Raw genomic sequence first — 144,179 nt, forward strand, 5'->3', positions numbered from 1 at the left:
GTTCACCTTCTTCTTCCCGGTGCATGTAAGTGCTTGATCTTGCTACACAAATCGCTTTTTAAATTCCGCGGTTTTTCCGAATCTGTCGAGTTGTCCGACGGCCACGCCCCCCATTTCTGTTGCATGAAAGCCGGTGCCGATGGGCCACAATCCGATCACGCGTGCCAAAATCCCAGGGCAATCCACCACAAATTGAAAATATTCGGGAAGCCCGATGAAAGTGCGGCGTTCGGACCCCTGGTAAATGAGCCCCATTATGTCTTATAAGACAAACCTGTCTGCCCTAGTATATGACCTGTGATATCTGCAAAACATGTATGTGGACTGCGACCTATAGTAGATAACATACAGACCCCAGGTGACAGAAATCACTGCAGATGGCCTACAATGTGCTGCCATATAGTCAAGGTATAAACCAGGTTTACGGTTAAGGTACTGGGTTTATGTTCTTTTTCAATGGTCCAGGTGGAATTGTGCTAAGATGTTCATAAAATTAAGATAAACTTGTTACAATTACATATTTTTCCTGCAAGTGAACACGGGCAATTTGGTAAGAGGCTCAGTCCTACACTACATCTATTGTTTGGAAGAATGACATTGCATAATAAAATCAAAATGTCCTTTTTAAGGGGTCATGCACAATAGAAGTAGATGTTTCACTGTGCAGTTGCTTAAGAAATGATATTCAGGTTAATAATCACAACCACAGTGTCACTATACACATGTTGTCCATATTGGACCTACAGAACATGTTAATGAATAAGACATACTAGACACTACTAAACAGAAATATGTATAATCGGTCAGATAAAACTATATTGTAATGTGGACAGCATTCATTTCTGTCTTGGAATTGGCACTACAGAATGATAATCGAAATAAAATAGATAGATATTACTATGTGTAAATGTATCATATATCGATGTTGATATATTGATGGTAGATAGATTAAAGAAAATAGATAGATATTAAATTGCTTAAACGGATGATAATTATTGATGACAGATGATGATAGATTAAAGAAAAAAAAATTATATTACATTGTTTAAATAGTTGATGGATAGAAAAAGCAGACACCATGTGAAAAACAGTCATCTTGAATCCATATAAGGACTCATTCCGATTCAGAGGATGGTGAACCTTGAGAAAGCCTCATCATCTTATGAGCCAAAGCATCAACTGAACTGGATTAATGTAAAACATTTATGTGTGGTCTGGTTGCCAAGTTTATTTGGCCTTGCATCTCTCCTTTTTCTGGACTTTCCTATTTTTTGGATAAATATATCTTTTATAGATAGATAGAGATAGTATTTAGACCAAAGATGCAGGTCTAAAATGTTCTTTTGGATTTTTGTAACTAGTCCAGGAGATGTCTGTGAAATGGAAGAAACTGCAATCGTGCTGAGACCGGTAGCTATGAATCTTCTCTAATTAGAATGATGAGCCAAAGAGCGATTTAGTAAATAACACCCATTATGAAACACATCCTCAGCAAACATAAAGGCAATGTTCACATATCTGCTAAAATACAATTATCCCAAAGAACGACAAAGATAAATTTGATATCCTGTTTCTGATCCATTTGCACCCGCAGCTTAATTGCAGTTGTTCATCCGCTGAGAATCAATTGCGTGTAGCACGGCAAGGTCATGGGCTGCGTCTTATTTATGGTGCTTCTGCCGGGGATTCATAAAACTGTATGAACAGGTTCATTTAGCATCATACAGTAGCAAACAAATCGACCGCAAGATGCTTTCTTTTCCACTGGATTTCAATATCTAATTTAGCTTTCTCCTTAGACAGATCGCTGGGGTAATCACAGGCTTGTGTAGCAAGGTTATCCTCTTTGGAGAGATCAATGTAATTATGGCTGAGTGTGACTGCATTTTATGTGGCAGAGCTGCGCTCTTGTTATTACTGCATGCATTGGGGATGGAACAGTTAAATCTATCCGTCATTACTAATGTCGAACCGCCTTGAAGAAATTCCTTCTTCTATCGGAGATTACAGAAAGAACAGAATCAGCTATTAATGGGTTGGATAGATTAGACAAAATCTATGTAATCTCCACAACGTCCTGCACAGTCTCAAGGGGTTATTAGTTGTATTAAATGTGACTAAAGGAAGACTTACATTTAGGACTGAACGAGACAGCTCTGGAATACAGTATATACTGCATCCTTTTCAATACAGTCAGTAGCTACTTCTAAAATGGTAGCCAGGGCCCAAGTTATCTGAACACACAATATGGCCACACTGTGTATATATATATATATATATATATATATATATATATATTCAGACAGATTTTATACCCTGTTCCTGAGTAGTCTCAGTAGTAGCATAGCCCTCATGTTAAAATTTATACAGTATATAGTGCCATACACTGGCACCATATGGGGCACAAGAACACCAGTAACATCATGTTCAGGCTATAATATCAGATGCTGTTTTGAAAACAAATTCAATTAGGCTTTAAATTTTAGGAGAACTTGTGTTACACAACAGTGGATACACACACTAATTAGCATCATTCAATGGTGCTTACCCCTGTATAGCTACATATCCAAAGTTCTCTTATTTTGGTTCTTATTCTTCCCTCCTCCTCAACACACACATACTTACTGTAAGGGATTAGGTCCGGGATCGTCGTCTCCTGGGGTAGACGGGCACAATTCACCAGCACACAAGTAACTTCACTGTCCACACTGTGCGACTTGGGTATAACTGACCGCAGCCAGTTTTATTCGGCAGTAAAAACAAAATAAACAAAACAGCAAAAATAAAGCCTATGCCTCTCCGGCACTAACTATACATTGAGGTTCCCTACCTCACCAGGTGCTGGCCTACTGCCAGGCACCCAAAAACTCACAGTAACAGTCCACTGCCACAGCTCCACAGGCCTTTGACGTAGCCTGTCTCTTCCCCAGGGTGGAGCCATTGTGGGAAGTCTGCACCAGGTAGTTATGCAGGACTTCCAGCTGGATGCAAATGAATCCTCATTAGTGGCAAAAACACCCAGCTTTCCCACATCCATCCAGCAACATACTCATTCTATACCCAAAATCTACTGTAGTGGCAGCTACCCTGCCACATATCCTCCCCCTGATAAAGGCCGTAGGACTTTTTCACATAGATCAACCCCCCTCCAGGGTCAAAGTTCCTCCATTGTGGTACAGTTACATTTGGAGTCACTCCTGCCACAAATGTCACATTAGGGGATTTTGGCCATGCATGACTATGCCTAAGACTTTTCTTTTTCTTCATGGGCGGTGCACCTACTGGATTCTTTCTCCTTGGTGTCATTTTAGAGGACAAGACAGCCCATGTTTCCATCTCACCACTTCTGTCTTGAAGTGTCTGATACACCTTGTGGATGCCGTCACACCAGTTACCATCCACTGAGGCATATGCACTGCGCTTTTTCCCCTTAGCATGGCACACGACACGCACGGGTTTGCCCGTTTTCCAGTCTTCAGCTTCGGCACCTTCTTTGTCATTGAAGGGGGCATTACCGTTCAGAACCAGGGCACGATTCACATTGGTGAGCTTCTGGTCACATGTCTGCAAAGCTGTGCGCTTGCTACCTCTGAGGTCACAACCTCCGTTCTCGGTGTAGGTGAAACTCATCTCAACATCAGCATCATCCTCATCACCTCCAGCTAACACTTCGGACTTCGGACCCAAGTCCTGGCATGGACTTTCCACAATGGCAGCCTTAAGCTCTTCATGGCTTGCACTAGGTTCCTGGCTGACCTCTTCCTCGGTCAGTCCGTCATACGCCTTGCTGGCCAACACCTCAGTCATCACCGAGTCTTTCCTGTGTAGGAATTTCGAGGGCTCTGTTGACATTATATCAGACACCGTCTCCTCACATCCACTGCAGTCATCACCCGGTATATCTTCAAGGCACTTCTCACCATCCAGACCATCTTCACTTTCGCTCTTCAGATGATCAGGCAGATCTACCGTTGGGTGCAGCTGTGCTGGAGTCTCTGTAGGGCCCATCTGGGTATTCCTCCACTTGCCCAGAGAATGCTGGCATGCACTATGACAGAGACGAGATGACAGAGCTTCCACACGTACACAGCAACTCGGCTGGTCCCTTTGTTGTAGACTTGGCGCCACTTCAACCTTCTCCACAGGTTCAGCAGGCTGAGACAGCTCTTCACCTGTCTTCGGGGGGTAACCATTAACCCATTCTTCGGATTTTCCCAAGACTGTATTCAGACTACTGGTTATAAGCGATCCCACTTGGGTGGCCATCACGGTTGAGACTACAGACTTAGTCACACCCACACCGCCTTGTACTGCACCAGCTTCCCAGCCCAATATATCGGACGTCGCACCTGTAACAGTGTCTCGGGCACCAGTCACTGTATTTGTCTTCAATACGGCTTTTCCAGTTGGCTGCTGAAGAAAAGCCAGGTTGGACTCCTGTTTCCCCAAACCTTTGCGAGCAAAGTCATTACTTGTGGCAACCGGTGGCTCCAGAATGCCTATGAGAGGCCTTGATCCAGTCACCGTAACGTCAGTCAAGGGCTTCTCCTCCTTCTCAGCAACATCACTATCACTGCGGATGCATGGGCGACCTTCCCTCACAGAGTTGTAGACTGCACTCACCACACTGCAGGCAGAACTACCAAAGGGCTGGTGCATCACATGTTCCACCACCTTCTGGGGATCTGGGGTCCCCTCATCCGTAGGTGTATGATTAAGAGTGGCGCTTCCACCCTGTTCACACACAATTTCAGTCAGCACGCCATCATGCGTATTCTGCGGTTCATCAGCAGGTGTACAGGGGTCTGGTTTACGCCTGGTCTCCTTCCTAGGACACTTCTGGTGCCACATCACGACAGAACACACCTGGAGGTCGGCATCACCATTTTGGCACTTTCTTTTGTTCCCCGAACACGTACACATGTGAACCTCCCATTCACTTTTCTTTGCAAACACTGTATCACAGAAAGGACAGTACGAGATATCAATCTTCAACTCATGTTTCTGTAATATATGTCTCTTTAGGTCATCTTTTCTTCTATAAGACACGTGACAATTGTAGCATTTATACCAGTTATTCCGCAAACCAGTATTCACATGACGCTTCAGTTTATTGATGCTTCTTCTGGCCTTGTTCACACACGAACTCAGTACATCAATCTCCTCAGAAGCCTCAGGTGTATCAGATGTCTGGTCTCCCCCTAACATTTCCTGAACACTAATGTGAGACTCCTCCACAGGTGACTGACACAGGCTATCCCCACCTCCTGCAGGTTCTGAGCGAGTAGCTGCTTCTCTAGGGCTCTGTTCACACTCACTGTTTGTGTAACTCTGGGCTGAAGGGAAACCACTAACAATCAGGATCTCATTATCTTCACCTGCCCTTGCTATGGCGGTATCCCTATCTGGACTGCCATTAGCTACATTACACATCTCAGGATCGCTACCTGTGTCATTACAACTCACAACCTCTAGGGGCACCTCTGAGCCAACTCTCTCAGTATCTAGGGCTGCACCTAGTTCACACTCTGCATAATTCTGAACAGACATTGTAACGCTATCAGATGTTATCGGCATTGCAGAATTGTCACATGTTACAGGTAGTGTCATATAATCACAGTTAACACTATAATCACAGGTTAGAGGCAGATTATGCACAACATTACACTTTTCTGGTTTAACTTCAGAAATTAAGGCATCACAAATATTATCATCATCACATAGACCATCAGACTTTATCAGTCTCAGTGGCAGAGTCTCCTTCTGTGGGATCAAGACCCCTTGGTCACAGTTCAGACTGCAACCTGTTGAGACTCCACCCACCATCACCTCAGGTCGCTGAGACTTCTCCAGATCGTCCTTTGGAGAGATTGGGACTGTACCCGATGTCAGAGGGGTCTCCCAGGAAAAGCAGCTATTCCCACTACTTGGAATACTTTCCCACAAGTCCCAGAAAAAAGGGAGGTTTTTCCCCAGGATGAACTCCACCTCCAGATCTGCACAAATCTCCAGCTTATGTGTCACAATCGCAATATCACTTTCAAAGTCAATCCAGACAGTCTTACCCTTCCCTGGCTGGTACTTCAGGAACAATAAGATGTCCGGATTAACTCTGGAGACATCCTGAGAACAGTCCAGTTCCACCATCAGCGGGATTCCACCCACTATCATCTCACAGGTCTTGACTGGCAACTTCTCTGGTCTCCTGACTAGAGGACAATGAGGTGCACTGACCTCACATGGCACAGCCGCATGCTGTCGCCGTTGGTTGCCCCTAGCAACCACATCTTTGCGCTGCTGCATACACGCTGCAACACGTGGCCACTTGGCCGCAGGACATTCCGCCACACACCGGTTCATCCGTAGACATCTGCAAGGCTGCTCCCGTCGGTTGCCCCCGGCAACGGCACATAGCAACCTCTCCTCAGGAACTGCAGACCGATCACAGACATCTCGAACCATTGGCTGGGATCCGCTCGGCTTGGCAGTTGGGGTCTCCATAACCCGAATGGCTTCTGGCATTCCAAGGTCCTCCCACATCATCTGCCGGCAGCGTCTCTGGAACTCATCCATCGGACCCATGGTGATTACTCCCACAGCAAACAAGCAGTCTCTGTATATCTCTCACACCAAGACAAATCTTCCCGTGACCACAGCGCCTCCAGCAGCAGGAACAACAGTATCTCACATGAGGGCTACTGGCCCTTTAAATCTCGCTGTGTGTGCTGATTTCCATGCCCGCATCCTCCACCATATGTAAGGGATTAGGTCCGGGATCGTCGTCTCCTGGGGTAGACGGGCACAATTCACCAGCACACAAGTAACTTCACTGTCCACACTGTGCGACTTGGGTATAACTGACCGCAGCCAGTTTTATTCGGCAGTAAAAACAAAATAAACAAAACAGCAAAAATAAAGCCTATGCCTCTCCGGCACTAACTATACATTGAGGTTCCCTACCTCACCAGGTGCTGGCCTACTGCCAGGCACCCAAAAACTCACAGTAACAGTCCACTGCCACAGCTCCACAGGCCTTTGACGTAGCCTGTCTCTTCCCCAGGGTGGAGCCATTGTGGGAAGTCTGCACCAGGTAGTTATGCAGGACTTCCAGCTGGATGCAAATGAATCCTCATTAGTGGCAAAAACACCCAGCTTTCCCACATCCATCCAGCAACATACTCATTCTATACCCAAAATCTACTGTAGTGGCAGCTACCCTGCCACATTACATACAAACACATACTTACATACACACACATATGCATGTACACACAAACACACGAACAAACATACACAGTATTCCCGTATAATCAGAGTTGTGTGCTGCTGGCATGTCAGTGCCTGCACCGATCGTGGGTGTTAACAGTGGTAGAAGGGGAGGTTGAGCCAAACCAGGACCCAAACTCCTAATGAAGTTCAGGTTACAGTGTTGGGGATCAGAACATGCAAAGTTAGGTGTGAACCCCCACCCTAATCATGCAAAGTTAGGTGTGAACCCCCACACTAATCATAAGTACTATGGAGGTCAGTGGCCTGCATAGTCCCTCCTCTCACCATGTCTCTTTTTTGAAGGAAGTGAAAGTAGCAATGTACCTCCATTTGCACAAAAGCTTTTGTACAAATGCATGGAAAAATATGCAAATCAATGGATATGCTCCCCATAGATAAACAGATAGTTCTAATACAATGTTCTGATCCATGTACAAAATACATGGAAGTAGAAATAAGATACGATCTAATATCGATAGATATAAGATAGACGATAGAAAATTATAGATAAGTAGATGAATATAGGATAGAAAGATGCAGTAGATAGATAGATAAATAGATAGAATGTGCTGCCATTTACTTTTTTGCATATCTACAAGGGCTCCTAGATTGAACCCAAGGGTTTGGCACTCCTCTTCTTAGGGGCTCTGGGAAACATTCTGCTACTGTGGACTTTCCTTTAGATAGATAGAACAAAGGCTAAGATAATGGGGCTCATTTAGTAAGGGACCGCGGAGCGCATTTTCGTCGAGTTTCCTGACGATTTCCATTTTGCCACACTTAACAGGTGATTTTGGCGCACAAGATCGGATTTTGGCACACTTACATGCACCGGGAAGAGGTAGGTGAACTCCGGCGGACCTCAGCCAGGAAGTGAAGGATGCAGGAATTCGGGCTCACGAGCTTCGTGAATCGCGCCGGACTTCATCTTCGTCGAACCGTCCGGATCGGGGATCGCAACAGGACCGGGTAAATAAATTTGCCCCAATGTGGTGTGTTTTATTGTGCAGTTTCTTTATCTCATTTACATGAACTGTGAAACAATTTTAAAGCGAGCAAATAATGAAATATCAAATATTCAAATATGTTAAAATTAATGATCTCTAGGGGTTTCTCCTGTAAAGTATAGAAATATATTATTGACAATCTACTTTATGCTTCGCTGAATTATGACACATCTGTAAGAACGCTACATTCGTTAAGTATACATTATCTCGGGATCTTTAGTTCTGTATAATATATCATGTTTATATAATATATCATGTTTGCAGGATTTGTATAATGATAGTAATATGACATAAACCTGTAGCTTAGAACCACTTTACATATTGTATTGTCAGTGATAGTTTAGGATGTGTGTAGCTCACGGTTATCTCCATTCAGACAGCCATAAATGACAATTGGAGTCAGCTGATGCCATCTGGTATAGTGATCTCGTTGTTCCTGCCATATGAAGTTCTCCATGTTCATGGTGAATTCAGAAATATCACCAGGTCTCATCCAACAGGACTCATACTCACACAGGACAGTCCCTATTTTCACACAATGGGACACATTTACTTACCCGGTCCTGCACGTTCCCCGATCCGGAGTGTCCGACGAGGATGAACTCTGCCGCGATTCACTTACATTGTGCTCATGATATCCTGCATGTGTCGCTCCCCGATCATGGCCGCCGGAGTTCACCTTCTTCTTCCTGGTGCATGTAAGTGCTTGGGCTTGCGAAACAATTTTAAAGTTAAATCCTGCGCTCTGTCCGAATCAGTCGGACCATCCGATGCCCCCCCCCCCCCCCGATTTCTGTCGCATGAAAGCCGATACGGCAAAATCCGATTGCATGAGACACAATCCTCTCCTAAATACCTGTCCCATTGGCGCAATCCCCAAAACCGTCACAAAACCCGACGGAAATGTGCCAGGGGACCCTTTGTAAATAAGCCCCAATGTTTCCTATCACTCTGCAGATGTTCTGTAATGCCACAAAATCCATAAAAATGTTCAGAATGTCCGTATAGAAGTGTATGGGTCCCATAAAACTCAGTTTTAAAAACCAAAAAAGAATTATTTAGTGTTTATTCTACTAAAAATAACAATACACAGTGGGAGGATAATCCAGAATAAGTAATAATTCTGTTGGATGCTGCATTAGAGGAAATCTACCATCAATTGAGCATGATAAAGCAAGGTCACTTATAGAACCAGGTACCGTGACTGTGGTAATCATCTTATACTTGTTATTGGTAACCTCTTTTCTTCTAAATTGCACTTTTATAATTTTGCTAACGAGTCTGAAAGGCTCCTGAAGGGTGTTACCAGAGCCCCTCTATGCTGCAGTTTCAGACTTAGGGGCCCCTGTTCTGGGGGATTCAAGGCTTGAGACCCCAGAAATCATACTCTTATCCCCTTTGCTATGGTTAGCAGGTTTGTGTTTTTAGTAAAACTCATAATGAAATCACTGGGACGTATACAACAGATATTCTCCAGCAATACCAAATATGACAAAAATCTAACCGTGTTGGCGGTTCGGAGGGGGTTTGCAGAGCAAAATCTTAACAATGAAAGACGATATGCACACTATGGGGTACATTTAATAAGGGTCCCGTCGGACGCATTTCCATCGGGTTTCCCGAATATTTCCGATTTGCCCTGAATTTCACAGGTGTTTTTGGCGCACGCGATTGGATTGTGGTGCATCGGCGCCGGCTTGCATGCAACACAAATCGGGGGGCATGGCCGTCGGACAACCTGACTGATTCAGACAAACAGCGGAATTTAAAAATCAAATTATGTCACAAGATCAGCACTTACATCTACGGGGAAGAAGATGGTGAACTCCAGCGGACCTCAGCTGGGAAGCGACACATTCAAGAAATTGGGAGCACGCTGTAAGTGAATTGCTGTAGCTCCGAATCCTCATCGGACATTCCAGATCGGCGGACGCAATGGGATCTAGGTAACACAAAATAGAGTGACTGGAACAAGCCCATTGCATCATTTACCAGCCTTCTGTATTTTGTACGAACCTTAAGGACAGACATACAGGTGAAACATGGACCATATTTCTGTCCATAAAACAGGAGACAAACAGGATCTTGCAAATCTCATATAAGGTGTTTTTTTTGTTTTTTTTTAAACACAAGTGTAATTTTTGATTAAGTTTTTTGAACTAAATCCAGAAAGGGATGCATCTGGAAAGATATATTTTAGTCCTGCTTTTATGAATCCTCTTTAGATAAAGAATTGTTACACAGTGCTCAGATATAGCAGAACATAAGTTCATTAGTCGTTTGGCACAATGTTGGATGATATCATGATGTATGTCTTTGGCGCACAAACCGTTATAGTCATCTAATCTCTTGTCCTTCACAAAGATTATTTTTAATATTGATGAATAAGAAAACCTTACTCTTAGCTTATGGCGTCTATAAGGGAAACCTCATGCTAGCAGTAGACGTATAGATTTTGCTCATATGAAGCAATGCACATACTTCTTTTTTTGTCCGGAGTCTTCTCCCGTGACTATACTCCCCCCACCTTCCCTTTCATGTAGAACAGAATAACCTCAGCATCTTTTCACTTTTTGTCATCCGTCTCATTGAATTCTGCTCTCCCCTCTCTTCAGGAGCCAAGCTGCTGTCAGTCATCTCCTTGCCCTGGCCAATAAGCCCGGCTGCTGTCACCCTGGTACCACCCTGAGGAGGTGCAGCTGCTTGGAGAGGAGTGGTGAGAAGCAACAGCAGGAGGAGGAGTGGGAGTGGAGCAGCTCAAACCAAATAGAGTTGAATGATTGAACTTTCTTTTTTAGTTTGTGCAGCTCCCCTGCCTCTATCCCCTTCCCTGTGAGTGTGCTCAGCACTGGGAAGCTCCACTATCCTCTTCCCTTGATTGATCTCTTGTACAAGATGAAGGATCACGGTTGTTCCATGACCCTTTTCCTATGGATTATCTTGCTGTGGGGCAGCTCTCCTAACACTAACTCAGCTTCTGCAACTTCTCGCAAGCAGGATGAGTCCTTCTCTACAATGAGTGTGTATAGAGCAAGATGCACATCCAGGTGCCTGAGCCTGCACATCACTCGCATCTCTGCCTTCTTCAAGCACTTCCAGGTATAGTTGGAGCCTGGCTGCTTCCACATCTTATACACCAATTAATATTTTATGGAGTTTGTACTGTCAAAAAGATTTTCATTACTGAGTAGCAGATTATCAGTTATCAATAATGTGTATTTATTGCTACTGTACTTTTTTCTGCAACCTTTGATGTAGCAGAGCTAAACTTGTCAATGGACTCATGGGGATGGATGTTCCCAGCAACAGGAGCATTATGGGCTACAATAATGTAGAAGGTTTTATAGCAGTCCTATGTAATATGTGATGGTGTGATAAATTGCACCACATGACAAACTGTGCTCTGCTACATCTTTATACTATTTGGGGAGTAAGAACGTTTTCAGTTGAGTCAATGTATATTTCAGTACTTAATAGATAACCAATTCGTAAAAGAAATATTAAGTAAGTAGATTTACCTGCAGTCCTGTGTAACACCACAACAAGTCCCAACACTTATGTACTGGCAGTCCTAAGTAAAACTACCACTAAATCCTAAAAGATCCAGATCTTACAGTACATTATGACAGACTCAGCACTGCTACATCTAAGAGACCTACCACAACCTTTTGTACAATATTCAGCTTTGACAGATTCAGAACTGCTGCACCCACAAAACCTGGAACTGTCACATCTAAATTATCTCTTCTACATCTGATAATCTGCAATTTGCTATTATACCAAATAAGGGTTAGTAGAGGGCATTGACCTTGAGTGATAAGTTAGTTATAGATATTATTCATCCTATTATTGAAATTGTAAAAAAAATGCTACTATATTTCTGATCATTAAAAAAAAATCACAGTATTACAGATTGCTTGTGATATATCATGTCTGGAGGTTATAGATGCACACTTACTATGTTTGGTTAAATATGTAATACAGTACAGCTAAGTTTGCACACATTTGCATACACTTTACTGTGGTAGTACAGAAGGCTGAGCTCATCGCACAATCCCATAAAGTCATTGTAATGCACATTTCAATAGTTATATTCTATATCAGGTTTGCTACATCCATCATTCCAGGTCTGTTTTTCCCAAAACAATTTTTGATGTCACAAGTTGAAATGCCATAGGGAGTGGAGTGGCTTGCTAAAATGTATGGGTCACTGGTCTTCCAGCTCTAGAGCAATGTCTGTCTACAGAAATCAGTGTTTTTAACTGCGACTTGAGGCACGGTCTACTGTTTTAATATCTAAAATGCATGAAAAGTGACAGTTCATCTGTAATTTCACCTGAAAACTAAACAAAACCGAAACATAAAAAAACACAAAAGTCAAACAAATCTCAGCAGCCCATAGACTTTAGTGGAATTTATGTACGTTTTTTTGTTTGGTGCAGAGTATTTGTTTGTTTTGTCTGCAGAAGAGTTTAGCCATGTCATTATGATGTGGAAGTGAGTGGCACCTGTTGGGTATTATGGTGACAAACGCCACCTCGGAGAGTGCTCCGTCACAGCATGCTGAAGTAATAAAGACTGAGAGGAGATGACTTCAGAGATGATACGTTTGCCCCATGCTTCGCTTTCACCCTCAGGCTCCTCACAGATAAGCCAGCATTGACTTACATCTAAAAGCAGCATTTTACTTAAAACCCGGAGAAAAAAAAAATCTCTGCTCACCTATTAACCTATGAAATCCACATAATTATTAGTTGACCTTTAGAGGGCAATAGCTGAGAAGCAAAGTCTAGCAGTGTACATGTGTGATACATTTATTCCGACAAGCTCGGGGTATATCTTGGCCTGCTGTGGGGTATCATGACTCCTACCACACACCGCAACATTGTCTCTTAATAAGCGGAACCGCAAATGCAGATTTTTTTTGTCGGCCAAGATGACATGCGAAAAAATTTTCTATCCTCTTAGGCATTTCTCTGAAATACTAGACAAGACGTAGGGCATTTCACTTAGTCTGAGTGCTCCCAATTATCCCCATGTGTTTCTTGGCCATGGATCCATATTATATTTACCTCACTTCTTCATGTTTGTCATTTGTGTAGGAGTTTTAGTGCTTTAAGAAAAGTTCCAAATCTGTAGCTGCTGAGGCTTGTCGGAGGAAATGTGTGAATCACTTGTTTTTCTTATGCTCTATCATCGGGTCACGCTGAGGGGGTTGTCAACAGCGACTCCAATTAAGAAGCTGAAGTAATACTAACAATAGAAGATTATTTGGTTTATTATTCTTTCTATTATTATTATGTTTTCACTATTGTTTGGGCTATTATTAGTTTTAGTCATGGGATTATTATTAGGCTGAGCTTACATGGAGGATTTTGACACTGATTTTCCACCGGAATCCATTGCTTTTAATGGGGGGGCTGAAGGATCTTCAGCTTCCCATATTTTCCACTAAGAATCCACACACTTAAAATACAGGACATGAGGGTCAAAGTCTGCTCAGGAAAATCTGTCTCAAATTCTACCATGTGAACTCAACCTAAAGTAGAAATATTTCTCATTAACACAGTTTCAGGAGAAAATGCTGACTGCTAACTTTTCAGTGTGAGAACCTTAGCAAACACATAGCCTCATATCTCAGCTTCCCAGACCCTGGTTTGAGGGAAGGTGTAGAATATTGAGATTATTGTGACTGGGGTCACTCATCAATATAAAATGATGAAGCAAAAACATATTCAGATGCCACCATAACTAGTATGTATGTAGTGAGAACAGTCTAGATATCCATGGAATGGAGCCAAAAGGTCACTAATTTATCGCAAAATGATTGAAAAGAAACTTTGCAGTATTACAGACATCAGATTGACATCAGGATAAAATGATTCAGACTATGAACAGAAGAGGGCGCTGTGGCTGAAGAACATATCTAGAAGGACTGGTCTCAATAGAGTGTCTTTTAGATATTTTCAAATGGTTTGTATTAAGCATCTACATTTTCAATATTAGTGATTAGGAGCTTGTATCACCTTCTAGCATGAGGCAAGGATTTCCCGGGCTGCTCTTGGAAAACTTGAGTTATATAAGTATAGCTTCAAGACTCTTTAGTTGACATAAGAACTGTAATATCTGATATAACCCTATAAATCAGTGGTGATGACCCATTCGAATCCTGACTCCTGATTCCATACTTTTCACCACTGGATATAGCACGAGTTATTGCCAAAAGCTATAGCTGCCAAAAATGTTATCTGCTTCAGAAATGGGTATGTGTGTGGCGTGACTGGCCGATCACTGGCTACTATGAGCAAACCCAAGGGAGTCATTTAGTTTTTAAAAGTATGCTCCCTCCCAGTGACTGCATTTTTTTGACAAAAATCGTCGGACTTGATTCAGTTTTGCCCAGTGGCCGCGCCACCCGCCAGATACATCAAGAGGCCCAAGCTGAGGGGGAAGGGGTGCCGTGGAAGGAGAGCCGGCATATGATACATCTCCACCATAGTGTCGGATCATTATACTATGGGGTCATTTATCTTAGAATTTCTCTTTTTTAATTTTTGCAACTTTATGGGCACATTTTATATATTTGTGCCTAAATTTGTGACTTTTCCACTCACCTAGAAAAGTTAGACACACAAGAATTTTTCAGTGTTGCTCCTAAAATATATTTATAATATAGATGTGGACGTATGAGATGTGGACGTGGCACATTATTGGCGGAAATCCTAGTTAAAAAGTTGCAAATAAACTCCAGACTCGATCGGGTATATTTTTTCTCATACGCCTTCTGTGATCATACCTGTGTTGGTATGTACCATAACGATAGCTTTATGTATTGATATACCCGAGAGTGTATGAATTTCTGGATAAAACACCTTGAACAGCTTCCAGCCAGGAGAAATGTAATTGGAGATGTACTTTACAATGGAGCTTGCTGACAATACAGCTGTGTTAGGGGTTTCAGCATACAAATGTTGTCTGTGGTCAGTATTGGGACTCAACTTTCAAGTGACACTATGTTAAATACGGGCTGACATTTTCCCTCAAGCCATTTGCTTGTGACCATTTGTGAAGCACCAAACTGTTCAAGTGCAGCTCAATTCTGCTCACGGAACCGCTTAACTTGAATAACCTTTCTAGTGTATTTCAGGCAGACAGCTATAATAAATCATAGGAAAATGTCATTGATGATTTCTGTAGGAGGATACATCCATATTTTGTAGGTACTGTAAATAAACATCTGCTACATTACACTAAACTTGAATAACAAGTGAATGGAATATCTCCGTCTGGGACAGAACCAGTACACACTAGGGAGTCCAAGGTGTGTATAAACACCGATCTACAGACTGAGAAGTTTACTACTACGTGAACCAACCCTTAAAATATCCATCATTCATCTTTATGTAGTCCACCACTGTAAAGTTTACTTTTGTGTACTCCAATGTCATTTAGACCACCTCTATGTAGTTCACCTCAGTGTAGCCATCACTATATACTTCACCTTTATGTCCACTGTTATGTAGGTTGCAGAAGAACAATGACTGTTTAAGGGGTTAAACTATCCACTGAGACTCAACACTGAGGCACATTACTCTAGATGCCTAGTTGATCCATATTTTTTAAACTACTGATCCATTGACATGAATGAATTGCTAAATAGGGAAATCCAGAGGATTTGGACTTGGGCCTAGAACCTAGAGTAATGCAAAATTAGACATTTTTTTCAGATCATGGTGAAGCCTGGTCCATATCAGTGGTCAAAGTCCAGCACTGATTTGAAGAGCCATGAACGGTTTGGCGGTGACAAGTAGTTTTTGCTAAGACATGCAGCCCTTCATGTGATAATTTCTCGACATAAAGGACTAGAGAATGTTCTATTTGTCTCAAGCTGCACGGAAAGTTTTCACAAAGGCCTACCTCTGGATGCTTTGAGAAGTTCAGTGGGGTCCCTACTCAGTCTCACTGAGACTCACTCAGCTAAACCAGTTCCCTACACTGTACTGAAGATACGCAACCCCATCAAAACAGTGCTGTCCACAGTTTGGAATCTGTTCCTTTTGGAATGGATATACTGGTTTTGTTTTTATCCCACATCATGTTGTAAGGCTTCCTGAAAGTCATGCTTGATGTCAAGGGGCTACTTAACAAATTTAGCTAAGAGGCAATTTTTTTTATCCCATCCTGGAAAATTTAATTGCATATTTCACAAAAAAATGAGAGTGTTTTGTGCAAGTCTAAAGAATTTCAACTAAACTTGAAATTGCATAAATAATGGTAGCGCCAGTATCCAGGTTAGCTGCTTGATTCTTAACATTGAAGGAGGCCATTTTCTCTTTGCGACACCTTAGAAAGGTCTCCTATGACTGAACCTACTCTTTTCCCTTTTCATACCAAAATAAAGATTATTTTAGAAATATAACAAACAAAAGAATACAAACGAGGTAGTCAGGGTGCCTTTAATCCCGCTGATGTGGACCTGTTTCCACATGTTGTTGAGAGTAGAACAAGCAGCCATGTTCTGGCATTGAGTAGACCCTAATGCACGCAGCAGAATACATAGAATACCACTGGGAATTTGTTTTACTGTAAACATGTTAAACTAGTAAAGGTATATTAAATGTTATTTTCTTATGCCAGTAGTTACTTATGATATTTTTTTATAGCTCGCACTGTTCATGATATCTTCCCTGCTCTGACATACAAAGAAACTCCAGATACAATATTATTCAGGAAATAACTTACCAAGTGTGAGGTGACTCTGAACTTTCACAAGGCATAATGTTGACAACAGAACCAGTTAGATAGATCTTTAGAGGGAGCAGAATGGAAACATGTAGCTTTTTTGTAATATAGTTTAACATACTAGTAATACAGTATATGAAAATTTCTGCTTGTCGGGACAAGTAACAATGTGATAATTAAAATCGACCCTTTGTAGCAGATAACTTACTTTCTAAATAATTTACTTTCATGGTCTGGATAGTGATGTGATAAGAGGATTGTAAGAAGGGGGTATTTAATTATTTGTTATGCTTATTTTTGATCCTTAGGATAGGTGAATCGTCAAGGTAGTCTAAAAATAATAAAGAAGTTATACTTACCTTGGTCTGTGTCTTACGCCATTCTACCAATTGTCTTTGTTGATACAGAGAGGCTCAGTGAAGATGTCATATGGATAGCTTAGCCTCTGTATACCAATAATCTACGTTATTGTGTGCTACCTTGAGGGGGTGGGTCATGAAAAGGATTTTTTTGTAATGTAATTTGCATTTTAGTGCCTTATTTAACAAATAAGTAGACACCTATGACTAAGGATTCACGTCCACAACCTTTAGCTGCTCAATTGCCGCAAGCACCAGGCCCTAGATCTGTGGTTTGCATTCAATGATTACAATACAGACTGCCCTAGCCCCAAACTTGGGTAGAAATAGGGCTTGCTCCAAGCTTAGAGGCTACGGCAGTCGGCTCATTTACAGGGCTAGTCCTTGAAACAATAGCTAGCACACTGTCAAAACACTGGTCCTGGACAGGTGCATTTAAAAAAGACCTAATATTTTATAGACTGGTGACAATTCATCTACCATGTCACTAATGTAATGTGCTGACTGGGCCTAGCGGTGATGATAATAATCTGGACCAAATTCTAACTCCTCACACTTCACATAGTAAATTATGAGCTACCCTCAACCAGCAAATTATACATTGGGTGAAGATGAAATCAATATTACACATTTTCTCATTGATATATTCCGTATGTCATTTTTCATGTTCTGTCCAAATGTCGGAACGCTGCTATATATACAATGTGTCGGCGCAGCACAAAATAAAAACTCATTATATGAAAGTACAGCCAAGGGGTGCTAATTCATTATCCAGATGTTTTATTGCATTGGATCTGAGTTCAGGAAACCACGTAAAACATACGCTTTCTGTATAAAGTAATGATAGATTTACTTTGTGTGTATAGTCAGTCTTATGTCAGAATATGTATGTTTTATGTCATTGATTGTGTATATTTAAAAGCATAGAACAATGTCTTATTTACTTTCTTATATCAGTTTGATGTTGGCAGCCATTTTGAAATATCAAAGCTTGGCTGTCTCATCAGTGGCCGTGTTACAGAACGAATTCACTAAACTGATTCAGCGGTGCTTGGCGTGATCCGCTCTTTTGAGGTCTATTGTTAGAATTGCTGTTCTGTATTGCAATTGATAAGTGAATTTCAAGTAGAACAAATTACATTTTAATTACCGCAATGAGCCCTGCCAGTGAGGACATGTCTCTACCTGACAGGAAGACCTAGCTGGTATATTAATCATTGGCTTATGTCTTTCCAAACCGAAATGATCGACTTTCACAGCCAACAAAAATCAGATTATGATTAAAATGCATTAAGCGGTTAGGGCACGGAAAGCGAGAAAGCTCCGGCGTGGTGTAAACATCTAGTTCACTGCAGTTTACAGAGTCCCCTGTGGTTTAAGTACATATTACTGGCAGGAAATATTTCTTTCTTTCATGTAGAAAGACATGAAAAATCTTAAATAATGCAGAACACAATCAGAATGCCTCAGAACTAATCCTCAATTGGAAACATTAACATCAAAGCTACTTGCAAGTAACTCTCTGTAGGTTCCTATTTGACTAGGCTATGATATGCGCTAAGTGTCTGACAACATCCGCTGCAATGTGATATCATATTGTGAATATTATCAGCTCCTCAGCAGTTAGAGAATTCATTCCTAATCATGCTACAGAACAGCGATGTGAGATCATGGAGCAGTAATGTCACATATGCTGCTGCTTTTAATGTGTGCTATGGACAGAGATCTCTAGGCTATACAGTAGTTGTGTGTGACTTGCTGTCAGCAAAGCTAATACATTAGCAATTCCATGGCCTGGCTGCTCATGTCCCAATAGTCTAGCATTTCTTTCTGTGATGACAATATTAACATGTTTATAGCTGCCGTGGCATATCTAGCCGTCTGTATTTACAGCCTTTTTTGATGCCCACACTTCTGCTGAACTTTATATTACAAATCTATTTTACATTAGGTCATCACTACTTTCTGCAATGCAATGTACAGCACATATGTACTGCTCTCTCTCTCTCTGTATAGTGGCCAAACTCCCTTTGGCTCCAATTTAAATTGGGTATGATCTGCAGAAACCTGGTCTCACCACTTCACAGTGAATGGTTCTGTCTGCTTTCTGTTTTATCAGTTTCTCAGCCAGAGAAAAGACCTGGGTTTTGTTCCCCAGACTAATCTGACAAATATATGTGGGACAGTCATGAAGGAGTGTCTGAAGAGGGCCCAAGGACCAAGCCCTCAACATAAGCATAAGGGGTATTAGACTGCTGACACCTGCCGGTAACTGCCGTGGTTAGTGCTGGCGCAGAAGGTGGCATAGCCATCTTTAATTGCCAATTGGCACCCTCCTTGATGTCATCAGATTTGGGAGCCGATTAATGACTCCCATAGCTGTCATAAGGATTTCTATATCTGACAGACTACATTATAGAAGCAGCTTATCTACAATATACTCCAATACAAATGCCTGAATCACCACTTTTTCGCCATTTTGCCTCCAAAGTGATCAAAAGGTCGTAGAGTTTTCAACAGTTTTTTTTTGCCAATTTCACCATATATGTAATTTATTTCCAGCTTCCCAGTACATGCCTCAGAATATAAAATGAATATAAAATGAAGCCACTAAAACATATAATTTGCCTCACAGATAACACACTAGTTTAGCATTGTAAAAAAAATGTAAATTTACGTCTTACTTAATGAGTGGAGTGAAAAACGGAAACACAAATAAATGAAAAAACTTGGTCTTGAAGGGGCTAAGGACTTATCTATGTTATTATATCAATATTTTTAGCCCAGAAACCCCTTTGTGCCTATTAGTACTCATTTTTAAATCCCTATTACTAAGAGGTGAGTGTGATGTTTTTATCTGAAACAGGAGCGCTCAATGGGAGAACATGCATAATTTCTTGTAGTCCTCCATCCACTTATAGGGGACCAATAGAGCACTGTAACAGGGACCTCTGTAAGTCCTAAATGATTAAGTGACTGGAGTGACTCAAATATGCCTGTTCTCATGATTAATTAATGTCGGAGATGATCTATCCATGTGAAAAGGTAATCAATGTCGCTTACTGGAAAATCCCTTTAAATTCATACAAAACCTCAGCAAAAGTAATAAAAATGACTGAAGTTATGCAAAATTTTAAAATAACATAATCTCCTTATTACACCACTGGAGCCACAATGGTGTTTGCTAAGAGAATGACCCCATTACCTTCTCTTGTGTAAAGTCTGTCTTTACTGGCACTGCACTAATAGCACACAAGAGATGGAGATCAGAGTTATTATATTTGTATAAAACCTAAAAGTATATTTCATTATTTGAGATACCAAAGTAACAATGTGTAGAATGACATATTCCCAATCATCTTCTGTTATCCAAACATTGTCTTCCTTCCATGACAATGACATATGTCTCTTCCATCGCACATGACAGGAAATCAGGAAGACCATATAATAATAGTAAAAGACTTCTAATAACAAGCATATATGGAATAATAACCCTTATCTTGGGATTGTAATGACACCTGAATCAACAGATGAACTTGGCTATGGAAAAGAGCAGGACAGGTTATAATATATCTATGCCACATCTGTTGAATCTATTAACATATGTTATATGACCACGGTTGAAAAGGCATGTGTTGTGATTCTGATATTGATGTGGTTCCATAAAGTGGATTCGAGTGCACTGTGCTTGGATGAGGCCAAACTATTGAAAACAATGTGGCCGATGAAGAATTCCTTGTATGTCTGATGCAACTTCACGTGCACACCATGGAAATTTCGACTTTTTGGCCCTTTTAAAGGAAGTGGCCGTGATGACTCTTGGAACAAAGTATGTCAAAGTGTTGGACACATGGACTAAAAATTTAGGCATTTCACACCATTAAGAACATATTACGTTCAGAGAGTTGGGCTGCAATTACTGGCACAGTCCAAGGACTGCAAAATCCAAATGAATTTTGCATGACTTTGAGCCCTTTAAGGGTTCCAGCCAAATTATCATTGGTATGGATTGTTTATAATACTAACAAACTATATAGAATGGCAACATTTTAATTAGTGGATGTGATGAACGAAGTAAGAAGCAAGATAATGAAGTAAAAGTCAGTAAAAAAAGAAGACAAAAGGACTGGGAACAGTCTTTAGACATAACAATCATCCTTTGGATTATTAAGGATAATCTTTGTATTTATGGATAATTTTAATTAAAAATGTCTTGTCTGTGACCTAGAAATGAAATGAATCATTTACAGCTGCAAATAGCCTGTTTAAATAATGAGAAGGACTGACCTCCCCAGAGATTGCCTGGCTAAGCTCTATGGGATGGATAGGTGGACAGCTGGGCCATCATCTCAGATTTCAGGTAGCATCTTCCTAGTGTAGTAACAAGAGGTTAGTATTGTTTTACTGTGTTATCAGTTGTTGGAAGGTTAGAATGTTCTGTGAAATATGGATAAATGTTAAATGCTGTGTTTTCACATAGTTGGTTGTGTTATTTTAGGAAACATAAAACTCATATTGATGTTCACTTGTGGCTGTTCATACTTGTGAGCTAAACTTTTGTTCAGGCCCCTAAGAATACTTAGCACCTAGTAAAACAAGACACGTCTAAACATCTGTTACTAAATGAGCCTGTGAGTCCTTGTTGTATTGGTCTGGACCCTTTTCATTAAATATTTCCTAACGTGTTAATGAAAAGAACAACTTACGGAATCTGATCCTTTACTAAGATATAATTTTTGTCCACTTTTATTACTTATCCCCCGGCTTTAAAAAAATATTAGATACACACTCACCAGCCACTTTATTAGGTACACCATGCTAGTAACGGGTTGGACCCCCTTTTGCCTTCAGAACTGCCTCAATTCTTCATGGCATAGATTCAACAAGGTACTGGAAGCATTCCTCAGAGATTTTTCGGCTGCACATCCATGATGCGAATCTCCCGTTCCACCACATCCCAAAGATGCTCTATTGGATTGAGATCTTGTGACTGTGGAGGCCATTTGAGTACAGTGAACTCATTGTCATGTTCAAGAAACCAGTCTGAGATGATTCCAGCTTTATGACATGGTGCATTATCCTGTTGAAAGTAGCCATCAGATGTTGGGTACATTGTGGTCATAAAGGGATGGACATGGTCAGCAACAATACTCAGGTAGGCTGTGACGTTGCAACGATGCTCAATTGGTACCAAGGGGCCCAAAGAGTGCCAAGAAAATATTCCCCACACCATGACACCACCACCACCAGCCTGAACCGTTGATACAAGGCAGGATGGATCCATGCTTTCATGTTGTTGACGCCAAATTCTGACCCTATCATCCGAATGTCGCAGCAGAAATCAAGACTCATCAGACCAGGCAATGTTTTTCCAATCTTCTACTGTCCAATTTCGATGAGCTTGTGCAAATTGCAGCCTCAGTTTCCTGTTCTTAGCTGAAAGGAGTGGCACCCGGTGTGATCTTCTGCTGCTGTAGCCCATCTGCCTCAAAGTTCGACGTACTGTGCGTTCAGAGATGCTCTTCTGCCTACCTTGGTTGTAACGGGTGGAGATTTGAGTCACTGTTGCCTTTCTATCAGCTCGAACCAGTCTGCCCATTCTCCTCTGACCTCTGGCATCAACAAGGCATTTCCGCCCACAGAACTGCCGCTCACTGGATGTTTTTCTTTTTCGGACCATTCTCTGTAAACCCTAGAGATGGTTGTGCGTGAAAATCCCAGTAGATCAGCAGTTTCTGAAATACTCAGACCAGCCCTTCTGGCACCAACAACCATGCCACGTTCTATGGCACTCAAATCACCTTTCTTCCCCATACTGATGCTCGGTTTGAACTGCAGGAGATTGTCTTGACCATGTCTACATGCCTAAATGCACTGAGTTGCCGCCATGTGATTGGCTGATTAGAAATTAAGTGTTAACACGCAGTTGGACAGATCTACCTAATAAAGTGGCCGGTGAGTGTAGAATGAAAACAGGTTGGCTGTTTATGTCTTCCAAACACAATACAGGCAGCCCCTGGGATACGCACAGGATAGGTTTGTTCTTAAGTTGAATTTGTATGTAAGTCGGAACTGTATATTTTATAATTGTAACTCCAGACAAATATTTTTTGGTCTCTGTAATAATTGGATTCTAAAAATGTTGGATTGTCGTAAGAACCAGGATTAATGATAAAACTTAATTGCAGACATCTTTGATAACTGTTACAGCCAATCATTGTAGCCTGGGGCTAAAGTACAGTAAATTACCAACAACCAGAGGTCCGTTTGTAACAAGGGGTCATCTGTAAATTAAGTGTTCTTAAGTAGGGGACCGTTTGCATTGAAAATGTTTAAAGCCAATCAGTTATATAATTTGACAAAAAAAAAATTCTATTAATTGTATCATTGTCGAAATGTATGACATTTTTTATGGGTAGGATGTGTTTAATATAGTCATCCATGGAAATGTGGGTGGTGGAAAGCTAAGCAATTTTATTTTACACAACAAGTTCCGTTCACATATTTCTAAGGCAATTCAAGTGCAATATGGTGGGGGAAGGTTTTGGTGCGGAGGGCAGGTGTTCTCTCGATTCGAATGCAGCTTATAAACACAGCCTAAGGTTGTTGTCCAAGAATTTACAATAATGTTGGATTGGACATGAATATTAGTTCTACTTGCAGTTAGGGCTTCTTATGACTACACATATACTCTTTTTCTGCTGGGCCAGTCAGCTGACCATTATACATTTGTCATTGATCTCATCGGACAATTATAATTTCTGAACGAACCTATACATTCTTATTACACTACTAAATATAGCACAGCTGTCATACTTGGACACTGCTGACTTCAGTAATTTAAAGCCATAAAAGGATCCCTATCAAACAGCTTTTTCCAGAGTAAGTACATCTATGTTGTCATGCCAATTCTGCCTAATAAAAGGGCATCACAATTGGGAGAGTCACCACCTTTGAGTACAAAAAGGCACTTGAATAGACTTTGATGCAGTAGTACTGTACCCTGGTATGACTTTGATTCCATATGGTGTTGTCTTAGGTTCAGATTTATTGAATGCCTGATACTGTATATTGAATAGAATCTCAAGCCTTCCCTATGATCATCATGATTTAGATGTAACAATGACCTATCCATAGGGGATGTGACACCTGGCAATCATGATGATCCGGCGATTTACCCGTCTATGTATTATAGGATTATTTACAAATTTTTCCCAACATTTTTCCTAATTTCCTCTTAAAACTCACATTGAAGAAGTAATTCTGAAAACTGTTTTTCTTCTATTTTGCATTAGAATTCTAAAATTAAATCTAAATTCTTAGCAAAATGTTTGTTTTTCCAGATTTCAGCCTGCAACCAGTGTCTTTGATTTCTATATACAGTTAAAGATCCAACCACATGAAAGGCCCATTTGGAAATTACAAGTGTGAAAGCAAGTGTGGCATTACACAATTTTTACAAGTTTTGGAATATTAAATAAACCGACCCCTTAATGTGAGCTCCTGCTCAGTGTTGCTTTCAGCAAAAACATAGTAGTTGCCAGACAACTTCACCTATGTTACATATTGCACCTTAGTATTCCAGGAAGCGCTGCTTTCCTGTAGGTGTTTCCTTTCAGCGAAACACGTTCCACATAATTGCATGAGATGCAGAGTATTTCATTTGGACACATTGCAGCGTTAAAAAAATATTAGATTATCTGGAGAAATTTTCCATGTGAAAAAAATAGTTGACACCTTTCTTTACAAGTACTTCATTCACTGCCCAGTTGTTCTTGCATGGTATGATATTTTGCTAAAACATTCATTCATCCAAATGGCAACACTAGATCAATGCAGCAAATTGTTCATTGTACGCATGTAAGCTATAACATAGCGGCATTAGTTGGTGTGCCAAAGGAGTGGAGACTTATGTAGTTGGAACATGTAACTAAGGATATGTTTCATTAGGTTAAACACCAGGTAAGTTTTACTAAAGACAGGTTGCAAAAGCCCATTACAACTGCATTGTAAATATGTCTTTCTGCTTTCTCTAACCATTTACATTACAATATAATTGTGTGTTATAACTTACCTTGCATCCTGACAGAATCCTCTGTGTAGTCCTAGGGGTTGGGCTTTGGTTTCGATGCATTTCAAAAAACAATATGTGACTTGTCTATGCTGCAGACTCCTCAGCTCTTGGCTCCCAACTTTGTGCTCCTGTACAGTGCTCCATCTCCCACTGATGTCAGTACACCAGGCTTTGAGCTCTGGAAAGGAGCAGGAGGGAGGAGCTGTGCAGGAGCAAAAAGGTGGGAGCCAAGAGCTGAGCAGTCTGCAGCACAGACAAGTAGCATGTTGTTTTTTTTTAAATGCATTGAAACCAAAGCCCAACCCCTGGGACTACACCAAGGATTCGGTCAGGGTGCAAAGTAAGTTATAACACACAATTAGATTGTAATGCAAATGCTCAGAGAAATCAGAAAGACATATTTGCACTGCAGGTGTGATGGGCTCCTGCAACCTGTCTTCAGTGAAAATGAGGTCCCTGGTGACAGGTTCCCTTTAAAATATACTTCTAAAGTACAATATATATGACCCTATATTTGGACAGTTGAGATAATTCTTCTGTAGAGTCAAACTTGAATGGAAAGTAAATATATTTTTCAAATTACCGTTTTGCACCCTGTAGTAAACATGGGCAAAATTTGCTGCTATTCTTCACTGTAAAAGCAGTACGCCTCAAAAACTTGCTGTCACAAGATGGTTGATGCATTATATATAGTTAACAGTTGCCTGATTGATTTTCTAGAAAGTAGAAATAAGATTTTGGTCTTAGATTTCTGGTAGGGGGTATTGATCCAAGGATTCATTCTGTTGAATATTTGGAGATGGGAAGAATTATTTCCCTAAAATGAGCTAATTGACATCTACCGTATTAATTATTTTATATGAAATGCTATTTTTCTATGAAAGTTAATATGTGGGACAGATGTTATAGTAGTACTAGTAGTAATAGTGGCAGTGGTAGACTCTTCTCCATGACTTGGGGGTGTCCTCAAGGAGCAGTCCTCAGTAAAAGTCTGGAAATAGCAACATGTAAGCAAATTGTTATTGTTATCGGCTTATAATAGCTAGGTGTTTTTGAAGCCCAAGATTACGGCTATGTAGCTGTCATAGAATCCACTCATTCAAATAGAACTTTGGAAACTTTTGATGTAATAAAAATGAGTAATATGATATTTAGTGACAGTATCATTCCCAAGCCCGTTTTTCTTTGTACATTGAGCAACCATTAATGAGAAATGGTCCCAGAACTTCATTAAAGAGATGTCAGCGACACAATGTTACACGTTAATCATCCTCAACTCATAACACATAAATGTTTTATTTTGCACAAATAATTGAAAGATTCCCATTGCCTTAATTTCAGAATGATATATGGAGATAGTTCTAGTGTAATGTCTCTTCTTAATCTTTTTTGATTCACCTTATCTTTTAATAGCACACTTACATTAGGCAAGTGTTAGACAATGTGTTGATGCTCAGATGAATTCTTCAACGAAGACGTCATTCGATAGGAATGTTCTCTGTGAAGAATTTACTTGTTGCTAGCAAAAAGCTGTTACTGAGATAAAGTATAATGATATTCACTACATAAGGACATAAGATTTGTAATAACCGACGGACTATACAATGACGGAATCCAATTCTCCTTTCATGTGGCCAGATGCTTGTATACATTTTCTAGTTAATAGTGCATACAGTAGATGTAAGAGTACATTGACTTGTATAAATATTAGGCATCCTTGTATGGTTTATGAAGATTTCTTCAGTCATGTGGTTCACCAAGATTCCATTAAACTAAGAAAGAGAGATTCTTTGGGCATTAGAAGTGGAAATTTCCAGAGATCTGATGTCTAGTCTGTCTTACGTCTAGAATATAGTAATATTAAGAACACCTGCTTAATTGATTGAGCCCAGGTTTTAAATCTTAATTAAAACTACTTTCTTTGCTTCATTCAATAAATATATGAGCAACAACTAGTAAAGAATAGGATTGTCATTGGGCCATGATTGTCTTTACAACTTAATTTTACTTAAATATGCAGTAAGTGTGGTGGAGACTAATGAATTTACTTTTATTAGGTTCTTCTACATTTCAACCATTTTAGTAGACGTATCTATTAGACATGTCTATTATTGTCATAGGTCTTCATAGGGCTGTCATCTGGCCTCACAAATTTCATCCAGATCACGGCTCCCACAGGGTCTATTACACCCTGTAACAGTTTGGTGAGCACAAAGTGTCTCACCACATTCTGACAGTCAGAGCTGTCGGTACGCAGAAAGTGGAACAGGTCCTATTCCTGATGGTTTTGCAATGCAGCCTATCAGCTCTCTATGGAAATGAGATGGGTTAGGAGTGCTCACCCCTCCCAGGTCCATCTGGCCCACGGATGGTCATGCGCATGGAGCTTTATTCTGGTAACATACCTTAAGCAGCTGTTAGGATGGTTATCCTTTAGGAATTTACAGTTCTACCTCTACCCATTATGATTGAGAGGGATTTTTTGGCATTTTGTATTGTCCAGTGGATGGTCTCTGCACCTCTGTGTCATCCTTGGTCTCTGGAGATCCAGCCACATGTAGTATTCTTTTATTGTTTGCTGAATGTAATAGTTGACAATAACTGATATGGAATATGAGAAGTTAGACAAAATGTACTGTTAATTCCATGCAGTGAAGACAGGACAAGTATATGAAACTGACATGTTTTATGAAAGGTGAAAAAGAGGTGACAGGATAGATCTGCCTTTAACATTTAATAATACAAAAGATTTTATCAAGCTTAACTATAATTTTGAAAATATAAGAGTTCTCCAAACTCAATAGTAGCACGTGTAAGCCGTTTGTAGGTCCCCTTTCATTGGTTTAATTTAGTCACCAATTACATATATTAAACATGTTACCCTGAGATATCCATTACTGAGGATTGTGTAAAACCAAATTATTTAGTTCACTACATCAAGAAACAAATAAGATGAAATAAATTCTTGCATTTTTACTTGATAAATGATATGACAATATAATTTATCAATATTAGTTGGGACAAACTAGAAGTCGATATGCTATTTTCTTGACCTCTGCTACATTGGGGAATTTGTTGTTTTCTTGGGTTTTAGTAATGATTAGTAATTAGAGGCAGCAATCAATCAGCTTGTCATACAAAGAACCTTCCAGAGGGATGCACAGATAAAAGATAAGAGAGGAGGGATGATTTTTTTTTTCATTATGCTTCCTATAGCACTTCTGGAGCTGTGATGTCACAAACGCTAATTTTAGCCACCAGGAAGTTAATATAGTGGTGTCTAGTCAAAACTACTTCAGAGAGTAGAGCATTTATTTCAAGTAAATACAGGATACTCCTTAATAGATTCTTCTCCTGTCACACATGTTCTTTTTCTCTTGATATGTGATGTTGCCATCTCAAATTACCTTGATTGGAAGGCTGAAATGTTTATGTATTTGTGTGTTCTATTGGATAAATAAAGTTGTATGCCGGTACGTAGAGGTCTACCGGAGTGATATAGAGCTCAGTGATCCGTTTTTCTTCATCTTCTAGTCACCGATGGTGATAGGAGCAGTGCATAAGGAAATAACTTTGTCATATATGAGGTTACAAACCAAATTCTTCTCCAAGACCATCAGAGGAGATGGCAGTCAATGAGGCTGATGTATTAAGACTGTCATGATGTGCAACAGATTTCATCATCTGTAGGCCCAGCACACAACATGCAAATTCCCTAGAAAAGTTTCATCTATAAACTGTGCTTTGTGCCCCCACCTTACACAAAATGGCCAAAAAGTTCCCAAATGTATGGCATACACCCAGAATATAGAGCACAGGTCATGATATATAGGGACCGATATCTTACTGACTATTATTCATCTCTGTTTATACATCAGTTCAGTAGTAACCTGATTATTTAATGTAAACTGTTGTATTTATGGGTGTCTTTACACTCTTTGGCTAAATTATATCATTAAACATTTCAAAGTGTAACATCTTCAGATAACTGTAATTTCAATACAAAATGGTGATGTTCTGGCAATTAAAACACCTTACCTCTCTCTTATCTAACTGCGACTACTATTCCATTGCAATATCTAAAAAAACACACTGTTAAACATATATCATTCAACCTTTTTTCATAACCATTGGTTAATAGTCATCTAAACAAAAAAGAAACATTTTGCTGAGAGCATAAGATGTTTTCTGTATTATAGCATAAATGGCCATGCTACAATGGATAACTGATTGTCACAAGTGCCAATGTTACCTGCTGTGTGTGGTTGACTTGTTATGGATAAGCCAGCAAAGGTCTCTTTAAAGAGCAGCTTGTGGTCATGATATATTTTCTTATGACATATAATCCTACAGCTTCATGTGTTCTCCCCTGTTGAGTCTAGAAGAGTGTAAAAGCATAACATCCGCAGATATGGGATATGTCTGCTTTCTTATGGACTAAAAAAGTTTTCACTTAGATGATTCTCAGTTTAAAGTTACTACTGGAGGACAGTGATTGATTTGATGTTGGCTGTGCTTACAATACTTCAGTTTACATGTAACATTATATATAACATTGTAAACCATTTTGGACCAAAATATGCTGATCATCTTTTAAAAGTTCTCCTGGTTCTTCACAATGACAGTTACCCATAGAAACTCTTTAGTGCTTCAACTGAGGGTTTGCCAGATTGCAAATGCCAAATTTCCCTTCCACTAACACCGGTCCTGTATGCCAATGCATACCACTATAACTTACGTCAAGACATGACTTTTGGGACTGAGTTTATTTTATCATAGCAAGTGGGACATTTAATATGTAGGGTATATGTACAGAACAGAAGTAGTAAGATTATAACCTTGGTGGTAACATGCTATGAGGTTTGTAGGTTATGGAAGAGAAATGCCCTTAGACTAAATATTTAAAAATCCCTGCCTACAACATAAGCAACATCATTGACTAAATGAATATAACCTCAAGGAACTGCTCCTTGTAGTTCTCTTCCATCATTTATGTATATTTTTTCTTTTTTGATACAACCTTAAGGGCCCCATATGGCTCCTGTCCCGAGGTGTGACTGCATCCCTCTGCCTCCTTTGAGTTATACTCCTTTCCAAGGTTTCTTAAATTTTGACATACTTTAAATTATTCCCAGCAAAATAGTTTTTACAATTTAATGAGGTTCTGATTTCTGCCTTGGACAACCTAAACCAGCAAGAATTTTATTTTTCTTTCCAATTAAAAATTTCATGCTGTTAAATCATTTAAACGTTATTTTTAACTTTTGAAATCAAACCTTTGATGTTAATATTGGTAGATGTTCATGGTTTATTCGCCTTGAACAATTTGTCTCCATTCCAGAAATAACATTTAGTTGAGTCCTGGTTTGGCAATTACTGACCACAAAGCAGGGCCAAATGCTTAACTACTACACTAATCTCTACTTAACTATTAGGCTGTTGGCCTGTAGCGGTCTTCCTTTGCCAAGCCTTGTGTGGCTGTTTCATACTGCTGGAGCACAATCTCCTATGATAGATTTCAGAGGACCTAACGTTGCTCCTGTAATAAAATCATTGCTTACCAGTGAAGCCAAGTAGTCTTAATAACAGTAGAAGAACAAAGTGAAGTCGCACATTCTGGATTTCAATACTTATTAGTCTATTTCTAGGGATTTCACGTGTTATCGATCAGTCAAGTTACTATTTCATAATGTTTTAGCACTCATACATACATATGCAAGTGAACTTTGCACTCACCTCTGTCCTGAGAAATAATTACAACAAATTTATGGAGGGTTGTCATGTTATACAAAGGAGACACAGAGAAACTGAGACTGCCCACTTGGCAATTCATATGGAGAATTGTGCACAATTATAAGAAGAAGAAGTAGAATATTAAACTCTTAAGAGGCTGATTATTCACTGTGCATGTACTTCTTTTCTTTTTGAAAGTTTAGGTGGGAAGAACAAAGTGATCAAGCATGTTGTATTCTATATGCCTAATCCTATAGTTCTCAAGTGAGATAAGTTTACACCAAATATGTCTGGAAGCAACATCTTCCTCATACATACATATACATACATTGGTATAGCCAAATGTGCAGAAGCATGGGGGATGGAAGGAATTGCTGTCAGCTGAATTAGCAATTAGCTTACAGTGACCAAAGGTGCATGACCAGTTGAAGTGCTGTGACAGTAGCAGTCTTTTTTGGTGAACTAGAAACCAGACATTGTTGGTTTCTCCACCAAAGAGCGTAACCCAGCGCACTTGCCCATGCCTCAGGTGCTTCAATGTATTCCACTGCATGAAGATAACAACGACTATTATAGATGTAGTAGCCTACAAGTTACGGTTTGCTGCAACAATTTTTCCATCAATTACCTTAAAGTGGTTTTCCTACGAAGTGCTAAGACCCCCACAGATCACGAAAACGAGGGGTCCAATGAGGCTCCCATGTACCTCCGTCGGACCCCTCGTCAATCCGTCAGACTAATGGAGCATGACCGTTCTGCTCAATTAATCTCTATGGAGCTGACGGAAATTGCTGAGCGAACGGTCAGCTCCATAGAGATTAATGGAGCAGAACGGTCATGCGCGGCTGTCTGCTCATTAGTCTGAGGGAGCGACGAGGGGTCCTCATTTTCGTGAGACCCCCTCTGATCAGCAAGTTAGGCCCTATCACGTGGATAGGGTCCAACTTTTGTTTGTGAAAAAACCCCTTTAGAAGGTTGCTACATCTGAATGCCATGTCCACCATGGCAGTGTTTCTACATGATGAAATTTTGTGTAGATCTCTTGGTTTATACTAACTCTTCTCTCCAATTTTTTGCAGAACAACGGTTCCTTGATTTGGTGCCAGAATCACAAGCAGTGCTCAAAGGTAAATGCCTGTTTTTTGGTCCTTGTACTGCTCGTTGATCGTTAATTCTTTAGATAAAAAAGTGAGATGTGAGGTGAACCATTAATAGATGAATTGGAAAAAATGTTCTCTCTTTGTGTGATTCATCCTTCTGTTGTTACTCGCAGGGCTTTCTAAGTACCATAATAACTCCTTCCCTGTTCAGGGCTCCATTTAAACATTGCTTTTCAGTGATAGTGCTTATTCAAGACTTGACAAGTCTAGAATAGAAGTAAGAACTCTCCTTCATTAACCCTTTGTTTCTCTGGGATAGGCAGCAAATCAGTTCAGACACTTATAATGATTTAGGGGTTGCAGGCTGCTCATTATTTATTGTAGTGCTGCCATTAAAACCCCAAAGAGCACATAACCCTATGACTAAATGATTCTATTAGACAGAATCCCATTAGGCTGTTTCAAAGGAAGATGCATTGCATCAAATAGTACGGTAATTCAGCCCTGAGTCCTCAGCAAGAAATCTTGATAAGGCAATCTATTTATCTATCTACTCATCTATCTATCTATCTATCTATCTATCTGTCTGTCTATCTATCTATCTATCTATCTATCTATCTATCTATCTATCTATTTATCTATCTACTCATCTATCTATCTATCTATCTATCTATCTATCTATCTGTCTGTCTGTCTGTCTGTCTGTCTATCTATCTATCTATCTATCTATCTATCTATCTATCTATCTATCTACTCATCTATCTATCTATCTATCTAGAAAAAAGAAAAAAAGTTCACAGCGGCACTGCTTAACAGGTATGGTTGGGTGCACGCTCAAACGGGCCGGCTAGGTCCCACAGTCCATACAAAATAGAAAAATAGGCGGCACTCCAGTATTGTGGGAAAAATCAAGTGGTTTTTATTCCCAAGTTGCTACGTTTCGGCCTCATCCGCTTGAGAAAGGCTTCGGATGAGGCCGAAACGTAGCAACTTGGGAATAAAAACCACTTGATTTTTCCCACAATACTGGAGTGCCGCCTATTTTTCTATTTTGTATCTATCTATCTATCTATCTGTCTGTCTATCTATCTATCTATCTATCTATCTATCTATCTATTTATCTATCTACTCATCTATCTATCTATCTATCTATCTATCTATCTATCTATCTATCTATCTATCTGTCTGTCTGTCTATCTATCTATCTATCTATCTATCTATCTATCTATCTATCTATCTATCTATCTATCTACTCATCTATCTATCTATCTATCTATCTATCTGTCTGTCTGTCTATCTATCTATCTATCTATCTATCTATCTATCTATCTATATCAATAAAATAAAATTTAGTAAATCTAATAATATCATAAAATAAAGTGGTTTTTTATGTCAAGCACAATGCTCTAAGCCCAAGATAAAATCATTAGTCTGGAATGGTATTAATAGTTGGCTCTTAATTAACAGGGGGTTGTTACCATATAGTGGCATGCTGTAGGATACCCCCTTAAATGAGTAGGTTCTTTAGATTTGTTACATTTTATAATTGTAGCTCCAGTGACAATTGGATACTCAAAATTATTTGCTGTCATGGGAACAAGGATTATCAATAAAATGAATTACAGACACTTTACAGCTGATCTTTGAGCCTGGGACTAAAGTAAAGTATCCAGAGGTCACAGTTGTCAGAGAGGTCCGTCTGTAACTAGAGGTCATCTGTACATGAAGTGTCCTTGCATCGGGGACCGCCTGCACTTTTTTCTATATTTTTCTATATTTATTTTTGTGATCACAGAGAGTTTTAATCTCAGAGATTATTTTTCTTTAAGAAAGTGGAGATGAATGATATCATATAATAACAGGCTCTTCTTTTCATAGCCATTTTGATCCATATAACAATCTCAGCACATCCCTGTCTTGCACTACATTATCTAAGCCTCTTAGCTACAATTTACAGCATTAGTAGTAATGTTGTAGCAGAGCGGAGCTAGCAGCGTGAATCTGGTTGATTAATGTGAATGTACATCTGCCTCCATTTAATATGACCCATCCAGTGATTAAATCAACAAGATTAATGTTGAGAACCTTTTGAGTTCTATGGTGGGGTCCCTCTTGGCTTTTTAATATGTCAGTAGATCTACAAACAGTTAAATACTTGGCCACCATTTAAACATTTAGACTAATCTGATTAGAGATGTCCAAATTGTATAAGTGGTCTGCAGTTTATGGATCATCTTCCTTTTTATGATCCTCTTGAGATTTCTGGTCTTTAGCTTTTGACCGAGAATAATAACTTAGAGCACAATAAGGTAGATGATTATTCCACCTTATTGGCGTTCTCCCTGCCATAGAGAGATTGATGTCAGTGTTGGCAGCGCTTTGCCGCTGGGTCAAATCCAGTTTAAATTATTAAAATCATAAAATTCTAGTCAAGTGTTCTGTCTGCAAGAACAATGTCGCTTACTGTTTCATTTGGAGGGTTCCTTCTATCTGTATGATATGTATGCCAGTGGAGTAGGAACACTGCCCATAGGACAATCTTTACCGTCAGCCTTTTAAGGAGAATCATTTCAATAAAATTATCTGGCTGGGGATTCACAAACACTTTGCCAAAACACTATTAAATAAAGTGGTAATTTACTATTAATTAACTACTTTGTTAAAGGTTACCTGTTACCTAATTTTACCTGACTAATCTACTAGAACCCTCCGGTAGAGTATGATATATAATTTCTAGAGTTGTCTCTTTAATGTGAAATCTCACAAATTTACCTTTAAGAAAATTCTTTGAAAGTCACGTGAAAATGTGCAGAAAACTGTCATCTTTTGCCAAGATGAGTCAGACTCAGATGCTGGAGGGGGAGCACCTCTTTAGCATCTGCTATATCTTGGGTTCTATAAGAGCCATTGTTCTGGTTCCAGTTATCTATTGTCAAATATTTTTTATCTTTTAAACCATATCAGGCTTGTGTATGTATGATCTACAGAACAGCAGGCAGAGGGAGGTGGGAAGCATCGAAGGGGGTGAGACAGTGTAACCCCCAGAGCCCTTCAGCCACATTAGCATAATTTTGAAAGTTGAATATAGAAGGATAACAACAATAAGACGATTACCACAGTCACAGTGCCTATATCTATGAGTAAGTGCCCCTGATTTTCCTTTAAATGTTCAAAAAGGTGTAAAAATATATATATATTATGTATGTATGTAAAAAGCTTTACCACCTAAGCTTAACTGAATGGAAATGGTGTTTGGGTGACATGAAAAAAAATATCCTTACAAGCAGAAGAATTTTGAGTATGGATATCAAAGCTTCGGCTGTAGAAGAATGGCAGTCCAATGGCACTCTACGTCGGCTAATCCTCTATAGGTGTATTAGGTAGTTGATAAGTGTACTGAATGAGTACATGACAGCATGGGCTGAGCTCTGAATGTACAACTCTTCTGCTGTTGCATAATCATTATTGCCTTAGGCCATATGTTGAGACAAAGCATTTATGTGACACGACTACAGGTTAGTAATAGAGAGTACAAAATGCTCTTGTTTACCTGGCTACTTTTCAGCGCCCTGAGTTGTAAATTTCCCTTGTGCTTTGACAGGAGGAAATGGTCTGCTTGTGTTTGTTCTTTGAACAGATGCTCTAAGCCGACAGGCTTCATTACATTGTTTGTCATGATGAAATATTAGCTACAATGCCTGCAGACGGAGGTGGAACATATTCCGTGCCCTAGATGCTTGAGAAAGATAAAAATCATGGTGTGGTGCTATGAGTTGGAAAAACATGAAAAAAATCCTAGTCAACAGTTGTTTGAAGACATTTTTCTTCTCCATTACTGTAATATTTTTTATAGAACTTATTTCAAAAGTTCTACCGCTGCAGAGCTTTTTTTGTGGCCTTTTAATACTTTTATTATTTTTCTTGCTTTGGCTGATTTTCAGTGATTAGAACAAAAAAAATGCATTTTCTGCCCTCACTAGGCTGGTACACACACTTAGGGAGATATATATCAGGGGCCTGCATATTGCTAGCAATTATTTCCCCCTTTCCGCCAACCTGGGTGTGAAGGGGGGCGCGTACGGTTAGGAGGTCCATGCAACTGAACACTCCCTGCAGCCAGCATAGAAATAAATGATTCGCAGGGCCCATGTCGGATACATCAGGAAGCCAGAGCCGGCGTATGATAAAGAACGCCCTTAATCTCCATGGAATAGCATATAATTACTGCAACATAGTATACCATTTATTTTTTAAACATGGAGGCCTCTGGCCAATGTCAGCCCATTATGCACAGAAAATCCTTACTATATATTGGGGCACAATTACTTACCCGTCTGAGGAGTTCTTCCAAAGTGCATTGTTCCGACGATCATGCACTCTAACGCGATTCACTAAGATCGTGCGCCCGATATCCCGCGCTCATTGCGAATCCATCTGATTGTCCGACGACCCGCCCCCCTATTTCTGACGCATGGAAGCCAGCACAGCTGTGCCACAATCCAATCATGTGCGACACAATCGCCTGCTAAATACCTGTCTAAGCCATACAGATCCCGAGTAACATGAACAGTCCGAGAGAAGTGCGATCAGCAACCCTTAGTAAATAAGCTCCATTATCAGCAAAGCAAGGACCTTTCTGTCAGAGTAAAGTGAGAAATACTTATTAAAAATTGAGTTTTGAATGTGAGTCTTAATTTTTCCCCAGCTCAGCTCAGCATCTCAGATATACTAAGCGGTCCTGCCCTCTTAATAAATCCAGACCTTATCGTTAGACCAGGTCAGATCTGGTGGAGATTTCAGTTATAGTCTACACTGGTTTTCCATTAAGAACCCAATCCCATCATGCCCAAAGTGGTACATAAGGTGGAATTCTGACAAAACATGAAAATTTTCGGAAAAGGCATAGCAATTCTCCCCCAGTGTATTTCAAAAGTGGCAATATGGATTAAAGACAAATTGGCATTGAGGGTTCCCTGCCACTGCCATTCTCATGTATACTAGGTCCAAGCTTGTCTTTACTTTTTAGCTCTATCTCACCACACAGGAAATGCCTACCAGCCAATCACTGGCTGCCTCAATCCCTGATTGGCTGCATAGGTTTTTCTTGTTGTAAATAACTTTATTTTTTAAACAAAAGTTTCCCAATATTCTCAAACATTTTATTTTGCTAGACGTGACCTTGAACAGAATTGTTAAAATTGAGGGAAGGTGAATTCTGATTGCAGCCACCACTGATCTTTTTAATAAAAAGCCTTTATCATTTTCTTTTTGCATCACTTTCTCTGGTTTTGACTAGATATATTAACAACACAGATATGTTTAACAGTGATCATCTGCTTCATTACCATTTAGCTGCAGATTTATTTGAAAACTTTATTTGATACAGTCAAATAATAATTATTAAACACAGTGGCAGTAGCCCATTTGGATATCAGAAATGATACATTATGCCATTAGTACCGGAGAGCTGGGAAATGCTTGTACTTGTAACACAAATCAATGAAGCCTGTTAGCTGCTATCCTTACCTGCAAAGAGCAGGGAACTAAACTAATTTATTATCTTAATGTAATATTTCATATTATAATGAAAAATCTGTTAAAAGAGCAATGATAGGTGTAGAAGATAATTTCAATACACTCAGGAAGTATTTAACAGATAAGAAAGATTACACTGCTGTTAATTCATCTACCAATACTATCTAGGCATAGCAATCCTTAACGGTGTCTCCACTTTACTGTGAAATATATTGTACTGAGTAATATATTAGTAGTAATATATTACTCGCAAAGAATCCATAGCACTCAATGAAAAAGATGTAAATTGGACTCCAGCACTCAAGTGGACACATTGGGGCACATGTATCAAAATTTCCATAGTGCTTGTGCTCTACAACTTTTTTTGCGCCTTAAACAGTTTCCCTTCCAAGTTCGCGTTGCTGTGTCCTCTCCACGCTGCTAGAAGCATGGCTGAACAAGGAAGTGCCTGTGTCTGTAGTGTGCCGTCTGCCTTCTACCCCTTCTCCTGCAATGCCAGATAAGCTAGAGGGAATTCTCCAACCTTAGTCAGAAGATTTACGGTCGGATCCAGGGACAACTAACATTGTAAACATCAAGACTGTATTGGCTGTTTTTTTGTTAATGACATTGAATTAGAGAATATGTTATTTTGTTATCCTAAGTATATAAGGATTACCCCTTTTAAAGATACCATCACCTCCTCACTCACCCACAAGTAAAATCAACATTGTTTAGAGCATTCTATAGCCTATTAATGCATACCTTTTCTTTTCCTAGGCACATGCAATTTCAGAGAAAATTCTGTATTAATCTTTATGTAAATGAGGGAAGTGGTCACGCCTGCTGGTGCACTCGTTCTTTTGTTTGTACATGGTCTTTCTGCAAATTTGTCACTCCTTGTACAAATGGGTGGAGCTGGGTAGCATAGAAAGAAGCAAAAATAATTCCTTAATTTACATAGCACACACAGATTATGCATTGCTGCACAGAGCTTTCCAGACTGGTCCCTGTCCCCAATGGAGCTCACAATCTTATCAACCTACCAGTATGGTTTGGAGTGTGGGAGGAAACCGGCGGACCCGGAGGAAACCCACACAAACACGGAGAGATCATAAAACTATAGGCATCCTCTTATTCCTGATACACCAAGTATTCCATTTGGATAGAAACTGGATTTTTTCCAAAATGACAAGAGTATAACTAGCAAGCTTGTGAATTGCTGGTTTTATTTTTGAGAGAGTTAGGAGGTGGTAGACTCACTTTAATGTGTGCATAAGTAGTCTCTGTTCAGGGTCCAGGGCCACAGCAAATAAATATACAAACACTGTTTCTTCTAATTTTGCGCTTACTTTTAGACAATTCTATGCTGCTCCAGATTTATCAGAGTGTCAGATGTTGAATAGTTAACATGGTATAATGCACCTAACTGGCTCTTCTAAATTTGCACCTCATCATGACCTCAGTAGCATCAACATGTGACCACTACAGCCAGTGATTGGCTGCAGTGGTCATGTGTCAGCTATATGATTGGTTGAGCCAGATAAACAGAGTCCAGTGCAGGACCAGTCAAACACCAGGGATTGAGGAGGGATAGGATTACTCCTTAAATTTCCATATCATTGTGACCTGTTGTTTTTTTTTAAGTTTATAAAGGCAGCATTAATTCAAATTAATGTAGTCTTGTCTTATTTCAATGTAAGTCTCAAAAGCTGAAAGAAAATTTAACTCTTTAAGGCTTTCCCGGCACAGAATACTACAGAATCCCTCAAACTCCTTTATTCCACAGTATCTCCAAAAATATGAAGTCTTTGAAACAAGCTAAGAAATTGCCTAGGGATTAAAAATCCTCTTTTACAATCCTGCAATAGTCTATACAAATAGGGATTTATAGAGTAGCTGCTGGGCACCATCAACTGGCATGTTGTGAAAATGGCTATATAAATGTGATAACAATATAACATCTCCAAAGACTGCTACATCCCAGCACAGCAGCATTGAATGTGAACTCCAGACAATATTTTTGATGTTATATTGGAAACGTGTGTTTCCTTTAGCTTATTTACTATGAGAGAAGCTTAGCTGGAAGTTCACGACATTGAAATATTCAGGCCTTTATAGACTAAAGAAGTGCTTGGGAGGGCTATGTTTACAAGCACACTTCCCTGAAGGATGAGAATGCCTGCATTAGTGGATAGCTTTCTGGTTGTTAAAATATTACTTTGACCAGAGACAATTTAATGGATCACTTATGCCTTTCACACCATGCTTTTGTAGTGCAAGGATGATCTGTACAAACAGTGATCTCAGTTCACATGCATAATTATATATTACAAGGTTGGAAAAAATGCAAGGCTATCAAGTCCAACCTTTCAGAATTAAACAAATGTTTTTTCCCCATAACCCGTGATATTTTTGCTCTCCAGAAAGGCATCCAGGCCTCTCTTGAACATGTACATAGAGTCCGCCATAACAACCTCCTGCGGCAGAGAGTTCCATAGTCTCACTGCTCGTACAGTAAAGAACCTTTGTCTATGTTGATGGTAGAATCGCCTCTCCTCTAGGCGTAGAGGATGTCCCCTTGTCCTGGTCACAGGCCTAGGTAAAAAAAGATCTTTGGAGAGATCCTTGTACTGTCCATTAAGGTATTTGAGGTCTCCCCTCAGCAGTCTTTTTTCTAAACAGAGAGATCCCAAATTTTGTAATCTGACCTTGTCTCACCATTCCCTAATAATCTTGGTAGCTCTCCTCTGAAGCCATTCCAGTTTACTTACAAGTGCCCAAAACTTTATTTGTACAGTGCTATGTATAATGGCAAATCTATGTCCTTGTCATGAGAATCTTTTCCTCTCTTGATACATCCCATAATTGTATTTGCTTTATTAGCAGCAGCTACCTGGCTCTGGTCACTAACATTAGGTTTGCCATCCACCAATAGCCCAAATTCTTTTTCAGCTGCAGTTTTATCAAGTTATTGACTGTTTATACATCCCCATAAATGACTATGGCGACCCGGTGGTGTTACGGTTCCACACAAATGTGGCACCATATCGTAACCGGGAGAAAGATAGAGAATGCTCTACCTTTCCCTATGTTTGCAGATGTGCGGTACTGTTTCATATGGAGAGGGGAGCAGCGTGCTAAGGTGTGCTACAGTTGGGCGAATATGTGTTCATGTTAGCATAGCGTAACTGTAACTAATTTCCTTATGATGATAGACCCTCCTTAGCTTTTTGAACCACTCTAAAAAATGAAGCTCTCAGGAGGACGTCAAGTAAAGACAATCTTGTACTATATCTGGAAGTATAACTTAAAATAAGTGTGTAAATGTTGGGTGTCAAACAGCTGGGGTTGTGCTTGTCAGAAAGAAGCCAAGTACAGATCTATGAGAATCCCATAAAGTTAAATGGAGCTGCAATAGATATTTGAGACTGTTGTTCCATTAAAACAAACAGTGATTAAGTAATGATTAGTGTCAGTCTTGTTACGATATATTTTATTTGAAAAGGAATATAATCTCAGAATTTAAAATTTTTTTTATGTATTAGTAAATCTGTAGATCAGTATTATATAGAATATACTTATTATATTGTGTAATATGCTTCACTAGATTATTTCTTTGCTGGCCCATGAAGAAATGTCATTGTTTCATTTATTACAGTAGTGAGTCTAGGGATCTTGTTGTACCTATTATTCCATTTTATGACTAGAAGTCCAAGGATACATTTCTTAGTGTCGTGTCTTGTGGTGTGGTCTGCTTCTCATTGCTACTTTTAACTAGAGTAAGTGTCATCTTTCTAGAGTATTCCAGTAATATGCACAGTCGAGACTGTATACCTCACAATACATACTAGCCCTTTCTTGGAGCCCTAAAGCTGTCAATGTCACCCATGATTGATGATGACGTGTGCTTGAAAATAGGGTAACCATTCTGGAGCCATAGGAAACTATTCTCAACACCAGTAACTGATGGATTTGAGCTCTGAGAAGAAAAATGCATAGTTTTATTATATATTAAGTTTTAGGCTATATATACATACTAAACACATATTTGGTTTCCTTGTATATAACCTTTCAAATGGCATTTTCTTTACACTGAGATAAGAATTCCACAATAATTTTATACCATGCCCCAGTGACATGAAGCCCCTGTCAATCTGTTACAGGTTTATCACACAACAATAACACTTTCAGGGTGGTATGGAACAGAGACAAAAATAGTGGGACCTTGCATGCACATTTAGCTGGTCTACAAATAGTCAAAATGTAGGACTTAAAGGGACAAACAAATTTTATTCATAGGCTGTGTTCATACCAGTACTATGACAGATCCCTTTTCAACAGATAGCAATGAATCCCACCAATGTATAATATGATCCACCAGACTTCTTTTAGGATTCCAACATTTTTACAGTAAGACCAGTTGCCCACATTGGTCAGGGAAAACCATCTGATTTCAATGTGATTTGGGTCATTGTGCGATCCTAGTAATATCTGACTATTCTTTTTTATACTCCCAATGTCATCCGAGTTGTGTCAGATTTCACATCCGATTTTCACAGCTCTGAGTTACAACCTATATTTTCAGCATCTCCTAGCAACATGTCTATGAGAAATTGACTGCATTAGGATCATAACCGAAACATTATTACACACACCTTGGGTCCGAGTGGTGCATACTGCATTTCTTTTTCTCAGATAGGATTAACAGACTGTGAAAAACGTTGGACCCGCAAAAATCACAATAGACTATCAATGAGTCCACGAGTTCAGTAAGTAAGAGTGTTAGCCGATGTAGACTCGGACATCAGTTCTGGTGGGACCTGCTCAGTCATCAATGTCGAGGGAGAGTGTCATTGGAGAGAAGGATTGGAATGTGTGATTTTGACTAGACTTGACTTCATTCTTTATGAACAGCCTCTCTGAGAATGAATATGCATTGTGGGATCAAGAGATATAAAGTGATGGCCACAGTGATTTTACAAATTTTTGGCTAATTTTAATAACTACTAAATACTTTAACCTCTAACAGTAAACAAATGCAAAGAGTCTCATATAGATTTAATATAAGAGAGGAAGTAGACTAGATGGAAACTTATTATAAACGCAGTGGAATGATAACGTTCGAATAAAGACTCATTGTCTATGAAATACTCCGTTGGTCTATACTTCCTGCCAAACCACTTTTACAGATAATTCAGGTGGAAAGATGAGTTAATGATTCCGACAGATTTCCTGCTCTTTCCTGTCACTCAAAACCCCTTAAATCAAGGCGTACAATGTAAGCGTCAGCACCATCCTCAGCCAGAGACTGTGTCGGGGATCTGCCAAGCTCCTAGTTCTGCTATTCTTATGGTAAATGTTCTGTGCTTTCATGCTGAGAGACTTTTATCAAACATATTAGTCTGCTTTAGGAGATCATTAGCCTTCAAAGGCTGAAACATTCCAAGTTCCTTATCCTAGGAACACTCATGTCAGCTAGATGGCATGCGGTGGATACGTCTGTGGAGCCTTTACAATTCAGGAGAATTCAGCTTTATGGGAATGCTATGGATTGTGTCACAATGATATTCTGGGAGAGTGATATAATTTGATTCAAATGCTGCTCTTTGCAACAGTGAATAGTAAAAAAAGCTAGAAGTAGGTATCACAGACATGTTTTAACCAGGTTGAGGAGATGACACATGGATTTGATGTTGGACTTTTAGTGGAAGCGTGAGAACTTAAATAGAGTTAAACTAACACTAAGCAGATGAGGTGTTAGCTTTGGCAGATGATAATTAACTAATAAATGTAAAAGTGGATGCGTATTACTGTATACACAACATTTATCATTAATACACTTCTGCATATTTATAATACAACTTGCCCCCAATAGAGACATTGATGAGGGAGTCTGTCAAGTGTTTTCTTTAGTGCTACCTAGACTTATTCAGAAAAACTTCCTTTTATTGCAGGAAGAAACCTCTCCAGGTCTTGTGTTATTTTATGGGATCTCCATTACAGTGCTAGGAAACATTAGCACACTTCAGTACGAGAGCCCTAAAAACAAAAAGAGGTTTTTTTTACTTCACTTCTCAAAACATGGTTCACAGCGTTCAAGGAGTTTCACATTCTGTTAAGGACAAGTTTTATTTACTTTCAAGTTAACAGTTATATGTCTAATAGACAATATAACAAAATAATAAAAAACTGCCAAGTCTACAAGGTGTTTTTTTATAGCAAGACATATTATGCTAGTCAGACAAACAACGTTCCAACGTCCTCCATTAAGCCACACAAACAGTAGGTTTGGGCAGCATGACAGGTTTGGTCCTGTGAATTGCCAAAAAGACTAGATGCTCTGCCATTGTCTTGGGTTGCCCTGGATACTATAAGAAGCAGGTCTGTCGTAAATGTTGTCGCTCTTTGGTGTAGTTTGATGTTATAAAAAAGAAAAGTGTGACCAAATAGTAGGGATCCTGCTGATTCTGCTTTGAATGTAAGTCTAATTTATCTGCAATAAAATAATTAAGTAAAGCCAATATACTGTGGTATGCATAGTATTGGTATAACAAGATTCTTAATGGGAACCTATAAGCAGAAACTGGCCTAATAAACTACCAGTATATTGTAAAGCAGATTAACACCTTCCAGGTCATTTCTTTCATGGACCATTGTAGTAGCATCATCCAGAATATGTCTTTTGAAGGTAAGTGGTAAAATCATAGTAGTCTAGCACTGAAGTCAAGCTTTCCCTGCCGATGACTTTTGGCAGTGTTTGACCACCAGACTTCCTGAGGGCCAGTCAGTGATGTCCCTGGAAACTGAAGTGTCAATTACAGCAATGGGGACATTATAAGGTGGGTGAGCTTGACTTCAGCACTGAGCTCTCCACCTCCCTAAGTGTATAAAACTATTTTATGCCCCACTTCAATAAAGTTATTATCACACCATGCTTGGCTAGAAAAGTGTTTTGATGTTTTGACAACACACCAGTAGAGGTATATTAGGTCACTGTATGCTGACAGATTCACTTAAATGAATTGTGCAACACTGAATAATACACAAGTACTCTCACTGGTAAGCACTATAGGGGTAAACACATTGGTAAGCATGATATCTTTCCTGGGCAAGAATTGCGATACCAGACAGATGCCATGATGGGAATGGAGGGGTGTTAATTTTGTTTTCCTATGGAACATCATTTAAGTCTATGTGTGTCCATACAGTACACAACACAAAGTAACTTGCTTTCCGTCAATAAGATTTATTTGAAGAAACGTGATGTTAACTTGCATCTTTCTTTGTCTATTCTAAGATGTCAGTTGTATAACATGAGGCTTAATATCATCAAATTCTAAGCAAAACTCTTTTAAAAGTATAACTTATCCTTAAATTGCATCCAAAGAATTTTGGGGAAAAAAACCTAACTGGCATTTTAAAATAAGTACAAAAATGAAACCTATTTCCGCTTCTTTGTATTGCCAACTAGTGGGTAGTGTAAGGAAGTATATGACAAATTTACTTTGACATCTGTAGTGTAATTTGGATGATGTGGTTTCTCCAGTTCCCACATTTACTTCGTTCAGAGTAGCTAGACGATATCGGAAAACCCATAAACATGGCCAAAAATAATGAAGGGGTTTCAGTGTAACCAGCTCAAAATATTTCACATTTCCAACTGTATTTCATTATTCTATGAGCTGCATTGATGTGCTAGTATGCAGTGTGTGTATTACTCTCTAAAATGAAATGTAAAATTAAATTTTGATTAAATTTAAAGCTTTAAATTCTTTCCTTTAAAATATGACTCCATTTGAGAATTCCCTACTGCTTTTCTGTTGTCTAATTGTAGTTCCAGCAATATTGGATGATATGGATTTTACCATCAGTAGTTTTAATATAAACATATTTGCACATCATATGCTTCTTTTTTGAAAAACAAAGCCAAAAGAATTGAGTGTTTGCAAAAAACCAAATGCAAGATATACACTTGGGAAGTGGAGAAGTTAATATACACATGGATGCTGCTCTGCTTGGGAACTAAATGCATCTTTAAATTTGCTTTATTTGCTCGACTGAACACAGTGTTTCGAATGAAGAGCCATTCACTATGCAGACCCAGAGCAAGCCTTCTCCTTTCTTCAGAATTACTTGGGCACAGAAATAATCTCTGTTTTAAAAAGCAAGTGAACTATGCAGGCTAATGAACTGTAAATTTTTTGCCATCCATCGAGTAGTTGATTAAGTAGTGTCTTGCAGTAGCCCAATTATCAGTGAACCATACATGATCTAGCACGTTAGCAGAAGACAGTGCTTCAAAGATGCAAGGCAAATTAGTGACACAAATGCTTTAATGCAAGTGTCAGTGGCTGCCAGTTCCTGTTAAAGCTGTACTGCCACTTTTTGCCTTATGAACTGCTTTGCAATGAGCAGAGACTTGCCCAGAAAACAGGTTAATGAAAGGCAAAATGAATATATGATTAGACAGTGTGGGAATGTGAGTGCCAAGAAAGTACAAAATACATTGAGCTCTGCAGTAGCATGTAAGGAATTCTGAAGAGAGTTTTAACTAATTATTATCTAATGTTATAGATATACTATAGAAGGCACCATCCTGACTATGTCAGTTTCTACAATATTCATGAATTTAACATGTACTATCTAAGAAACAGAGGGGGACATGTATCTTTATTGTCAGGATCAGTGGTAGTGGATCCACTGTGTATGATGAAGTAAGCCTGAGTCTAAGTGGTATCCGCCTCAAAGCGGGTAGGGACTTGTTGCGGCGTAGCACCACCAGATCGTTCCACAGGCGTGACTTTGCCCGCGGTGGCAGCCAAGGCGTAGTACAGAATTGTCAGGCAAACTTGTGGTCGGGGACAGGCAGCACAGGATCAGAGTCGGGAACGTAGTGGTAGGTCAGGACAGGCAGCATGGGATCGGAGTCAGGATATGGTCGTGACATTTATTTTGACTTGAGAGTATTTGCACATTTTTTGTGCCTATGCCAGGCTGGTAAGAAGTACGCCAACGTGTGTGTCTATAGTAGTGTTCCATTTATCTTTACAAGACATATGCTTTTCTTTGATGTCTTCTTAACGTCCTATTCGTGAATGTTTTACTTCTACATCAGAGTCTTTGGCTTGAGAGGTAACGGAGAAGGAGCTAAAACAGTAATAAGAAGTGAAGAAAAGACACTCTAGGCCTCATGCCCACGGATGTTGAGTGTCCTTGGCCGGTTGGTTTTTCTGGTTGTCTGTCATATACTTCTCCCCCAGAAGAAGCTATTCTTGAAAAACATGTGTCCGGGAGTGGTGCATTACCAACGGTTGGTATGGTTTACAATTTTCCCGTTGCACTAGTACTTGTTTGATTGTTCCATTCTCCTCTGTCACCCCATTTGTAAATGCAAAGTCCATGGTATACTCTTTTAGTTCTGTTTGTTGCTCTGATATTGACCATATCATTTTAACGTCACATTTTTCATGTTATTTGAGCAATAAAGACTATAAGACATTTTTCTATTTAAACTACAGTTTGGTTCTGATGCTTTTTGGTGCTACATTTTTCTACCGTATCAAAGTTACTAAGGGTCTGAGGTAACTACAGTCTTGCTGTATTCTGTATTTCTGTATTTAAGTTTTTTGGCCTTTGAGAGATATGAATATAATTAGTATTTGTCTAAGAGAAATTCTTAAAATTTTAATAGAACTCCTCATGCAAGTACTGGGTTTGAATGATTTACCTGGAACATGTGATCCAGCCAAACACACTCCCTTCTATTGGAGGGTCTGACCCATGGGTTTCAGATCAAAAATGAATATATGTATGTGTATGTTTATATGTGTATTTAAGGGCACTTAAAGGGGTTGTCCAGGTTTAAAAAACATGCCTGCTTTCTTACAAAAACAGCTCCTCTCCTGACCCTGGGTAGTGCGTAGTATTGCATCAAAGTTCCATTCAGCTGAGCTGCTATGCCAACACTAACCATGGTTAGTTGTTTTTTGAAGAAAGCAGCCATGTTTTTAAACTTTGCAAAAATCCCGTTAACATCCACCTGCAAATTTTGATTTCTTTGCTATAAAAGTGACTTCTCCCATCTGAAATATTTAGGCAACTGCAACTTTCCCATGGTAGATCTATTTTAGAGAGAGAATTTCTAAACAGTATAACTTCCCAGTCTCATTGCATCAGACATCTTCAGTTGCTCTTGCATAAAACTTTTAAAAGTACAGATATATGTAAAAACGTAATTACAATAACAATAGCTTTCTAATCCTCATGACATAAGTCACATAAATGTGCTGGTGCAGGGTAAAGTCACAACATAAACTATTCCATGGGAGGCCTTTCTTAGGATAAAGTTTTACTGACCCCTGTGTGGGGAAAGGTTAATACTGGGCACTGAGTCACTGGGAAGCTCCATGTTAAGCTTTGGCTGGGAGGTACAGAGGCTTCTTCTGGGTGGCGTGTGCGCCCAGCAGGAAGGCCTCGATCCGGCCACGGTTGTTAATTTTTGTTTGGTTCTTAACCATGCTGCTGATGGATATTTGTAGGCTTCATTATTCACTCACTGGGTGGCAGATACATAAGTAACAACTTCTAAAAACCTTTCTAAACTGCTCTGGCCAGGGTCAGATGCTACTGCTGAGAAGACGCACAGAGACAGCTGACAAATGGAAACAACTGAGCAATATAATGTTAAGCTGCCGAAATATGTGCGAGCTAGAAAATCCAACCACACTGCATATGATTTACTAGATCTTATTTCAATTATTAGCATTAAGTACCTATTGATTCTGAATTTCATTATTTTTGTTGATAAATGCAATTTATATTTTACATATCGTTAGTATTTTTACATGCTGGGTTTTCCTAACTGCAATAGTTTACTGTCAATTAAACTGGCTTTGCCAGCATGGTTAAACTGAGTACAATTTTGCACATTTTGCCCCCACCTGTGTCAGAAATAGCTTGTGCTGTGCTGTGTCATCAATGCCGCGATTCCCATTGGCCTTACTTTACTAATATCTTGTCTATGTTTTTTTTAGAGAAGGCCAGTAATTTGCCAGTTGTGCAAATGATGTTTTGCAAATTGCGTCAAATGAATTTCCATTGCGTCAAATTAATAAAGGACAGTAAAAAGTGGGGGTTAGTTATCATAGGCCGGCACTCATGTACAAAAGTCGCAGGCTGCAGCAGTGGGTGCGCAAGCCCCATGCCGTCCTCTCCCTGCCGGCCGCGCACACTTCCCGGCAACCAACACCCCCCTTCATGCCTCTCCATCCTGGCGGAGAGGTGGCAGATTGGGGAAAACAATTGCAAGTACTAGCAATAAGCTACAATTTGTGATTATTTCAGGGCTTCTGCCAGTGTCCCTATGTGTTTATGACTTTTGATAGTTTTATAGTAGAATTATCAAGGGTCAAAGCCACTTTAATGAATCTGACAGACATAGAACTGTAGAAAGAATGCATATTATGATAAATTACCCACATTGTTTTTTGTTTTTTTTTCAAAAATTCACCTTGAACTTTTGCATGGACTACATAGTGCGCAGGCACGGCATATGAACACCATGCACTGGCTCACTGTGCTGCTGGCTGGGCCCCACTACGCCCACTTAGAGTTCAGTTATTACTTAGATGGTATTATAAACTTTTTTCAATACAGATTATAGACTCCAGATTATAGACTCCAGATTATAGACTCCAACTTCCCTATAAAATCTAACATTCACCTTCCTTCACGACTGTGTATTGAAGCTGTAAAATTCCCATCTCTCTCATTCTACTCTATCAGCATTAAACAGATCTTCAGTAGTTTCTACCTGGGATCATCAGTCAATAACGTAGATAACTGTCTCCTCTTCTCTCTCCAATCAATATGTGTCAGGCATCTGTCATCGTGTTGGCATATGTTATAGGCGTGATTTACTGAACAATTTTTATCTCATTATTAATTTTATATCAGTTAGGAAGTGGGGTTTGTTCAGTGTCTAATTGTAGATTATGATGAGATTCTACAGTCGGGCTACTATTTATTGAGGTCATTTCCTTACATATTGCAAGTCAGCAACTTGTGTGTCAAGTCTTCCTCTGCCTGTGTCTAAAGAATTCACAGTAATAGAGGCAGAGTGAGTGAGATTGCATTAGCATTACCTATACATATAATGAATATTTTATATCTACATTTCCTTATCTATCCTTATCTATCCATTGTCTACAATCCCTTCACTTTCTATATATGTATTGGGAAAATGCCTACACCCTCTGTTTCCAACATCTGCATCCACATCTTGAATTTCCAATTCTCAAATAATCTCCTTTTGACCCTAAATTTCTTAACAGTAAATCAGTCTAATTGGTGTCTTCACTGTTCTTCTGCCACAAGTAGTAAGGGGGAAGTATTATTCCATTGATGCCTTCAATAACAATAGCTTCATTGTTCTCAGTAATAATTCCGGAATCTCCATCATGCTAAATTAAAGCTCACAGTGATATCCATGGCTAACATCTTAATAGTGATCACCATTATAATGCTAGTCCGAGTTTTGTTTTGGCTTCTAAAAAATGAAAGGCATTGATAATTGTGCACATGCGGTGTATGGAAATTTGCAGATGTCAGACCCAAAACTATGGGAAAATACATAGTTGGGATTATTTGTCAACTCAACCCATGCACACCTTCTTCCACAGCCCTCTCTTTGAAAAGTGGCGCAGGAGGTGAAAAATGGGAAAAAAGTCACCATTTTCATGGCATGAACAAGAAAGTAGGACTTTTTCATATATTGTATGACAAAAAACTATTGTACAAGTAATGTGATACATGGGCCCCCTGTGCTATGCCTAGCAGATAACGAAGAAGACAAAACATTGCCTAAGTCTAATAACCACAAAAGTGATACTATACACACATAAATATTATAATGTAAAAATCTGAAAGTAAATTTATAAAAACAAAGTGTTATCCTAGTAAGAGTGACTAATGGAAACTTGCATCAGTATTCCTTGTGTACCGCTCTATGCGGCCTGTTTAATGGTGACCTGGTCAATATGCTACATGGTATCTCCTCCAAGCATGTGTTCACTGAGTGGCTTGAATTACAGGTCCTGTCACTTTTATCAAAGAAGAAATGTTACAGGAGAAGAGAAATGCACTTCCATATCATTCATGTGTCAGGAATAAATGACAGCATCTTAATGAAATGACTTGCCAGATGATTCATCTTAACTTCTGCACCTAGGTTACAATGTGCGAGTGTCACTGGTCCTGATGCCGTTGTTGGTATAACCTCAGTATATTAATTATAGTCATTAGTATCCTGTGAAGTACAGTACAACATTTTATGTCATGTGAGCTAAATATTAGGCAGATGAAACCTTAAAATAATGTATTATAATGAATGATACATGTATTTGTTATCCACTGAGCTCTTGTACACAGATATGTATTAGGCCTTCTTTTTGTTTTTATGCAATCTTTCTCTTGCCCTTTCATGATACATAGGCAGATGTAAAGTGTGTCCTATGTGTAGGCAGCATGTTATAGAGCAAGAGAGCTTGGCCAATATATATATATATATATATATATATGTATATATATATATATATATATATGTATATATACACACATACACACATTGTAGGGAAATATTCAATAGAACTTGTCATTTATACTATTATACCCCTGCCCTTTTTATGATGCTGGTCCCCAGATATCGGTCCGGATATCGATCCCACAATGTTCGAGTGAAAGGGGTAACAGACTGCATTTTCCATGTACAAGGTTTCTAGTAAAGGAAATATTTTATCAAAATATAGTATGATAGACCAGGGGCACTTACTCATAGATCCAGGTACCGTGACTGTGGTAATATTCTTATATTTGTTAACCTTGGCCTTTTTTCAATCAACTTTTAAAAATAAGCTAATGAGCCTGAGAGGCTTCTAGAGCAGTTACCAGAACCCAACAGTGTTTCAGCTTCACAGACTACCTCTCCCTCCACCCTGTTCCTGCTCAGAACTTCCCCCCTCACTCTGCTTGTTATAATCTTACTGGAGAGCAAGTTTCTGAACGCAGTGGGACAGGAAATGTTTCTTTCACGACGTAACAACCTGTAAATCTGCAGCACAGAGGGGCTCTGGTAACACTCCTAATTGACCTTCAGGTTCATCAGAATAATTTTAAAAGTTGATTTCAGAAGGAAGGAGGCCATGGATAACAAATATAAGAAGATTACCACAGTCACGGTTTCTAGATCTATGAGTAATTGTCTCTGGTACATCAGGCTTGATGTGGATGGATAGATTTCCTTTTAAAACTCTGGGTATGCTATTCCTATCCTCAAATGATGTACTAGAATGGATATCAGAGTAATACATAGTCTCATAAGTCCTCAATAGAGGGAGTTTGTTGTATTAGAATTTAATTTATAGCCCATTAACAGCTCTGGGATTTGGATATAGCCAGAATACGGAATCCTTTATGTGCCAAAGTCTGTGGGACAATTCTAAAGCATGTTAAAGCGAAGTTTAGAAGTTGTCAGGTGCAGCCATTTCTAAAGGGAACATGCTTGATCACTTAATTGTGGTCAGTAGGCAAGTTTTAGGGACAATGCTCTTATTGTACTTTGTTATCTGCAATTGGCACAATATACAATCGAAATGAACATTTTATACTAATGTATAAATATAATACTGTAAATATATTTCTTATGAGTATAATACAAATATTTTGCTCATTTCCATGTAACATGGTCCGAATTCCATTTATGCTTATTGCATGAACACTACTATAAATCCTGAAAACCATAATTTAGTAAATTCTATTTAATTCTACCTGTCTCCAACTCAAACCCCAGCAGACATGTATATTTAATTCCAAGCTTTACCTCCACAACGATGCTAATGAATAGTCTCTTGTAGGAATAACCTCGACAGTAGCGCAATTATTACAGTAGGTAAAAGTGTCACATTAGAACGTGCATGGAAATCCAAGACTTTACAGTAATTCCTGCCTCCATCCACACTAATACTCTCCAGGACTGTTGCTTAGATCTATTTGCTTAATTTAACATATAGTGCTTTTAATGCATTTGCTGATATTTACAAAAGGTTGATGTTCCGACATTCCTTCCCCGTTACTGACATTATTCGGGCCACCAAACATGCCGCATCATGAAAGCCCTTTGAAGCATTAAGTCAGAAACAATGGCATTTTATTATTGTGTGACTAGTGAAGAGAACGCCTCAAGGCTATGCTAGGCTTTTAATACGGGATGTATCCTTCATGTGGGGATGTACTTAAAAGACAGATGGAACATTTAGGATAAGTAGGTTGCCATTCAGACAAATTGGCAGGTCTCCGGCAACCGAGGTCATAATCTTTGTCACCAATTGCAAAATCTACAAATTTTAATGCAAATTACATACAGTAATTAGCATTTTACACACTGTAAAATGTAAATATTATTTATAAACTGCTCAGAAAATAGTGTTTTAGATTTGGCACAGTAAGTCCTTTATTTACCGTAATAACCATCTAGAAATGTGTGTTTCTTCACCTCACTGCATTTCAGATGGACATGTAGGTTACAGGAGAAGTCTTTATGCACTACTGATTCATAGGCACTACAGAACATGCTAAAAACAATGGATAGTCCATAACCCCGTTGAGTCAATTACAGCGCAAATTGTGTGCCTCAATCTTTTTTACCTTTTTGTTCCTCTAATGGAGCCAAAGAACATTCTTCTTACTTCCATGAACAATCACTCTTCAAAGATCCCCATATTGTGTTAAATAAGCTACACATTCCCTAATAAGGCAGCAAAAGTGGTCGTAAACACACATGCTTTTCTGTGTCATCCCACTTTTCCTTCCGGCTGTTAGATTCTCAACATAGTGTCAAGAGTCACCAAGACCACTCGTGTATTAATTACATTGACTTCAAATGTTCTACCATAGCTTAACATTAAGTACGGAACATGATGCTAAAAATTGTTTACGAGTTGTCCAGTGTCACTTTCCATCACCTGGGGATAGTATGGCTTCATTAAATAAACCAAATACCTTTTTTAGATTGCACACGGCTTTGGAGACATCCAGTTAACATTTAAAGCACATTGCAGTCATATCTGCAAGCATCATGTCCTTAGCTATTGATATGCAAGTGGATCCAGATTGGATCTTCTCGTTGACAGAGTGACTGGTGACATTGGTGATATGATACGGTGTTGAAAGAGCAAGAGTTCAAAGGCATGGTTGAAAGTTGTATTAAGCACGTCTTATTAAAATCAGACTATCATCCAAGTAGCCTTAGGGGCACGTTAGCAGTTCTAAATACTGCTGTGAAAAATGACTACAAGCTTTATTGATGGAGGTAGCCAGAGCAGAGAACTGTAATGTGATATAATCGTTCTAGACTAGAACATATGTTTGCCACAGCTCAGTGACAGGGGTTTTATACGAGGAACTAAAACGTTAACCATATATTATTCAGATTACATGCGTACGTATAAGTTTTAGCAGTGCTATGGTCCATCTGGATGTTATAAAATTTCTTGTAAAGTCTCATCAGGTCATGCTGCTGCATCCATTCTAACCAGGAAAGGGAAATAGGCACTATATCTGGAATCACTGCACATCTGCAAAAAATCTTATATTTCTAACTTCCCATCAATGAAAATAATGATTTGATATATTATTATATATTCTCATTTTAAGGTTATAGGTAGTCCACCAGGGTAGATAGTTAGATAAACAGGTCTACCTGCATACAGGTAGACAAACAGGTAGACAAACAGGACACGCGGTTGGGATTCATTTGGGGTGTCCCGTTTGTCTACCGACAAAGACTAAATAAAGCTTGGATTTGCAACAATATCCCTGCCTACATAAGTTTACCTGTATTTTTTTGTTGATTAATTCTGCCATTTTTCCATGGGTGAAGTCATCAAGAAGGTAGTGCCAGTATTTTTTTTACTTTTGATATTTACCAACTCCAATTTTTCTTACAAAAAATGTGCATTAAAAAGCCAGAATATAATCTATGAAAATGAAGGAAGAAGAAATTAAAGGAAGAATAGTATGCTTTGTAAAATAATATTTTTTCAGCATTTGAAGGGTGAAGCTCCTATCACAGAGCAAGGGTAGCTTCACACTTGCCGAGTTCAGCCTGTGAACCACAGACCATGCAGGATCTTGCTTAACAGATCAAAACCACTCCTGGAGTCCTGCTTCATGGTCCATGGATGACATGTGTGAAGCCACCCTAAAAGTGACATCAGTCAAAGTCAGGGGCTGTGTTGGGGTTATGGAAAGCTTGAATCTTGCTGTTAGCTTTCTCCCCCTTGACTTTAGGGGATAGTGGTGGTAGACCAGTGTTATAAAAGCCCTGGGGCAGAAGACAAGAAAGACCAACTGAAGTACTGAGTACAGTTTGAAATAGAGATGATAGTTTTTTTTAATAAAAAAAAACATAATACAGTTTTGTTTATCATATAATGATAATGATATAAAGTGGTTCCCTACAGATTCCACTAACTCCAAAGTGGTGATATCCTTGTCTGCAGGATGGCACAGCATTAATAGTTATGAAACTGGGAAAAGAACCATTATACCTGTTGCCAAATGGCTTTATGCATATAGCCTTACATCTACAGTTCTGTGAGTTCTACAGGAGATAATAGTTTTAGGGGAACACAGTTGGATAAAATTAGTATCATGAATTGGTTATTATTAAGCACATGATCTCCAGTAGACCTACTGAATGACCTTACATGTAATAGTCAAAACACAAGTAAGCCTCAAAGACAAATTACAAACTTAGCTTTGTCATGTCAAGAAGTTGAAAATGTCATGTTACAAATTTCTATGGAAGTCACATTTTTACATTTCTATAGAACAAAATTGTCAAAATTGCTCCACAATATCATTTTTTGTGAAAATATTTATGGTTTAGTTGTTTAAAAGCAAGACAGGAAAACTCAATTTTCAGAGATTTAGAGCGTGATAAACTACAAATGTCTTTATCACTGAGTTATGACGCATTGCTATCTTAAAAACAATAAAAAGTCAGCCTAGTTTATTCGGTTGTGTCTGCATTGCTGTCCTTTTATTGTTCTGTCTGGAGAAAGCCATAACATACACATCATTCATTTCAACTGTACACTAGTCTGCTAAAAATATTTGTAGCCTTGGCACTGACTCAAAATCAACCAATCAATTTACAAGTACTAAGATTTCAGATGGTATCATCTAAGTTTTCCAGTGTGCAGAACGATGTCCTGAGAGTAACCTCTGAATTGCCTGTGTACTTGAATTAGAACAAATTAATTTGTCAGCCAATAAATTGGGAGGACTAATCAGTAGTTTCCCTTTGTTTATAAAAAATTAAGTGAAATTTTTGGCATTGGATTAGCTCACTGAGCAGCGTGTGTGGGGATTTGTAATTCTTCCTCCACATGTAACATGACAGTTACAAAGAGGTGGCTGAGAGTTGGCTGAGTAATTAGTAATTGCCAATCAATCTGTGGATGAGCTGTATAGTGATACCTCAAAAACAAAATGTAAATTACTGGATGGCATCCACAAAGAGGAACTTCAGTCTTATGTTCCAATTGTTTCACCTAAACAACTCCTTGACCAGCTATAAGTTAAATGTCTTGTTAATGAGAAACAATGTGAACATTTATCTGGCAACATATAAGAAGCTAAGCAACACATGGAAGGCCCAAGTTTATTTGAGAAAGAACAGATCTTAGTGGTTTTCGTCATAGGGTAACGTACATTAAGATCCCCAATAAGAAATAGATTAATTAAACCAATTTAAGAAATGAATTCCTTGATCAAACATGAAATAAGACCTGGAACAAACAATCTGCCATTTTACTAGATACAGGAGAAATTCTGGAGACCACTGAAAGCTACTGTTGCCTTGTACCTTTCTGCTTAAGATAATTCGAATAGGGTTGTACTCTATGGGTAAAGGTTGTCTTGATAAAACAACCACATTAGGAAATGATTACCTACACCTACATAAGTAGCGGCAGGTTAGATCTTAAACCTCCAAACTATACAGCAGGAAAAATGAAAGCCTTCTGTAGGCCAAAGTCTGGAAGTCCAGGCGGTCCCTTACTTAAGGACACCCGACTTACAGACAACCCATAGTTACAGACAGACCCCTCTGACCTCTGGTGAAGCTCTCTGAATGCTTTACTTTAGTCCCAGATTGTAATAATCAGCTGTAAGGCGTCTGTAATGAAGCTTTATTAATAATCCTTGGTCCCATTACAGCAAAAAATGTTTATACTCCAATTGTCACTGGGGCCAAATTCTTTTTTGTCTGGATCTACAATTATAAAATATACAGTTTCAACTTACCTACAAATTCATCTTACATTCAAATTCAACAAACCTTCGGACCTTATCTTGTACGTAACTCGGGGACTGCCTGCACTGAGAAGTTACGTTCATTAGGGGGTATATACACTACATTAACTGTAGCTGATTGACTTCCCTTTTTCTCTCATTTTTACAATGGAAAAAAGAAAGGTGGAAGAGGGTAATGACCTTTGTTTTGACACTTTGATGTAGGTAACATGGGTCCATTAGTGATGATGACGATGGAAGACCAATAGGTGGATGTAACACATAACGTTGCACAATATTAGTGTTTTTCCAAGAACGTGAAAGTTTGCCATATTATACCTGGCTACATCTACAATGATTTGGAATGTAAGAAGATGCTAAATTACACAACACTTTTATACATTTAGCTTAACTGGGTCTCTTATCTCCATTAGATAAGGCTGCATGCAGTACACAGAACAGCTGAGCAAGTAGCAGCAAGTGAGATGTCCATGTGAATTGAGTTACATGAAATAATAAGGCTCAGGAAGGAAACTTTCTCCATCTAACTCTGCTCTCATAATTGCTATTATTCTTGCCATGGGGAAAGTTCTCTGTATCAGTTGGAAATGTTCACCTGCAATCTAGTGACTTATTCTATGCTAGAAATATGCATAAAATAGCTCTGTCTAGACAGCGCTGATCACATACTTCAAAAAAGGAGGGGCATGAAAAATTTTAGCACTATTAGGCGATACAGATTAGGAAGTCAGGAGAGTTAGATGATGACTAAAATTGAAATTCCAACTGAAATTTGGGGCATGATTAATCTTTTTTAAAGTCACCCTGCTGTAAAAGGTAAAAATATATATCCATAAAAATCTAATGCAAAGTATATTTAGTCCCCTATTTAAAGGAAGCCGCCGTAGTTGAATCTGGATTTCTTTTGTGCAAAATGTGTCCTAGACACACCCCCTTGGATAAATGCTATAAACCTCATGTGTTGGTGAAGGTTAATCAGATGGACATGTGGTCATCGGGTGTACGCTTCCTGTACATCAACTGTATATGGTTAAACTATATCTCTGAATAGGAATGTTGAATCAATGGTATTTACGATCAGAGTGACTAGACACAATAATAAATGGGGATTACATTTTGCTGACAAACTGTCACATTGAGACTTTATATGGTTTGGCATTTGAAAAAAAATATTTTGTAACACTGCCACTCTGGTCTAGTGGTGGTGTCTAATATTGCAGCTTAAAGGAAATCCATCATCAAAATCAAGCATGACACCAGGAACACTAACGCACAGACAAATGCACTATGACTTTTTATATTTCTTCTTTTATCCATGGCCTTCTTCCTTCTAAAATCAACTAATGGTGGGTGTCTCCAGGACCCCCTAAGTGCTGCAGCTTCACGGGCTGTTATGATGAGCACAGCAGGTCTCCTCTCCACCTGCATTTCCTGCTGCTGCTTAATTACACGAGCAAAAAGAAGAGGGAGAGAGACGGGGAGAGTGAATGTTCTGCTCATTGTAACAGCTTGTGAATCTGCAGCACTTAGGGACCATGAAAACAACTAAAGCCCTTTAGACTCATTAGCATCATTTTGAAAGTTTTTAGAAGAAAGCATAGTATGGGTAACAAATGTAAGAAAATAACCACAGTCACAGTGCCTGGATCTATGAGTAAGTGACCCTTGGTTTATCATGCTTGATTTTGATGGTAGATTTCCTTTAAGCTTGTTCAAAGGTGTTGAGCTACAATTTTAAACCTTTATAGAACTGACACAGTATTTTTGAACCCAAGAGAAATTGGGCCACATTTATCAAAAAATTAGAGTGCAGGTTGCGCCAGATCAAAACTGGTCCACAGTCTTCATTAATCTAACACCCCCTTGCACTGCTCTGGAAATATGCACCATTTTTTTTTGGTGAATCTTTAACATACAGCGTGCAACACAATTATTTCGAGTAGCAGTAATAAATGCGGTGCATGGTCTGAATCTGCATCAGAACCCCCCTACATGTGCAGAATTTTGTGGCATAGTGCAGCCACTCACATAAAACTGGTAATGACTCTTTATACATTCATGTGCACGCACTGACGCAAACATTTTAATACACTTGGGCCATTGTTTTATAATTTTATACTCCCTTTCACACTTTATTGAATACATGACTCCTAGAGTAGTGAGTTTGACTGCCTCAGTTTTACCCTCCTCAATTTCCCACATGTTTCTCCTATCTCCCACTTGTCATCCAGTGAAAGCTGCATCTTTTGCACTTTCCATTGTCCTGATCCTCATTAATTATTTACCATAGTGTCACATCCTATCTGCATTTTTCTATTTACCCTTTGCCTGATAACCCTGTGGGAATCGAAAGGCTGACTAAACAGCTTCTTTTTTTCCAAAATAAATATGTGACGGACAGAATTGAAAGTAATTGACATGCCTTTGCCCTTCAAAAATATTTTGTGTGTGCATTTTAATATAATTTTTAAAGTGTAATGCGCGTACGATGGGACGGAGGGACGCTCTAAATGATTTTTGCTTTCAAGCTGTAAAAATGTTAATTATAGTGCAGTGAAAGTGTTATTGGAAAGGGACATTGATCTCGTTTTATGATTTTCTGCTGGGAAATTGTAACAGCAGGAAAATGTCTGTTTTAACTGCTTGTTATCTCATGTTTCTTAGTAAAAACATATAACATTCCCATAGGTAGTCACATATAAACTCTACCTATCATTTGAATGACTAATATTAAAGGGGTTGTCCGAGTTCTTAAAAAAAACTCAGGGAGGCTGGGAGGGCGCTGTTTATAAAAATAAAGTCCTACTTACCTTCCCGGTGCCCTCCGGTATCCAGCGCTACTGTCTCTCCGGTCCGGGTGCTATGTAAACAAACATGGCCGATGGAGCAGCACTGGATTCAGCTTCCGGCCGACAGTGGCCGGGCACGCCTATCCGTCCCTATTCACAGCATTGTGAATGCGGGCCGGAAGGTTGTCGGGTCCGGCCGGAAGCTGAGCCCAGCACTGCACCTGCGGCTGTGTTTGTTTACATGGCGCCCGGACCGGAGAGACAGCAGCGCTGGATACCGGAGGGCACCAGAAGGTAAGTAGGACTTTATTTTTTTAAGCAGCGCCCTCCCGGCCTCCCTGAGTTTTTTTTCAGAACTCGGACAACCCCTTTATAATATTTCAATCAATCTTATAGATTCCTGCACATGCAGATTTCTACTCTACACCATGCTGTCCCTGTACTTATGTTAGCCATACTTCCATAGTGTGTTTTGATCAGTAAACAGCTATTCCTTCCTACACCCCTACACACATGGATGCTCAATTCACCCACTAAGAAGAATAACCTGCTGTCTGAAAGCAGAGCCTTGACCTATGTTGACATATGGATTGAGAATTGAAATACAACAGGCCCCTCCCTCTTTGCCCCTCGAACTTATGTTACTCATTAGAATGAAGAAACCCAAATACACACATGGGCTACTTCATGATGGTTCACTGTGTGTGAGAAACATACAAGTAACTTGGTGGACATACACAGAGGGTTAAAGATGCTGTGACTGATACAGGATACAGTGATACAGGATTGAGCAGAGACCCTTCAGATTTTGTACTAGGTATAATATTGTGTTCCAGTTTTGGAGTTTATCTGGCGCACTTTTTTAATATCACCATTTTTAACAATTTTGAACACTTCATTGTCACTTATGTATCATATGCCGACTTGAACACATTGCTTACTAATTTCCTAAAGTCTTCTTACATCAGTGTTCTTGGGTGTCTTTTTAAGTACTTTTGAAACTTTTATGTTGGTGCCCTATCCTTGGAAAAGGTTATCAATATCAGGTTGGGGATTCAACCCCCGGAAGACTCAAAATCAGCCGATCAAAGGGGCCTGTCCCTCTGTCTGAAACGGGCACTAGGGCAGACAGATCACTGTCATGTGAGAACATTTGAGTTTTAAGTCATAGGTCTTTGTGCATGGTGTTTTTTTTTAAAAAAGCGTGAGTCAAGATGATGTTTAGCAAGAGGGGATGTGGCTCAGCCTAACAAATCATTATAATTTATGCCATAGCTACCATAGATTATGGTGCAGTAGATGCCCCTAATTCATCAAGAGACCTACACCTCTTAATTAACTAGCATCATCTTCTTCTTTTTGGTGGAGTGTAGACCAGCTAGTGCTTATCTCCTCATGGGATAGTGGAGTGAGTGGTATTCACTTAAATAGAATAATTTATCTTTCTCTATATGAAACCTACTGTCTAAACATGATGAGCTGTTACTTGTTAGCTTCTGACATCAATGTATCTAGGTATCATATGTTTATAGACCATCCTGCTGTTACTGGAAGCATATTGTCAGCTTTCTGAGCTATAAATAATTTACTGTCCTAATTATAAATTCAGGAAAGCCGTGCTTGGGTTTCAGTAGGATCCAATTTCTGTGAAATTTGTACAATATATAGCAAGCTTTGTATTTTACCATTTCAGTATTCTCTCAAGAAAAGTCTTTGTGGGTGGACAAAATCCTAAGTATTACACTGAGTAAACGTCTCTGTTCACAGGAGTCAGAGAGCATTTACTGACAGATTCCCTGTGAGTCACAATGCCAGTAATACTGTTATGTCTGCCGCTGTTGTTTTTTTCCTGGGTTGCAGTATTACGTTCCCAAGAAATAAAAATAAAACACAAGCTGCAAAATGACAACCGTTTGACTAAGTGTTTGTTCAATCTTTCAACAGTGCCTGGAACCTTGCAAGGAAACCTGGGATTTGAAAAAGAATAGCTGCCAAAGTCTCTGTGAGGTATGTCAGATTTAGTCTGGGCATGGAAAGAAATGTGTCTCCTATAACATACCATGAAAGAATATAATGATGTTTTACTCTTAGTGAATTGACAACATTTTATATTTTGTAAATGAAACCGATTTGAAACACACATTGTATGGACTGTGAAGGTAGCGACACATGTGAGATACAACAAAGGCAAAAATCTGAAAAAGTTGGTACAGGGATTTAGTGGGGAAATGAGATTACATTCCAATTAGAAAAGAAGATGGGAATGAAAACTGAGGGAGATGTTTTGTTCTTCTGAATCGCTTAGTATTCGGAATAATTGTGTGTAGTAGATTAGTGTATATAAACACTTTTAGTCTTTGGAGGTCCCATTGTTTTCCTGCATTTTGACTTTTAAATAATAAATAGATAATTCCTTATTTATACAGCGCACACACATTACGCAGCGCTACACAGAGTTTGCCAAATAGGTCCTATTACCATTTTAGTCATAGGGCTGATTTGACAAGCTCTGCGCAGCGCTGAGTAATCTGTGTGCGCTATATAAATAAAGGAATCAAAGTTAATATTAATATTAGTTTCCTTAAATATCATGAGGATGTTATGGTTGATAAATTGTCAAAATTAACAACCATAAATGACACATATCGATTCACTAAGATTGTGCACCCGATAACCTGCATGTGACGCTTCCCCGTTCAGGTCTGCCAGGGTTCACCTTCTTCTTCCTGGTGGATGTAAGTGCTTGGTCTTGAGAAACAATTTTAAAGTTAAATCTCACATTCAGGCCGGATTCTTCGTATCGTCCAACGTCCCACCCCCCATTTCTGGCATGAAAGCCAGTGCAACTGCGTCCCAATCTGATCGTGAGCAACACAATCCCCTGTTAAATACCTGTCACAGCCATGCAAGACCAAAATAGTCGGAAAGTCTGACGAAAGTGCGTCCGCGGACATTTAGTAAATAAGCCCCATCCTGTCTATTGTGCTATTTCCATAGATCTGGAAATCTAAGTATTTTTGTTATATTGTTTGAAGTTTTTTTCTTATTCACTTTATCTGTTTTTAAGTTTATATTGCTGTGAAAATAAAGAAATAAAGAAAATACAAGTGTAAGTGAAGACCTCTTTTTCTCACTAGTGATATATTTACATACACCAGTGGTGACAAACATGTGGCACGGGCACCAGAGGTGTCACTCATAGCCCTCTTTGTAGGCCATTACTGCTAGACAAGGCCTCCTCCTGCAGTCCAAGAAAGCCAAAGGTGTGCCACGAAAGCCAAAGGTTGCTGGCACTGGTTACTCGTTTGCCATCGCTGACCAACCATAATTTAGTTGTCATGGTTGCATTCTATAAAATGAAGAGTTACATTCTAATAAAGATTGATGACAGCCAACAAGTCAGTGTTTTTTCCAGGAGATAGTAAAAAATAAATTATGTCTCCATGGAACCAGAAATGAGGCACATGTGTCGCCACTGTTGGTGGCCACTGATGTGATGATGCATTGTTTGCATTTCAAAAAACCTCTTTTAGGATACTTAGAACACATGGTGAGGATATTTTTGATTTGCTGTAAATTTGCATACATGATCAGCTTGACTTAGCATGCATGTGTTGTGAATTTGGACAGAAAAGTAAGTTGCTGTCAGGCAGCTCTTTCCCATACAAACACCTCCAGCTCATCTACCCTGAAAACAAAATTGAGCATATTTAAATTCAATTGTCACAGCCTCTTCTCTCCCAACATCTGCTGTTGGGGAAATTTGGGGTCCCCAATACTGATTATAAAAAAATACAAAAAGAGATTTTCAGTCGAATAAACCTCTCATATGTGACTGTATAGAGGTATTTATCTATATATAGAGTAGACTTGTAAGCAATCGTTAATAATACATTTTGTTCGTCCTAATTGGTAATAAAAATCAAGCAGATTTTGGTTGCCATCAGCCATCTGCTATAGGCTCGGAGATGCTGGGTAAATGTAGAACATCTTACTGATCTGTAATTGAACCTAAATTTAGAACTTCAAAGAATAGTAATGAAGAGCAAAACACTTATAGCACAGAAAAAAATAGCTGCAAAACAGAGCAAGGGAGATGAAGGCCAAGGGGCAAATGAGACCCCAAGGGATAATAAACCGGCATTTTAATTAACTAGCTTCACGTTTGTAACTCACAGAAGACAACACGCTCTTCACATATGCAGTGCTTTTAAGTGAAATCCTATAATTAAAGGACCACTACTGTAAAATATAAACTGTAATATATAAAAAGCACCATTCAAATACCACTGATACTTAGGAATGACGGCTTCAGGAGCTTATCAGGACCAAGGATGCTCAACAAAAGCTTATCATCACAGTGGAGGCATTTGTCTCTATGTACAACAGACTTCCTGTCAGATACACTAAGCCTAAAATAGCTCTGAACATATGGAAACAGCTTACATGAAAATACATAAATGGTTATAGTAAGAAATCATCATGTATATTAACTTCTAGGCTAAAAAGATTTGTGTATATACAGCATGTTGACAGAAAACATCATGATATCTCCAGGTCGTGTGGGTTTCATTAGTGAAATATGTTAAAGGGAACCTGTCATAAAGATTTAGGTCCCTAGCCTTCACCAACCTGTTAGGTCGGATCACAATGATGTCCTTCTATATTCTGAGACATTTAGCATTACACAGAAAAATAGCTTTAAATGCTGTATCGTAGACCAATAATTCACAAAAGTGGATAGGAGACTTGCTCCTGGCTTGAATGTACCAATAGACAAGTACATCATCATAAGTAACCTTTAGTAGCTTCCACGCAGACTTGTGATGACTTGATGACAGGTCTAATGAAAACCACATGACTTTATTATATCATGCATTAGGCTAGGGGAAGTTGTCTGAAAATGACTCTTTTCTACCCGATGACTCTCTATTAGTCATTTACATACAGCATCCAAATATCTCTTTCTGCGTAAAGTTCAGTTGTCAAACCGTTTAGAGGCCCAAACTACATCCAAAAGTTATTTGGCGCAATGTGCCATCATGGCATGGCAATTTAAGTAGTAAATCTTTCCACACTGCTCTGCCACAGCTTTTATTTGCTTTCAATCACCAATACATTTGGAAGAAGGAGGGGATATCGGAGGTATCAGTGTAGTTTCCCTCTAGGGCTGTCTGTGACTGCAGGAGGATGCATTGTGTCTTGTTTTGTGTACTCTTAGCTGAGATGATGGCCTGTGTGCCCAGATTGAGGGCTCTGAGTGCCACCTCTGGGTCCTGTGTCATAGGTACATCATTAGTGATTAGAAAGACATCATTGTGATTTCATGTGTCGTACATAACAGGCTGGTGGCAGTTTATTTGCCTAAATCCTCATGACAGGTGCCCTTTAAATTATAACTGTAACATAAGAGACAATAATACGACTATTCAGCTCTATCCATTCTGTGAAGTCATAGAACTATTTTGGAGTTAGTAAAAAAGGAGCTCAAGACTATAAACCATTGGGGCAATAAAGGCAGAAATTATATGGCTTAAAGGGACAGACTAAGTTAATTGTGGTTTACCTTTAGATCGCTACAGATTCAGTGGTTCTGTTCTCTACATTCCAACAAGATGGGAACAAATTAAATGGGTTGTCCAATTTATGTAAAGAGCTGCTTGAATGTAGCAATGCATTAAATGAAAAAAACATAAAAACATGCCTCATTCTTCTGTCCCAGTACCCACCACCTGCTGCAGTTTTGAGGATGTTGTCCTCTTGTGTGCCATTTGAGGTGAGGTTAACGTTGCCCTTACACTCCTCTTCAGTGACATCTACCCTAACTGGCCTTTAGTGTCATTTGTATAGATGTCATCACTGAGGTCTGAGATTGGCTACTACTGTCATCTGCCCTCAAAAAGGGTGATAGAGCACAGCAAAAGCAGTGAAGCTTCAGCAACATTGGCCATGCAGTCTGTGCTAGAAGGGAGGTTTAAGGTTTTTTTTTTCCGAATTTTTTATTATTTCATTGAGCAACCCCTTCAACACTGTGGACTTAGAGCACTTTGATGCACAGGGGTATGAAATATCTTCACTGAACATGACACAGTCCCTCCTCTCTGCTCTGAGTAACTGCTGTAGTGGGGTTCTTTTTGAAGTGGAGAGGGGGTATGCATTATTCAGTGAAGAGATTTCACAAACCAGTTGACAATGGTGCCACTGTCCTGGTATATAACTTCATTTTTACACACATTGATATGGTTACACATGGATGCTTCATAACACTGCCTACATCTTTGTATGGTGCAAACTGTTGACAAAGTCCCTTTAAAAGGATGTAGAAGACTTTTTTTTTTCATGGAAAAAGAATTGTAGTACTGGGGCTATCTGAAAACTACCACAAAACATGTCACCAGTATTATAAATGGCAGACTGTAGGTTATGGGGCCATAATATATTTTCCCTGATGTCCAGGAGCACTAGGATTCTCCTCTGTGCGTCCATAGATAATATGGACACACAGAGGAGAATCCTAGTGCTCCTGGACATTGTGTGTGCTCTCATTAGTATTCTTACCCAATCCATTTTGTATTGGAGACACATCCAATAAAGTGGTCAATTTACTTGACCAATCAGAACATACTAACACAATGGGAGAGGGCACATACCCTACATTGAAGCAGTGTCTAGGATGTTAAAAATTGTGTCCTTTCCATTCTGTTAGTGCAGAACTTGTAGAAGTTGAAGCCATCAAAGAAAATAATAACAAAATCTTCTGTCATTTTCTTTCAGCCACTGTTTCCGAAAAAGCACTATGAATGCTTAACCAGCTGTGAATTTCTCAAATCCGTCTTGTCAGTGAAGCAAGGAGACTGCCCAGCTCCAGAGAAAGCCAGTGGATTTGCAGCAGCTTGTGTCGAAAGCTGTGATGCTGATAATGAATGCTCCGGGGTGAAGAAGTGCTGTTCCAATGGATGTGGTCATACATGTCAAGTACCGAAGAACTTGTATAAAGGTAAGACTTCTTAGGAAGAGACTGACACTTCTTGCAGTTATGAACACAAATTTTGTGATGTATGTGGTAAAATATTTTCTTGGATCAGCATAATATGGACGATGAAGGAGCTGTCACCTCTCGTGACTTGTCTATGTCAGTCACCCAGTTGTCAACCTTTTCATAAAGAGAAGGAGCAGTTAGAGGAAAAAAACCGAACTGAATCGGGCTGCTAAGGGCATCACACACGGGTCTTTAATTCAGAGAATAAACTTTCACTTTTGACTTACTCTTTTATGTAAAATGTCTAATCTAACCATAAATGTTCATCACTGATGATGAAAGTACAGTTACAGCTACTCGTTTTGTGACATCAGTTTCAGTGATATGACTGATAAAAAATAAGTAAGTAAATAATAAAAATAATCTTTATTTATATAGCATCATCATATTCCATAGCGCTTTACAAATCATAGGGGATATATACAAATATAATATTACATTACACAGTACAAACAGTCATATGAAACAAAAGGAGTGAGGGTCCTGCTCGCAAGAGCTTACAGTTCATGCACTTATAGTCTATTTGTCAGTAGTAAAGTTCCTAGACTCCACTGTCATTAAAGCTAGTAAATAACAGATTTTAATTTATTTTTATTATTGCAATGATAATTTTCCAGGATCAGATTTTTCCCCACCAAACTACCAGCACCCGTAGGTGCAGTCTGCAATGTACTTTTCAGAATGCCCTCTTTTGTATGATACCTCATCCGTGTATCTACAAAAAATCACTTCCAAAGTCACATAAAAAAGGAGAAGAGTCACACTTTGCCTGAGATGAGTCACAGAAGTCAGACGCCCCTATCTTTTGGCCTATACTACACAGAGTCGTGTTTTCGGGTTTCATTAAATGTAAGAATCTCCTCTTTCAGGTTGCTTGGTTGTGGTTCTGCCAGATATAGAACCAGAATTATGGCATATTGTCCCTTTAAGCGCAGTGAGATCTGTAAAAATAAGTCCTGGTTGGCTCTCGACAGTTCATCACTGCTTAGTATGCGCTTACATATAATTTATCTCTAGATTCATCTACCATTCACCATAATTAAAATAAGAATTTACATCGGAATAATTCTCAAATACTGTTGTTGCATTCAACAAGGTTTAGATGAATATTATTCGTTGCTGCAATGCATAATGATATCTATAGGCTGCAAAACACTTATTAGAATTGTTCTGACAAACACAAGGTTCACAGTTCATTATGTTACTACTTTCCTCCCAGCAAATATTCAGTGAATAGCCTGACATCAGCTCATTGTCTGACCACTCACAGCAGGATCTCAGCATTCAATGAAAGGCTCTTAAAAAGCAGATGCTTTATACCTGGAGGATAAGAGGCTAATTGTACTCCCTTTATTACCCTTTCATTATCTAAAGAAAGTGATACTAAAGAGTGGTTGGACATTATAAAAGATACATTATTAAAGTCAAGCATGTCCAATTCTGCAAATGTAGGTTGCCTAGCAGTGAGTGGAAAGTAGTCATTAGTCTAGGCATGTTGTTCAGGCCAGGAGAGCCATGTGTACCTCACACCCTTTCATTACATGATAAATTAAAGGAAATACTTAGCTTAATAGTACTAATGATATCTCCCACATCTGGCAGTGTATATTGCTCTAAGAGAAACATGCTGACACGTACAATCACTAATGAATTCATGGCAACTTAAGGAAACATTCCAAAGCAGAATCCATTTATTTTTACCCAAGACTAATACATTTGGATTGATAAAAACAATGGAACTTGATTAAAACAAATGTTTCCAAAAATCCTGAACTACCTAATGGGTATGAGACAGGGGCCACCCGAGGACTCATGGATAGCGGGTGCACACAGACCCTGAAAATACCTGTACATGTGAGACAAGACCTTGTCTAATATTCTAATGCACTTGAAGGTGCCACCAAACCATCCCCATGAACAGTGTGGAGAATTGAAAAATCTACTTTGCCAGTTATTTGATGTATACTGTACTTCCTTTATACAAATAAAGTTACAGAGAGTCAGCTCACCTGGACATCAGGTTTGTTTCAAGTCTCATCGCGTTTTGCACATACAACCCGGGTCGCAAGACCCTTCTAGCTTACGCATTTCAATAAAATCTAAATCATAGCTTCCTTTATACTTCTACTTAATCTTACCGTATTTTTTGGATTATAAGGCACACAAAAAATCCTTTGATTTTCTCAGAAATTAAAGTTGCGCCTTATAGTCCAGTGCGCCTTATATATGTACCGTACTTACAGACAACAGCTGCCTTGAACTGTGCACAGGTCTGCCACCTGCTGGTCATCCATCCTTATAATCAGGTGTGCATTATAATCAGGTGCGCCTTATATATGAGCCTAGACATTTTAGCAGGCATTTATTGATGGTGCGCCTTATACTCCGGTGCACCTTACAGTCCGAAAAATACTGTAATTTTATATCTTAAATGTTTCTCCTGCCTTCTCTTCCACGGTACTTTACTATCTAGCAACATAATGCCTCACCATATAAACATTTAGTGACAGAATCATCACTGCTACCTGGAAGTTGACTATGCACATCTCCTTCATCTAAATTCTCCAAACAATAGCAGCAGTGAATCGCATCCATCCCTGTCATCTTCTGAACGTACACTGTGGGTGCTCCCTCCATATGGACAATAACAGTCACTGCGGAAGCTGACCTGGAGGATGAGTCCCACTGTATGGTCAAACAATGGGGTGCACTGCTGCCCTTGTGTACATTACAATGATGGGCATAAAATGAGATGTAAATGTAGCCTCACAATCAGGGGCGTTGCTAGGGTGGTAAAAGATCCGGGGCACGGGCCCCAATGCATGTGTATTGCACTTTGACTAATGCCCCCTCCTGTACATAACCCCTCACATGTGGTTGTGCCAATAACAAGGTTACTTCTGGTATATACAGCTACAGAGAACAAAGGAGAAATCCCCATCACCACATCTTATGTTCCTCATTGTCCCTACATCTTTGTTCCCTGGCAGTGTTATCCTGCTGCCGCCCCTAACAATCTCCCCACATACTGTAAGGCTGCGCTCACACGTTTGTCTTGCATTTAAACAAAACCAGGTGCGTGTTACCCATCACATGTGTATTACTGGAAAATATATGTGATCAAACCGAGGCCTGTCCTAGTGCCATGTGTGAACACGCTCCAAGAAATGTGTCCACACAGTCCACCCAGTAAGTAATGTGCCTCACACAGTCCCCCCAGTAAGTAATGTGCCTTACACAGTCCCCCCAGTAAGTAATGTGCCTCACACAGTCCCCCCAGTAAGTAATGTGCCTCACACAGCCCCCCCAGTAAGTAATGTGCCTCACACAGCCCCCCCAGTAAGTAATGTGCCTCACACAGACCCCCAGTTAATAATGTGCCTCACACAGACCCCCAGTTAATAATGTGCCTCACACAGTCCCCCCAGTAAATAATGTGCCTCACACAGTCCCCTCAGTAAATAATGTGCCTCACACACAGCCCCCCAGTAAATAATGTGCCTCACACAGTCCCCCCAGTAAATAATGTGTCTCACACACAGCCCCCCAGTAAATAATGTGCCTCACACAGTCCCCCCAGTAAATAATGTGCCTCACACAGTCCCCCCAGTAAATGTGACCACAAAGCCCCCCAGTAAATAATGTGCCTCACAAAGCCCCCCAGTAAACAATGTGCCTCACACAGTCCCCCCAGTAAGTAATGTGCCTCACACAGCCCCCCCAGTAAGTAATGTGCCTAACACAATCCCCCCAGTAAGTAATGTGCCCACACAGTCCCCCCAGTAAATAATGTGCCCACACAGTCCCCCCAGTAAATAATGTGCCCACACAGCCCCCCAGTAAGTAATGTGTCTCACACACAGCCCCCCAGTAAGTAATGTGCCTCACACAGCCCCCCAGTAAGTAATGTGTCTCACACACAGCCCCCCAGTAAGTAATGTGCCTCACACAGCCCCCCAGTAAATAATGTGCCCACACAGTCCCCCCAGTAAATAATGTGCCTCACACAGACCCCCTGTAAGTAATGTGTCTCACACACAGCCCCCCAGTAAGTAATGTGCCTCACACAGCCCCCCAGTAAATAATGTGCCTCACACAGCCCCCCAGTAAATAATGTGCCTCACACAGCCCCCCAGTAAATAATGTGACCACACAGCCCCCCAGTAAATAATGTGACCACACAGCCCCCCAGTAAATAATGTGCCTCACACAGCCCCCCAGTAAATAATGTGCCTCACACAGCCCCCCAGTAAGTAATGTGCCTCACACAGCCCCCCAGTAAGTAATGTGCCTAACACAATCCCCCCAGTAAATAATGTGCCTCACACAGTCCCCCCAGTAAGTAATGTGCCTAACACAATCCCCCCAGTAAATAATGTGCCTCACACAGCCCCCCAGTAAGTAATGTGCCCACACAGCCCCCCAGTAAGTAATGTGCCTCACACAGCCCCCCAGGAAATAATGTGCCCCACACAGCCCCCCAGTAAATAATGTGCCTCACACAGTTCCCCCAGTAAGTAATGTGCCTCACACAGTCCCCTCAGTAAATAATGTGCCTCACATAGCCCCCAGTAAATAATGTGACCACAAAGCCCCCCAGTAAATAATGTGCCTCACACAGTCCCCCCAGTAAGTAATGTGCCTAACACAATCCCCACAGTAAATAATGTGCCTAACACAATCCCCCCAGTAAATAATGTGCCTCACACAGTCCCCCCAGTAAATAATGTGCCTCACACAGCCCCCCAGGAAATAATGTGCCTCACACAGTCCCCCCAGTAAATAATGTGACCACACAGCCCCCCAGTAAATAATGTGCCTCACAAAGCCCCCCAGTAAATAATGTGCCTCACACAGCCCCCCAGTAAATAATGTGCCTCACACAGCCCCCCCAGTAAATAATGTGCCTCACACAGCCCCCCAGTAAATAATGTGCCTCACACAGCCCCCCAGTAAATAATGTGCCTTACACAGCCCCCCAGTAAATAATGTGCCTCACACAGCCCCCCAGTAAATAATGTGCCTCACACAGCTCCCCAGTAAGTAATGTGCCTCACACAGTCCCCCCAGTAAATAATGTGCCTCACACAGCCCCCCAGTAAGTAATATGCCTCACACAGTCCCCCCAGTAAATAATGTGCCTCACACAGCCCCCCAGGAAATAATGTGCCTCACACAGTCCCCCCAGGAAATAATGTGCCTCACACAGCCCCCCAGGAAATAATGTGCCTCACACAGCCCCCCCAGTAAATAATGTGCCTCACACAGTCCCCCCAGTAAATAATGTGCCTCACACAGTCCCCCCAGGAAATAATGTGCCTCACACAGTCCCCCCAGTAAATAATGTGCCTCACACAGTCCCCCCAGTAAATAATGTGCCTCACACAGCCCCCCAGTAAGTAATATGCCTCACACAGTCCCCCCAGTAAATAATGTGCCTCACACAGCCCCCCAGGAAATAATGTGCCTCACACAGCCCCCCAGGAAATAATGTGCCTCACACAGCCCCCCAGGAAATAATGTGCCTCACACAGCCCCCCAGGAAATAATGTGCCTCACACAGTCCCCCCAGGAAATAATGTGCCTCACACAGTCCCCCCAGTAAATAATGTGCCTCACACAGTCCCCCCAGTAAATAATGTGCCTCACAATATTCTCCCCCTTCCCTAGTCCATATCATGTTTCTCACCTCACTGATTCAGCTCTCTCTCTCTTTTTCTGTGCGCTGCTTTCCCCTGCAGGTCACGTGATAATGACATCATCACAGGTCCTTGAGCCTCTGGAACTCCCGGAGGCTAGGTCCTTGCAGGGGAAAGCAGCGCCTGCACTCGTTCTCATCACGATCTGAGGACACAGATCGTGATGAGAACGAGCGGGAAGGAATCTCCCGGGCAGCGGGGCAGATGATCTGCTGACCCGAGGAGATTCGGGGCACTGGCCAAAAGATCCGGGGCACGAGCCCCGGATCTTTTGACCTAGCGACGCCCCTGCTCACAATGCTGCTGGGCATACATCTAATGGGGTGAAATTGGAATACAGGTTCAATTTTGGCTAAAGTCTTCTATTATGAATTCATACTTGTTATGTATTTTTTTTTTTTTAATTCAGATTATACTGTATATTAATGATTAGTTTTTCTGCTTTAATTCTATTGGAGTATGTGATTACCTAAACCTGAGTTATCTAGTGTATTGTCTATTAGAGATAAGTAGATTTATCTCCTTTTTGGTTTCAATAAAGTGTTCCTTTAGGTTGAGGGACACTCTTTCCAATTTCCCTTTGTATTTAGCTGATATATTGGGGATCTACTGTTGTTTCATTTATGGAGTAGTTATCTCTATTTACAATCCTGTGCTTTTCCCAGAAAAAACACCATATCCGCCCATTGATTCTGTCTGATATTGCAGAACGTCCTCAGTAAAATAAATGCACTGTAGCATTATATTTGACTGACCTGATTGACATTTGGACAACTATTTACAGGGAAAAAAAGCAGAACCAATATCTATTATCAGAGACAATACCTTTAACTTGTGTTTTCTTATAATGTTCATTTGTTTCAGGACAAATCATTTCTCATTTTGCGTGAGCTACTGTTCTCCATCTGTTAATATCACGGGACAACAATGTTAAATCCCTGCAATTATAAGATTAGACATAACAAATAGTTTGTCTGACACAAGCCACCTGGTTAGACAGTTCTCTTCTGCTCTGTGCAGTCATTCCTTGTAGTATCTTACATGTCTTAGATGCTTTATGTTTTATCATCTAAAATATTTATAAGATGATATTCATGTTTAAGATACTAATAGTTATTAAAATTTTAGCTTTTCCTATTATTCCAAACAACATTTTTTATAACACTTTGGTTTGAGCAAACTTTAGCAATCATATTTTTCTAGATATGTATACATTGACTGTTTGGAATATATACATTCTAAGCAGTAAATGGCTATTCCTTTTAAATGTCCACAAACATGCAGTCTCCATTGCCAGCAATTTAACTTCTATGAGAACAAAGGTTTGGGTATATTAAAATTCTACATGTCCTTCTATGTCAGCCATATAAGATAGTCAGCTGGTCTTCCCAAAATCAGCACCTTTGCATTTTTATTGGTTTCCCCCAATAGTTATGTTATTGTCTTCTCTATTGACATCCAAAACAAAAGGGAATATTTTCTTGTAGTCGTAGTGAGTCCTATGACTTAGCAGTTGCCATATCTGAGATTGACCACCCATAATTCGCAGTTCTCTAGTAACTGAAAGAGAGGTGAAATATCTATGTTATCAAGACATAATGAGACATAACATCATAAATTGTTATGAAGCTTCTTTATAAGTTACTGAATGTAACAACTTTGAGCTAATAAACCTCTGTGCCTACTTATATAGTAAAAAACGCTTGGAAATTCATGTGTCCATTCTACGTGGGATCTCAATCTGCTACTGCCTGGTGTTTGTCACCATGGAATTTACTGGAAGAAGACATCCTAAGTGATAGTCTAAGGCATATTAGACCCTGTATTTGGAAGTGAAGGAAATTGGCCATGTAATCTCTTCATTTCCTTCCCTTTATTGCCGTCACTGATTACATGTTCCTGTTACACAAAAAACATCTTAACCAGAGGTTAAAACTAAGTGTGAAATTCTGTTTTATTGTCTTTAGTGATGTTACAAATACCTAAAACAGAGATATCTGGGAATGAATGAAAAGCTATAGCAGTCTTGGATTTTTATTAGACACCCCTTAGCAATAGTTATTCCATTCCAGAAGTTGTAGTGGTAACATCTTAGAGTTTTATTGGACACCCTACAGCAATAGTTGTTCCATTCCAGAGTTTGGTTGATTACACTGATGCACATATGTTTGGTTACAATAAATATACTACTGTCAGGTTTTTTAGATATTATATAGAGATATGTGTATCAGGGAAAAAGGAAAGATCAGGGAATAAGCACATGAACAGGGTACATGCTCTAAAAAAGGGTTCAGAATACAGGTTCAGAATTTGGATTCAGGGTTTCTGGATCCGGCAGGATAAAAGGTTTGTGGTTCCAGATCAGGTCATGGTTAAGGCAGGATACAGGATTCTAAGTTAGGGTTCCAGATCAGGTTGGGGTTCCAGGGTTCTGGATCAGACAGGAAACAGGGTTCTTTATCAGGCAGGAACAGGTCAGGTGTGGGTAACATAAAAACTGTTTGGAGTACCACACGTCACAGAAGTACCAGATAAGGCTGAGGTACACTGTGTCACGTCACAGAAGAAACAATAACCATCCCTGAGTGAATTTAGCCAGCCCCAGGATGCCATTACTCAATCCACAGCTGAAACTAACACTGATTTGCAGATTGAACTGCCAAAATTAGCACCCAGCAGCCCTGGGTGTGACTCACAAACTCTAAACTCAGCAGCCAGAGTCTATTTAGATGATTTTGACAACCACTATAAATAGATAATTTATGGTTATTGTAATAAGTAACTATTACAGTTACATTGAAGTTCTGGGGGCCTTGCTTAACTTTTTCATTACCTGAATAGCATTCATACATTCTTTCCTTGGACTTCCCTAAGGAATCCTGTTTCCTTTTCCGTTCAAAAGATGTACTGAGTGATTTGTTAATTGGCTTTCTATGTAACTGACTTCCTATTGTATTGAGTTGGTGCATCTGTCATCTGTAAATTCGATAGTTAGGGTGAATATATTCTCTGTATTGAAGCTGACAATCTACCAGTATTAGGCCAAAAGCACATGGCCTTGGTCGGTCCATGAATCACAGACTGTGAGCAGGACAGATTTTGCAGATTGATCACAATGCCAGGACTCTGAGCATTATAGTGATATTGGATGCCATGTGTGCCTTCTCCCCCAAAAAAACTGTGCCAAACTGGAATTATGATCTCAGTTTCATGCTGCAATTCTGCAGGTAATGGTTACTCTTGTCAGTAGTATCTTTGTTCTATGTAACGGAACATGAATATTTATGGTCAAATATTTGTCAATAACTTAACATGATAGTTGACTGCTAAAAATGATTTTAATTGATGCTGATTCATTTTTTATATGTCTTTTTGGGAATCAGAGCTAAGCTACAATGATATAGAGTTTTCTATCCAATGTGGAAATAAAGCTAGTCTCATATTTTATAAAGGATTAATATGGTTTTCTGGGTTCACCTGAAATGCCTTAAGAAGCCGAGGCACAGGAATGATATTCAATTGGTTGTATTTGTATAAATTTCGGGGTGGTACATTGCATCTTTATGTTCACTGCTAAGATTTAAAAGAACCTATGTTTTATGTAATAGAAAACATTGTCATAAAGACATTATGAAATCAACTATTAACAGGATTATTAAGAGAAAAGGTGGACAGTCACTTAAAGATGGTCAAAATGATAGCAAAATTATTGTGTCAATATTATATTATTGAAATTATCAATAGAAGTTTCTCTCTGTTTCATAAAATGTGGCGGTTTACAATTATTTGTATGATTATTTTAGATTTAAATGTTCACACATTGCCAAAAAATGGTAAGAAATAGTGATTAAGTCACATCTTTTTTAGGTGTTCTAGGTGGTTGTTGTACAGGGAAACACATTGAAATGCACTTGTACTTCTTCACCCCTTTTATGATCTTGAAATCCATATGCTGACAATTACATTCGACAAAGAGGTTGAGTTATTTCCAATCAACTGAGTCCAATGGATCTAAATGTAAACCAGATGGACATTGCTGCATGCAAATTGCAGAATCATTGCACGTTACAATTAAAAATAAGGTTTAAAGCAAAATTCAGTCTGACAGAGTTTGTAATGCACATCAGGTAGAGCTGGGACTAACTGCAAGCTACACATTCATTTCAATGTTTATCCAGTATTTCTTAACTATATGTGGTTCTTGAAATATGGGACTTAAGTAGGTATCATACCAAAGCCATAGGCATAAGGCATTTTTGTAAGCTTCAGTAGGTGCGGTTTCCAAAAACTGTTGGGACCATCATAATTTTTTTAGGACGTTTCCCAATAAGATTAAGAATGTGTATATAAAAGATTAAAGGTATAGTTTTTGCCTGTGGACGAGTTATAGATGTGAGGTCGACTCTATCTATCTATATATATTTATAAGGCGTAGCTCTGAAAAAAAGGCCAATATGATTGCAGTTGACATCTACTTTCTTTGTTGTAGGTGTTCCTTTAAAGCCAAGGAAGGAATTAAGCTTCAGTGAACTTCAACATGGAAATCTTGAAATTAAATGGTCTTCAAAGTTCAACATTTCTGTGGAGCCAGTTATCTATGTGGTTCAGAGAAGATGGAATTATGGGATACACCCAAGTGAAGATGATGCCACACCCTGGCAAACAATTTCACAGGTTTGTTTTAACTACTAATATATATTATGCAACCAATGTGCAACCAATGTGCAAAATGACCCCCCCCCCCCCACACACACACACCCCAGGGGCTTTTTTTCTACCAGTTTGAATTATAAAAAAAAAAGAAGATGAAAGAATATGCTTTATGCTGCCTCTTCCTTTGTTTCATCATTGGGATTTTAAACCCAGATATTTTGAAGCAGGTCACCACCAATTTTAAAGTATACAGTTCCTCTGCTCCAAGGCAGATTGGCCTAGCCTTAGTAATGACTAGATAATGCCACTGTGTTTCTGTTTTACCCATAGATACCCATAGATGGTCTTCAGAGGTCTTTAAAAATACTTGGTGATATATACCTTTCTTTTCTGTAGACCCTCTCAGTCATTCAGGTAGTCACATATAGCGCTGCCATTAAGTCCTTATACCTTACAAATAGGTGACCCACTATTGCCCACTACTCCAGATGTAAAAATGCATCAAAAATGCCCTAATTCAAGGGATGCTTATTCTGGTGATTCACAGCTGAGCTGTACAACCTCCACATTGGTCATGGCATAAATGAGACACTCTCTGTAAGTCGCATGTGTATGCAACATATTTCATTTTTATTAAATAATAAATACCACATCTGGCTCATTTCTGCACCAAAACCAGATTTCCATTCCAAATAGAAAACTGCTTTTCGTTACTGATATTTTAAAATAATGCCAAAATAAACATAAGAAGGAGCGTAGTATTATGTGGTTGAGCACTAGTCTATGAAGTGGGAGTTTTTGGCTGAGAATCAATATTAACTTTGTGTGGCCTTGCAAGAATCTCTAGTTGCCTGCATTACAGTGAATTAGATTGTAAGCACCAAGGTCTTATGAATTTACCAGATCTGCTGACAGGTCAAAAGAGTTGAACTAATTAACTTTAAGCCCTCAATCCTTACAATCAATAATATAAAAATAGAGATTCCACATGTTTGCCATCTGAAACCTCTGGAGGTGGAAACAGAGTTACAAAGCTTATTGCAAAGATGGTCAATGAAAAAGATGGCCATGAAAAATATAAGAAAACAAAAAAAAATAAAAAAAATCTGTATGAATCCTTAGCACAAATATATATGCAAAGATATGTCCATGGATGGTATGAATCAATACAGAAACACTTACCTCTTCATGGGCACCCAACACTTAATAACCTGTTTTGAGAGTCCCCTTCCCCATCCACACATTCCTTTGTAATTTATTATGGGTATATGATCCATATTTTAAAAAGCATAAAGATTCCTAATCGAAATCTCTAGCTGTATTTCCAAAGAAGAGTCAGTGTCAATAGTGTACATTGTGTACATAGAGATAGAGCTGCATGAAAAATCTAAATATAGGACCCCCTCATCCTAATGAGCCTGGCCTTTCAAAGAGAAGAGTATTTCTTTATTCCTATTTGTCTTTTTTAAGACTGTATGGCCAGTACTTCACCCCCCACCAAAATCCATGTGGAGTGAGAGTACCAATCATTGGCAAAAAAAAAAAAAAGACATCTTAAACCCGGATGCTGCAAATACCTATTAGCATTGTCTCTGATTTTTGTATAGAAATCCTGTAAATAATATAATCCTATATAAAGAGCCCATTCACTTCATGTGCTATTCTCATATGAGGCAGCAACATCAGTGTTTAGGAGTTTATATAGTTTAGACAACTTGTCACTTGTCCTTGAATGTGACTGGGCACAGTAAATATTGTGTAATAATAATTGTACCATTTTGGTTCAAGAATGTGTTTTCGATTCTATACCACACAGTAATGCAATGCGTCAATCCTAATATTTAAATAATTAATCTAGAAAATGTAATTTCAAATCTATTTAATGCGATATGCATTACTTTAAGATTGCTTTTAACATTTGCAAAATACTTTACTTGACATTTTTTATCTTGTAATTTTTGCAAATTCATGGAACAAATTGACATTTACTAGACATTTAATGGTAATTGCCAGTAAAAGCTATGATCTTCTCAGTAATCTATCAGTAAAAAGTTCAATCTGAAGGTTTACTGATCTTTCATTTTATGTGAGTTGTTGGTTTTGAAAACTTTTGCTAAACTTAAAATATTATGTGTACCTTGCATACAAAAATTGTGCTGAAAAAGCTAAACTCGGCTTGTACTCGAGGCTATTAAAAACAAAAAAAATACTCATCTTTTCAACACCACCTGCAAGTCCTCCTCTCCATCGCTGCCGCCGGCCAGCGGCAGGTCCTTGTGCTTAGCACACACGCACTATGATAGCCATTGAAGTCATAGTGTGTGTGATACTAGTGCACAAGGACCTGCCATTGGCCACCGACAGCAATCAAGAAGTGGAGGACCTATGGAGGGCATCAGAAATGTGAGTACAGAGTTTATTTTTTTTAGGTGCTGTGCATACTGGGGGCAAGGGGCTGACTATATACTGTAGACATAATTCTGGCTATATACTGGTGGCAGGGGGCTGACTATATACTAGGGGGGGCATGGGCTGCCTGACTATATAGTAGAAGGCATAGGCCTGCTATTTACTGCGTCATGTGCTGGCTATATTCTGGTGGCATGTGCTGGCTGTCTATATACTGTCTATATACTGGTGGGTAGTGGACTGGCAGGCTATATTCTGGGGGCAGGGGGGGTGGCCAACTATATACCAGGGTGGCTTGTTAGCTATACTCTGGGGACAGGTAGCCAGTTAGCTATATACTGGGGGTGGGGCAGTAGGCTGGCTAGCATTATACCGGGGGCTGGCTTTATACTGTGGGGCAGATGGCTGACTAGCTATATACTGGGGGCAGGGGGCTGTCTAGCTATATACTGGGGGCATGCACTGGCTAGCTACATAATGGGGGGCAGGTGACTGGCTAGCTATATATTGGTCGGAGTCTGTAACCAATGCATTTCACACTAGGCTTATACTCAATAGGTTTTCCCATTCTTTTTAGTTAAAATTAGGTACCTTTGCTTTTACTGAGATCGTCTCGAATATATACCGTAACTTGATATTAACTTATAGTAAAGCATTTTACTATTTAAATTTTTTGGTCAATACTTTACCTTACCTTACCTTACTCTACCTTAACTCTTAGGTAATAGCTAGAGATTAGCAAATTTATTAATAAATTGCAAATTATTTGTAATTTTGGTATGAATCTGGTGATTTTCACACAGCACATTGTAATTTAAATACTTTCTGATTCACTTTTGACATACAGTATATGTGATATTCACTGAAGTCTAACAAATCCCTTTAAATGTCCATTGATTTCAATGGACTATTGATGGTTTCCATTATTCTTTGTTTTCAACATATCTGTTAGGGTTCTGTTATTAATATTTTTGCAAAAACAGAACATTAAAAACATTTTTTGAAAATTAATAAAAAAAGATAGGTTTATTGAATCTCTACTATTCAGTAGCTGAATATCACATTTTGAACTTTATCACATTTTGTTGAAGCAGATCTGCCAACCACATATATTTTTCCCAAGGTACTGTTTATGACTTGTAGTATCTAAACCAAATACAAGGAATCCTAACTTATGAGGCTGGTGTATTCACAAGGTAAGAGACTCTCTCCACACCTCAAAACTATAATGGAACAGGGTGATGACATGCATATATATATGTATATATATATATATATATATATATATATAGCACAACAGTGATTTGTGTTGTTTTGGCCACTGCATACTGTTTAACCGCTCTTCAATCCAAATACAAAGCCCAAAATGCAATATACTGTTTTCTCCAAGAGCAGCCATGGTGTCAGTAAAGGGGGTGAAGCTTTATTATGTGCAGAAATAGTTGGAACACATAGGCACCAATGCCCTAAGATGAATATGTTATATAACATAAAAAAAGAAAGTAACACTTCTGGATAAGTATTACAAAACTCCAAAAATAATAGGTGAACAAATGGCTATTCATATCCTGGGCAGTTTAGAGTGGTTAGTGTCTACCCCACAGCCTAGCTCCGTCCCTGAAATAAGAATATTTTTCTTTACAGAGTTTAATTCCTTAGTTTAAATAACCTTAGACATGGTATTAATTTCAGCAGACACTTGGAGAAATTTTCTTTCATCAGGATAAACATGGAGAGATAAGACACATCAAGCAAATCGAAGAGAAAATGAGAAGGCCACACAGCGTTTGAATGCATTTGACCTACACGACGGTTACCTAGCCCCATACATCACGTCAAAGACATACATTAAACTAATGGGGTCACTGAATGGTCATTTTATAAATCCATTGATTCCAAGTCAGCCCCTGTCTTGATAGCCAAATAAAACACATTTGCAGCAGAAATGCTTAGATGACGAAGCTAAAATAATAAATGTAAACCATTCGAAAAACACAGCTTTGCGGCATACATTGTAAATGACCAATTACGCAGCTAGAAAACTTTACTTGGGCCCTCTTTTAACAGGTTATAAATTTGAACAATTCTGTGTAGTTAAATTTAGTTATTGAGATTGGCCTCGGCTAAACTGACGTTTGACTTACTATTCTCCATTATAATATAAAATAATTATATATTGAAGAATATGAATCCCCCCCGCCCAAAAAAATAAAAAAAAATAAATAAATGAGCACATTAAAAGAGCACCCAATCAGATCCACTATTGTCATGAGTACATCACTCTCAGTAGCTGCAGAGGAAAGGGGAAAGGGGCAATTTTTGTCATTTTAGCCTCAAGTAGCATAGAAGTACTTTTTTATCACAAAGGTACAAAAGTGCTAATATAGTATAGTACTTTTTTTATTAAATGGGTTTGTCATAAAAAATTAATTACATTTATTAAATGAAAATATAAATATACCATTTTTTTTCACTAAAAAATGTAAAGGTAAAACATGTATTTAATTATTTCCTAATCCCTTTTTATTGTGTCAGTAACAAGCATATTGCTTCCATTTAAATCTAATCAGTATGGAATTTTCTCAATCAGACCACAGATGAAAGGGTACTGCTCTCTGATGTCAGACCAAGCAGGTGGTACCAGTTCAGAGTGGCCGCTGTTAATGTGCATGGAACAAGAGGCTTTACAGCACCAAGCAAACACTTCCGCTCATCGAAAGGTTAGTAAAACTTATCAAGTCTTCACATTATGCATGTTTCACATTACCAGAACCAATTCTTGGAATAGGTCATCAATAGTAGATTGGTTGGGTAATGACTCCCAAGAGCTCTGCCGGTGAGTTGATTGCAGGACCCACAATTCCCTGAAACCAGACACAGTTCAATACACAGAGAAGCAGCATACATATAACATTATAACATATTGGAAGAAAAGTTTTGATCCAGAATACCAAGACATTTTGACATAATATTTCATAGTAATGACCGTAGATCCTTTTCATTCATACTAACCTACTCCCATTGCTAGAATCCAAGTCATTTCCAGTTGTGATGTTTAAATTTTGCTGCCTCACCCTGAGAAACTGAGTAAACTGCAAGTATTCATCCGAAGCATTTACCCTGAATATGACGCATTTGAAGCAAAGGATTGCCAGGACCATGGACTGTGGTTCGGAACACTGGTTACATGTGATCTATATTTATAAAAGTGCCCATCTGGAAAATTCCTAACATCCTACATGTCTCCACTTCTTCCAGATGTAGACAAACCTTTTCTTTGTGCATTTGCAATATACAGTACATGAACAAACTAACCATTTCCTTTACCATTTAACCATCATCTCAGATCAGCATAATTTTTTTACCGACAAATTGAAAAACCTTAAATAAATAGTTGAATTTAGAAAGATATGCAATGGATTAAGAAAATTTGTGCCCTGAACACTGTTTTTCTTTGCACTTTTTTACATATATTGTGACACCAAATACATTAAAAACCAATGATATTCACCCTAACCATATAAGTTTTCGGCTAACTACCACTAGCACCACAATGTTGTTTGAGATAGACCATTCCTGTTTATCCATATCTATTCATCTGACAAACTCTGTGAAATAAACAAAAAGTAGTTCTATATCAGAATAACCTACCAAGTTGAGTGTACATCAGACAAAAGTTCTAAAGTTAATTTTCTGATTACTTACCTGTCACTCCACTGTGGGGCTTATTTACTAAGGTTCCGCAAATGCACTTTCGGTGAACGCGTAATTAAATGTGCCCCTATATGTGCTATAAAGGATTTAAGATCTAAGGGGCTATAGACAAACCTGCATATACACCACAGCAAAAACCACCAGGTTTCATAAATGGGAAAGCTGCAAGGAAGGGGATATATCATTCTATTATGCAACAACCACTTAAAGGGGTTATGCCATGAAACAATTGACTGCAAATGCTGTCAAAGAGGTTAAAATATTTCAAAAATCTATTTGTAAAGGTTACCTGGAAGTAAAGATACCTTTCTATTTGTTATTATGATGCTTGTTCAGCCTCTATTCTGCTCCACACAGAAGCAGATGTGGGAGGGGCCTAGCCAGGCACATGGAAAGCACTTCCCACGGCAGTTATTGCTGCAGAGCATTCAGCCTTCAGAGTCTCCTTCCACCTGCTGTGCTCAAATAGTCCCTGCATTACTGATCCAATAGAAGTCCAATTGAAATGTGTCATACGCCCCATGTTAAAAGTGCACCAAAAAAAAGTTGGTGCAGTCTGTCAAAGCATGCAGGGGGCACCAGATTCATGAAGAACGTGCGACAGAAATCCTGAATCTGGCGCCCCCTGCACACTACACTAAACACTGCACATAGTACACATGTACTATGTATTCTCACAGCATCATGGTCGGTCAGGCTGACATGCATGGATGCATAGATAAATAGGTGACAGCTTCTCACAAGTTACTGATCTTTAGCTACTTCCCTGCTAGTCAGGGACAGGGGGCCCTTTGCAGGACAGCAGTGTAGCATGGAGGGACAGTGCATGGAGGAGAGTACAGGAGGAGGACTGCATCAGGAGAGGTCAGAGCTCAGCCTGTTACTTGTGTTATCTCTGCAGCCTCCTGTGTGACCTGACTAATGGCGGAGGGAGGAGAGGGCTTCTATATTGCTATGATCCATGTTAGGAGAGGACTCCTCTGTGCAGCAGATGTCATGTCTGGCTGCAGTTACCTTGTATCTGTTGCTGTAGGCTCCTGTGTGACCTGACTAATGGTGGAGGGAGGAAGGGCTGCTACATTGCTATGATCCATTTTAGGGGAGGACTCCTCTGTGCAGCAGATAGCCATGTCTATCTGGCTGTAGTTACCTTGTATCTGCTGCTGGAAGCAACTGTGAAGCAGTGGAAATCACCTCATTCACTTGTATGTAGACGGCTGAGCTCTCTGCCCCCTGTCTCACTTCCTATTGGCTGCAGTGTGTCAGCTGATCTCTCAGTGTGGAGAGGAGCTGTGAGCCCGTGGAGTGATCTGTAGTGCAGAGCAGCTGGGGGAATGTTTGTGCACAGACTCGGCCAGATCAGCTGTTGCTCAGGACGGGACACAGCTACCACTAGGGGGCGCCAGCAACCAGGACAAAAGGAGCTATCTCAGTAAGCCTGCATATTTTGTAATAAGTGTAAATGGTGAAAGTACTTGTCACAATGCATTGGACCCACTTACAGCCACTTGCTATGGTGACACAACCCCTTTAAGGGCTTAGGCACACAAACCTGTTAAACCATGCACTGTGCCATGGGTAAGCCATCTGCCGGCAATGCAAACTATAGGGAAGGTTCTATCTCTGCCTGCCTAGCATTCATTATCTATTAACATTGGCAGTGTGAGTGGCACTCACAAGTCATATGGACTGCAAAGTGCACACATTCCGGTGCATGAGTGTGTATAAAACAAGAGGTGGTGATTAACACCAACTACCAATAAGCTGTAGACATTGTGGTCTCGTGTCCAGAATAGGGCAGCTGATAAACAAAGCATCTATATAGAAGTGAATGCCTACTACAGAATCTCGTAGTGGAGCGTCAATGGCTATAAGTCTCCACACACCTACAAGGCAGCCTGAATTGGTAGTCTCTGTAAGGGGAACTCATACTTTCCAATCTTAGTCAAAAGCCTCTTATTTAGCCAAACCAGTTCCCTACTGAAGAGATGCAACCACATTGAAACAGCGCTGTCTACAATTCCTTCTGGAATAGATATACTGGCTTGATTTTAATCTGCATCATGTCATTAGGCTTCCTGAAGTTCATGCTTGATGTCAAGGGAACTGCCTTACATGGTAGCGAAGGGTCACGAGTTAAGAGTTTTCCTTATCCCATCCTGGCAAACGTATTTGCATATTTTCCCAGAACCCCCTAGTGGAGTGGCAATGCCTTTAAGTCTTCACATGCCTACAAGGTGACCTTAATTGGCAGTCTTCCCATGCCTACGACATTACATTTACAGCTGTATATGAAAAGTTCTTTTAAAATTTTCTCTGTCACAAATTTCTAGGGTGAATGGCCTTCATATATAAATGGTTTGTAAAAATCAAACAACCAAGTAAATCTTACTAAAATCTAAGTACCATATGTACTGTTAACTTTGCATACATCTAGTGATCCTTGTGCTCTGGAAACATTTAGTTTAATAGGTTGTGTTTATCTTGTGTGATTTCTTTCACATCCTTCAGTGTATTGCCTTTTAACTGTATATGACAGTTCACCTTCGAAAACTTGTATTTCTGGTTTTACTCAACAATGTATGTGTTGTGGACTTCTTTGTTGTCAGACTCAAAAGGACAGTATAGTAAAAGTAACAGTATGGTTTTACGTCATAAAGGTTGTAAAGAGATAAATATAGATATTCTTTGTATTTAATGTCACTAAATCCGGTACATAAACGCCTCCTTTTATTATATTTATACAATACAACTGGTAATACAGTACCTACCAATGGCCACCAGTATAGACAATGTAAAAAAAATCTGATGATGCTGATGTGACCTCAACCCTAGGAACAATGAATGCAAGAAAAGTACATAAACTGTGTCATGAGGTAAATGAGTTCATATTGTGAGCTACCTCCTTATGGTACGGTGACTCCAATGGATAATAATACCTACTGTGCCCAACATGGGAATGAAAAATGTAAAAGAAACCCATCCTTGTTAAGCTGATCTGTATATCAAGAATACAGACACCATCTCTGAAACCAAATATTAATTGAACAGAAACCTTGAAAAGATTTTATAACATTTCTCACTCCTCCCCAGTCTCTTGTTTTCTGTTAATGATGAAACTTTTTCCGGGGGTTAGTAATTATGTTAAGATGGACAATCTCCTTATGGGGAGACCCCTATTTTATATTTGTCCAAATTTTGCTCTTGTCCAAATTGATTTCTACCAAGTACATGTGTAAGGATTACACCAGGGGAAAAAGATATTCCGGTATAATTCCCTCTTGGTCAGAGGAAGAGGAAATGTAAAAAAATGCAGAAATTCATATAGAAACAAGAGTAGGAATTGTTAGCTGTGTTCTGTGTCTCTCTTTGATAGGAAGATCATAGATGCCCAAAGTTACAGGGTGGTCACATTTCAGTCTTATCTCAGATGCCAGCACCATCTTTGGGTGCAGTCTCAGACACAATCACCATCTTAGGGATTACTCTTAAAACAAAGATTCCATCTTTGAAACAGAGCAATTTCATAGTAGTTGTAGACAGTTATCTGATCACATGAAGAGATAACAAATGTATTTTGCGCACACAAGCAACATACTAAGAATAGTCTTGAGATTTCTCCCTTAACAATTGCAACATTAATTTGTATGTAGGTATGAGTTCTAATGGCTCCTTTAGGATTACAACAATGTCTAAGTGTTAGTCAAAGTCTAATCCACAGCATAGGGGAAAACAATTTAATTAATGTAATTGGCACTTCATCATATAGTAGGAACAATGTGATCTTGTGATCAATGGAGATCCTGTGGATTTTTTTTATAATTAAACTTGAGATGGTTCTGGTAATCCACATCAATCTTTTGAATCCACAGGATACAGGATAACAATCGAATTGGTGTGGATCTGACAAACATAAGTGGTACGTCATCAGTTAGGAGAAACAGGGCTTCTATTCTTGTGAGTGGTGGCGATCCTCTGGAAAATACAATTAAAATTGGGCTGGTTCCTGGTGCAAGTCATAGTGCAATACTGTCTCAGGAACAATCAGAGTCCTTTTGTGTAATAATAACACAATCTTGTTTTCTAGAACCATTTAGTAATTTTCAGTTCATATAAAAGGCAGGTCAAATGTTAACATATATCAGCCACTTTCTGGCCATTCTCTGCACTCACCGGCACCGGTTAGCAATTAAAAATGAACATAGCAAAAATAAAAATCAATACATTACTCACAAACTACTCACTTATCAAGTTAATGCATCCACGGACTCAGATGACACTGGAGCATGCACTAAAGATCCAACTCCCGCAAATATTTGGCTGTTCAGACTCTAGCGTGTGTCCTATACATTATAGGGGCAGATTTATGAAACTGTCCAAGGTTTACTGCAGATAGGTATACTCACAATCCATATGACCTTCATATTGTGAGGTCTGGTGTACAGAGGTTATAATCTATTGTGCTCTTCATGTGTCCAATTTTTTGTATTTGAAAAAGTCTGTATGTCTTAGTTTTGCCTATTTTTCCTTCAATATGTGCATTTTATAGTCTATGAGAGAGAACTGATGCATTAGTATATAATCAGCATTTAATCAGATAAAATATACTTATCTGAAACAAACCTAAAATCTGTCTGTCCTACTCATTGTAACCAACAACAACGAAGCTGTAATTTTTTGGATAGTTCTCTTTAAAAATGAAAGCCATTGTTATTGGTTTCTATGAGTGGCTTTTCTTTTGATAATTTTACTATGTGAACACAAGAATGCTATAATGCTAGAGAAGAGAGAAGTTCAATTCTAATCATTTTGTGGTCAATATTGTCTTCTTGAATGTAGCAGTAAGGGTGTTTTTTCCTCAAAAATGAAAAACAAAACTGTCAACTTCCCCAAAATTACTGGTATTCTCCAAAACATTTGGGAATAGTCCTTTAAATCTATTTAAAGTTGCACATTTTACATCAGTTAATGGCCAATATTGGTACCGCATGTCAAAAACAAGCATTTCAGTGCAAACAAACAGAGTGACAGGTTAAAGGTACCAACTCAATATATAGTTTTTGGAAAAATATCAAATATCTTTATTTAAATTCATACTTCAGACAAGTTAAAAACATTTAAAAGCACCAACATGTACAAATTCATGTCCTATGTAATCAGTCAAATATGTGCAAAATGATGCAAGGATTACAATAGCAGCCACGTAGATATGTGCAAAGAGTAAGCAGTGGTTGCTGTGAAACCCTCTCCCCTGTAATGCCCGCACGGTGCAATCAATTTCCTAGTATAATATAAAGCATAAATAAATACAGTCAAAGCTCTATATGCTGTGAAATGGCTAAATAAATGAAAAGATATCACCGGGATGACAGGAGGGGGGGCTGGCCAGCAACTACTGCTTATTCTTTGCACATATCTACGTGGCTGCTATTGTAATCCTTGCATCATTTTGCACATATTTGACTGATTACATAGGACATGAATTTGCACATGTTGGTGCTTTTAAATGTTTTTAACTTGTCTGTAGTAGGAATTTAAATAAAGATATTTGATATTTTTCCAAAAACTATATATTGAGTCGGTACCTTTAACATGTCACTCTGTTTGTTTGCACTGAAACATTTTACACCAGCTACACCAAAATGTTATCAAAGTAACGTTAATAAATGACTGCTGGTCTTAAAGTTAATAGTACCGGCATGTCATGTGCACCAGCATTTTGGCACACAAGGCATGTAAAAGCTTACATTTTTTGTACAGGCCATGGAATTTGGGACTTTTTGACTTGTTGTTTTTTTTTTTAAAAGTGGGTACAATGTGGCAAAACCTGGAAGTTGAAACATTTTAGTAATGTTGGCATTTTACACATGTAATGTATCCATTTTTAAGACTGGTGCATGAAGCACAAGTATTAATAATTTGGCCTCAATGTTCACCCTTGAATAACACTTTTTATAAACTTTATATTATCAATATTATAATATTATCAATTTATTTTCTCAATAGATAAATGTACCATTTCTGGATTAGAACTAATTTATTTTCTGCTATAGAGCTAAAAAATACTGTTATAGAGCTGATTCTTTCAATGTACTTTTCCAACATAAAACTCTGCGTTTCCAATAGTTAGCATGTTATTTGCTTCATTAGCACATTATCTGATATTACCAATACAGGAATATGAACATAAATGTTTGGAGGTGGGAAAGTATTAATCCTTCATTCAAGTGTGTAGACTTATAGCTGATGTTCCATTAGGGGATTCTTGGAAGTATGCAAATAGGTTTTCCTAGATGGAACAAGTAAAATCCACGCCATAAGCTGTTAAATCCTATGTCAGGTATCTTTATCTCTCATCTATCAGTGTATACAAGACAGAAAGCTGATTTACACAAACTGGGAAGAAAGGAAGGAGAAAAAGAAGGACATTTTTAAAATAAAGTATAGTCTTAAATTTACTATGATCATCTTCTCTATTGATTTAATGCAAATTTGTTAAAACTTTAGTTATGTTTTAAACAATAAATTTAATTACAATGTTTAAACTTTGGCCAAGTCAAGTGTGTCATATATTTCTACATAAATGGCTGGTAGTAAGTGTAGGAATGGGGAAAAAAAAGGCTATTTGTTTCTTTCTTGAGGCTTAAATCTCATATGGAGAGTGATTTCATGGTTCCATTGCTTGGTGCTAGTAAAATCAGAGCACACACCCCCAGCCTTCAATAAAAATCTTTCTCTCCCCCTCATGGGACTAATGATTTTCTAATGTCGAGCAGCTGGCTTATGTGTGTCATTTGTTGAGCGCTATGGAATCCTAAGGATATGTCTTTAATGTTTTAAGTGCTGAGAAGCTTGTCTCTACCACCAAGCCAAACTTTAAGTTAGGAGATAAAATGATATAAGACTAAAATAGACATATTTTACATTTATTATGTCTTGCAGCAAAATGCTATTTTTTTGAACGTTTGAAATTTTATTTTAGTTCTAAGATTTCTCATCATAGTCAGACATTGAGCCAAGTAAACAGGGACTAGACATCTATGTGTCTATCTAGTAATAAACAAAAGTCCAGAGCAGCGCATTGACCTAATAAGGCATGGGTGCGAAGCCACAAAGTCCTTGGCAATGAACTCATGTATGTAATCCACAGAAAAGGCGGCAGTCCAGATTATAAGTGTTGAAGATGGTGATCCTTTATTCCATGTTATAGCAGCAAAAGGTTGCTAAAGAAAGTTTGCTATAACCCAAAAGGTTCCACCAGCTTCATGTTTTGAAATCTGGGGAACTACCTCTATTTATCAGTAATTTTAATTAAGGAGCCTCAATCTATAGCTTTAAAGATACAAAATGATGTACATTTACAATGTTGTAAGAACATGACCTCCTTCCTTCTAAAGTCAAATTATGCCAGATATCCTGAAGGCTCTAGTTAGTTCATATTAATATAGTAAATATTTTAGTTTTTTCATCTATTATTACTATCAGAATAACACAGGTTTATTAATATTTTCTCAAACCTACAGTACATCATTGTTGGCTTTTTTTAGTATTTTTTACCAAAATTGCACCTGGCGGCCATCATTGTTATCTTTTAGGGCTACACTTACCCATCACTCCTTTTCTAGATTCCTTTGAAAAAAGTCAAGGTGCAAAAAATGTCTAAAACATGTAACAAATCTGACATTTTTGCTTATGAAATGGGGCACATTTACTAAGGGCTTTGCCCTGCACTTCTGTCGAACTTTGCACATTCTTGTAGGTGTAAACTGCTTGCACAGGTATTTAAGAAGTGTCTCCGCCACTATTGTGTCACACACGACCCTTTTGTGGCGCAGCTGCGCTGGCCTCCATGCGACACTAATTAGGGGGTGTTCCGGCTCTCAGTCCAACTGAGCCGCACTGAGCACCGTATTTAACATGCAAATTGTGTTTCACGCCATATGTTAAAGATGCACCACAATAAATTTGGTGAACTCTGTCGGCCCAGTGCAGGGAAGCGAAAGATTCATGATTTCTGGCGCATGATCTTAATGAATCAGTCGCACCGAGCATCATACACAGAAAGAGCACCTTCACCTAGTGAAGTTTCCATCTTTCTTAATAAATGTGCCCTATTATATTGATTATAACAAATATAACGCAAAAGCTAAAGATATTTTTAAATTTAAGATATAGAATAAGAGATAAATGGTTCCATTCAATTCTATAAGAATTTCATCTGCTAGATGTTACATTGTCATCTAAGCATCTTCAGAATTCTATTACTGTTCCTGTTCTCTGCCTTTATGGGGAATTAGACAATATACATTGATATACCACAGGCCGAAGAAATGAATGGAGCATTGGTCAAGGAGGTTTGCCAGCTCTCCATTCAGATGGGCCAAGATTATTCATGATCATTGAGGGTCCATTTGCTCAGTCAGGCCGTCAGCGATTAGACATTTTTCCCCTATACTGTGCATAGGGGATACATTTCCTTAGTGGGAACTCTTTTCATTGTTGTGGAATAAAAATAGAACACAAAGTTAAACACATAACACTCATACCTGAGACGGAGTAATTGCCTTCTCTCGTCATCTCATTTTTAGTAGAAGTTTTTTCCATTCCTTTATTTCTAACATCTGTTACACAATGAATACAAATTACTGTTCATTTCTTTGGGATAATAGAAGATTACTCCAAACAAAGAAGATGGATTCAGCGTAGTATGTTGATTATTTAACCAATGCAGTGAGCGTGGAAATGTATTGAATAGCTAATTTAGCACAGCAAAAACATCCAGGTGCAGCGTGAAGTTAAAAGCTCGCCTGACCTCATTTTGGTGAATGCTTTCAAGTTCCACCTCTTTTTGTTCTCGATCTATGAGTGACGCTCCACTTGACCTGCTATTTTTGTACTCGCAGAGGCTCATATGAAATACATTTCTGTGACTGTATTGTGACTTATTTCAAATTGAGCAGAGATGCATCACACTGTGAACAAGTTCCAGAAGACAGGTCAATATAAAGTATAAAATAACGCAACAGAAGGCTACAAAATGTCACACCTGGGGAAAACAGATGCATGACTAATCAGGTTTTAAAGAGCATAAATGTTTCCTACAGTATGACTCTTGTTATGTATTAGGTATTCTATTAATTACAGATGTGCCCGTTCTTATCTTTTCTTAGGCCTAATATGTAAAGATATGTGTATCAAAAAACAAACATCTATTAGCAATATTCTACAAGAAAGTAATCTGATAACACAAAGTGATTGGCAATGTATCCTATATGTGTCTATGTGTTATCTAGGAATTTGTGGGAATTCACCATACATGTTATGCCAGTTGCTCAGGCTGAATTCAAATTACTTATCGATAACATAATTTCATCTTGGGATACCCTATCATATGATTATTGCATTCTTTACTACCACTTTTTATCATCCATCTTTCTTTTTAATATTGTTCTATAATCGCTCTTCTTTAACATATTTACTATAAGTTATTGTTCATTTATACCAATATTGTTTAAATGGTCTCCCATAGTTATAAATATATTTTCATTTAGTCATACCTTCCTATTAAACCTGTTAACGTTTGTAACACTGTAATGCCAAGAAAGAAAATATGAAGTATTAAATCCTTAAATATTTAATCTATCTAGATCCATCGGCTCCACCAGCACCAACTAATCTCAAAATTTTCAACTCAACAACAAACAATGATGGCACTGTTACTGTAAGGGTCACCTGGGATCTTCCAGAAGAACCTGATATTCCTGTACATCATTATAAAGTGTTTTGGAGCTGGACATCCCATGGTAAATCTGTTGTTCCAGCTAAGAAGAAGCGTAGGAAGACAACAGAAGGGGTAAACAAACATATCAGTTGATCTGATTATGTGTATATACTCTGTTGTGGTTACTTTCTTTCTGTCCAGTTGGCTGACATTTGGTCTGGAGTCTGTACACTTCACTCCTATATAAACCTTTAGGTGCTTTAGTAGGAAACCAATCCATAATATTCCATAGAAATTAACTTAGCACTTAAATATCATGCAAATAAGGGGCTTTTTTATTATCAATTTATACAAAGCAATCCACAGTAGATTGTGACATTTCGGTCATACATGACCTTCTTCAGGCACAGATTGCTGGATGGAAAGAGGAGAAAAATCAGAATAAAGGCAAGCCTCTGCAAGGGTGAAGGGGTAATGGAGAACTGCGGGTGATGTGTCGGCAGATGAGAAGATGTGAGAAGACAACGGTGGCCCACCAACTGCATCTCCGTTACGCTTTTCACCTCAAAGAGGCTTAAGTTTTTTCTGCTTTTTCTCCTTTTTTCCTCCGGCATTCTGTGTCTGAAGAAGGTCATGTCTGACCAAAATGTCACAATCTATTGATAATAAAATAGTTCTTTATTTGCATGATATTTGAGTACCTAATAAATGTACCAGCATTTGTTCAGGCCTAGTGTCAATGTTCAATCGTAGTACCTTTTCAGCTGAGTGGATACCATATGTGGATTGCAGCTAATTGACAGGCTTAAAGGACCTCTACCGTACAGTTTTACTAAGATGTGTCCTACAAAGAGGCTCCTCATGATTGCGGCACTCTCTAACAGAGTTATAAAATTATTATAATTGGAATGGAGCTTCCAACTATGTCAACTGAGCACCTCAGAGTGCTTTGCATTTTAATTTACTCACTCCCTTATTTGAGCAAGCAGTCCCACAGTGCATAAAACAGCTGATGGGTGGAACCAATAGGGACTGCTAGTGTAACAGGGGGAGTGAATGAATTGAAATACAATGTGCTCTGAGGTGCTCCGTTGATGTAGCCAGAGTGCCCCAGGCTCTCTGGCTACATCAGAATAATTTTTATAACTCTGTAGAGTTATAATAAAAGAAGTCCTGAGGAACATTGTTCCTCGGGAACTTCTTAGTAGGACACATCTACCATCAGTAAAACTGATAATAGATGACCTTTCACTGTGACATACTATTTCATTGTCACATACTATTGCAGTTAAACCAAAACTAGCATCTGCAGTTTAGCCACAAAAGATGTACCAGCCGATTCATACTGTAATTACAAAGTTTTTTTTTTTACTTTTAATTGTAAATTCTCTGTTGACCAAAAAGAGTAAAGTTGGCTTTAGAATTTAAATAGATTGTTTGGCAAACGTTGATCATATTTAACTGTAGTGTTTTCTTGGATTTCAGAGCCTGAATTTTGTAACATTAGAAGGATTACAGCCCAACAGCAATTATATGGTAGAGATTCAAGCTATAACATACTGGGGACAAGTGCGTTTAAAGAGTGCAAAGGTCTCTTTATACTTTTCCTCAGGACCATCAAGCTCCTCTAGTAAGTATATGTGTTCATAAATTATGAGTGTTTAAGGACACATTGTGAGATTGTTATTAATAAATGGCATGTGTCAAATTTAATGCAAAAAAGGCAAATGAATAACAACCTTCTGGTTTCTCGGTATTTGGTTTATATTGTAGAAATTGTAGATGGCATATTATTATGACATTCCTAATTTTTTCTCGAATTTATTGTGGACAGTTGAAAGCAGATACAATGGGGCCAATGTATCATTTCTTATATTCTTTTGGCATATAAGGCACAAAATAGTAGAAGTGGGTGGGTGCCGAGTGGGTAACATAGATCTGAGGAGAAAACAGTTAGGGTAGTTTGAGAAAAAGAGGCAACACAGATGTTTAGTAAAAAGAGGGTCAAATTTAAATGTAGTTAGGGAATGTGACAGGTCTACATAAAGTGATTAAATTGAGTTTTTTGGGCATATTTGAAACTTTGGCAGTTGGGAATTAGTCTGATAGACCAAGGTAGGGCATTCCAGAGAATTTATGAAGCTGGGAAGACATTCTGGAGATGTGTGAGATTTTTTAGTTAAATAATAATCTTAGTTGGCTATGCAGTTCCATTTTGATATAGTAATTAGCTGAGTGTTACCATTATCTTTGTGTCCCCTACACAGTTGGATTCACTCATTACTGTCATTACTGATTGGACATTGTACATTTGTGTAGGGATACTCCTACAGACAGGTTCCCTGTAATAATTAACTTTTATAATTAATAGTGCAGTCAACTACTGTTTACCTTCAGCAAACTGCTGTCATCATACAGTGCATTCCTATTAGCTTTGTTGTACACTTTTCAAACCTACACACTTGCAAATTCTTACAATACCCACTATAATATCCACTACTAGTCATGGCTGAATATGTGGGGGAGGATCTGTAAGATTATAGGGTATCCATTAAACACATGCAAAAAATAGCTTTTCATACCCAAACATGGGAGGATTTCTATCTTTTCTAAATATTACATGTGGAACCTTTACAGGTAATAAACATAAAGAAAATGGAAAGCGCTGGTGTTGTGCAGTAGTTTGTATATCTCATCCTTAGGTATATAGATGTGTATAAACACTCACCTCCTTTGGTTGTGTCCAAGCCACAACAGCTTCTAAAAATTCTGATATAGCCTTAGTCCATGTGGCAGCCTCTGATAACCCAAAGAAACACAATGGGTATACTCCTACATATAAAGACAAGAGTTCAGGCTATAGCTTAGCTCCAAAAAAATTACAGTTAGCCACTCCAATTCATGGAAAAAGTGTAGGCTGTTTTTATTAATAAGTCTTATTAATTTTAAAAAAAAGCCTATACTTTTTCCATGATTTGGAGCACCCAACTGAAATTTTGTGGAGCTGAGCTATAGCCCTGAACTCTTGTCTTTTATATAAATGTGAAAACATTTTTGTTACAGTGGCCACAACTAAACTTAAAGGGGTTGTTCAGGAATAGTTTTTTTTTCTATAATTACATAACTAAAGTCTAACTATAGGAGACACAAAAGCAGCAGTAAATCTTAGACTCAAAATATCCCTTGAGATCATTGGAAAATGCTTGCACTATAATAGCATTGGAATGTAAGGGGCCTGATTTCAGATTGTGTGCCATGATGTACAAATTAAAAAAGAAAAAAAGTTTTTGGACCTACTGTCACGGCAGGGATATAGAGATACATGATGTACAAATTAGTTTCAGAAAGACTTGGCACTGCTAACTTTACATAGTATATTTTATTCAAGTGAAAAGGGAAATGGCAATCCAAATTTACATGCAATGTTTCGGTCTATGCACATCAGACTAGAAGGAAGACTTAGAAGGAATAGCGGACGTACCCGCTGATTCTCCCTGCTCTGTGCGCTTTAGTGGTCATAACACCGCATTCTTACATCCAAGCCAGTATACTGTGCAATCCGTGCCTGATGAAAGTCTGATGTGTATAGACCGAAACCTTGCATGTAAATTTGGATTGCCATTTCACTTTTCACTTGAATAAAATATACCACTATGAAAATTTATCTAAGGAGTACCAAGTTTTTCTGAAACTATCTGGATGGTATCGTAACCTACTTGAGCACCCGATGTATAATATTGAGAGAGTGACATGTATTATACCTACTATAATGTACAAATTACACCATGAACATACTTAACTAAAAAAAATATAATATTAGCAAAAACCTGGTTTAGACAAAAAAGGTTTTTTTTTCACAAATTATATTGCATGTTTACTTAATCATTACAGTACATAATGAAATCCATCCACCATTAGATTTGTTTCCCTTTGATTACTGTTAATATTAGATGATGCCTACATTCTAATAAATCATTTTATTATTTTCAGAGGATCAAGTATCCAAAGTTAGTAAAATGAAGACTGATACTCTAGTGCCGCCTCAAAGAAAACGCACAGCTCACATGCTTGAAATTGGATCTCCGTTCTACCAGGATAATCAACTTCAGGTCAAAGTTTACTGGAAAAAGACAGAAGGTGAATACAAATTGTGTTCTCGGTATCATTTGTTTCTATGTATCTCATATTTAATATCATTGCTAGCTATAGATTAACATTTAAGACAAGTAGATTTAAAACCCAAGGCAATGTTCCTAGAAAGGTCATTCTGATTGAGGTCTTCAGGGGGTAGGTGCATTTATAATCTTTCTATACTGTATACTGTAAAGTATATCCATACATTTATGTTGATATCTATTCTTACACCTTACATGATATATTCTATGATAAGTTGCAAAAACATGTAATATTGACTTTAGCTAAAAGACCAATTGTAGTATAAAGTCCTCACAGCTGTATGTCATAAAAAATACACAATACACAACCTTTGACCATCCACTTGAGCTTTCTTAACTCATATTGATCGATAAGTATTGGTGGTATCCATATGATTTTAGAAACGCTTGGTAAGGGAAGGTTTAGGTTGCAAAGTCTTGGTAGCAGATATATAGAGTAATAAAGGGTCACATTGATTTGAAAGTACACTTTGGGCATACTGAAGGAGAACGACCATGTAAAGTAAGGTTTTTTATAGTAAGTCATACAATTAGAACAAAAACAAGATTGTCTTTTGTGGCACAAATGCATTACTATTGACAAAATCGGTGGTATTTGGTAGAGCTTATTATGAAATCTGTATGATCATATGTGTTGCTATATTGATATACAGCATACAGCACTTTTACATGTAACAAAATGAGAGAAATCAGACAAACTTCATTTACGTCAACTGGATGTATTAGAGTTTGTTGATGTCCATGATGTAAGAGCTGTCTCTGTTTCCAGCTTGCATATGAATGCCCAATATGTATGGGAGCAGAGGCTCCAGAGTAATAAGTCTGAGAGCCTTAGTGCTTCACAAGGAAAAGATTAAAATATATTAAAATGTCATCAAATCAAATCATGAAGATATTTCATTTACTATCATTCCCTGTTCATTAGAAGAAGGGCATTCTCAGTTCAACCATAAAGACATTGGAATTTTCTAATGTTAAGATTTCATTTTAATAGGATTATCAGTCAGTAGGTTTCAACAGATTCTTTTTCAAATAAATTGTCCCACTTATAAAATATAAATACAAGTTATCTAATGTACATTTAAACTACTGCATGCGTTCCTATATTTCGATTATTTCCCAAAGACTAATGCTGTTTAATATGGGTTGTTTTATGTGTTATAACTCTCTAATAACACCACATCAAAGGGGCCTGAGGAGAAGTCAAAAATTTGCTATAGCATTTAGAATATTGGTTCATAGATTCAATATAAATGATCCTTTATTTCTGTTACCAAAAGTTTTGTATAATGGGTAAAATAGCAGATGTAATGGTATGTTGATATCAGTATGGCACCCCTTTCAGTGTATGCACACTTTAAATAGTTTTGATCCATTTTGTCCATTTTATATATGGCCTTGTACAAAATTAATAAACAACGTATAATAATCTCTCTCTAGATTCCCATTTTCCCACATTTCCGACTATTATTCCTGGCTTCTGTTTGTAATCAGAGGCCGGCGGTGACCAGCTCCACTCCTGCTACTACATGAGTTCCAATCCAGTAGCGAGAGCGTGACTATAGATATGCCTCACTACCGACTTTTCTATACAAACAGAAGCCAGCAGTGACTGACGGCGATGTGGGATAACGGGAGCCCTGTGAGAGGTAAGTATAAGATGCTTATTCTTTTAACCAGTTCCTGATCACCCACCAACTGTCAAAATCAGAGTTTTCTTCTGCTCCTTTGTTAATTGTGGGAGTAGGACCGGGTCTCCCGCTGTCAGCAACAGCCGGAGACCCTAGAGAGAAGTGGTTTATTACCACTCCTCACAGCATCACGCTAGAGTAGCTCGGAGAGCCGGCAATGCTGCAGGGTTGATAGGGGTTAATTAGATCTGCTTGGTCTGCTCAGACCCAGCCCAGCTCTGGCCAAACATCTGCCGCCACAGGGGGCAATTGAGGGGGGGGCTATTTAAAAAAATGGAAAAGAAAAATGTGGAAATGTCCCCCGGGGATCTAGTATGACCTTATGGGGGACATATAAAGTTAATACACACACACCACATATTAATAAATATTTCAAATAAACATTAATATTCCCCAATAAAAAAAAAATCCCTCGCTACACTATAAAAAACATTGCGATAGTTGCCTATTAACTATGGAATTAATTTATAATGATCATTTTGCATTCATTCGAAAACGAACATATATACATTACACAAAAAATATATTTTTCTTGAAACTTTAAAATGAAAAAAGATCCCTTAACTTTTTTTTATTTTTAACTATCCCACTGTGTCACATAAAAAACACAGCAAAATTTTTTGTTGTCATACAGCCGCAAATTCATTGAAGGAGATAAAGATGTCATATAAAAAGAGAGGTATTACAGATTTTTTGTTAAATGACTCTTTTTAAATGTAAGCATTTCACACTTTTTCATTTAGCTGTTAAGATGACCAATGTCTGGACCTACTTAGAGATTTTTCAGGGCCCTGTGCTATCTATGTGTGCTAACTGTGTCCCCACGTAATTTTTGTTTTCATTAGTCTATTTAATATATTGTGTAATACTAACAGTTTTTGCGTAGCTCATACACTGATGTAATGTACTGCATTATTTCCAGTAACTATGCACTGTGACCAGCCATGCATCCATAAGTCCTCCTCAGACATCACAGATTCATAAAGTTAGGGCTGTAGTGTTAGATCATGTGAAAATAATAAGGAGATTAATGGAATGCCCTCATAGACTTTGAAATCTTCTCCATAAGAAGACTTTTTACATGAAGTACATACAGTATATATTGACAGTGATGTGAATTCATCTCACTAACTTGTTTGTACTTGCCATCATTATGACATATCTGTAGTTATAAATTTTGAAAAGGCCTATAGTTCAGTAATCTTTAGAATAAGCATGGATCACTACACTGAACTCCATCTGTTTTCAGAACCTTTGAAATATTTCAGTGATTTTTCGAGCATGAGCTTTCTTTGTTACTCTTTAGTTGATTCAGTTTAATAAAAGTAATGCTTTTTATCTAATCTGTAGGCAAGACACTAATTCTTTGAAATAATTTGTCTAATTATGTTTAAATAAAACTGTTAGATTTATGTATGTAGTGTATGTATTAGTATTAGCGTATTAGTATGTATTTAAGTATAAGCCATAATACACAATATACACTGAGATAGTCCAAAATTCTTGTACAATTGTACAAAAAATTAGATGGTAATAGTTTCAATTACTTTTTACATCAATTTTAAGTAATTCACCACCGTTTCTCAAGACAAGTGCCCTGACGATGATCTCATTGGCAGCTCCTGGTACCATGAACACTGCATACTGACCTTTGTGATCTACCAGGTGATAGATAGATGGATCAGTTCCAACGAAGCAATGGCCTTGAAGATTTATACCTCATGCTGACAACCGTGTGCTTGCGGAGACCAGATACCCCGGCGTAGCACAGGGTTGGCTGGAGAAGGGAAAAAGGGGTGAGTGCTCCTCACCATTTCCTACTCCATAGGAAGATGACTGGCTTGGTCACAGCTGCAGTGGGCTGTGGTATGATGGGCCCTCACATGGTCATGTGCATGGGGCCTTAGTGTTCTATTCTGGCACAGATGGATGAAAAAAGATCTTTGAATCTTTCCAACTTGGATCTAATGCTGTGGCATATTAATAAATGTTATGTTGGGAAACACACCACATGTATTATTTGAGCTTGAAGAAACAGGAAACATAAAAATAATTCAGAAGTAACAGGCAATGTAATATGAAACTCTATCGTCAGGCAACAAAAAATTAATAATGGGGCAACACATCAAGATCCTGATGTATGACTAGGGGGAGATAACACTCCAGAAATTATATATTATATAAATCACAATACAGAGAATAAAGATTAGAGTTTCCCCACCCTTTCCCCTCCCCTCCTAAGTTTAAGAAGTGGTACATACCTGTAGTGTAGGAAAAAGCAAAGGTACAAGTATCACATAGGTTTGCAAGAAGAACCAAATATCAAGATAAGGCTTTCTTGAGTTCTGTCCCAATGTATCCGTTTTCCTCACCTACATATCTTTCTCTATCTCTGAAAAGACAGTATGTTGTCGCATCTCCAGAGTTGTGGAATAATACATTTCTCTGCTTAGAGTAGGTGAATTAGTAAATTTTTATTTTTTAAGGTAAATGCTGAGAAGGGGCAAACCTGGTGGTTTGGTCGCAGTGCAAATAGTATTAATTACCTTAATATCTTCAAGTAAGATTGAGTTGATATTGGGGCATCTCCACCAAAAATAGTACTTTGAGCATGAAATCTAAAAAAGGAAACATTAACATAAACTGTTGCATTTTCTGCATGATCTCAACATAAACAGTGTTGCAGTTATTCAGCAGCTGTTAATTCTGTTTTCCAGCATCAGCAACTGAATGAGCTGCAAGACTGAATTATATTTGTGTCCTGTTGTAGAAAGGACGAGACGAGGAATACTTTTTCTACAGACAGTTTTTTTTTCAGTCTCTGTACTAATGAGGAACAATAATTCCACATTATTCTAACAATTATTCCAATTCTACTGTTGAGTCAATTTGAAAGAGACTTACTGGTTTGGCCATAACTCATAGACTCCTACGAGTTGGGAAATAATGCGTAGGGGGCTGTTTTTTTAAGGGTAGCATAGTTATTAATTTCTTACTGTGAAGTAGGTATTTCCATATTCCTCATCCAACCAGTGTTTCTCACATGTAAACAGGCAATGAAAAAGTCTTTATATATGTTATTTTATATACATTAGCAAGTTTAAGGAACAGTGTTGAAACAAGTGCAAATATTTTGGTAGGAATAAGAACAAATCTTATGTCTATTCAGTGGTTAAGCGGTGAAAACATCAATGAGCAGTACAAAGGGAATGTACAATTTCTTATGTAAATATTAGATTGGTGGTAGTGTGCAGAGGGGGTTTGCCTGACACAAAAGATCATGCAATGCAAACCTATTCATATTAACCGCAAACATTAAATACAATAGAAGGCCAAATCAAAAGATGAATATTTAAAATTCTTTCCCAGTTTCACCACGTTCAAAGTGAAGAAGCGTGGCAAAAAATCCAGGGCACATCTGTATAAATAAGGCTCAAAGCAGAGTTAATTGACAGAAGAGATACAAATGGCATTCTTTTACAAGTGCCTTAAGGAAAATGGGGCACAACATGATGCACATTGGCTGAATTAAGAATTGGCCACAGTGATTAGTTCTGGTCTGCAGCTAATCCATTTAATCGGACAGGAATGCTTGGTTCTCTACAGTTATCCTTGCACTTTCTTAAGACGAGAAGGAAGAAATGACAAGACATGGATCATAAGTTCATCTCTGAACTGTACTACCGTACAGTATAAGAGCAGGGGAACAAGGACCTATTGTACTGAGAAATTCCACGGCTTTTCATATGGTGCAATGCATTAGGCTTTTAATAGTAATATTTTTCCTGCATTACCTTTCTGTGAAAGTGACTGGTTTGGCTTGGTTTAATACTTTAGCGCAATCATTTTCTATTCAATTCACTGAATAAATAGATATTAAGAAGGCATTTATCTTGGAGTACACAGAGATCATACATTCAGGTATCTACACAGGCCAGGAAAGTAGAGAACATTTTTAGCATTGTTATCAGTTCTCTTTTAAAGTCTGATGTGTCCATTTACAAGAATTATTTCTTATAAAGCAAATGTGTCTTTTAAATCGGGACTGAGATCTTTATATTAAAATCCAACATAGCATCCCTAGTTTTCATGACACATGAGAAAGAATAAGTGTGTTAAAAATCAGAACTGTTACTTGCTAGGTAGAGATAGGAAGAGCAAGGGCGGAATGAAATGCCACATAAGGCATACTTGGTACATACACTTCATAATTAAAAGCACACAATCTTCATGCATATGAAAACCTGCAATGTTTCTATAATTTTGGTGAGGGTTTGTGGTTGTGCATAATCAAGCCTGCAAACAGAAATTGCTCTATCACAGTCATATGGTTTCAGAATTATCTATAGCAGGCACCGGTATTGTGGTATCAGCTGAATCTACATGTGGATCACACATTCTTCTCAGAGATATCAAGTTCTCTGTTGCACGCAAAAAGTCTTTCACTTAAAAATCCATGGTCTAGGAATTATATGTTTGGTCCATTACAACATATTGGCCTGTGCAATTTTCAAGAAGCCTAGAAGGAATAATTAGCATAAACTTTAGATTTTCTTATACAATTTTGATACGAAATTCCAAAGATTTGTAGACAGAAATTTACTGTGGGTTTCAAGGAAATAATATTCCATACTTTTCCATAAACTTCTCAAGAACAATGAATAACTTTGTATAGGAAATCTAAACTTGTACAAAGTTCTTTCTGGTACACATATCTGGCTAGTTTTTTGGGGGGATTTATCAAGGCTTGTGCCTGCATTTCCGCCTGAAGTAGGATCCAGATGTGCGCTGGATATACTTGAATCCTCTTAATATATCCACTTCAACCTGTTGGACATGGTGAAGGATGCACCAGCACTTAATATGTACTCCCCTTTGTTTTCTGTGTGTCTGATAATATGCTGGTATTTTTGTGCATTGATTGTCCAAAATTTACCGGTGATCTAAATATACAATAGAATATTCTGATGAATTTATTTTAACTTTTGTTTAATTTTTTGTAACATTGTAACTTAGCTGAATGTAGATATTTTAGGAATGAAACACAGAAACTTGCCTATCCCAATGGTAACACTCAGGGACTGACCATAAGTGCTAACTCTTTAAATGTCACCGGTGGGGAAAGCTTTCATGTTTGGGTATCTGAACGAAAACCAAACATTCCGCTTATCCCAACTAACATCATAGCTTCATAGCTGTCATAGATGTCAGGATGCATAAGTTGCCTCCAGGCCATGCATCTAATATATACTGTAGATATTCCTTCCTCTTCTATTGTTGCTGTCTACAATCACAATCTACCTCTGTTATGGGTGCACTCTACAGTGTTTTTGCTGCTGGCCCTGATATTAAGGCAAGGTTGATGCAGGCATAACACAATTATAGAAGTCTAACAGATCTGTTAAAACTGTCATTGATTTCAATGGACTTTGTTTGGTTTTATTATTCTATGTTTGTACCACGTCTATTAGGCTTCCATTATTTTTTTGTTTTAGTGAAAACTGAAAATTAAAAGCAAAAACATGGCCTGCTCATGTTCCTACCTTCAGCCTGTGCTGCCAGTATCATTGCATGGAATAGCTCAAACTCCCTTACGTTTCCAGTCTTTGTTTGGTCTATTCTGATAACTTTTATGTTATGACTAATATCAGAGATGCTTGAAACGTTTAATCACAAAACCAGATAGGGGTTTTTCATTGGGAAAAAACTATATATCATATATATAACAGTTGGAGCATCATCAGTTTGGGCTACCAGAATCTTTAGAAAAATTTGCAGAAGCTTCCCTGAATAAAACTGGATGACTCACCCTTCTCCAAAATAAAGTATAGAAGCAGTTCAGTAAACAATATTTAGTATTTTTAGTCTATAATTGCCCATTGAAGGTTCCGACAATATAGCTTCCTACTATTTCACATCTTGCTCACTGCCATCTGTAGCTATAACCCTGAACATGCACAAGTGTGTTTCATGCCGGTACATTATAAGAGTAGTCAGAGTGGACAGATAACATGTACAGTCCATATACTTTATCCTAATAAATGTATTTGTTAAGGCCACCCATCCAGCATCAGCATGTGTCCATAATGGATGAGGCTCAGCCGCCGTCCTGTGCTGCCTCTCTGACCATCTGCTTACTCCAGGTGTCAAGACGATGTGACCATACAAGACTGAAGATCCCTAAGTTCTTTGTATGTTCACATATGGCATCAACCTGTAGAAGCTTCAAAGCTGTCTTAAATTACCAACAAATTTTATCAATCTCTTTGCATATTCATGATGGATTTACATGTCTCAGGATTAATTTAAGTCAAAGTAGAAAGTTGTAGATGAATATTTTATTTCATCTGACATTGAAATATAGAGTTTGGCGGTAATTTTTCTGCCTTTGTAGCTTTCTTTTCACCCAGTATGTGAAGTGATGAAAGCTGGTGCTTGACCTTAACATGCACAGAGCATATTTTTTAATGATTTTCATATTTGAAAGCAGCAAACATGCAGATCACATTAAAACACAGTGGATACATTTGATTGAAACCGTTTCGATTAGTGATCAGAGGCATCCAGAAATAACAACTCTTTACTCTGCTTCAATCATTTGTTGACTTTAATTTTTTATTAAATCCATTCAATATAAAAAGTAACATGCTTTGACAATGTCTGAGAGCCACAACACAACCTCGGGGTGGCTGCACATATAGAATAGCATTGTGGGCCACGAAATTATAAACAATATTGTCATCACTTGGTTCACATACTTGAAAGTGCCCACCCAATTTAAAATTATAGGGGGACAGATAAGTACAGATTTTGACCCTATAGCGTGTAGGAAAGACCTAAATTCAGTATGTTATACTATAAATGCAGAATGCTAGTAATTTTTGATGGCACGGACATCTTCTTACAGACATAATGAGGTCCATGGGGCAAAAAAATTAATTATACTCTGACTTCTACATCACCCATCACCACCATGGGTTGTAAAGTACAACATGGCATCACCATGTCATGCCTTTGTATGATACTTATATAAGGAAAGAGTATCTCTTTAGGTAAACATCATTGAGTGCTTCTTACAGCTTAGTACAAGTAAGAAAGCAGTAACTAATCAGACTCATTATACTTTAGGGTTGAGATAATTTTAGGGTTAGGGATCAAGCTATTCAATCCCAACATGACCTTTTGTTGTTGATTGCAGTCATTCAGATGATGAAATGTACCCAGGTACCAAAGAGCACACATTATATATCACTAGGTATTGTCAGATGAATGACGAGGAATTGGGACACCTGTTTTGCCAGGAAGTTTAAGGGTCATAGTTCTTAGATTCCTGATTTTTGTGATGTTCTGATGTTCTGACACCTGTTAACTCTGTGATTTTATTATCTGTGCATCTAGTTTAGAGGGATTCTGCATTAGGAAAACTTTGCTTATTAGGAAACTTCATATATACCATTTCTATATTTTAAAAATACTTGTGAAAGTATTCATGGAAACACTTTCTCTGGTAAAGCATAGATGCGTATGCAAATGACATTAAAATGTCATGTCTACATGATTAGTATACAAGAGAAACTCATTTTAGTTAGAAACACACCAAGTAAAAGCCAGTTGGGAGCTTGTGTCTCTTTCCTTGTTAACCCATTTTCTGGCTTTGGCATAATAGACTTTAGTTGCATCTGTAATATAAAGGAGAATTGACTCCACCTGTGTCCTCAGCCTTAAAGGTGGAATTCTTTGGATGCATTGGTGATGGCAGGGGAAATCTTTGCTTGTTCATCAGACATCTACACATGAGCTCTTCTGAATGGAACTTGGCTCAACAGTTTAATTACTAAGCAAATAAAATAGGATGATACTGTAACAGAAGGCAGAAATAAATGTCATTAAAATAAATAATAATTTACCAGTTTTTATATAACTGTCTTTAACAATATTGTATTGTATACTTATAAACAGTATTACTCATGGTTGGTTAATTTTTCTCTTTTAATTCAGATCCACTTTTGGGACTATATCATGTACAGTGGATTCCCGAATCATGTGCACACAATGAAACTAAAGGACCTGAGAAAGCTGTAACTCAAGTAAGTTATGAATAATTGCTCCATCCTCTGTATAGTGGTCAGACAAGGTTACTTCAGTGATTTGGCTCAACCTCTAAACAGGAAACAGAGCTGTCTGATTTCTGTTCCATTCACTCTTTATCTGCTGCTCAGAACATATGATCTGTGGAGCTACTCGGTGTTGAATCCCACCAGTATTATACTGACTCTCATACAATTTTGAAAAAAATGAGAACATGTGATCTAGCTTCATTATTGTTGTAAGAGGAGTGAAGTGTTCTTAACAGTCCAGTTGTGCTATGGCCATTCGAATTAAGCTTAGTAAAACCGTGGTGGATCATTGATGTAATGTCGACAAGATGGACACTAAGGTTGGCCATGCTTATGAAATGGATGACATCTCTCCCAGCTTGTTCTTAATGGGGACCCACTTTTCTCCCAAAAAAAATCGCAGTTGATGTCCAGTTGCCATATTCTTATCTGCCCTCAGATTATCACTCTTCAGGCAGTTTGACCAAAACTCATAAACTTTGTGTGGGCAGCTAAAATTACTCCAACGTTCAAATCATATGAAATCCAGCAAAAGTAAAATATTATTACAACCATTAAATCCACAATGCAATTCCCTGAAATCATGTGTTAAGTAATGGCAGTGTTAAGTTGATTTATGAGGCTCAGGAAACATGATAATTAACATTATGGAGTGAAGGTATTTGTACTGTGCTCAGATTTTGATATACAGTGCTTTGGCCATGGATTATTTGCTATTGCCATTTGACAACACTAGCAAGCATGAATCTCCTGGATGTGAATAGCACTCCCTTATTTATACAGTATTTTGTAGAGGCGTTGTTGGTGTATCCTAAGCTGGCCTTTTATGCTGGTTCTTATACCTTGCTTGTTTTGCTTGGATGAACATTCACATTCACACTGTACTATACCCACTATTATCACGTCATGGGAATTCTGCTTTCTGTTAGAAGTAAGACGCTTTGATGCAGTGCAGTCCAGGTGATTCATAATATACTGCCAAAGAACATTGCAATAGCCACCCACAGTGTAAATAAGTGTGTTCTGTTTATTGTACTGTTCCATAGTCTGAACTGTTGGATCTACCAGAATTCAGGGTAGAGCAGAACACTTGTCATGTTGTAGGTCAATGAAGGGCTATTTATTCACATTGTAAAAAGCCTTAAAGGAAATCTACCATTAAAAGCAAGCATGATAAACCATGGACACAAGCTCATAACTTCAGACACAGTGACTGGTAATCTTCTTTGTTATCCATGGACTCCTACCTTTTAAAGAAAGGGAAGTGCGGAGTGAGCAGGGGAAGGGGAAGATGGAGGTGCTCAAGTAACACTCCCCACAGCACTTTTGGCTCATTAGCAGAATTTTAAAGCAGTCTTTAGAAGGAAGGGTGCCATGGACATTGTTGGCTTCAGGTTTCAGAAGGCTCCTACGTGACAGAGCGTCAGTGGGCCCCTTTGCAGTGAACTCACATGCCGGCATTAAAAATTCTGAAACTAAAACAGTGTAGTGTTCCCTAAAATATTCCCTAGTTTATCATACCAAATATCCCCCTTAAGGTTATTTTATATACATACTTCTTATGGTTATTTTATATAAAGCCTCCCTCACCCCATTTGGACATTATGTACAGCCTTATGTGGACCCCGCCACTTGCGCAGGTAAGCCCAGTGCTGGCCATGGATTACAAATATAAGAAGATTATCACAGTCACAGGGTCTTGCTCTATGAGCTAGTATCCCTGGTTTATCATGATTGATTTTAAGGGTAGATTTTATTTACTGTAATTCCACCTTGAACTCTTAACAGTTTGTCACAGTATACAGGTATTTCACTTACCATTGGTATGATATATACACTTGAATGTTTAGACTGCATTATACGTCCTTCAACAGGCATGTTTAGACCCCTTGGTAGGACTGAATATAATCTGAAACGTATATAGAAATTTGAATAGGGCTTAGAAAGTGAAAAATAAATATTTTTTAAAGGGATTAAATAAAATATATTAGGCAGCACAGTCAGTGGCTGAGTGGGTAGCACTTCTGCCTTGAGGCACTGGAGTCCTGGGTTTGAGTCCCACCCAGGTCAACATCTGCAAAGAGTTTGCATGCTCTCTCCGTGTTTGCTTGGGTTTCCTCCGGTTTCCTCACACACTTCAAAACATACTGGTAGCATAATGGGGACAGGGACGGATTTGGCATGATTTGTGCAGTTCTGCGTAATCTGTGTGCGCTATATAAATAAAGAATTATTATTATATTATATTAAACATTGCTAACAGTGAAAACAAAAATAAGATTTTGAAAGAGAACCTGTCCTCAATTCAGACATGTTAGTATTAATAAACACGGTTGTAATTTCCTATAAAAAATATATTGAAAATCATTTTAAAGGGGATTTCTCACTGATTTCACCCACTTAAACTCAATGGGGCACATTTACTTACCTGTCCCGTCGCGATCCCCGCCGTGCATTGTCCGACGAGGATTCGTGTCTGCCGCGATTCACTAAGATTTTGTGTCCAATTTCCTGCATGTGTCGCTTCCCCCACTGAGGTCCACCGGAGTTCACCATGTTCTTCCAGGTGCATGTGAGTGCTGATGTTGCAACACAATTTCGTTGCGACACAACGATGCGACACAATCCGATCGCATGCACCAAAAAATCCCTTTTAAATGCGGTGTAAATCAGAAATCAGCGGGGAACCTGACGAAAATGCGCTCCGCAGACACTTAGTAAATGAGCCCCAATATCTAGAAATGTGTGGGGTTCCACAGATTATGGTGCTTGTTTCATTCTTTATTTAGTCCCTTAGAACTGGTAGTTTTGATACTCAACATGTTAATAGGGGTTGCCACTGTCCGGAGGGTAGTCCTAGAATTGAGCCATCAGTCAGGCACTGCCCACTTGCTAGTCAAAGCAAGGACGGCAGAGAGGTCATAGATAATATTAAACTGTGTTGCCTTACATGCCTTCCCCTCAACCCCCATCCCTTGCCTTCTTTGGTTTATCTTAATGGACATATGTCTTTATTCAACAGTACTATGGGGCAGATTTATCAAGCTTTCTGAAAGCCAGAATATTTCTAGTTGTCCATGGCAACCAATCACAGCTCCCCTTTAAAATATTCATGAGCACTGGTAAAATAAAAGCTGAGCTGTGACTAGTTGACAGCTTGATAAATCTGCTAAATCTGCCCCTATATGTATTCACATATATATCTTTACAGTATTGTAAGCATATATTCTCCAGAATTGTTAGATTATAATTAATACACGTTAATAGACATTGAATAACTGTGTATTGTCTAATAAATTCTTCAGTTCCCAAACACCAAACCGCTGTAAATGTCCTCATTCGAATAAATTCTCTCTATTGTCCATATAAACCTATTGCTTTTGTGATATGACCCATATATTTTTCTCCACACAGGACCACCACATTATTCTACCAGGGTTATTATTTTCTTGCAAATACAAAGTCACAATACAACCAGCCAGATCTAAGGGTAATTTAAAGGCTGAAAGTATATTCTTCACAACTCCTCCCTGTTCAGCGCTGAAAGGCAAAAACCACAAACATATCAACTGTCCAACTGAAGGAGGTAAGAAAAAGTCTGGTCAGTAACCAGGATTAAAATTAGTTTATGTTTTTTTGTGGTGGAACATGAATACATCAAAACAGATTATGTAATTGTTCTGCCTGTGTCAAATATCTCATATTATCAAGACTTAAATTTCTTGTTAGAGACATTAAAGGAAAAAGATGTCAAGTTTTTTCTTTGTCACGTAATCAAATTATTACAGACTTGTGATACAAAACACAGCTTGTGTTAAAAACATTGTTCTGTTTCTGAAAAAATGCATAGCTTTTGTTGCTAATCTGAGCTAAAAATTTCTTAAAGGGGTTTAATACTTAGGTTAATGGTGGTTTGAAACTTGGACAATGAAAGAATTTAAGAAATTGAAGCCTGAAGTCCAGGTTCTCTCTTTTTTGTGGCTGGCACAAGTCCGCCATCTGTGGACCATCTCATATATATAACATGTTTGGTTAACATTTAGTGGGCTAATAGCATGTTATTAAGAGAGACAAGCTGCCACTGCAGTGCAGGGCATGAATGCTTTGCATGAGTATGCATTAAATTGGTGGGGTCAGGGCCAGCACCAGCACTGGGCATACCTGCGCGAGTGCCGGGGCCCTAGAGCTGCTGGGGGGGGGGACATAAGGCTATACGTTAGTAATCCATGGGGGTGAGGGGGGCTGTATCTAATGAATCCATAGATTGCTAAAGGGGGTTTTATATAAAATAACCATGACCTGTTAGGGAACAGGAGACTTTTTTAGTTTCTGAATTTTTAAGGCTGCCATGTGAGTACACTTCAAAGGGACCTACTCAGGCTCTGTCACCCAGGGGCCTACTGAAACTTGGAACCAACCCTGGGTTGAGTCCAACTGATGGGATCCCCACCTTTCACACGGATGGACTCTCAAAGTTCACTTGTATGTGGTAAGTGGGTATCCCAGCATTTGGGGACCCATGTAGTGTCTTAAATCAAATAGAAATTCTGTAATTTAGTTAACTTCTAAAATACAATCTAGTAACTCCACATAATAAAGGCTATGTCCAATACAAAGTAAGGCCTCTTGCACATGAACACTAAACTAACATTTAAGCACATGTCCCCATTTAATTCTATGTGCTTATTCACACGGCTTTGGTTTACGCATTGCCCGAAATATCTGACCACCCAGGACGCAAAACTCATAGTAGAGCTGGTTTCTTCCCAAGTCTGTAGTTCATGCAGTCTCTTTCCTTCTCATCTGTTCGTGAGCCAAGCTCACACCTCAGTTACACAGGCCGACAAAAGGGACACTGAGGCCCGTTGTTTGCAGCCTGTGATATGTGAATCATCATGTAAAAGGAACCTAAGAGAGAAGGGGGGGGGCATCTGAAGTGGAAAAAATATCCTAAAAAACTGTTTTATGCTTTCTGATTCTTTGAAAACCTTCTATTTAACGTGAAACTACAAGGCAAAAACACCTGGCTGTACCCAAAGAACATTTTTTTGTATCACAAAATAAACTTATGTAGCTTTGATGTTCTTGGAATAGATTCCCTCATATCATAACGGAATGTAAACTCTTCAAGGTAGAGATTTTTTGGGTCAACCAAGTTACTCTTATTGCAAATCATTTTCAATTGATGTTTAAACCCCTAAAAGCTCAGAACAAATAGAGACTTTCTTTGTGTGTAGTGAGGTGTTGAAGTTCAGTTAGCAGTCTTTCATACTCCTGTTGCTTTTACAGAGATTTAGCATTGAAGTTTACTGTAATTCACTGAAATGTTTGTGAAGTCCTGCCAGATATTGGTAAAGGCTTTCATTGTTGGCAAATCTGCCCTCACTCGAGAGGAGCTAAATCATTTCTAAAATGCATTTGAAGAACTTGCAGAACATTATTTGTCTTATAAAAACAAGACAGAATGCACAAAGCAAATATTGGAGACAAAGGAATTAGAACAAAATATTGTTTTATGATCTTGTTTCGGTATGAATTGTGTAGATTACTTTTTGAGTTCTATATAAACATGTCCCTCCCAAGCTCAGACAAGGTAATGACATATGGTAAAATGCACTCGAGAATGCCAAGAGGATCTGGAGTGCAGTCAATTTGTGTATGTAAATGTTTAATGTACTGAAAACCTAGAGCTGAGTATACACTGGAATTTGGAATACTACTTTAGAAAAATAAGTAAGAGAAAGGATTATGGATTTCCAATATCAGAGCACAACAAACTGCTTCCACATGTATTTATAAAGTGTCTGCACCAGATTTGTGGCGCGGCTGCTCTGTGTCCAACAAGACAGAAAAATGTGCACTTAAATGTACACCATGGAGGACATGTATTTACAGTATACAGAAAAACCCAACATCATAAATCCTGTTATGTAAAGTGACCCTTGCAGTTAATGTCATTGTACACTTTATTCATCAAGTCCTTATGCATTGTATGTTAGTCTTTTTTTTTCTTTTTTTTAAACTTGTTTTTATTTATTTTTTCATAAACATACATATAATATTCCAACATAAAAATGTGTACATTGGGATTCTTGTTTTAGCCAAAGCAGGTTGTTTTTATTTTATTTACAGTCCATCACCTTGAGTCTTGTTTGATTTCTCTCTGCTTTGGTACAGGTTTAGCTTGCATACATATGTTCTGTATGTTAAAGCTGGCATTAATAATGCAATCGAATATCATTCAAAGGCATATTGGACATAGGTTACCATGAAACCATCACAAAAACACGCATGAGATGGTATTTTACTCCTTCACGTTTAAACAAAATGTTTCCTACAACTTCCCCATTGTGTTGGAGAAACTGCGGTGGCAGAGATTCCCTACTACATATTCTATGGTCATGTCCAGTAATACAATCACTATGGCAAGAAGCATATAGAATACTGTCCACCTTATTTAAAACAGCCATACTGTTTTCCCCTGCTTTGGCCTTGATTTTGATAGGAAAGGATAAACTCCCTCAACCCTATATAGTTTTATGTTAGTCTTGAGATTCCACTCCCTGGCACCTGCCATGCCAGATTAACTGGCCTCCTCCACCCATATTAATTCTGTGCCAGGTAGAATTGCTGTATAGTTAACCTATTGTAAATGCACCTGGCTGGGGTGTTCCCATGACGTGCACTAATATTCAGATTTGATTTTAGGATATCATAGAGGAGCAAAAGGTCGTAATTTCGGGGTCACATTTTGCTGTCTAATTGGTTAACAGCTTCCTGGTTGCTGCCACCAATCACTGATTAACAGCATAATTTACCATGTATGGAGGGTTACTCCATTCACAGACACTGCATAATAGTATGGTTAAAATGTTTGTAATGTTTCATTGTCTTACATATCAGAAAATTTTGACAAAAATGTCACCTTAGGTTCCCATTCCTACTTGCCCACTCTGGATATTTCTTAGCTTTTGGGATCTTGGAACACTGGACAGATCAAAATCCTGAGTTGGTTATTAACAGCTTAGGCCCATTTCATATCTGCATTGGAGGTTTCAGTTTCACCCCTTGCATTATAGAAAAGTGAAACTGGAATGGAACACCTGAGGTGAAGTGAAGACATCCCTATCCCTAGTACCAAGTGCTGAATGTAGAAGTGAACTGAAACGGAATTTTTTTTCTAGTATTCACATGAATTTTAAATAATTCTACACCACCTGTTTTATATTCAGTATAGATGGTAAACCCCATCTGAAGATATTTATATATTCATGCCAAGTCTATGTATACATTATTTATTAAGTACCTCTATTTCTATTAGAATTAGCATATTGAATTTATTTAGGCTGCATGTGAAGTAGGTCACAGAAGCCACACTGAAATACATTAATAAAATGTTCCTATCTCATTCCAATTTCTTTATTTTATATTTTTGTAGAATTTATTTTAACATCTTCATTGTTCTTGTATTACAAATATATACGTTAACCTACAAGAAATTTCGATCCATAATTTACCATATTTTTCAGGTTAACTATATAGCACCCAGGTTTTAGACATGTGAGGACATAATACAATATTTTAAGCCATAACCATCATTAAAAACTTTAGAAGGGAGGGGTGAACATCTTTCTAATATTCTAAGACATTCTTACTAAGAGCTCCCTCTTGACAATGAGCTTGGGTCTCTTTGTTTACACAGCTCTGGGCAGCAAGGATTAACCCCTTCACTTTAAGCTTTGTTTAAAAATAAAGTTTTTTTACATTACAGCTGGTTGGAAGAGAGCAGAAAGGGTTAACACCCACTGCTCAAAGTTGTGTAAACAACCAGAGAGAGGAAAGAAACTCCCATCTTCAGTCTGGTAGACAGATCTGCCTTAACAACAATGAAGTACCACTGTTACTAATGGTCACTTTGCAGCCTATTTCTTTACAAACTATGCAGAGTTCAGTAATGAAGTAAAATAGAAAAAGGTTAGCAATAACTCCACACACACACTATAAAAAATTATCCTCATTTACAGTTACTCTTTAAACTTACTCATCCTTGTACTCAGGTCACTGGAGAAGTTTTCATTAATGTCTAGTAGAGCACATCCTTTTTCTACAAAATTGAAACAGTAGAATATGTTTTTAAACAGTCAGTAAAATGTTTTGCATAAATTATTGCCATTTGTGAAATATTTAAATTATATATTTTTTACAGGACAAGTCATCCCTAAAGTGTTAGCAAAACCTGAAAACCTTTCTGCTTCTTTTAATGTTCAAGAGGGTAACATTACGGGACATTTTGCATGGAAATTGTCAAAATTAAACCTTCATCAACCTATGACAGGATTTCAAGTTACCTGGGCAGAGGTTACAACAGAGAGCCGACAAAATAGCCTACCGAACAGTATCATTTCACAGTCTCAGATACTGCCAGTGGTATGTGTCAATGCTTCAGTTTATTTTCTATTTTCTTCAAGTTGTTGGGAAGTCATATTAAAGTCATATGTTGTCCCCTTCCTACAGGACCATTATGTCCTTACTGTCCACAATCTTAGACCTTCAATGCTTTACCGGCTAGAAGTTCAAGTGTTAACAACTGGTGGTGAAGGCCCAGCAACAATAAAGATGTTCAGGACACCAGATATACTTCCCTCGATATCTCACCGTAAGTAACCTTAGTTTGCAATAATGTACACCCTTTTAAATTACTATTTTGGTTTAAGAGGTACAAAATATATAGTAAATTATTACAACTATTTTTCTGTTTTATAAAATATAGGGTGTTATGAAAGTTGGTGGATTACCTGAGCAAAATGTATGTGCACATATAATACTTATTTCAGTTGGGGATAAAAATATTCTATTACGAATGAGAGCAGCTTCATCAATCATTGATGTTTTCTGTAATAAACTAAAACAACGGGTGAATGTTTCATGCTCCAGAACTTAATGTTACCCGCCCCTCAGGTCTAAGATCAGGTGTAAGTCCTCTTGGTAAGCCCAACAGTGTGGCCAAGTACAGCCCTTTGCAGGGCCATCTACATCCACTCGACGTGGAGGTGATGTAAAAATAGTTGCAAATCTTGGCAGTGTGCTACAAATTATGACTCCATTAGAATTTTCTTTTCTCCCTTTATTTGAGCTCTATAAAATGACAACATATTTATTATATACTTATTTATTCAAAACTGAAAATATGTGCATCTAAACTCACCATGTTACATGTATAATGTGCAGCTCACCTTCCTACTTCCCAGTAATTGACTGTACTACTACTGGGACCTCCAAGGAACTAGCATTCACCATTTGCTCAACCACAAGCTTCAAAGAGGTGAATGGAGGGGGGTTAGTTAATTCATCCACAGCAAGACTTTTGCCACTTCTCCAGTCAATCACAGGGTGCCCAGAGGTCTACACCTGAGAGATCTGAAACCTACCCCCATCTACTGGATCGTTGAAATTATATTTGAGGAACAAATTTTAGTAATCGATATACAATACTTCATTTGTGATGATAACCCTTTGTAAACATATTTGTAATTAAATAAGGATTGACCTTTTGGAAATTATTATTTATTCTAAATTTCATGTCATAGGTTTTGGTAATGTGCAGATATGGAGTAATAACACCCGGTACACTCTGCCAAAAGGGGTAGATAGTCAAAATTCCTGCACCAGGAATTGTGACTATTTCAGGGCTTGTATGCCAGGGCTGGTTTACCAGGTAATTCTCCCCACCCATAAGTGCTTAGCTAATTGTCTTTTAGAAAGTCAATAAGAATTGTGTATTTTAGTAACTCAAACATGGTGTTCCACATCAGCTCTGTTTCTGCGTTCAGACAACCTTCTACCAAACTGCTTTACAGTATGTTCATGATTAAGGGAGATGACAAAATTTTGGCAGACTTACCCCTCTTTCAACTCTTTGTTGATGACAGTCTGGACATTGATAACATTTGTATCTTACTATGCCATGATTCATCTTGGCAGCACTATGGTGCTGTACAATTTATTTCATACATTGAATTGTCCCCTGTTTTTCATATCATTCACTTGAGAATTCCAGGTTTAAAAAAAATGAAAAAAAAGAGTGAAGAGTTTGTTTCCCAGAAAGATTTCAAAGTAACGTTGTTCTCTCTGGAATGTAAAAACACGAAATAGCTATGGGATGCAAAACAATTAGGTTGGTGATGAGTGCACGTACCATTATCACACACAGCTGCACAGAAAGCGAGGTGTAATTGGCAATTAGGCCCAAAACGGTGTTTGTTGTTACATTCTTCCTTCAGTTTACATTCTTTGCAGTGTAAAGACTGCATTGTGCATCCAACCAAGAATGATGTATTCTAAATTCACCTTTAATCTTACCTATTTGGTTCTCCTTCTTTGAATCTGTTGGTTTTTTTGTTAATGGGATATCATTATTAGGTAGCAGGTAGAAAGTATTCTTACAACAGTATCATTTATGTGTCTTAAAACAGTATTTCCAAAAAAAATTAATAAATACTGACTGCATAGATGCAACTGCATAGATATAACTAGTATCCATGTGTAAAGAATATATTAACAATAATTTTTTAAAAACTGCAAATAGCTATTCTTTTTGTGCCCCAGTTCCTCCGAAAACGTTTATCTAAGACACATGCAAATTTTCCAAAGAGGCTACTGGGGTGTGGAGTCTACGGCTTAACGCCCTAGTAGCCTTTTTTGATCCCTCCTACCCTCCTGTCTTTAGCTGTGCACACTTGTCAGCTACCGCACAGCTTCATGTCCGAGAATCCCGAACCAAAGTGTTAATTACAGGGGTTTTATGGGAATTTTCTATTGGTGACCTAAAATTAACATATACCATCAATATCAGATTGTTAATGATTGCAATGTGGCCTCTTTGTGAATGTAGCATCAAATATATTGTGACATTGCCTTTCTGAATCTAAGTCCCAATCATAAGAATGGAATTTAGAGGCAAACGCAGTCACTGTCACTACACAATACATGGCTCCATGCCTGGCATTCACTAAAGAGGCAACATTATGATTTATAGTACTGTATGTGTTTACAATCCTACAGTCAAAATCAAGAAAGGAAACCTGTAACTTTAAAAATGGGGTACCATGCTTTAAAGTACCTGAGTAGATTGACATACTGTAAAGTTGATAGTATAACAGATATTTCGCTCCCCGTGTGTGGACTTGACTGCGCATATAGAGAATAAGTACCTTTAGTGCTCCCTGCATGTGGACATTGTTTTTGTTGGAAAACTGTCTGCTGATTCAGTGGATAACAAAGGAAAACATTCATTTCTATGGGCTTGTGCACACATTCATGATTTCCAACTGCCTAAGACCCAAAAGTCTTGCCTGAGTTTGCATTTCTGGCAGTCTTCTCTACACACAGGCTGCAAACATGACTCTGGATCGGTTGTTTGCGGCCTCATACACCACATTTGTGTGGTGGTAAGGCTACTGCGTACCGAAGAAGTGTATTTTTGGTTTACTTCAGCTAAATCAACGCTTAATGCTTTGTTTTTCAGGGCCACGTATGAAACAACATCATCCTCACCATTTTAAACCTTCTCCGGAAAAATTTTGAAGAGTTGTATTCTGAATTATATGATTGGAACTTTGCATGATAACCAACGTACACTTGGAAGGAAAATGTAGAATTTGAACTGGAACTGGTTCAGTTTCATAATAACAGGAAGTCATGTCTGCTTCAACCTGTCCTGGATATTCAGTGTGTCTTCTTCTCAAGTCCCAGTATGCATTGCGTAGCATATATTGAAGGATAGATTTTCAGCTCTTGTGTTGTTTTATTGTATTTCACATAGATTGGAAAGTGCTTTATATGGCACTTCTGTTTTTATGTGTATCATTTATTCCTTGTAGTTAATGGTTCTGTGAATATTATATATTGTAAATACAGCTTAATATAGATGCCTAAATAATTATTAAGGAACAGAATGAGGCCAGTGTATGAAACGACAGACGCAATAAGATAGAAAAAGAATATAAGAGACTATTTCTCATTAAAGAATGTAGGGTAAGTCTGTATAACAGTGAATACGTATTTAGCCATAGAGTATGTAAGGTGCAGAAGAAGAATTTACAGTACTTCCAAACTAAATCAAGAAACAGAACAGCATTCAATGATGAGTTGAAAAAAAAGTGTTTGATGCTCAAAATTCCTTTAATATGCTTAATTATTTTGCATTGTCAATGGCCATCATTGTACTAAAATTTTAGATATAATTTATTGTTTTTATTTAATTTCTTTAAATTTACATTTTCTGGTTTAAGACATTGTCTTCCAGTGGTTATGTATTTTACCCAAATAATACCTTAAGCCAAATCTGAATACCCTTCAAACTTATTTTAATGAATTATTATAGTCAGTTTTATTTTTACATTATTACTATTTATAAGGATGAGCTTAAAAATTCCTTTAGCTTATGTAGCTTATATTGGCTTTTTGACTACAAATGTGCATTGTGTTGATCATAATAAAATAGAACAATTACTTTGTATTCTGTATGTATGTAATATATGGAATGTAAGACTGTTTCAAAAAATATTCTATTCTTATTGGTATGTTGACCCTTTGTCATATTAAATTGGCAGTGCAGTATTTTTATAGTTTAACTTGCTGAGGATTGATTTTGTATTTAACATGGCAGTAACTACGACAGACACGAAATGAAACAGTGGCAATATATGGGAGATATGAGTACTAATTATACATAGTATTTCATTTTTTTCAAGTGAAATAGCACTAATGGCTGTAAAAGATAGCACTGAAACACACTCGCCCAGATGCCAAATGAACCCATCGCAGTGGATGCAATCTTTCAATCTCTATTAGTGTTTGTTACACTGTATTACAATTCCGTCCATTCTATTATTTCCATCTTTCTGATGTTAATATAGCCTTACAAAAAATTATATCAAATGCACAAGAACACATTTACTGCAGACATGTCACAACTTAAAATTCTATACAGTAATTTGTTTTGCTTCTAAATTAGCATTGACAAATTTAGGCTGTGAATTGTGCTTAGTCTATGCAATCATCATAAACTCATCCACATATGATAAAAAAAACACAAAGTACAACTGTTAAGTATGAAAACTTTTGCTCTGCACTAAGTAAAAATAAGTAATTCTCTAATTTACACTAATTAGCTATCTGAGGTGTTAAGCTGCTAGTAGATGTTTTGTCCCCCCAGGCTACTCTCCTTTTGTCATACTTTCTGGTAGCCATACAGGAAACCGTATGGAACTCCTAGAGACAACAGGAGGCTTTTTGGGGGGGGGGGGGGGGTAGGTGAGGAGTACAAGAAAATAGGACCTGGAGTGATGTGACAGGCATGTGACTCACCACATGCTTCATGTCATCCAATTACAAACATGCTGTTCTGGTTTATGTGGATGCCCTGAGTGCTCTCGCCTCATTGCCCTTAGCTGATGTCACAACTAGGAAGTGTCATCCACTTCAGGAATAGCTGAATATGATTTTATAAGAAGGTATGATAGATATTCCAGACTGTATCTCAGAATAGGAAGAAGTCAGCAGCATGATACATGTATTGTTGTCAAAGGCTCTCTCCAGCTGTACTAAAACTAATTTTTGTAACAACAGATCATTTTCTAAAACCAACAAAATGTTAGTATAGTATTTAGTACCTAGTAATGCATGTAAAACCATTATAGGGAGCTTTTAGATTCATGAGACAGAATTCATGAAGTAATAATTACTAAAGCACCCACGGATGGGGGAGTCTTCATGGCCATTATCTTTAATGTAAAACTATAACACAAAGAGCATCTGTAGCTCTTCAGAACCTGGCCCACATTGCACAAAACCCATAGATTTAAGATGGCACACATTTTGAATTGCAATGGTGGGAGAATCCCTTCATTTATCAATTTTATGCAACTATATTTGACTATAGGGAAGCTTCTATCAGCTCATATAAAATGGGTGATGTAAGAAATAATGTCTAGTAAGAATATCATGTAGTACGGCACATGCCCATTTAAGCAACACATACAGCAAAATATTAATAAAATCATATGGATCAAAGTCATTGCTCTAAATTGCTGAGTTGATGTGCCAAAATTGTATGTTTTTATAGTATTGGCCTATACAATAGGTTTTTAAAATGTATGGATTATCGTACATTAGCATATAGTGTACATTACCATTCAACAAAAACTAATTTTCTTCCAGCGGCCAAATCCTAGCCATCTGTACATTCTCACTCATGTTGATTTTTTTATACTATTGGAGCAAATTAATGTAACTTTATGCGTAAAGAAGGAACTCTTTAGCCAAGATGTGAAAAAATAATGCACGCTGTAATATTACCATTTTATTTAAGCTGTAAATGTATACATGAGGATGCCACTTACTGTGTGTTTTACGTGTGGTGCATGTCAATATGTTAGTCTTCAGTTGTAGGCATGACTCGGAACACGTTGAGCCTTTCCCGACTATACCTGCAGAATTCACTTCTCATTTATCTCACCTGTACAATTACTGTGTCTACATCTGTTTGAATATAGAAATATTATTCTATGTTGGCAAGCATGGCTACAATCGAGGCCATCACATATTTATTTATATATGTTAGAGAATTAAAATGTTTTGTTCCACTCGTAAAGTTTATAAAATTAAAGGAAACAAGTGTAAAGATGATTTTGTAAAGAAATTTGTAAATGTAAATAGTATCCTATGTTACCAATGTCATTGTTAGAATTTGTACATAATGTTTATGAAATAAACTATCCCTAAATGTAAAAAAAAATGTCTTTTTAATATATCTTGATTTTTTTTTGCTTCATTACATGCTTATTGCTGTTTTTTTCATCCACACTCCTCCTTGATAATAGTGACTTTACCATTGATTCATGTAACTGTACAACACTGTGTCTTTATGGACAAGGCTCATGGGCAGTGTCCTCTCTAAATTGGGTTGGTGTCTGCTGTATAAAACAGCAGACACCTGTCCTGCATGAAGAAAATATCTGCTGTGATTGGTGCTGACACCAATTGCAGCACTTAACCTGCTAAAGGAAACGTATTGGCAGAAATGGACACAAAAACACCACCAGTATACTGTCAAGCCGCTTAACACTTTCTGCATAATTTTCTTTCTGGCCTAGCATGGGCGAATCATCCAGAAAATCTTTGTGAGGTGAGATGTAAATTGGTTGTATAACGTCATGGAGACGCAGCACTGAAGTCAAGCTCTCCCAGTCTCTGAGTGTACCCTTTGCTGTAATTGACATCATGCAAATGACTTCAGGAGAGCAGTTATTATGTCCCTTGTCACTGGGCTGTCAATTAGAGCAAAGTAATAAATTCAAGGTGGAGAGAACTTGAATTCGGTGACAAGTTCCTCACCTCCATTACTTTATACAACCAATTTATATTTTGCCTCAAAAATTGAATATTCTGAAATGAAAATCAATTTCTGTTGACACACCCAAACAGCGTCCATGCATAAGCACTGTCATTTTGGCCCCAATTATGTTGTAATCGGGGGCTCAGATGAGTTGCCACACTAGATATTTCTATTATGGCATGCCATAGGCAACCTGTTATATAAAAGCAGTATATTGCATTTACAATCAGACTCCATTGGGTTTAAAGGCGATCTACCACCAGGATAACAGATTGTAAACCAAGCACACACATGCTGGTGTCTGCCCCCTGTGTAATTTTCCGCTCTTCCTTCAGCTTCTTGGGACCTTGTTTTTAGGATTTTTTTTTTTTTTAATTATGCAAATTCACCTGAGGGGCTCGTGCTCCATAGTTGTCAATAGGGTCTGGGGCCCCTCATTTGCATAATTTTTAAAACCTTTATTTCTTAAAAGCAAGGGCATAAGAAGCTACAAGAAGAGTGGATCCTGCCAGATGGAGGGCACACCAGCCTGTAAGTTTGTTTGGTTTACAATCCTTCATCCTTGTGTTAGATGTCCTTTAACCCCTTAACAACCTAAGGGGTCATCCAGGTCGGTGTCTATTTCTTGCACCGAGGCATATACTTTTGTCTGGCATTGCTGTCACTGTGAAAAAAAAAAATTAAAAATGACAAAAATTTAGATTTTTGTGCATCCAACCAAACAGAAACAGCAGTAAAAAGTTATCAAAAAGTCTGTCCCATTTATGCCACAATGATTCCAATAAAAAGCACAACTCATCACACAAAAAATAATCTATATGTTACACGTCCTAGAAGATGGGAAGCAAAAACAAGTGATTTTTCTCTCCAAATGCGTTTTAATTCAGCAAAACTATTCAAATATAAAATGCTATATAAATGGGTTATTCCTGTGTTAATACTAATCTATAGAATATAAATATAATGATATCTGTTCTATACAGTGTATAAAACAAAAAATGTGTTAACGGGTAGTTCCCGCACCTGGACCTGCATTTTTGTTCTGCACAAAATTGTAACAGTGACAACTCTAAACAGTGACAGTGCCCGGCTGTATGCAACAGTGAGGATTGCAACAGTGATGATCCCTACTGCAGGCTACGCAGTCAAACATGACAGTCGCATCTATAGGGCTTCCTAGGTGCAGGGATGCAGGGGTGGTGATAGCCTCCATGGCAGCCCTAGGGTCCAATGAAAAACCCCCAGACTGTCTTCAGCTGCTGAGTGAATGATTTGGTTCGTTCCGACACTGTGCATGTTACCCTATGCATCTGAATATAGCAGTGTATTAGTTTGCACAAGCGATTAGATGATCACTTTTTCAAGTCCCAGAGTAGGACAGTAAAAAAATGTACAAAAAAATAATATTATTTTTGACAAATAAAAGAATAAAATAAAAAAATGCTAATTCCTAAAAACTTGAAAAACTTCCACATATAATAAAAAAGTAAAAATCACCAAACAATTCACATAAATATGGCATTGCTGCGTCAGTCACAACTTGTACAATAAAATGAAATCATTACTGAACCTGTATAGTGAATATAGTAACAAAAATAATTAAAAAATTTGCCCTCCATAAGTGTTGTGGCGCTCCTTCCCTTCTCCATCCACATGTGGGGTATTGCCAGACTCGAGAGAAACTGCACTACAAATTCTGAGATGTATTTTCTCAGTTTATCCTGCATGAACATGTAAATTTTAGGGCTAAATAATTTTATCGCTATTTTATCGCTATTTTTTAGGGCTAAAAAATTTAGTTTAGTACCTCCATTTTGTTTTATTTCATGTTCGATGCTTAAACGGTTAAGAAAGGCTGTTTTGAATAGTTTGTGGGGTGAAATTTAGAAATGTGGCACCTTGTGGGGAGTTTCTAAGAAACAGAACTTTTAAAACCCTTATAAATATGAATAGGCCTCTAAAATAATGAAATCTTGAATTTTCGTGAAAATCTAGAAAAGTGCTAATTGATTTGTTCGCCCTCCTAACATCCCAATAAAATAAAATTAAAAAAATTATGTCAACATAAAGCAGGCATATGCTTAATGTTAGTTAGCCTCCAATTTGGGAAGTGGAACTAACTGTATGATGAGCATAACATTTAGAAATCAGAAAATCCCTAATTTTAAAAAATTTTGACCAAAATTTACTTTTTTTAATAAATAAATAAAAAATTGGGCAAGGTCCTTAACCCCTTAATGACTCAGCCATTTTACAGCTTAAGGCTCAGCCCCATTTTTTGGATTCTCACTTGCGTTGCTTTATATGGTTATAACTTTTGAACACTGTTATCAATATGATTCTGAGTTTATTTTTTTCCCCACATGTTGTACTTCATTTTAGTTGTAAATGTTGGATTAAAAGTTTTGCGTTTATTTACCAAAAAAAGAAAAAATTATGAATTTTTTTTTAATCGAAATTCAAAACCACCGCGTTTTCAGGACGATACATTAACCACCTAAATAAATTGCTGAATAACATTTCCCATTTGTCAAGTTTACAATTTCATAATTTTTGAAATGTCTGGATAATTTATTTTGATGTCACGCGGCTTACAAATCGAATATCAATTTTCCGTATTTTCAGAATTGACCATTTTGGGGATAAATACAGTTTGGAATGAAATTTTACATATTTAGCATCAAAACCCCCTATATTATCAACCCATTTTCAAATCTGCACCCCTCAAACTATCAGAAACAGATTTTAGGAAGATCGTTAATCCCTTGAGATCTTCATAGTAATTAAATCAAAATGGAGGTGAAATTTAGAAAGGTCAAATTGTGCCGGTTATACATTCATTTAGCCCTAAAATTTACACATTTCCAAAAGATAAAATGAGAAAACCCACCATACAATTTGTTCTGCAATTTCTCCTGAGTGCAGAGACCCCCCTTCATGTGGACGTTACTTGTTTTATGGGCGCACGGCGAGGTGCAGAAGGGAAGGAGCACCCTGCAGCTGCCAGGATTTTAGTTTTCTCATTGCCTCATTTTATAGGCTATAAAATTTTCGCTTTTTGGTTATTGGGGCCTTTTGATGGCCTCTTTTTTTTTTGCGGGATGAGATGCTTTTTTCAGTGTTGCCATTTTGCGGTTGGTATCACCTATTGTTGAAAATGTAGGAACTCATTTTTGAGGGCAGAAGTAGAAAAGCATCAATTCTGTACTGGATTTTTTACTTTTTTTTTTTTCGTGATCACCGTTTAGCCTAATAATCATGTTATCTTTATTTTATGGGTCGATATGATTACCGGCATACCAGACTTGAATATATTTTCTTACGTTTTACTAAATTTGTCAAATGAAACCGTAATGTGGGGAAAAATCTATCATTTTTGCATTGCCGTCTTCCAAGTGGCATAACATTTTTACTTTTTTGGCTAGGAAGCTGGTTGATGGCTTGTTTTTTGTGGGACATGTTGTACTTTGCACCAGTATCATTCTGGAGTACATATGTTTTTTGATCACTTTTTATTGCATTTTTTGTAAGCTAAATGGCTAAAAATCATGATTTTTGGAGGGTTTATAACATTTTTTTTAACAGTGTTCATTGTGTGGGTTCAATAATGATTTACTTTTATTCTAAGGGTTGTTACGGACACGCTGATACTATATATGTGGGGTTTTTATTATGATTTAGACTGTTTTTGGGTTATATGTCTCTTTATATATTATGGGGCTTACGGACATTTTTAGTGATTTATTACTTTATATTTTATTGAATAACATTTTTTTTTTACTTTTTCACTTTTTCCACCATGGGACATGAACAAGCAATCATCTGATTGGCTGTTCATGATAATACTCTGCAATACTGATGTATTTCAGGGCATTAGCAGTGTCAGTCTATGCACATGCATAGGCTGACACTCTGCCTGTAAGATGACGTCACAGATGCCATCTTACTGGCAGTGCCTGCAGGCATCTCTGGGGTCCCGACCATAGCAATGATCAGCGCCCCCGAAAACTGTTCGGGGGGGAGGGGCGATTGTGGGGGAAAGCCCCCCAGAGACATGTTAGATGCCGCGGTTGTGCTGACCGCGGCATTTAATGGGTTACACACCCGCAATCGGAGTGGCCTATATTTTACAGCCGATGACGGTTCGGCTATGATCCAGAGCCGAGTCGGTATCATATATCCACCGCTGAGCGGGAAGGGGTTAAGGTGCAAAAGAACTGGGTCCTTAAAGGGTTAAGCACCATGAAAAATAGGTAAGCAAGTTTAAAAGTTAAAAAAAAAAAAAGGAAAAAATGCCTCACCTAATAAAATCTAAAAATAATTATCTGATAAGGTGAGCACAGACCACATGTCTAAATCACCACCTTTTCTTTTTAAACAAAACGTGATCCAATTGTTTAACAGTTCTCATTGCAACTTACACAGCTCTGTATCCCAAGTTATAAGACGGCAACAGATGATGGCAATGTGGTGAAATGTTTTTCTTTCTGAAAGTTCAGAATTTATTTTTAATGTATTAAAACTAATATACAAATAATATCACAATTATCATACTGCCCCAAAAAATAAAGGGGTGGTGTAAAATTGACCCCACAGTAATAGCTATAAAAACAAAGCCCACAAAAATGGTTTAACATCATTTTTTTGCCAATTATACTGCATTAAAAAAAAATCCCAGCTTTCTAGCACATAGCACAGAAAATAAATTGGTGCCATGGGGAAGTATAATTTGTCATAAAGATAGCTTATGTTGGACAGGAAAAATGGAAATGCAAGAATAGGAACCTAATCCTTTAGCGGTTGATTTATTAAAGGATTCCCCTTGAGGAAGCGTGGGCAAAACGCACATTGGGAAGGCCTGGTGCAGTCACATCATCACAACATGGGTAGACACTTGTCTTTAAACTTTGCATCTTCGTTATTGTACACACTATGATTTGTATTGGAGACGTTGCTAACATTTGATTACTTATTGTGGTTATACCCTGTGTTTTGTGAATTGTATGTAGCTGCATCTGGGCCATATACACAGTTTTTTTCTATATTGCACAAGCTGTGTTTCTGTTTTTAATATATGAAGTAAAGATAGACAGATGTCATGTAGTTTTATGAAAAGAACGGTGAAACTCCTTTATTCTGGCAGTGATATTATTGTTTGGAGTAGTTCTCTTATATAAAGGAGGGGGGAATTTTGCCTAGTCCCCTAATGTAGCATAATGAAGATGTGGTATTTAATTTAATACAGAACCTTGGTCTTCTAAAGAATAACATGACAAACTGCCCAACATAGTGTCACATGATGATGGGATAATATCGCTTTTATCGTATATAATTTCAGCATTTGCCTGTACAACAACTTTGCACATTCATGAATCAGCAGTGAAAAACAATTCTGAATGTACTTCCAGGGGCCATATCCTTGCCATCTGTACACACTTTATTCATATTCAATGTTGATTTCCTTCTGCTGTTGTGTCAGGACAGATGTAACTTTATGAATAAAGGTAATGCTCAGTAGAACAATGTGAATAAATCAATGTATAAAAGAGACAGAATAAAGCTTTTAAAATGTCCAAAAAAATAACCGCTTTTAATGTAAAAAACCCCATAAACATCAAGCATGATAAACCAAGGGCACTTACTCATAGATCCACCCACCATGACTGTGGTAATCTGCTTTTTAAATTATGCTAGGGCTCAGCTGAAGGGCTCTGTGGGGTGTAATCAGAGTACTTTGTGCTCTGGCTTCATAGGCTGCCGTAGTGTGCAGGAGCACTTCCCCCTCCCACTGTGTGCTGAAAATCCCTCTGCTGCGGTGAGGTTACATCATGCAGAGGAAGGAGGATGTATTTGGGAGCAGTGGAGGGAGGGTGAGATAATATAACAGCCTGTAGGCCTGTTGGGCTCTGGTAACATCCCGCATAACCCTTCTGGCTCATTAGTGTAATTTAAAAAAAAATGGAAGGAAGGAGCCAAGGACTACAAATATAAGAAGATTACCACACCAGTGCTGAGATTTATATGATATGGTCACTTACTTTGTTAAGCCAGGTTTCATTAGGCATTACCTATACTACAATTTGGTCAAGTAGGTCATGGCATGGAAAAGATAAAAAAAAATAAAATGTAATATTCCTATTCTTTCTCATCTTCAAAGCGCTACAAAATCATTGCTACATATCTGTTCTAACAAAAAAAAAGCCTATTATAATTACAAATTATCATTGTAGCAAATAACAGCACAATCACTTATAACCCACATAACTGCTTTAAAACTGACCGATATTTCTAAAATTGGAATATTCCCTAAGGACAGAGAAGTTGCATGGCAAATATTTGGCACCTATATTTCACCCCTTAATGCTGAAGCCACTTTTCCCCTTCCTGAGACGGGCCATTTTTTCAAACCTGCCCTGTGTCACTACAAGTGGCTATAACTTTGGAAGGCTTTAACATATCCAAGTGATTTGGAAATTGTTTTCTCGTGATACTTTGTACTTCATGTTAGTTTTGGTGGAATGTTTTGCGTTTATTTAGAGCAGATTATGCATTTTCCCATTATAAAGGCTATACAATCTTTATTTTTTTTTGGCAATTTGTACATATAAGATATAATTTTCAGCGACATTAGATGCACTTTACAAATACTTCATTTTAGTTGGTTGTTGGCTTATTGATGAGTTTTTATTAACTCTTAAATGTATGTAGGGAAAGAAAATCGTAAATTCTGGTTTCCTCTCTTCTTGTATTTTTTGGGGGCCCTACACCGTACAATAAAAATAACATATTGGGGGTCATTTACTAAGGGCCCGATTCGCGTTTTCCCGACGTGTTACCCGAATATTTCCGATTTGCGCCGCTTGTACATGAATTGCCCCGGGTTTTTGGCGCACGCGATCGGATTGTGGCGCATCGGGGCCGGCATGCGTGCGACAGAAATCGGGGGGGCGTGGCCGAACGAAAACCCGACGTATTCGGAAAAACCGCCGCATTTAAAAACCGAAAATGTGTCGCTTGGGGAGTGCTCACCTTCACCTTCTATGGGATGGTGCATTCCGGGGCGTTAAGATTATTTTCGGCGCTGCAGCGCCACCTGGTGGACGGCGGAGGAACTACCATCTTAAATCCCAGCCGGACCCGAATCCTGTGCAGAGAACGCGCCGCTGGATCGCGAATGGGCCGGGTAATTAAATGTGCCCCATTATCTTTACTCTATGGATCCCAACGTTAAAGTTGGTGATACCTCATTCATATATTTTTTTATATATATTTTTACAATTTCACTGAAGAAAACCTATTGTAGAGAAAATCTCATTTATTTTCACATCGCCATGTTTTCACATAAATTTTATATTTTTGGGTTGACAGAGCTGATTTAGGGCTTATTTTTTGTGTATTGAGTTGTCATTTTCAGTGGTACCATTTTGGAACACATGACTTTTTTAAATCACTTTTTGGAACATTTTTGTGAATAGATTTTATGTTTTTTTATTTTTATTATTACAGCGCTCACCGAGTTGGTCCAATAATGTTACTGCTTTGTTGCACGGATTGTTACGGATGCAGTGATACTAAATATGTGGGGTATTTTCATGATTTCATGATTTTGTGGATTTTTGTACTGTGTTAGCTATGTAAAGGGAATGTTGGTGTTTAGGGGACTTTCACTTTATTTAATGAATTCTTTTTATAAAAAAATGTTTTTATACAGTGTTCTTAACTTTTTTTTTACTTTAAGAGGTTGGAGGAAACTCCGATTGTGGGTGTCAGCGGCAGGTGTCGGCTATAATATATAGCCGACACCCGCAGCTTCTTGCATCTGCACCCTTTGGCAGCTGGTGCCAGAAGCTGTACGTAGTACTACATCACGATATGGCAAGTCCTTGACTATGTCCAATGTCGGTGAGGGGTCAAAAAAGGGTCAAAAAGTGATCTCGTAATGTTGTGTTTCTGGACTTTTCCAAGGCATTTTTACAGTTCCAGATAAACGGTTAGTACATAAAATGAGACTGCTGGGACTAGGGGAAAATATGTGTATTTGAGTTAGCAAATGGCTTAGTCAAAACAAAGTCATCATTAATGGCACATTGTCAGACCTGGTCAAAGTTACTAGGGGGGTGCCACAGGAGTCAGTATTGTGGCCATTTGTTTTTAATATTTATTTATTACACAGTATATTTTATATATTTGCAGATGATACTAAGCTCTTATAATTTATGCAGAGGAGGATAGTAAATTATTAAAGAGGGATGTGTGGAAACTGGGGGTCTGGACTGCCAAATGGCAGATGCGGTTTAATGTAGATAAATGTGAGGTTGTGCACTTGGATCAAGGAAGGGAAAATTATAAGTATGTTTTAAATAGTACATTTCCTTGTAAAACTCAAGGAGAAAAAGACTTGGGGGTATTGGTGGATGGTAATCTTAATTTTAGTGAAAATAAAGTTATGGAATGTATCAAGAGATGAATAGATTTTCCTGATAAGGACATAGTTTTGCCCTTAGACAAATCACTCTATAAAAAGGACATAGTAGAACTAGAATGAGTGCAAAGGAGAGCAACCAAGATTATTAAGTGAATGGGGGACTAGAATAGAATGCAATTGCAATTGGGGTAATTCTACTTACAAAAAAAGGGGATACCTCAGTACAATGTATAAATGTCTGAATTGGCAGTATAGAGATCTTTCCAAATATCTTTTTATAACTAGGCCAATGGCAAGGACTAGGGCATCCTCTATGCCTAGAGGAGAGGGGCTTCTACCACCACCATAGACAGGGATTCTTTAATGGGAGAGTGCCACAAGATGTTGTAATGGCCGACAATTTGCACATGTTCAAGAGGGGCCTGGATACCTATTTGGAGAGCAATAATATCACATTTTATGGGAATACAACTTTTTTGTAAATAGTTTCTGTTTATACAGAGTGTTATTTTGACATAATATGGATCAGGAAGGAATTTTTCCCTACATAGGGCCAATTGGTATCATCCTTGCAGGGTTTTTTGACTTCCTCTGGATCAATGCTGTACAATGTAGAATTAATTGGTTAGACTTGATGGACTGATGCCATCAAGTTCATCAGTATATAAAAAATATACCACACTAAATAATATATCATCTAAATAGATAAAAGATGATCATCTCAATCACAAAATGTGCACTGAAAATAATGCAACTGTTGTATACAATGAAAAAGTTTGAACAAGTTTATCCAAGCATTGAAAATAGTTTTTAAGAAAACCCACCATGACGGATCTACTATTAGAAGTAGATCTGATGATCGATTTCTCCTGCCTTCCTATACCCCAATCTGTAACGTAATACGTCTGGAACCTAACTTTAAACTTAAAAAAACCCTTTATTTTAGTAATATCTAAATTAACTACAGAGGCTACTGAGGTTTGTAATAGCCTGACCAGGCACTGGGAACTGGGAGTAGCCTCTGAAGTTAATTAACATATTACTGAAATAACGTTTTTTACAAATTAGATTAGGTTCCAGGATTATGAAATTAAAGATTAGAGCAGAGACAGGTAGGAGGAATCTACCATTAGATCAATTCCTCAAGGTAGGTTTTCTTTTGAGTATAGTGCATGCTATTGCATGGTGACCTTCTTCTGACCTTAGGTATTGCTAGAAGAAGTTTAGTGTACCATCTGCAATGCAGAGAACATTCTAACTTGAGTTGACCAATAACCATCAGTGATCACAGTTATTTCCCATTAATTTAAGACAAAATGGATGTTTTTGTATAATCTAGTGATAGATTGTAACTGTTGATAGTCATTATGACTAATTTAATTTTACATTTCTCAATAATATATATTTAAAATTCTCCATTGCTTTTTCCCAAAAATATATTTAACAGTTACTTCACACTTTGTAAGTTAGTCTCAATAATTGCATTAGATTTGCTCAGTTTAATCTAATATTTAAGCTACTACTAACTTTTTACATTTTAGTTATATATATATATTTTTTTATAAGGACACAAAATGTGCAAAGGTTGTCGGAAGAATTTCTCAACCAGAAAATGGATGGAATGAGAATAAAGGAAATGTGTTGTGGACACAAACCATTAGTTTCATTTACCACATGTGCAATGACCCATGCTGTATACACCTGTGGTTACTACCAACATGTTTATGTGAACGATTTTCTAAAAGTTTTAACATCTGTCCCAGAAGTTCAAATACAGATTTACAAAGGAAATTGCTTAAGACCACCAAGAATTCTGAAAATACCAAAGCTATAACTATGAATCACACTGACTAAGCAATATAAAATCTAAATTTAAAAAACTATAAATGTTATATACCAGTAAAAACATGGTTTCTACCAATTAAACAATAGAACAAATGAGCTTTAAAGTTTATAGTACATTCTAATATTCATATGAAAATCTAATAAACATGTGGGCTACAAATGGTTACTGAATACAGGCAACATCCGCACACCATACTTCATTCCCTGTTAAAAACAGGAGGGCAAAACTTTTTTTTTTTTTGTTAAAAACATGCTTTAAAGGAAACCTACCACTGCTCGCATGATAAAATCATGCGAGCAGACCACCTGGTAGGCTATTTAATACTGATGCCGGCACATACTTTAGTTCGGCACGGCGATCGTTAGTTTAGCTAAAAAAATGTTTTACTTACATATGAAAATATTCCTCCGGTGCTACCCCTACGTCATCTTCGGAAGGGAGATGCCTTCCGATCTTTAATTATTCACGCCTCCTTCATTGTAGCTGTTTCCTTCGGGTGCCGAGAGCCGTGACGTCACCAAGCTCTCGGCACCTATCGCTGTCTGGCTGTGTGAGAGTTAGTATCTGCGCATGCGCGATAGGTGCCGAGAGCTTGGTGACGTCACGGCTCTCGGCACCCGAAGGAAACAGCTACAATGAAGGAGGCGTGAATAATTAATGATCGGAAGGCATCTCCCTTCCGAAGATGACGTAGGGGTAGCACCGGAGGAATATTTTCATATGTAAGTAAAACATTTTTTTAGCTAAACTAACGATCGCCGTGCCGAACTAAAGTATGTGCCGGCATCAGTATTAAATAGCCTACCAGGTGGTCTGCTCGCATGATTTTATCATGCGAGCAGTGGTAGGTTTCCTTTAACTACATACACAAAAGAATTTCCTTGCTACTTAAAGGTATAATCTATCAATGTCTGTCAACATTGTTAGAAAGTATTTTTTATTAAAGAAAACATAATTTGAAATCTTTCAAAAATTACCACTCAATATGTTTTTTCTTTAAATTCTTTGCTTACAGCAAATGAACAAATGCATTCCTGTAATAGAGTCATGGAAAATACAAAAAAGTGCATTCACGGGATGTAGCTAGCAACCCTTGAACGTCCCCCTATACCACTATTACATAAATCAATAACAATTAACACCAGGAAAAAAAATTAACAATAAAGAGAACCCACAAGTCAGGCAGAGAAAAGGAAAAAGAGGGGAGGAGGAGGTCAGCAGACCCTTAGTAATCTCAGGCAGGACCAGGTGGAGACCTAACGTTCATTCAAGTGGGATCTTTACTCCTGAGAAGCCTGGATTAAGATGCAGAGGGATCACACAGTGATCAATTCTTCACACCTGCCATGGAAGGAGGAAGTCAGTGTCACGAGTGTCCACGTGATCCATGCTGCAGATCGCTGGCACACCCGTGCCCCTCTCAATGCTGTGGTCCCCGCTGTCACTGCTGCTGTCCTGCTCCCCAGCCCAAACTCACCTCTCCATGCTCCTGGCTGTGCTCCTGCTTCCTGACTAGGCCACGCGCTCTCGATCCTAGGGCGCGTGCGCACTGGTTCTCTGGGACTTAAAGAGCCAGCGTCCTCCTGATTGGAGCTAGTTAATCCAGGACTCCCTTATAATCCGGGACATCCCTTCCTGCCCCGCCGGATCTTCAACATCATTTCCTGCTAAGTGAAATCCTCCAGTGTTCCCGGTGTTTCCAGTGTACCTCTGTGTTCCTCTATGTCTGTGCCAGTCCTGTGACCTGATGTGCCTTCCAGGGTTCCTGTCCTGCTGTGCCTTCCAGGGTTCCTGTCCAGAAGAATCTTCAGTCCGTGCCAGCATTACCAGTGTTCCACTGTGTGCCATCGTTACCAGTGTTCCTCCATGTTTCCTGCTGTCATGTCAATTTTGGACTGTTTCCTGCATTTCCTGCCGTACTACCTTGGCCGCCACCGTGGGCCTAGTCGCACCCGTGGAACGACCTGGTGGCACCCCGGGGCAGCAAGACCATCCCGCTTTGCAGCAGGCTCTGGCAGAGACCAGGTGCCACTTAGACTCCGGTCCCGGGTTGCGGCAAACTCCATCAACTCCTGCGGTGGTCCAAAGGGTCCACAGACTCTTCCCAAATAGACTCTCAGACAGTTCATCACCCCCGGACTGTGACAGTAAGATCTGGCCATGGATCCCGCCAAGGAGTCACCTCTAGAACGGATTGATCTTCGCAGCATTGTCGCCCGGCAGTCTCAGCAAATTGCTGCTCATGGAGAACTTCTAGGCAAAGTTGCCACTGCGCTTCAACAGCTGACTGACTCCCAGAAACAGGCTTCTGCATTCATTCCTGCTCCTCCTCCTCCCACCCCGGCTTTTCGTCCGGCAGCAGAGCAAAGACTCAGACTTTCTATGCCCGATAAATTTGATGGTGGTGGCATTCATCATCAGCCTCCTTTCCGGGAAGGCTCTGGCCTGGGCTACTCCTCTGTGGGACAGAAACGACCCAGTGACAGCTTCCCATACCACCTTTATGGCTAAATTTCGCTCTGTCTTTGAAGAACCTGCTTGTGCCTCCTCAGCTGAAGCTGCTGAACCTGCTCCAAGGACATTCTTCTGTGGGTCAGTATGCAGTCAAGTTTCGCACCCTGGCCTCCAAGTTTTCCTGGAATGATGCAGCCTTGTCAGCTACCTTCAAGCAAGGGCTAACTCCCCAGGTGAAAGACACACTGGCTGCCCATGATCTGCCTTGGTCTCATCACCCTGGCCACCCAGATAAACGAGGAGTTCACCGAATGTGATGGAGAAATGCGTCACAGGCAACCTCAAGTCCTGCTTCCATGCCAGCCAGGAGGTGTTGGGCCTTTCTACGAGCACCATGATCAAAAAGGGCCTGAAGGGAAGAACCTGCAGGAAAAGATGGTGAAGGGGAGGAGGAGCTGGTTTCCAGTGGAAACAGGTCCATTCTGTGTCCCAGGGCTAGGCCCCATGTTGGAAACATCAAACTATAGGAGAGTGTGAAGACTGAGAGTGTTAATACTGTACCACCTAATCCCACTGCTTGGTAGGGCTATGAAATCACTAGTCTAGGACTGTAACATGTAGTCATGTAGTAACCCCAAATATCTGGAAGACCTACGCCCCATAAGCCTAAGGCAGACAAAAACTGAGCACACCAATCTGAAATACTGAAAGACTAAGGCGTATTGCCGAAACGCGTCAATCGTTTTGTTTGCGTTATTTGCCCATGTGAGTGTAACTTTTAAACTTCAATAAAAGAGGATAATGAATCTCCGAGTGCTGGACATACATCTTTTCAAACTGGGAAGTTATGTGCACTGGACTTTCTTTGATACATGAGACAGGTGAGCTGGACAACCTTTTCTTTTTCTGTTAAATTCAATCTGATTTCTGTTACAACTTACAATATAAGTTCTTTAGGTCTGTTCTTAAGTCAAATTTGTATGTAAGTAGGAACAGGTATATACTATAATTGTAGCTCCAGACAAAAGTTTTCTGTCCCAGTTGAAATTGGATTTTAAAATTTGGGAACAAGACTTATCAATAAAGCTTCATTACAGACACTTTACAGCTGATCTTTGCAGCCTGAGACTGAGGTCATAGGGATCAGAGAGGTCCATCTGTAACTAAGGGACGTCTGTAACCTGCTATCTTTCAGACGAGACCGCCTTGCGGTGTATGTGTATATATATATATATATATTTATATATATGCATGTGTGAGTAATTTGTTTAACCCCTTAACGCTCTGCGCCGTAGCTCTACGGCGCAGAGGTATAAGGGATGTGTGAAGAGGGCTCACGGGCTGAGTCCTCTTCATACAGAGGTGGGGTTTTTTGCATTTTGCACAAAACCCCCACCGCTAATAACTGCGGTCGGTGCTATTAACCCTCTAAACGCCGCCGGCAAAGTCTTTTTTCCAATCGCCACGCCCCCGAACGTCATCGGGGGGCGGTGATCGGTTACCATGGTAGCCTCGGGTCTTCTTTTGACACGAGGCTACATGGCTTATGCAGGTTCGTTACAATGAGCCACTGGCTCATTGTAATGTATGACCTGCAAAAATGCCATATATTGCAATACTGTAGTATTGCAGTATATGGTAGGATCGATCTGACCATCTAGGGTTAATGTACCCTAGATGGTCTAAAAAGCAGTGAAAAAAAAAAAAGAAAAAAAAAAGTTTAAAAAATAAAAAAAATTAATAAAATATTAAAAGTTCAAATCACCCCCTTTTCCCTAGAACGGATATAAAACATAACAAACAGTAAAAATCACAGACATATTAGGTATCGCCGCATCCCAAAATGCCCGATCTATCAAAATATAAAAACGGTTACAGCCGGCGGTGACCTCCGAGGCGGGAAATGTCCGAAATGCGACTTTTACACCTTTTTACATAACATAAAAAATGAAATAAAAAATGATCAAAATGTCGCACAGACCTCAAAATGGTAGTAATGAAAACGTTGCCTCATTTCGCAAAAAATGACTCCTCACACATCTCTGTGCGCCAAAGTATGAAAAAGTTATTAGCGTCAGGAGATGGCAAAATTTTTTTTTTCTTTTTTGTACACATTCGTTTAATTTTTGAAAATGTATTAAAACACAATAAAACCTATATAAATTTGGTATCACCGCGATCGCACCGAACCAAAGAATAAAGTAGGTGTGTTATTTGGAGCGAAGAGTGAAAGTCGTAAAAACTGAGCCCACAAGAATGTGACGCACGTGCGGTTTTTTTTTCAGCTTCGCAGTACACGGCATGTTAAAATAAATAACATCACGGGAAAGTAAAATTTGTTACGCACAAAATAAGCCCTCACACAGGTCTGTACACGTAAAAATGAAAAAGTTATGGATTTTTAAAGTTGGAGAGCGAGAAATCAGCCGAAAAACCCTGCATCCTTAAGGGGTTAAATCATCCATATGTTCCATTGATTTAAACTACGCCTTGTTGTTCTCCGGGGTAACACTAGTGTTTTCACTTTATGCTTCATGTTTTTATGCTTGTGTGCTCTATTTTTCGACAATCGAATACAAATAAACTTAGATTTTTATTCTTTGTAATTTTTGTGTGTCATTTGTTGTAGGTTATATATTTAACCAAAGGGGCCACAATGGAAAACCTGTTGCAACTGTAACCAGCTTCTTCTTGCGGAGGAAAAAAAATTGTTAACAGCCCCAAAATAAAAGGGCAGATTAAAATGATAAACAGCATATTGAGAATGGCAAAAGAAATGGCATTATTGTAAATGTATAATCAACACAGTAATGCATATTCTCCCACTGATTGTCTGCAACCATCTGGTTGTTGCATTTGTAGCATGAAGAGAAACAGTAGAAAACCTCAACATGCTAACATATTTATTGTTTGGTGGGAAACAGCTGCAATTCAATAGGTTTTTTTTTATATCAAATGTGGTTTTAGTTCATGGAACACTTTATTATTAGCAATTCCCATTCTCCTTTATAAGCCTGCTCCAACATTTGCAATTTATTACCTGTAGAATACCAAGAGAGGTTCTGTACGCATTTGATGTGCATTGTCCAAAACAGTTCTTCTCTGAATGCATGATGTCAAATTCTTTGCAGTTTTTTTTTCATGAGATAAGTTTCTCCGGTGACATTGTGTAACTGCGTTTTAATTTTTTTTTTTTGTGTGTGTGCCCCAACCAGGTCACCAGAAAGTAAATAATAAGATATCATGATAATTTTGTATGGTTATGTAGAGCATAAAGTAACTGACTGGATTAATAATTCTCGGTAATATTAAAGGGTTATTCCCACTAAGACAAGATTCTTAAGAAAAACAAGGATAACAAAATAACACATTATCTAATTCACAAAACTACAGCATTTCACAGATATATTTACAACCTGTCTCTATCAGTCCTGGTGTTTACATATTTGGTTGTCCCTGGATGCATCTAAATCTTATGACTATGGTTGGACAATTCTGTGGAGAAAAGAGAGACATCAGAAGCTCTAGAAACAAGAAAAGCTCTGTATCCAAGGGAGGGAGTGACATTGCAGTGCTGAGTGTTTCATTCTGTTTTATATCCATCTCATGATACTTGTAGACTGATCCAAAGCTAACTGAAAGTGTAGCTATAATCTAACCAGATTGTCAACACACAACATCTCATAGCACAGAGGAATTATGAAGTGATTGGTTAGAGAGTCTCTGCCCACACACACACGTCTCTGCAATTTTACAATGACCATCACTGAGTTAAAGGAGCTAAAACAGCAAAATTAAAATTGCAAAGTAAGGAGTCAAAAATTATCTTTATTCTGTAAACATGACCAGTGGATTAAAATTTGACAGCTAACATATGTCCCAGTCTTTTCAATATTTTTGTGTTTTTTAAATTGATTGATCTTTTACATTTACAACTACCTGGGTTTCTTCATTGATTCTCATTAATACTCTGATAACTAGTCCCAATTCCAGTCAATTATTAAATAATAATATAATAATACTCGAGTATAAGCTGAAATACCTAATTTTAACACAAAAAAATGGGAAAACCTCTTAACTCGAGTATAAGTCTAGGGTGGAAAATGCATCGGCCACAGCCAGTATATAGCATGTCAGTCCCCTCCCTCCTAGTATAAAGCCATCCAGCCCCTGTCCTCAGTAAATAGCCAGTAGCCCCTGTCCCCAGTACTTACCTTTCCGACGCCCCCGCAGGTCCTCTTCTGTCTTCGGAAATGCTACGGCTCCATTTCCTTGCACAGTTCCGACGCATGCAAACGTCATGTCAGCCACTTGGTGACATCATAGTGTATACTGATGGCTGTGTGGTGAAAGCCTATGAAAAAACACGCCAGAGACTCTTAGTGAGTATTGGTGCAGGATCGCTGACGGGGAATTTCAATTCCTAATGCCACTCTTAATTAATTCCCCTCACTTTGTTAAGTGGTAGTTCACAATGGCACTGGACAGCACAGAAAAAAAGAAAAGACTTGCACCGAAGACATTAATTCCACAAAAAGTGGCTTATTTGTATAAAGATTATATCACAGTTCTCTGGAAAGAATATGAAATTATTTATACACTGATATTTTCACTTTTGAGGTATATGGGGAACTACTAAACTTTCTTTAACTGGATGTCTCTGGATTCTAGTCTACCTGTCTATGCATGCACATTCATGCAAATAACTTCAATGAGAATGGTGAAGCAGAAATATATTCCTATTTTAGGTTTTATTTACTTAATAACTGATAGTTCTATGCAGTCAGGTCTATACACATATAAGTGTTTAAAGGTTTGTATTTTGCCTAAAATATGTGCAAAAAACTCAAATGAACTTGTCAAGTTACTTTGTCATTGTCATGGTTACCTAAAATCTCAAAGTTTCAGATACCTAAAACATTCTTGGATCACACTAATCCTAGAATAAAGATGAATAGAAAAGAAAATGCTATTTTAGTTAGGTAACCACAAAAACAAGGCCACTGTGTGTTATTGGGTCTGGATGTAATATTATCTGTATGATCTCCACAGGGGGTAAGAATTATAACATCCCCTCAGATGGGAAAAGGTATCACCACTTCTAAAGATTACAGGAATGTGATTATTAAGCTAACACTTTAAAAACCCAAGAGATGACAACGCGCCTTCATATAATTTAGACCTTCCTGACCACACACATGCAAAGTAAATTAAAACTTCTGCTCTATGTTTCCAAGATAAGCTAAAGCAGAATCTAATATTATACAGATAGAAACCATGAGGTGACTATTTTATCAATGTAGAATGCTTACCTGTTAGGAAACAAAGATCAGGGTAACTGAGTTACAGTGAATATAAATATAGAATTTGCATCTTTTTCCATGTGATTTATAGATAAGAACATTGTTAGTAAATAGGCTATTCAAAATGTAAAAGTGTAGCAGTTAATTTGTCATTAATACAAAATTTGAGAATGTCCTACATCAGCTAGTAAATAGTGGCTGTGCATTGAGGCAGATTACTAACTCACGGATTTGATTATGGAGGAAGGTGGGTTATCATTTGTAATGATATCTGGCATTCTCAGAGTATATACAAAAAAATCTAAAAATTTTAATCTACACCCCCCATTTGGAAAAATTAAAATATAAATAAACAAAATAAATGATAAACCTGTTGGGTATCCCTGAGTTCAAGTTATTTAGAGAAGCACTCTAGGAGATAGGAAGTGCAGCACATCGCTACTCACGGCATGGTCAATCCTTGGTGAATGGTGTCCTGAGAATAAAAAGATTTTTGCAAAGCCTAAAAATTACCGTTCACATCTCCATAGAACATAATGGGGCAGATTTATCAAGCTGTCTGAAAGTCAGAATATTTCTAGTTGCCCATGGCAACCAATCACAGCTCCCATTTAAAATATTCATGAGCACTGGTGAAATGAAAGCTGAGCTGGGATTGGTTGCCATGGGCAACTAGAAATATTCTGACTTTCAGACAGCTTGATAAATCTGCCCCAATGAGGTGGAGTGTAGAGGTGCCACATTCTACTTTATGGACTTATGCTGGTGTTGTGGTACCGATCACTGAGGATGGAGAATGTAGAGGACGGCTATAGTATATATACCAGCTATAATATTTCAGGCTTTGATCATTTGTTTTAATTATTCCTTGCAAGATGGGGGAAGTAGAGAAGCAGTATTGTATATTCCAGCTTTGCTAGATCCGATTTTTACATTTTATTTTAATTATACCTTGCGGGATGGAGAACATAGAGGAGCAGTATTGTATATTTCAGCTTTGCTATATCTAATTTTGACACTTGGTTTTATTCACTTACAGAATATGGATTCTTAATTACTCTTGTATGAATTGTTTTTACTGCGTGGGTCTCGCAGCCAACTTGTTTACATGCATTCTATTTTAAGACTTTTGAAATTGTACATTATTAAATTTATCTATACGATAATTACACTAGTAAATTGCATATTTTGCCAGACTGTGAGACTTTTGGTGTTGCATACACACTCTTTATACTTTTATGTTTATGCATTTTCCCCTATGATACCAGGGTTAGTTGCTAGCACCTACTATTCTCCCTTTTTTTCTTTTTGGCAAGCATGACCTTCGAATTGTACTTTATACATATTTGATAGGCAACCAGTGCATGCCTGGCACAGACTGGAGGCATCCATATGGTGCCTGGATTGGAACATAACTTTGTCATTGGATTTTAACACAAAATAACATTCCCAGTATACTCCATTTTAAGAATTCAGGTTTCCAGAATAACTCTAGTATATCCGTGAGGTGTTTGTACCTTTACATAGTTGATTTTGGACTCAAACTTTCAGTTTTACCTTTAGGAGTTGGCAAATGTGATTTTGGAACAGCATCATCTAAATAATATATACCGGATGGAAATAATAGATACAGATTGAAATATCCAATTAAAACAAGCTGTCATAGGTATTTAGAAAGAATGATAGTACATGCACAATAAAGAATTGTAAGCTGCAGGTTTTTGTTTTTAAATATTCCTTGACATTTTTTGTCCCAGTTTAAATAATTAACTCTAATTATTGTCATATTCGTTCAAACCATTCTAATGTCATTACATTATGCAAAGCCTTATCATCAATCTACCTGAATATTGACTACTATTTATTGTATAATGCTTTTCCAATGCAGCCCACAAACTTTTTCTACAATGGGATACTCATATATAATGCATCAATATCCATAAATATTCCATTACATTACAAGCAAGAGAAAAATAATGAGATTTAAAGGCTCCTGTACCCCAGTCAGGAAGATTTTCACTGCCTTCCCTTCATTGGAAATAAAGTCTGCTTTTGAAAAATCTAACAGAGATATATAATCTTATAGTTCATAAGAGTCACGACCCACATTCCCAATACACTATTAAAATGTGTAATAGTCTGTCCCTCTTGTTTCCTGAAAATGGATACGTCTGGAGAAATTTCTCTGCAAGTAAAGTAATGTCAGAATTATCTTTATTAGTGGAAATGAAAAATGTTGATATTTCCCCCTGGACAAGGACATATGGATCAAATGCATTTACTAGGATGATCAGCTTAAAGGGAACCTACCACCACAAATCTACCTATAAAAGGTAGATCGGATGGTAGGTGGATCAATAGGACGTGAGGATAGCCCTTTTAAGGGCTAATCCTCACGTCCCCGCACTGTTTTGTGAACTTAAAAGGTTTATGCTAATTTTGTTATGCGGCTACTGGGGCGTGGAGTAGCCGCAGCTGTGGCTACATAGCGCGGCTACTCCACGCCCCAGTAGCCACTTTGCCCCTCCTACCCACAATCTTCGGTGCACAGCTCCTTGCAGCTGCTCGCCCTCGTCTGGCAATTCTGCAGTCTGCGCAGGCGCAGAACAGCAGGCCAGCGCCTGTTTCGGAGCAGTGACCGCACAGGCGCAGGCCTGTTTCGGAGCAGTGACCGCACAGGCGCGGGCCTGCTGTTCTGCGCCTGCGCCAACGGCAGGATCGCCGGCCGAAGATTGTGGGTAGGAGGGGTAAAGTGGCTACTGGGGCGTGGAGTAGCCGCGCCGTGTAGCCACAGCTGCGGCTACTCCACGCCCCAGTAGCCGCATAACAAAATTAGCATAAACCTTTTATATAAGTTCACAAAACAGTGTGGGGACTTGAGGATTAGCCCTTAAAAGGGCTATCCTCACGTCCTATTGATCCACCTACCACCCGATTCGTGGTGGTAGGTCCCCTTTAACTTAACAAATTGCAGCCAAACGTCCACATATGATCTTTAACACATTTAGACATTAACAAGTGTTGACTTTTAGCCTTCATTAGCTCATTATCAGAGTTGTTTTTTAAAACAGTATTCTACTAGACAATAGAAATGTATGCAAAATTGTGGACTAAAAGACAATTTACAGTACAAAAATCTAATCTCTATGCATATAACACAAGGATATTATATTTTATTGCAAGAATCATTTCGAAAATGTACATGGGAAATAGAATTTTAAGAAATTAATTATATGGAAAAGAAAATAATATAAAATCAGTCCTCCAAAGTACAAATACCTTCTCCACCGTAAGCCAGACATTACTTTATTAACCATGTCCCTCAAGTCTGTAGCCCCCTAAAAATGTTTTACAATTATGCAAGCTAGTCTGAAGTGCTAATCAACTCCACGACTCCCATTTCAGATCTACCCATCCCTGTATACTTTGAAGTGATTGTTGTTGCCATTGTCACTCTTGTCAGCTCCAGTGCCTGCGCAGTCAACCCACCCATTTTGGATTGATAAAGTTACCAGGTGCCAGGACTGTGCAGGTGCTGGAGCTGATGAAATTGATGTTTTAGCATGCAGTCC

General features: G+C 38.4%; 1 protein-coding gene across 1 annotated transcript; it reads left to right on the top strand.

The window, feature by feature from the left end:
- Positions 1–10,996: 10,996 nt before the first annotated feature.
- On the top strand, positions 10,997–120,503 carry ANOS1 (anosmin 1). The gene is made up of 14 exons (XM_072137843.1): positions 10,997–11,375; positions 32,264–32,311; positions 61,909–61,971; positions 66,739–66,961; positions 77,192–77,376; positions 82,355–82,484; positions 93,126–93,331; positions 94,685–94,829; positions 97,190–97,336; positions 107,064–107,152; positions 110,597–110,768; positions 115,389–115,609; positions 115,697–115,838; positions 118,707–120,503. Exons 1-14 carry the CDS (start codon positions 11,172–11,174, stop codon positions 118,763–118,765), a joined length of 2,034 nt encoding a protein of 677 aa, XP_071993944.1. The 5' UTR covers positions 10,997–11,171; the 3' UTR covers positions 118,766–120,503.
- Positions 120,504–144,179: the final 23,676 nt, after the last annotated feature.

Source organism: Engystomops pustulosus, chromosome 2, assembly GCF_040894005.1.
Source record: "Engystomops pustulosus chromosome 2, aEngPut4.maternal, whole genome shotgun sequence".
In the NCBI taxonomy this organism is placed as follows: Eukaryota; Metazoa; Chordata; class Amphibia; order Anura; family Leptodactylidae; genus Engystomops; species Engystomops pustulosus.

Excerpts from the sequence above, each read along its gene's own strand:
- ANOS1 (XM_072137843.1), top strand. The coding sequence starts at position 11,172 with ATGAAGGATCACGGTTGTTCCATGACCCTTTTCCTATGGATTATCTTG. Across the intron at positions 32,312-61,908 it reads ATCACAAGCAGTGCTCAAAG|TGCCTGGAACCTTGCAAGGA; the intron begins GTAAATGCCTGT and ends ATCTTTCAACAG. Across the intron at positions 107,153-110,596 it reads CTGAGAAAGCTGTAACTCAA|GACCACCACATTATTCTACC; the intron begins GTAAGTTATGAA and ends TTCTCCACACAG.